Source organism: Ctenopharyngodon idella, chromosome 22 (genome assembly GCF_019924925.1).
Source record: "Ctenopharyngodon idella isolate HZGC_01 chromosome 22, HZGC01, whole genome shotgun sequence".
Lineage (NCBI taxonomy): Eukaryota > Metazoa > Chordata > Actinopteri > Cypriniformes > Xenocyprididae > Ctenopharyngodon > Ctenopharyngodon idella.
The window spans coordinates 23,426,887-23,566,754 of record NC_067241.1 but is presented as its reverse complement, the minus strand read 5'-3'; the positions used below and the strand labels follow the sequence as shown (position 1 = coordinate 23,566,754).

The 139,868-nt window shown below is 37.6% G+C and overlaps 1 protein-coding gene and 57 non-coding genes across 58 annotated transcripts; 1 reads left to right on the top strand and 57 right to left on the bottom strand.

Moving 5' to 3' along the window:
• The first annotated feature begins 35,282 nt into the window (after window positions 1-35,282).
• On the top strand, window positions 35,283-79,667 carry ntsr1 (neurotensin receptor 1 (high affinity)). The gene is made up of 4 exons (XM_051880049.1): window positions 35,283-36,098; window positions 53,301-53,502; window positions 64,530-64,614; window positions 74,641-79,667. Exons 1-4 carry the CDS (start codon window positions 35,430-35,432, stop codon window positions 74,888-74,890), a joined length of 1,206 nt encoding a protein of 401 aa, XP_051736009.1. The 5' UTR covers window positions 35,283-35,429; the 3' UTR covers window positions 74,891-79,667.
• A 14,028-nt stretch (window positions 79,668-93,695) lies between these two features.
• trnai-uau (transfer RNA isoleucine (anticodon UAU)) lies at window positions 93,696-93,789 on the bottom strand. The gene is made up of 2 exons: window positions 93,752-93,789; window positions 93,696-93,731 (listed from the first exon to the last, which is right to left on the bottom strand). It is a non-coding gene; the product is annotated as a tRNA-Ile (tRNA).
• Window positions 93,790-94,151: 362 nt separating this feature from the next.
• Window positions 94,152-94,245, bottom strand: trnai-uau (transfer RNA isoleucine (anticodon UAU)). Its single transcript has 2 exons — window positions 94,208-94,245; window positions 94,152-94,187 (listed from the first exon to the last, which is right to left on the bottom strand). It is a non-coding gene; the product is annotated as a tRNA-Ile (tRNA).
• Window positions 94,246-94,609: 364 nt separating this feature from the next.
• trnai-uau (transfer RNA isoleucine (anticodon UAU)) lies at window positions 94,610-94,703 on the bottom strand. Its single transcript has 2 exons — window positions 94,666-94,703; window positions 94,610-94,645 (listed from the first exon to the last, which is right to left on the bottom strand). It is a non-coding gene; the product is annotated as a tRNA-Ile (tRNA).
• Window positions 94,704-95,067: 364 nt separating this feature from the next.
• On the bottom strand, window positions 95,068-95,161 carry trnai-uau (transfer RNA isoleucine (anticodon UAU)). The gene is made up of 2 exons: window positions 95,124-95,161; window positions 95,068-95,103 (listed from the first exon to the last, which is right to left on the bottom strand). It is a non-coding gene; the product is annotated as a tRNA-Ile (tRNA).
• A 364-nt stretch (window positions 95,162-95,525) lies between these two features.
• Window positions 95,526-95,619, bottom strand: trnai-uau (transfer RNA isoleucine (anticodon UAU)). The gene is made up of 2 exons: window positions 95,582-95,619; window positions 95,526-95,561 (listed from the first exon to the last, which is right to left on the bottom strand). It is a non-coding gene; the product is annotated as a tRNA-Ile (tRNA).
• A 365-nt stretch (window positions 95,620-95,984) lies between these two features.
• Window positions 95,985-96,078, bottom strand: trnai-uau (transfer RNA isoleucine (anticodon UAU)). The gene is made up of 2 exons: window positions 96,041-96,078; window positions 95,985-96,020 (listed from the first exon to the last, which is right to left on the bottom strand). It is a non-coding gene; the product is annotated as a tRNA-Ile (tRNA).
• A 363-nt stretch (window positions 96,079-96,441) lies between these two features.
• Window positions 96,442-96,535, bottom strand: trnai-uau (transfer RNA isoleucine (anticodon UAU)). Its single transcript has 2 exons — window positions 96,498-96,535; window positions 96,442-96,477 (listed from the first exon to the last, which is right to left on the bottom strand). It is a non-coding gene; the product is annotated as a tRNA-Ile (tRNA).
• A 366-nt stretch (window positions 96,536-96,901) lies between these two features.
• On the bottom strand, window positions 96,902-96,995 carry trnai-uau (transfer RNA isoleucine (anticodon UAU)). Its single transcript has 2 exons — window positions 96,958-96,995; window positions 96,902-96,937 (listed from the first exon to the last, which is right to left on the bottom strand). It is a non-coding gene; the product is annotated as a tRNA-Ile (tRNA).
• A 364-nt stretch (window positions 96,996-97,359) lies between these two features.
• trnai-uau (transfer RNA isoleucine (anticodon UAU)) lies at window positions 97,360-97,453 on the bottom strand. Its single transcript has 2 exons — window positions 97,416-97,453; window positions 97,360-97,395 (listed from the first exon to the last, which is right to left on the bottom strand). It is a non-coding gene; the product is annotated as a tRNA-Ile (tRNA).
• Window positions 97,454-97,817: 364 nt separating this feature from the next.
• On the bottom strand, window positions 97,818-97,911 carry trnai-uau (transfer RNA isoleucine (anticodon UAU)). Its single transcript has 2 exons — window positions 97,874-97,911; window positions 97,818-97,853 (listed from the first exon to the last, which is right to left on the bottom strand). It is a non-coding gene; the product is annotated as a tRNA-Ile (tRNA).
• A 363-nt stretch (window positions 97,912-98,274) lies between these two features.
• Window positions 98,275-98,368, bottom strand: trnai-uau (transfer RNA isoleucine (anticodon UAU)). The gene is made up of 2 exons: window positions 98,331-98,368; window positions 98,275-98,310 (listed from the first exon to the last, which is right to left on the bottom strand). It is a non-coding gene; the product is annotated as a tRNA-Ile (tRNA).
• Window positions 98,369-98,733: 365 nt separating this feature from the next.
• On the bottom strand, window positions 98,734-98,827 carry trnai-uau (transfer RNA isoleucine (anticodon UAU)). Its single transcript has 2 exons — window positions 98,790-98,827; window positions 98,734-98,769 (listed from the first exon to the last, which is right to left on the bottom strand). It is a non-coding gene; the product is annotated as a tRNA-Ile (tRNA).
• A 364-nt stretch (window positions 98,828-99,191) lies between these two features.
• On the bottom strand, window positions 99,192-99,285 carry trnai-uau (transfer RNA isoleucine (anticodon UAU)). Its single transcript has 2 exons — window positions 99,248-99,285; window positions 99,192-99,227 (listed from the first exon to the last, which is right to left on the bottom strand). It is a non-coding gene; the product is annotated as a tRNA-Ile (tRNA).
• Window positions 99,286-99,650: 365 nt separating this feature from the next.
• trnai-uau (transfer RNA isoleucine (anticodon UAU)) lies at window positions 99,651-99,744 on the bottom strand. Its single transcript has 2 exons — window positions 99,707-99,744; window positions 99,651-99,686 (listed from the first exon to the last, which is right to left on the bottom strand). It is a non-coding gene; the product is annotated as a tRNA-Ile (tRNA).
• Window positions 99,745-100,108: 364 nt separating this feature from the next.
• On the bottom strand, window positions 100,109-100,202 carry trnai-uau (transfer RNA isoleucine (anticodon UAU)). The gene is made up of 2 exons: window positions 100,165-100,202; window positions 100,109-100,144 (listed from the first exon to the last, which is right to left on the bottom strand). It is a non-coding gene; the product is annotated as a tRNA-Ile (tRNA).
• Window positions 100,203-100,566: 364 nt separating this feature from the next.
• On the bottom strand, window positions 100,567-100,660 carry trnai-uau (transfer RNA isoleucine (anticodon UAU)). Its single transcript has 2 exons — window positions 100,623-100,660; window positions 100,567-100,602 (listed from the first exon to the last, which is right to left on the bottom strand). It is a non-coding gene; the product is annotated as a tRNA-Ile (tRNA).
• A 364-nt stretch (window positions 100,661-101,024) lies between these two features.
• On the bottom strand, window positions 101,025-101,118 carry trnai-uau (transfer RNA isoleucine (anticodon UAU)). The gene is made up of 2 exons: window positions 101,081-101,118; window positions 101,025-101,060 (listed from the first exon to the last, which is right to left on the bottom strand). It is a non-coding gene; the product is annotated as a tRNA-Ile (tRNA).
• Window positions 101,119-101,482: 364 nt separating this feature from the next.
• On the bottom strand, window positions 101,483-101,576 carry trnai-uau (transfer RNA isoleucine (anticodon UAU)). Its single transcript has 2 exons — window positions 101,539-101,576; window positions 101,483-101,518 (listed from the first exon to the last, which is right to left on the bottom strand). It is a non-coding gene; the product is annotated as a tRNA-Ile (tRNA).
• A 367-nt stretch (window positions 101,577-101,943) lies between these two features.
• Window positions 101,944-102,037, bottom strand: trnai-uau (transfer RNA isoleucine (anticodon UAU)). Its single transcript has 2 exons — window positions 102,000-102,037; window positions 101,944-101,979 (listed from the first exon to the last, which is right to left on the bottom strand). It is a non-coding gene; the product is annotated as a tRNA-Ile (tRNA).
• A 364-nt stretch (window positions 102,038-102,401) lies between these two features.
• Window positions 102,402-102,495, bottom strand: trnai-uau (transfer RNA isoleucine (anticodon UAU)). The gene is made up of 2 exons: window positions 102,458-102,495; window positions 102,402-102,437 (listed from the first exon to the last, which is right to left on the bottom strand). It is a non-coding gene; the product is annotated as a tRNA-Ile (tRNA).
• A 363-nt stretch (window positions 102,496-102,858) lies between these two features.
• Window positions 102,859-102,952, bottom strand: trnai-uau (transfer RNA isoleucine (anticodon UAU)). The gene is made up of 2 exons: window positions 102,915-102,952; window positions 102,859-102,894 (listed from the first exon to the last, which is right to left on the bottom strand). It is a non-coding gene; the product is annotated as a tRNA-Ile (tRNA).
• Window positions 102,953-103,315: 363 nt separating this feature from the next.
• trnai-uau (transfer RNA isoleucine (anticodon UAU)) lies at window positions 103,316-103,409 on the bottom strand. The gene is made up of 2 exons: window positions 103,372-103,409; window positions 103,316-103,351 (listed from the first exon to the last, which is right to left on the bottom strand). It is a non-coding gene; the product is annotated as a tRNA-Ile (tRNA).
• Window positions 103,410-103,773: 364 nt separating this feature from the next.
• Window positions 103,774-103,867, bottom strand: trnai-uau (transfer RNA isoleucine (anticodon UAU)). Its single transcript has 2 exons — window positions 103,830-103,867; window positions 103,774-103,809 (listed from the first exon to the last, which is right to left on the bottom strand). It is a non-coding gene; the product is annotated as a tRNA-Ile (tRNA).
• A 365-nt stretch (window positions 103,868-104,232) lies between these two features.
• trnai-uau (transfer RNA isoleucine (anticodon UAU)) lies at window positions 104,233-104,326 on the bottom strand. The gene is made up of 2 exons: window positions 104,289-104,326; window positions 104,233-104,268 (listed from the first exon to the last, which is right to left on the bottom strand). It is a non-coding gene; the product is annotated as a tRNA-Ile (tRNA).
• Window positions 104,327-104,690: 364 nt separating this feature from the next.
• trnai-uau (transfer RNA isoleucine (anticodon UAU)) lies at window positions 104,691-104,784 on the bottom strand. The gene is made up of 2 exons: window positions 104,747-104,784; window positions 104,691-104,726 (listed from the first exon to the last, which is right to left on the bottom strand). It is a non-coding gene; the product is annotated as a tRNA-Ile (tRNA).
• Window positions 104,785-105,147: 363 nt separating this feature from the next.
• On the bottom strand, window positions 105,148-105,241 carry trnai-uau (transfer RNA isoleucine (anticodon UAU)). The gene is made up of 2 exons: window positions 105,204-105,241; window positions 105,148-105,183 (listed from the first exon to the last, which is right to left on the bottom strand). It is a non-coding gene; the product is annotated as a tRNA-Ile (tRNA).
• Window positions 105,242-105,606: 365 nt separating this feature from the next.
• Window positions 105,607-105,700, bottom strand: trnai-uau (transfer RNA isoleucine (anticodon UAU)). The gene is made up of 2 exons: window positions 105,663-105,700; window positions 105,607-105,642 (listed from the first exon to the last, which is right to left on the bottom strand). It is a non-coding gene; the product is annotated as a tRNA-Ile (tRNA).
• Window positions 105,701-106,063: 363 nt separating this feature from the next.
• On the bottom strand, window positions 106,064-106,157 carry trnai-uau (transfer RNA isoleucine (anticodon UAU)). Its single transcript has 2 exons — window positions 106,120-106,157; window positions 106,064-106,099 (listed from the first exon to the last, which is right to left on the bottom strand). It is a non-coding gene; the product is annotated as a tRNA-Ile (tRNA).
• A 365-nt stretch (window positions 106,158-106,522) lies between these two features.
• On the bottom strand, window positions 106,523-106,616 carry trnai-uau (transfer RNA isoleucine (anticodon UAU)). The gene is made up of 2 exons: window positions 106,579-106,616; window positions 106,523-106,558 (listed from the first exon to the last, which is right to left on the bottom strand). It is a non-coding gene; the product is annotated as a tRNA-Ile (tRNA).
• Window positions 106,617-107,439: 823 nt separating this feature from the next.
• Window positions 107,440-107,533, bottom strand: trnai-uau (transfer RNA isoleucine (anticodon UAU)). Its single transcript has 2 exons — window positions 107,496-107,533; window positions 107,440-107,475 (listed from the first exon to the last, which is right to left on the bottom strand). It is a non-coding gene; the product is annotated as a tRNA-Ile (tRNA).
• Window positions 107,534-107,897: 364 nt separating this feature from the next.
• On the bottom strand, window positions 107,898-107,991 carry trnai-uau (transfer RNA isoleucine (anticodon UAU)). The gene is made up of 2 exons: window positions 107,954-107,991; window positions 107,898-107,933 (listed from the first exon to the last, which is right to left on the bottom strand). It is a non-coding gene; the product is annotated as a tRNA-Ile (tRNA).
• A 365-nt stretch (window positions 107,992-108,356) lies between these two features.
• trnai-uau (transfer RNA isoleucine (anticodon UAU)) lies at window positions 108,357-108,450 on the bottom strand. The gene is made up of 2 exons: window positions 108,413-108,450; window positions 108,357-108,392 (listed from the first exon to the last, which is right to left on the bottom strand). It is a non-coding gene; the product is annotated as a tRNA-Ile (tRNA).
• A 365-nt stretch (window positions 108,451-108,815) lies between these two features.
• Window positions 108,816-108,909, bottom strand: trnai-uau (transfer RNA isoleucine (anticodon UAU)). The gene is made up of 2 exons: window positions 108,872-108,909; window positions 108,816-108,851 (listed from the first exon to the last, which is right to left on the bottom strand). It is a non-coding gene; the product is annotated as a tRNA-Ile (tRNA).
• A 364-nt stretch (window positions 108,910-109,273) lies between these two features.
• On the bottom strand, window positions 109,274-109,367 carry trnai-uau (transfer RNA isoleucine (anticodon UAU)). The gene is made up of 2 exons: window positions 109,330-109,367; window positions 109,274-109,309 (listed from the first exon to the last, which is right to left on the bottom strand). It is a non-coding gene; the product is annotated as a tRNA-Ile (tRNA).
• A 364-nt stretch (window positions 109,368-109,731) lies between these two features.
• trnai-uau (transfer RNA isoleucine (anticodon UAU)) lies at window positions 109,732-109,825 on the bottom strand. The gene is made up of 2 exons: window positions 109,788-109,825; window positions 109,732-109,767 (listed from the first exon to the last, which is right to left on the bottom strand). It is a non-coding gene; the product is annotated as a tRNA-Ile (tRNA).
• A 365-nt stretch (window positions 109,826-110,190) lies between these two features.
• Window positions 110,191-110,284, bottom strand: trnai-uau (transfer RNA isoleucine (anticodon UAU)). The gene is made up of 2 exons: window positions 110,247-110,284; window positions 110,191-110,226 (listed from the first exon to the last, which is right to left on the bottom strand). It is a non-coding gene; the product is annotated as a tRNA-Ile (tRNA).
• Window positions 110,285-110,648: 364 nt separating this feature from the next.
• Window positions 110,649-110,742, bottom strand: trnai-uau (transfer RNA isoleucine (anticodon UAU)). The gene is made up of 2 exons: window positions 110,705-110,742; window positions 110,649-110,684 (listed from the first exon to the last, which is right to left on the bottom strand). It is a non-coding gene; the product is annotated as a tRNA-Ile (tRNA).
• Window positions 110,743-111,106: 364 nt separating this feature from the next.
• trnai-uau (transfer RNA isoleucine (anticodon UAU)) lies at window positions 111,107-111,200 on the bottom strand. Its single transcript has 2 exons — window positions 111,163-111,200; window positions 111,107-111,142 (listed from the first exon to the last, which is right to left on the bottom strand). It is a non-coding gene; the product is annotated as a tRNA-Ile (tRNA).
• A 365-nt stretch (window positions 111,201-111,565) lies between these two features.
• On the bottom strand, window positions 111,566-111,659 carry trnar-ucu (transfer RNA arginine (anticodon UCU)). The gene is made up of 2 exons: window positions 111,622-111,659; window positions 111,566-111,601 (listed from the first exon to the last, which is right to left on the bottom strand). It is a non-coding gene; the product is annotated as a tRNA-Arg (tRNA).
• A 364-nt stretch (window positions 111,660-112,023) lies between these two features.
• trnai-uau (transfer RNA isoleucine (anticodon UAU)) lies at window positions 112,024-112,117 on the bottom strand. The gene is made up of 2 exons: window positions 112,080-112,117; window positions 112,024-112,059 (listed from the first exon to the last, which is right to left on the bottom strand). It is a non-coding gene; the product is annotated as a tRNA-Ile (tRNA).
• A 363-nt stretch (window positions 112,118-112,480) lies between these two features.
• Window positions 112,481-112,574, bottom strand: trnai-uau (transfer RNA isoleucine (anticodon UAU)). Its single transcript has 2 exons — window positions 112,537-112,574; window positions 112,481-112,516 (listed from the first exon to the last, which is right to left on the bottom strand). It is a non-coding gene; the product is annotated as a tRNA-Ile (tRNA).
• Window positions 112,575-112,939: 365 nt separating this feature from the next.
• trnai-uau (transfer RNA isoleucine (anticodon UAU)) lies at window positions 112,940-113,033 on the bottom strand. The gene is made up of 2 exons: window positions 112,996-113,033; window positions 112,940-112,975 (listed from the first exon to the last, which is right to left on the bottom strand). It is a non-coding gene; the product is annotated as a tRNA-Ile (tRNA).
• Window positions 113,034-113,396: 363 nt separating this feature from the next.
• trnai-uau (transfer RNA isoleucine (anticodon UAU)) lies at window positions 113,397-113,490 on the bottom strand. The gene is made up of 2 exons: window positions 113,453-113,490; window positions 113,397-113,432 (listed from the first exon to the last, which is right to left on the bottom strand). It is a non-coding gene; the product is annotated as a tRNA-Ile (tRNA).
• Window positions 113,491-113,855: 365 nt separating this feature from the next.
• Window positions 113,856-113,949, bottom strand: trnai-uau (transfer RNA isoleucine (anticodon UAU)). The gene is made up of 2 exons: window positions 113,912-113,949; window positions 113,856-113,891 (listed from the first exon to the last, which is right to left on the bottom strand). It is a non-coding gene; the product is annotated as a tRNA-Ile (tRNA).
• An 822-nt stretch (window positions 113,950-114,771) lies between these two features.
• On the bottom strand, window positions 114,772-114,865 carry trnai-uau (transfer RNA isoleucine (anticodon UAU)). Its single transcript has 2 exons — window positions 114,828-114,865; window positions 114,772-114,807 (listed from the first exon to the last, which is right to left on the bottom strand). It is a non-coding gene; the product is annotated as a tRNA-Ile (tRNA).
• A 364-nt stretch (window positions 114,866-115,229) lies between these two features.
• trnai-uau (transfer RNA isoleucine (anticodon UAU)) lies at window positions 115,230-115,324 on the bottom strand. Its single transcript has 2 exons — window positions 115,286-115,324; window positions 115,230-115,265 (listed from the first exon to the last, which is right to left on the bottom strand). It is a non-coding gene; the product is annotated as a tRNA-Ile (tRNA).
• A 364-nt stretch (window positions 115,325-115,688) lies between these two features.
• On the bottom strand, window positions 115,689-115,782 carry trnai-uau (transfer RNA isoleucine (anticodon UAU)). Its single transcript has 2 exons — window positions 115,745-115,782; window positions 115,689-115,724 (listed from the first exon to the last, which is right to left on the bottom strand). It is a non-coding gene; the product is annotated as a tRNA-Ile (tRNA).
• A 365-nt stretch (window positions 115,783-116,147) lies between these two features.
• On the bottom strand, window positions 116,148-116,241 carry trnai-uau (transfer RNA isoleucine (anticodon UAU)). The gene is made up of 2 exons: window positions 116,204-116,241; window positions 116,148-116,183 (listed from the first exon to the last, which is right to left on the bottom strand). It is a non-coding gene; the product is annotated as a tRNA-Ile (tRNA).
• Window positions 116,242-116,605: 364 nt separating this feature from the next.
• On the bottom strand, window positions 116,606-116,699 carry trnai-uau (transfer RNA isoleucine (anticodon UAU)). The gene is made up of 2 exons: window positions 116,662-116,699; window positions 116,606-116,641 (listed from the first exon to the last, which is right to left on the bottom strand). It is a non-coding gene; the product is annotated as a tRNA-Ile (tRNA).
• A 364-nt stretch (window positions 116,700-117,063) lies between these two features.
• On the bottom strand, window positions 117,064-117,157 carry trnai-uau (transfer RNA isoleucine (anticodon UAU)). The gene is made up of 2 exons: window positions 117,120-117,157; window positions 117,064-117,099 (listed from the first exon to the last, which is right to left on the bottom strand). It is a non-coding gene; the product is annotated as a tRNA-Ile (tRNA).
• Window positions 117,158-117,521: 364 nt separating this feature from the next.
• trnai-uau (transfer RNA isoleucine (anticodon UAU)) lies at window positions 117,522-117,615 on the bottom strand. Its single transcript has 2 exons — window positions 117,578-117,615; window positions 117,522-117,557 (listed from the first exon to the last, which is right to left on the bottom strand). It is a non-coding gene; the product is annotated as a tRNA-Ile (tRNA).
• A 365-nt stretch (window positions 117,616-117,980) lies between these two features.
• Window positions 117,981-118,074, bottom strand: trnar-ucu (transfer RNA arginine (anticodon UCU)). The gene is made up of 2 exons: window positions 118,037-118,074; window positions 117,981-118,016 (listed from the first exon to the last, which is right to left on the bottom strand). It is a non-coding gene; the product is annotated as a tRNA-Arg (tRNA).
• A 364-nt stretch (window positions 118,075-118,438) lies between these two features.
• trnai-uau (transfer RNA isoleucine (anticodon UAU)) lies at window positions 118,439-118,532 on the bottom strand. The gene is made up of 2 exons: window positions 118,495-118,532; window positions 118,439-118,474 (listed from the first exon to the last, which is right to left on the bottom strand). It is a non-coding gene; the product is annotated as a tRNA-Ile (tRNA).
• Window positions 118,533-118,895: 363 nt separating this feature from the next.
• trnai-uau (transfer RNA isoleucine (anticodon UAU)) lies at window positions 118,896-118,989 on the bottom strand. Its single transcript has 2 exons — window positions 118,952-118,989; window positions 118,896-118,931 (listed from the first exon to the last, which is right to left on the bottom strand). It is a non-coding gene; the product is annotated as a tRNA-Ile (tRNA).
• A 365-nt stretch (window positions 118,990-119,354) lies between these two features.
• On the bottom strand, window positions 119,355-119,448 carry trnai-uau (transfer RNA isoleucine (anticodon UAU)). Its single transcript has 2 exons — window positions 119,411-119,448; window positions 119,355-119,390 (listed from the first exon to the last, which is right to left on the bottom strand). It is a non-coding gene; the product is annotated as a tRNA-Ile (tRNA).
• Window positions 119,449-119,812: 364 nt separating this feature from the next.
• On the bottom strand, window positions 119,813-119,906 carry trnai-uau (transfer RNA isoleucine (anticodon UAU)). Its single transcript has 2 exons — window positions 119,869-119,906; window positions 119,813-119,848 (listed from the first exon to the last, which is right to left on the bottom strand). It is a non-coding gene; the product is annotated as a tRNA-Ile (tRNA).
• A 356-nt stretch (window positions 119,907-120,262) lies between these two features.
• Window positions 120,263-120,356, bottom strand: trnai-uau (transfer RNA isoleucine (anticodon UAU)). Its single transcript has 2 exons — window positions 120,319-120,356; window positions 120,263-120,298 (listed from the first exon to the last, which is right to left on the bottom strand). It is a non-coding gene; the product is annotated as a tRNA-Ile (tRNA).
• Between the last annotated feature and the right edge of the window lie 19,512 nt (window positions 120,357-139,868).

Below are 139,868 nucleotides of genomic sequence, written 5' to 3'. Positions count from 1 at the left end.
TTCCTCTCAGCTTGCCTGTTAGACTGTGGGTGGTATCCTGAAGACAGGCTGACGGTCACACCTAGGAGCTTGAAGAAGGCCTTCCATACCTGGGAGATGAATTGTGGGCCTCTGTCTGACACAATGTCCTCTGGGATACCGTAGTATCGGAATACATGATTGAAGAGGAGTTCCGCTGTTGTCACGGCAGTAGGTAAGCCCTTCAGAGGAATCAAATGACATGATTTAGAGAATCGGTCAACGATGACTAGGATACATGTATTACCTTCCGATGGAGGTAGGTCGGTGGTAAGTCTACTCCTAGGTGTGACCAAGGGCGCTGTGGTACGGGCAAGGGAAGAAGTTTGCCAGATGGAAGATGCCGTGGGCTTTTCGAGATGGCGCAGTTGGGGAATCCCTGAACGAACCTTCTCACATCCCGGGCCACGTTGGGCCACCAGAAGCGATCTTGCAGCAGTGAGAGGGTGCGGTTGGCCCCGGGATGGCCAGTGCCCACGGAGGAATGAGCCGAGTGCGTGAGGTTATTACGTTGAGCTCTGGGAACATAGATGCAGCCGGGAGGACACCCCGGTGGAGATGGCTCAGAAGCATTGGAGGAGGAGATCTGTTGGTTGAGGGACCACTGGATGGGACAGAGAGTGAGTTGGGTAGGCAAGATGGGCTCAGGCTCTTTGGTGCTCTCCTCCGGGGTATGGAGATGGGATAGAGCATCTGCCTTGAGGTTCTTGTTGTCTGGACGATAGGAGATGGAGAAATTGAACCGTGTGAAGAATAAAGCCCATCTTGCCTGTCTGGGATTGAGACGTTTAGTGTCATGGAGATACTGGAGATACTGGAGAATACTGGAGATACTGGAGAAACTCCATCAGGTGACAGAATGGAGAAAAAAACCTTGAGAGAAGACCATGCTCAGTCAGGGCCCAGTTCTCCTCTGGCCAATGAATGAACGGCACGCAATTATGATTCAGGCTGCATTACAAGTCAAAATACAGATTGTTGATCGGTAGTATTCAAATATTTAATCTAGTTAGATAGATCTTGGGTATCAAGATATGTAATATCACTGGGTGGCTGTATTACATCTGTTTAATTTATCACTGCTGAAGGCAGACATTTAATGAAGACCAATCCATTAATTTAATGCACACAGTCAGTGCAACACTCATTATTAATGATGTAGGCATGTGTACTCAGTATTTGCTAATTAATCTTCCCTCGGGTGAGATTATGGTGCAGTCTTAGTCTGCAAATCTATCTGTTTGTGTGTATGAGCATGTATTATTTGAATACTTGCCTGCAACCATTACTGGGTGATTTGATTTTATCACTGACAATCCATTGGATGAATTTCATGATGTCTGAATTGGGTGAAACTATTTCCTGTTCTTAACAATAGGATACACAATAAGACTAAGCCTGTTGAATATTGAATATATTGAATGTCCTGAACTCAGTAAGACAGCCATCTACAGTAGACACTCAACATGTACCACACAATTAAATAATCTGCAATGATAAAAAAATAAATAAATAAATAAAAAAGGTAGATGAGGTCTATAAAATATTTACTGCATATATACTGAATAAAAGTATTAATTTCTTACATCATACTGACGCTAAATGTCTGAAAGGTACTGTATAGTGTATAGTGTATCCATGTAGAACAGATTTAACAGGGAGACTCAAGAGTACCTAAAAGGAGATGCAGAAGATATGAGAATATAAATGAACAGTAGTTTATACGAGAAGCTGGAACATTTCTCACTGGTGTCGTGATAGAGCTGAAACATTAGCCTGAAGGCACAGAGTCACATACACAAACACACACTCATGCACAATCAGATAAGATCCTTCTGTGTGTGTTAGGGGATTGAAGCAATATGGTTGGACTGACATCTAACTTTCCTAACCCCTTGACCACCTCACAAAATGGAGTCTTTTTTTTTTTTTAGATAATTCACTCAGCCATCTGTTTTACCGACTGTGTAAACTGTCCCTGCTGTTGCCGGAGGAGAGCAGAGAGCAGGGGTGATTGAACAGAGATCAGCCCTTCTCCCTCAACACGATGAGGCATTTTAGCCAGCACTTATAGAATAGAATATAGAGTAAACATCAAACAGAGAAGCAGCAGACTGTTTCCTTTAAACAAGCAGGAGGGTTTTCCATTTTCCTAGCAGAATTGTTTAAATCTATCAACTGTAAAGATGTCCCAGGTGAAATCAAGTCTTCCTTGAAATCTAAAACAGGAATGTGAAATGATCCGAGTGCACGATGATGTCCTACAGAAGTTATCAGTGTTTATGACAAAATTTTCTAACATTTCTGTCAAACTTCTAGTTAACACATCTCGTGTATTTCTGTAATTCATTTTCAGCTATACTTGCAGATGGATGGATGGATGGATAGTTAGATAGATAGATAGATAGATAGACAGACAGACAGACAGACAATGAAATTCAATACAGCTGAGGACATGCATATACACAAACAAACACCCATTTCATTTGGTCTCCATCAAAGCAGCTTTTGTTAGACATTAGATATCTCTGGTGGCTGTGAAGCTGGCTGTGAAGGTCAGGTCTTTTATGTCAATCTCACACAGAACAGCCTCTCCATATGTCACTGAGTGATCAAGATTAGAGAGCATCAAGAAGACAGTCAGTTCCCCTCTGACACCCTCTCCACACACACACACACACACACACATACACACACACACACTCTTCTTTCACACCTATATCAACATAAATGAAGTGAGCAAACAGGTATTGCAATTTTATGAAAAAAAAATCAAGGCATAGGTTTGGTTTTAACATTGTCTGGACATTTTAAAATGAGTTGGATTATGAAGATGTAAGTGGAAATCTACACACAGAAATCCCTAATGCTGCAATCAAAAAACAAAGGTCTTATTTGTCAGTTTAAAGTCACACATTCTGTGATATATAGACACTACACTGTAAACCCGTATAAGCTGGCAAAACTCAAAAAATTTGAGGCAATCAGTTGCCTCAAATTTTTTAAGTTAAGAAGTTCAAAGTTTAAGCAAGCAGAACTGGCAGATTTTTATTTTGTATACATTTTAATTGTTCTTAACTTGAAATGTTTGAGTACACTAATTCATACATATAACTTAAAATTTTCATGTAACCTCAATGTGAACATTTTTATTAGTGTAAACTTAGTGTAGTGATTTTGGATTAGCCTCACACGAGGGCAGCACAAATGTAGTTATTTATGATCTTAAATATTAATATTTTACATTAATATTAATATCGAGTCAGATGATTCCTTCCAATATTTTGAGGCACCAGCAAGGAATTTCACCTCAACAATAAAGAACAATCATGGAAGATTGTTGACTGAATTAGAATTTTTTAAATTGGAGGAGGTTTATCATCAGTCTGAAGGATTTAGTGAGATTCGGGCGAGCTTGTAGAGCCTCTGATTATCAACACAAGAATGACACAGTTTGCAATAAAAATGAATTTATTAATAAAAAGATATACAAAAGTAAAATATCACACATAAATACTACGAAGGAAAATGGCTAAACTACTAAGACAATTGAATCAATAATCAAACAGAGACTACAGACTACACAAATGGACATTAACAAAAATGAATGCCAAGTAGATGAGCAACGGATTGGACGAAGCAATGAATGGGTAATTAGCAGTATATGGGGGAGTCAATTGTGGTCTTTCTGGATGCTGGTATGAAATAGTAAATAAGCATTTACGATGAATACAGATAACGTGTCTAATGTATCTATCTGTGTACGCTGACCCTAGATAAACAGCCTCTACACAAACAGCAATCTCATATAGCAACAACCTAATACCAAGGCCTGTCACGAAACAGAAGGCAGCAGACAGGTAAGTAAGATCAAACACAGAGTTTATTGAACAGTTCAGAGAATCACATGGAACTGGATGCGGCAGTGGTGAGTAAAGCAGTTCAAAAGTCTCTTGGGAATCACTTAGCTGAAGTGTGATTCTTGTTTCTTTGTGCAGGTGAACGTTGACTGGATCACGGCGGAAAGGCATCAGGTAAGTAGCAGGTAAGGAGTCTGTACGTGTAGGTGAGACGAGACCAGAGTGCAGGTAATGAGTGCTTAAATTACATGTTTATTACATGTAATTACATGTTAAATTACAATTTTTATCAGTGGTGAGTTGATGAGGAGGTGCAGGTGTGGGGAATCAGTATTCCGGGGAGAGTGAACGAGTGGGCGGATCTAGTGATGATGGGCTGATTGGTGTTTGTGATGGTTGTGACTCTGTAACAAGGCCTTTGGGAAAAGGTTTGGTAAGCTTATATTTACGTTTCACTTGGTCGGGTGATCAGTTCGGGATGAGAAACTGGTATCCTTCTGTGTGCAGTGTGAGACTGGATTGCTTTCCAACAGTTGCAGAGCTGCACTGAGTGCTGGAGGTCTTTGTGTAATCCAGAGAACTGTAGGTCAGATGGTGGTTGATCCGTAGGATCTTCTGTAGGTTGAAGGTACTTGAGTTATGCAAGTCAGGAGCCAAAGTCCTCTGCATAAGCAGTTGGGCTGCTTGAAGATCCGTGCGTTGAAAGGTTTACTCGCAAGAGTATCACCTTGGTCGTGCTGTTGTTCTTCCCTCGTCAGGTCAGAAACTCAGAACAATGGTTTGTTCACTTGGGAAAGCTTTTATTCCTTCCCATTGGGGAGAGAAATACTAATCCCCACCTTTCCTGATGTGGTGATATGATTGGGTCATAGCATTAAAGGTGTCCGCCCATCACGCCCGCCTTTCATCCTGTGGAACTTGTTGATTGTCCCAAAATACACAGTTAAATAAAACAATGTCTTTAGGACCTTGGAAATGCTTTATTTCTTTTCAAAACCCTTCTCAAAGTCCTTGTAGCAGTGTTCTGAACTCATAGAGTTCAAACTTGATGTGGATTGGTTGAAGTATCACATTTCTGTCTCAGTGGGTGCAATTGCATTGGCTTTTATTCCAGGTGCAGTTTCCACTGTGTGTGTACAGTTTCCTGGATGAGTAAAAAGATATATAGGACATGTTCCTGACAGTATTCCTGTCCATTTTTGGTGGTTTCAAGCCAATATGTATAGAAATTGTCTTTCTTTTGGAGCATTTCTTTGTTCTTGCTGTGCTCTAGCCAGAACCTTTAGCAGTCGTTGAGGGTCCTATCACACCCTTTTGTATTAATCAAAGTGGGACAAAAGGATGTCTGTTGTGAAGCTCTGGTGCCATCACGTCTGCTGTTCACTACGTTAGCTAGCTATAACAAGTGAATTCAGAAAATGCTAATTGTTATGTTGCTAACATGTTAACAATAGCATGGTATAGCACTTGCTAATCTCCCACTTAACATTAATCTTGCACAAAAAACATTATATATCACTTCATTTTAGCATTTACTCTCCCTTTCGAGTGCCATGGGCAAAGCATGCTGGGAAATAGAAATCCCAGCCCAGTTTCAGTTAAACTTAAGTTCGTCTAAATTAAAAGGAATAAGTTCATAAAACTCAAAAGAATGAAACAGTTGTTTACTTAAAATATATCAGTTCTGTGAACTTAAAAGAAAAAGAAAGTGCTAAATACTCATTAAAGTTAATTTGACTGAACTGATTTGTTTAATTTAAGTTTGTCCTACTTCAAACCAATTAATTATTTTGAGCGTTAATGTTTACAGTATATTGTTGTGCTGATTTTTTTTTTTTTATTTTTTTTTTTAACATTCATGTAATGAGAATGTGCATGCTTTAAAAAAAACATAATACTTCACACAAAAAAAATTGGGTTTGGAACATCACGAGGATTAGTAAATGATGAGTGAACTTTGATTTTTGGGCAAACTGTCCCTTTAAGCCTTAATACACAAAATGTGAAAACAATGGTTAAAAAATATCACTTTTCACACATAAAATGAGAATCATTACTAAAATAAAAAGTATATTGAAACATAATATAAGTTTCCCGGGGCAACACTGGAATGAAATGAACCAAAGAATTGTATTGAAATTGAGTAGGTATAGATCAAAACTATAGATAAAAAAATTACAATAGCAAAGAACTAAATATAGTATAACAGAATTTACATGACAGACTTTAATGGAATTGCCTGCTTAACTTTTATCTTTTTAACTTTGACTTTTTAATTACATTTTACTTAATTATGGAAATAATTAACATGCAGAAACTTTAAAAAATAGATAACACAAAATTATCTAAATTAAAACTGACAACATTTTGAGATGACCACCATGATTCAGTGTGACCATGACGAAGTTCTTAATTTGTTTATTGGAAAGAAAAAAAAAAAAGTTATTATGGAGTTTCTAGGATATTGCCCATCAAAACAGGAAATCAATAACAGCAAAACAAAACAGTGATGGGAGGGAACAACATGTCTAGATCTGTATAAGCCATACAGACAAGATGTGATCTCAGCATGAGGGAGAGATATAAACCAGGAGAGACAAAGAAAAGCTGAGAGGCCTTGTCCAATCTGTGTGACTAAAATCACTCTTTCATTGCTTGGAAGAGAGTGTGAACTCACTTCCACACCGAGGCTGGCAATCACTACCACAGGAGGCAGAACAACTTAACAAGAGGGAAAAATGTGATCAGAAGAGGACGTTGATTATTCACAAAGCAGTGACTGTCAAAGGACTCATTAAAAGCTCAGATGAAAAATGTTTGAAGAGTAAAAACAGTAAAGGACAGATATTATTTTTTTTTAGTAAATATTAAAGCAGAAAACTCTCTACATCTCTTCTGTGAAGTCAGTGACACTGTGGCATTGATTTCTCGCATGGCTTGATGTTTTCCAATAAAATCATAAAATGAAGTCATAGCCCATGACTAGAAAGGAAAAACACTCCACAGCATGCAGCTTTCTGTGTTTTCTAATGTTTTGTAATGTTGTATTGATTTACAAAGATGTAAAGCAGAATGCCAAGGATTCAGTTGTCTGTAACTTGCAGATACACTGATCAACACTAGATGTGTTAGTTAAGGAGTTTGTAAACTCATTCCTGACTGCCATATAAAACCAAACACACTATTCTGTCATCAACAATAGGGAACAAGTGGGTAAAACATTGGCACCTGCCAGTGACCAGGGGCATCAATTCTCAATTCTCAAACAATTCTCAGCGTGTGCCTGACAACTTATTCTTAATAATTCTGCGAGACCACACAAGACCCTCCAACTCTCTGACATCCCTTGTCACAGCCACAGCAGGCGAGTAGGATCGACATCTCCCAGTATCTGCCTTCACTGGTGACAGCCAAGTAATGATCATGTTTGCCCTGAACTTTTTCACTGTTTCTTACCACTGTGAAATTAAAACATCTCAATACAGCCAGCCTAACTTAGGCAATATCCCTCCATTAAGCTTAACAACAAGCAAGCTAGTCTGGCATTGACATAAAATAGTATTTTGTGTAATAATACATAATATACTTAAGCAATATCACATAATCAAGAGTGCTATTTTTTTGAATATCAGCACAACTGCAAAATGTGATAGTTCAACAGCAATTTTTAGATAAAACATTGTCAATTTTGAATGTTTTTGCTGTATTTCGCCAATGAAAATAGTTCCAGACAAAGCAGAAAAGTCATGTTTCATGACCCATTCATGTCAAGTCAGTGGACATGTTGTGCTGCAAGTTGTACAAGTTGTGCTGCATTCTAGTTCGCCTACCTATACTACGCTCTAAAAGTATGTACTCTTTTTGTGAAGAAAAAGTACATACTTTTGAGTGTGTAGCAGAAGAGTAGACAAACGTTTAGGCATACTATCACGTCATAAAATTTAGTCTTTAACGGACTCACTGTTGCATAGTTATGCGCATCCTGTCACCATAAACTGGCCTGTCAATCATCTTGTCACAGTTAACATCCTCCACATTTAATTCCATTTAAAGGTGCAATATGTAAATTTTAGGAGGATCTATTGACAGAAATACAATATAATATACATAACTATGTTTTCAGTGGTGTATAAAGACCTTACATAATGAACCGTTATGTTTTTATTACCTTAGAATGAGCCATTTCTATCTACATACACCGCGGGTCCCCTTACATGTTTAAGTCGCCATTTTGCGCCAGCATGTTTCTACAGTAGCCCTAAATGGACAAACTGCTCTACAGAGCATGTTTGCTTGACTGTCTACTCTCTGCTGTCTCAGATGATGACCTTGGTAGCACAACTGTTTTTTGATGATATGAGATGTAAATAACAACGTTTTATGGAGAATGATCAAATATTTCTTTTAATTTTATTATTAATTTGTGTTTACGTCACTCAAATAGAGCGCTTAGCCAGTTCACGGATGTCACTTCACGGATTCTACCAGCACGATTCAGCATGGTTAGACAACCGTGCCGAGAATTCCGGGCCGAGAACGGTTTGTAATCGTGTTGTGCCGAACCAGGCTCAAGTGGAAACACAACTGGAACCATTCCTTACCATTCTAAGGCCCGACGGTGGAAAAGCGGCTTTAGTTTCTTTTTATGGAAAGTTACATTACTTTTTCTCACCTAGGGTGGGCTTGTTTGTTTTTTAATAACAAAAAAAAAAAAAAAAAGTTCTATTTTGTGCTAATGTTAAGGCCCTTTCAGACCAAAAGTTAAATGAATAAGCCGGTGATAACCGGCCTAATTCCCCCCCAGAAAACAATTTCTAAAGAGGGGGGCCACGGACTACTGATCAAGATTTACACCGTTCAGTTTAGTGATCACATAGTAAAGTGTTAAACATCTCATAATAAAATATAATCAATAAAATATTCTAATGGCTTCTACATCATCTTGTCTCTAACACATTACATCTTTATAAAGCCGCTTTCTCTTTAAATTCTTTTGTCTTGTTCACAAAAATTTTTGTGTTCAACAGAATAAATTATATCTTTCATTCAGACCGACAGGACAGGTAGTCTGTCATAAAGAGGGGATAAAAGGGATTGAGACCAGATAGAGGAATCTAATTACTGCAAGCTGCTGATGGATGTCTGTAGACCTCTTTTGTTAATTTAGCTTTCAAACAAAGCTGAACAAAACAGTTCATACCCATTGAAAGGCACAAAATTAGAGCTTGTGAAGTAGAAACATTCACTTAACACTACATATTCTGTTCCTACTGTTTAGGCACTAAGTGTGCAACTGCTTCAAAAAGATAACAGCATAATTATGCTAGTTGGCATGAAATAATAATTCACCCTATCTATTGTCTAAATGCATTTTATTATGTAAAATTTCATGTATGTTTTATTTTTAATCACATTTTTTTAATCAAAATGTTATAACTTGATCGTCCCATGAAATGACAGACTTCTCTCTGCCTGGTGGTGTATGCAGGACCACTCCAATCATTTAATGCGCTTAAACCTCTTCTTCTTGCAATCATCTTCAAGCTTGCATTCAGATCTGTCTCCATCTAATCAACAACCGATGGATTGAATCAAGTCCTGCTCTACGTTTTTTTTTTTTTTTTACATTTTCATTACATAAGATGTCAGACAATAAAAGGAATACAACTTATAATAAACGTACATTTCATTTAGTTATCAGTACAAATTTATTCTGTTTAATTCTTAAGTGTGTAGTATATTTTCTGTGTAAACGGCTGTACACATCAAGAATGATAACTGTAACAATAACTATAACTATACAGTTTTGGTAATAGTTCTAATTCTGTGAGAAACTCAGAGTCCACATCACAGCTATAATGATAACACAGAGGCACAATATTGTTGGAATCACTTTCAGAACTTTACAGATGGTATAAAATGTGGCGGCAAGACTTCTGACGTACTAAAAAACGTGACCATATTACTCCACTTCTACGCTCTTTGCACTGGTTGCCTGTACGATACAGTGTTGATTTTAAAATTCTTCTCTTAGTATTTAAATCTTTAAATGGTTTGGCCCCTCCTTACTTTTCGGATTTACTGACAGAACATCATCCAGTTGTGTCTCTCTCCGGTCATCTAATCAGAGATTGCTACGTATTCCGAAATTAAAGCTGAAAAGTAGGGGTGACCGTGCCTTTTCAGTAGCTGCTCCCAGATTGTGGAATGTGTTACCCTCCAGTATTAGATTTGCTCCATCCATATCTGTTTTTAGATCTAGTATAAAAACTTACCTTTTTGAACTAAAAAAGGTATATGTAAAAAAGGTAAATGTACCTTTTTGTTCAAAAAGGTATATGTATTTTTTACTGTCTCTTGCATTGATGTAAAGCACACTGGTCAACTGGTGTTGTGTTTAGTTATGCTATAGAAATAAAATTGGCATTGACATTGACAGAACATTTTTTTCCCAGCTGATGAACAATTAAAATATTGAGGGTCACTCAGAATTCGAACAATATTAGTTCACTTCAGAATGCAAATTTCCTGATAATTTACTCACCCAATTGTCATCCAAGATGTTCATGTCTTTCTTTCTTCAGTCGAAAAGAAATTAAGGTTTTTGAGGAAAACATTCCAGGATTCTTTCCATTATAGTGGACTTCAACAGTTACCAATGGGTTGAAGGTCCAAATGTACAAAGAAAAGATTTCCAATGTTTTCACTGAACAACTTTATTGTATTTTGTAAGTACAGGCAAATTTTGATTTTGATGGCTGCAACACACTCCAGAAAAGTTGGGACAGAGCCATATTTACCACTGTGTCACATCACATTTCCTTTTAATTACAATTTTTAATCATTTGGGAACTGAGGATACTAATTGTTGCAGTTTTGCAAGTGGAATTTTTACCCAATCTCGCCTGATACAAGACATTATCTGAGCTGTAACGTTATCTAAATTGTCATTTTTTATTTGACTCTTGTTCTATGCAAATGAACTAGTTATTCAGCACAGTTCATGTGTTTAGATTTTCCCCCCTAAACAGTCCTTCTTTTGTATCATTTAAACACATAACATGAAGGACAGGTTTACCATTTATGATCATGACAGAAGTTAAACAGACAAAGAGCAATTCTATCAGACTAATCTCATGTTATCATGGAGAATGTTTAAATCTTGTGGCCATGCTTTAAAAACAATATTTAGTGGCTAGTCATCACTTTTTACTTAGATGTAATTTTTCTTAAGATATTTATTTTCTTTGGTAAATGACATTATGCCACAAATGCTGCCAATAGAGCTTAACTCTTTAAATTTCACAAGTAAATCAGAAAGAGAGAGCCAGCCAATAACTTTTCTTAAAAGGGCACTTTATTTGCACTCTGAGCAGGACTAAAAGCTCAGTCTGTTTTACGAGTTAATTAACTTCAGCAGAGCATTATAGATATTTCTCTCTTCCAATCACAATAGAGATGCAAACTGCGACAGCCATGCAGAATAAGGTCAGGAGGCTCCGAAATAATTATACAATTACGTGTGTGTGTGTGTGTGTGTGTGTGTGTGTGTGCGTGTGCGTGCGCGTGTTTTTGTGACATATCAGGACACAAATTTGTATAATGACATGGGTATGACATATTACAAAAGGCTTATAAATCATACAGAATGAGTTTTTTTGAGAAAGTAAAAATGTGCACAGTGTCCTGTGATGGGTAGGTTTAGGGGTAGGGGTAGTGTAGGGCGATAGAAAATACGGTTTGTACAGTATAAAAACCATCACACCTATGGAATGTCCCCACAATTCACAAAAACAAACGTTTGTGTGTGTGTGTGTGTGTGTGTGTGTGTGCGCACGCATGCTAATGAGTTTTCAGTGCGTTCATATGTTTGGTTAAAAGACCGAAGGGAATGATTTGCTGGTAAAGAGATTAAATTCAGGGTCAGAACTTGGCTCTGGTTGTTATTACTTTGAAAGTGGCCTCAAGAGTAGCCTAAGTGCCAGGTACAGAACAGGCACAGAGAATCACCTCTCACATCAAGACCGCTCACATCCCTAAATCTAAGTAAAGATACAGAGCATGACCACAACTCTACTTAAACGTCATATCTATAAATAGAAAGCCTTTTGAAAAGTACAAGACAGCTGAAATTGATGTCCATTTCAAGATCACATAAGTCAGATTTCCTTCCACTGCAAGTTTTGCCTCATGAAATCGTCATGCAAACCATATGGTATTTTAGGATATTTTTAGCACGTCAAATGTTTTTGAGAAGATTATATGGTGGAAAACACCACATCACTGGCATCGTATCTGTAGTTCTCTTTTAGCATCACAGCATCTCAAGTATGAGTGGGATGCAAAACTTACAATCTAAGCACAATTCGTTAATTTAATTCATGAAATTTGAATTTAATGAACCAAACCCTGCACTATGTTGAATTTAAATTTAAATCAGAATTAAAGAAATAGGTATTTTATGAATTAGTATAACACAGGTGTTACAAAAAGCGTTATACTATTTTTTGTTTTTGTTTTTGCCTAATTGACTAATTGTACTGATATGCAGAATAAATTTTTGTCCTGATTTGACACATTTCTATAAATGTCAGTACTGTCAAAACTATATACAGGGCATCAAAACATTTTACAGGGGTGCGTTTCCCAAAAGCATCGTTAGCCAACTAACATCGCAAGTTCCGTCGTTACTAACTTAGTTCAACGATTTTGTGTTTCCCGAAACAATCGTTCAAACGAACATTGTCAAACTGCATCGCAAACTTGTGTGGTTGAAACGACAGCTCTCGAGCTGTGGTTAGAAGCATAGTTTTTTGTTTTTATGACATATGGACTTAATAAATCATTATCTTTAGCAAAATAAGCAAGCTAATATAAAGTACAATGTATATCTTTTATTTCGAATATATACAAATGTCATTTACATATTTTAGTTTGTCAAGAGATTTAAAGCGTCGTTTCTGAAGAGTGCGCATGTGCGTACGTGCTCTGGTATGTAAGAACGAGCCTATGATTGAATCTGGAAATAAAGCAAAATAACTGAGAAAAATGAGAATTAGTCCTCAGATGCCATGTCCGTAATTTATAGCAAAAAAATTTAGCATTAATTCGATCTCAATCGGATTCATTTAAAGAAGTTATTACTCCACCACCTGCGTGACATCATTCACCAACGTGGTTGGACGACAGGTTTGTGACAATACAGTTTCAGGAAACAGTCGTGACTAGCTAGTTGATTTGTTCAATGATGCATCTTACTATGGTAGTGAAGCAGTGAGTTACGTCGTTGTATTGGTAACGCACCCCAGCACTACAACATTTTCACCACATTGTTTTCAGATAGCTTTATGAACACATTTGCATTGAATATATTGATACTGAGTAAATTAAATATATTATAAATTAAATATATAGGTTTGATGAAAAATGCAAAAGGCTTCATAAATATAGTCTGGTGTGACAGAAGAGGCAGAGAGGCAAGGGGAAAAATCACTTTTGTGCAAGAAAGTAATGGGGAAATATGTCAGACAAATTATATACCCTTTAAACCAGTTTATAATCACCTCTGTCTGTCTCCTCCCTCTGTAGCTGACACCTGAGGGTTGAGTTTGTTTCCTCATGTCATGGTACAGTAAGTCACAGCCCGCTAAGTTCCTCCGATTTCATGCATCACAATCCATTTCATTATCTCCCTGCTAGCAGATGTCATTGGGTAAAATAAACTGATTTACATTTAGCATAAACAAACAAAAACTCATAAATATTTATTACACATATATGTTTTTGTATATTACATTTGTGGGTGATTTGTATTTTTGTCTTCCTTAATCTTTCTTTTTGCATTCATGTGGGTATTGTTGACTTAAACGACTAAAGTTGTTTGATTGATGAGCTCCATTTATTTCTTCACAATTGCTAAGCAGAACAATAGTGTTCAATTTTCTTTCTTTCTTTTTGTGCCAAACCCCTTTTGCCAGATTAATTTGGGGTTTGTATACCTGTGAGAAACAGATGAGGCTTTCAACTAACTTCTGCCAAATGTGGTAGAGTATCTGACAACACCTGTATGGCACAGACTCAAATGGAGGCTGCATTTCCCTGATGGATCCTCTCACTCTGAAGCACTGCAGAACAGTTTAACAGCTTGAAAGCTTAACAATGGCTGAGAGCTAAAATGACCTTTTCAGAGAAGATGACGCCAATTCCAGTTTGAAGTAAATCATGATATTTGATATTTAGTTCTTCAAAAGGAAAAGGGAGCTATGGGAACAGTTTAGCAACGCCTACTGTAAGTTATGAGTTCATTTCCCAGTGAATGCATGAACTAAATCTATACATTGATTACAGTGTAATTTGCTTTAGATAATAGTGGCTGCCACATGCATAGATGTGGTACAGTAGGAAAAATATATCTATTTAATATCTGTTTAATAGAGTTTGAACTGAAACTCTTATACTAAAATCTCTTATACTAAAAGATTACTAGGAAGAAAAACTTCCTAGTAATCTCACATATCCCTGTCTTAACTAAAACAGTTCAAAACAGTTTTCTGAAAACAAACCAGAATCAAATTTATATATTAGATGAAAAATGAAAAGTGGAAATGTTGCCTTGGCTATTAACTGGAATAAAATAAGCTAAAGTTGAAGTATACTAAAATTATTGAACTAAAACTGAAATAAAAATAAAGCTAAATAGAAATGGTTGCACTTTATTTTACAGTATGTGTACTTTCAGTGTACTTACCTAAGAAAGTACTGGTTAATATAAGGTAACTACATGGGTTAAGGTTAGGTTTAGAGGTAGGTTCAGGGTTAGTACCTAGTTATTACCCAGTTATTGCAATTACTATAATAAGTACATGGTATGTAAATGGGGGACAGGACTATAAAATAAAGCGCTACCATAGAAATGTTAAAAACCAAAAACCTAGTATAAAAGTGACAGAAGTACCTAAACTAAAAATAAAAATGAAATGATGAACGAAAACTGAAAAAAATCAAAATAGATACTACAATACTATAAATAATACTACAATAACACTGCTCTAGAGTTTCAGAAGAGATTTCAACAATATCTCAAAGTGTGCTCAGATTTGCCAAGATACATGTCTGCAATTAAAGGTCAGATTATAAAATAAACTAAAAGATTTCTCATCATATTCTCCTATCTGAGCTATGCTATATCCACCTCCATTTTATGGATCTGTGCTGGTTCTATTTTTATTTCTTGTATGGAATTTTTATGAGAAAGCCAAAGTTGATACTTCAGTAATACATAATTGAGAACTCCCAAGAGATAAAGTTCCACCTCTGAGCAAAAATATTTTATCATCACTACAATGTCAATCAAATTTTTTTTTTTTTTTTTTCCTGCAAAAAGCAACAGGTGTTTGTATCACAGATAATAAAAAAATAAGATCTATACAAAGTGAGATTTGCATGTTGAAGACCAACAAACAAGCCAACCCAAACAGCATATCTGATTCTGGCATTTACGACCCATGTGGCCCATGGATGAATAAACTGTCATCCGAAGGGACAGAAAAGCATCATGAGTCATGCTGCTGGAGGTACGTCATGTTTTCATTGACCGCTCCAAGCATCACAGATTGCTGCTTCTGGACCCCTTTGTCACAGCGTTTCTCTGAGGTTGAAGAGCAGAGAGTCATGTAATTGGATCAAGTGATGGGATCAATCACTTCTGTGTCAGAGCTGCTAACAGAAACACACACAAAAACAAAAGCATTTTAATGGGTACAAGCCTGAAGCTGTCACTCCACTAGATTCCTATGGGAATTTTAGAGATGTGGTACGGCTTAACAGTTCGATGGTGAATGAAAGTCATCATTATCATTGACTCTGTGCTATAAGAGGACAGTTTAGGAGATCACTGGATCTCGGCTAAAGGCAAGCCAAGTGGAAAATCCAATAATAGTTCTTTGACTTTTACAGAATGGTTTCATGCTCAGTCACACCATGTTTAAATCAATCAAATGGTCTCCAAATTAAAGTGAGAGAAAAAGAAGAAAAAAAGCAAGAAGAAAGCAGAGAGAGAGAAAGAAAGACTGATTAAGGGCACTGCAAAGTGACAGTTCAGTTCAAACAGTATTTGTCATTAAATTCTAAAAAATTTTTTTATTAAGGCAATTTCAAATTTGAATATTCAGCAATGACCATTAAGAAGACAAAAATGGAGAAAGGAGGAATGAATAAAATAAAATAAAGTGTAATACACTGCAAAATAAATAAATAAAAATAAATCATTCTCAATCAGTAGTTTTCCAGTAAAAACAAAACAAAAACTAATTAACTAAATAACCTCAAATATCCTTAAAACAATTAAAGTGTCCGGTATTGTTTGTGTGTTGTACAATCTGTCTCGCATGTTGGCATTTATCTAATAAACTTCATCTATTTTTATATTCATCTCCGTCTTCCGTGGATCTTCCTTTCAGCATTACAGAATACTGGACCCAAAATTATGGATTATAATGCTCAATTCATCATTTTGGTTTAGGAGAGCACCAATTTTTTGAACTTTTCAGTTAATTTTTGCCATCTTGCCATCACCTGTCTCCTGGACAACGAGACCCTGAAGACCTTGTTCTGGATCGGGGCAACTTTCCACCACCCTATCGACCTCCCAGACACCACAAGACTGAACTGGAGAGATACCGTTATCAGGTCTCTGGAGAGCATCACGCCCTGATTCAGAACACTGCCAGACCCAGAGCCTGTTTCACCACCAGCGACCATGGAGAAGTCACATGAGCCCCCTGCAGACTGAGCAGCACCACCTGGTGCGACGAGCGAGCCAGAGCCCGAGGATAAGAGGACAGAGCTTGCCATCGCCCTGGCAGCAGTGCCTCAGCATGGATCTGACCAGGGGTGTGGGCCCGAGACACCAGCGGCCAAGGGAATTAAAAACGGAGGACTGGCTGATGAACTTCCCTATCCCACCCGCTATCTGAATCATCTAGTATTATTCAAAGAGAACTGTTAGAACTGGGAATTATTTTTTGCTCTATCCTGTGTGATCTGTGTCATGATTACCCATATTCTCTCAAGTCTTGTTTCATCGGCACCACCATAGATCTCAGCCAATCCTGCGCCATCTCTGGGGATTCCCTGGAATGACGTTGAGCCGCAGGTCGAGCAAACACCAGCAGCACCTATCCGGGAGGATCCTTCGGCTCCGCCTCTGGCCTCGGATCCCTTCGCTCCATCTCGGCCCGATGACCTGTCGGCTCCCTCTTGGCTCTTCCCACCTTCGGCTCCAGCAGAGACCCTCAGCCTAGCGTCTCCTCCGGGTTCCCTTGTCCTGCCGGCTTCCCCTTTGTCAGTCATCACACCACTTCCGCCACGGACTTACAGGCCATCCACTGTGCTCCGTCCCTCCACCCCTTCACTGCAGCAGGTTCCTCCTTCCCATCGACATCACCTCTGCCTTCACTCACACCATCATTGCCCCAGCTCTCGAGTACTCTGGCTCCATCTATGACGCTCGTCACCGTGACAGTGGCTGGGTCTCCTGCACCAGCGATGTCGCTCAGCTCCCTCGACCCTCAGTCTGCGCCTCTGGATCCTTCGTCCTTGTCTCCCGCAGTCATCCCCAGCTGTCGTCAGTCACTAAACCACCTTGGCTCCTCCCTCCCTCTTCTTCGGCGTGGACTGTCGGCGCTGGGAAGCTCTGGGTCTGTGCCATCGGCCAACCACCATCATTGCCGCCAGGGGACCGTCGTCCTACCATCACCATCCCTTTGTGTCGTCCTGCTGTCTCCATCCCTGCTCCACGCCCTACCATCATTCTTTTTCTTTTGCATCTCACCATCGTGTCGTCATCTCCTCATCCACCTCCTAAACCCCTCTATACCTCCCTTTGTTGTTCCTTTATGGCGTGAGGTCACACCTTACTGGGGGGAGATAACTGTCACAGTTATCATCTGTTAGTTTCAGATTTCATGTTCTTTCTATTTGTTTTCATTTGTCACATGTCTTCTTTGTTCAATTCCCGCCACAATCTGTAACCATGGACAGTAACCCAATCATCACAGTTGTTCATCATTTTAGTTAATCATCTGTGTATTTAAGTTTTTCCTTTTTATCAGTTCAGGGTTAAAGGTTCTTCATGGAACCACTGATGACAACAAAAGGTGCTTTTGCACTGAATAGTTCTAGGAACTCAGTTACAGGAACTAGCCACTAGGATAGTTCCCTGACAACTAATTTCTACCTCAGGCCATGTACTTGGTTGCATTCGCACCGGGAATAGAAACTGTGAAGCGGCCGACTGCAGCGTCTTTAAGCACGGCATTTACAAACACTAAAAACTGGTGGATGGATGATGCCGTGATCAGAGCTGTGTTTGTTGTGTGTCGTGGGTTTCACGATAGCGGAGATGGAATGTAAACGCATAATTTACATGACTGAAAGAGCAAAAAGTGAGGCTAAGAGACAATATCTCTGACGACAACTTTCAGTATTACATATCATCGGGATGGAGAAAAGAACACAACCCTGCAGACAACAGGAAAATGCCGTTATCACTGTTTTCCATGTTCGTGAAGTAAATATGTTTACATGGCTTTTTAAAAATGCCAGGTGCCGGCGTTTGACCGATCAACACACTCACGTCACTGATAGTTCCTATAGTGCTGGTTTAGACCCTACTCTGAAGTAGGAGCTAATTTAGTTCCCCCAAAAGGAGTTCCTTGAACTAAAATCGTTCCTAGTTCCTGTGATGCGAACACGGCAAAATCCGGGTACGTCAGCCAATAGTTCTAGGAACTATGAAAAGGTTCCTCCGTTGCGAAAGCTCCTAAAGAAAGTGATCCAGCAGCCTCCTAACTTAACTGATGAACCTACTGAAGGCTCATTTTACAGCTATAATATCCCATGTTTGAAGCTCTCTAAGAAAGCAACACTTAATGATTTTCATGAATCTTTTTGATTTTAACCTGCATGCCTCAGAGCAGCATAATGGATATGCCATTATCAAGAAAACCAGCAGTGAGAGTAAACAGAACATACTGTTGGCTGCTAGTGTGTTAATATAATTTGCTGTACAAATCACATTTTCACTCATTAATCCTTCAGAGGAGGTTGAAACTGTATTGCAGTGGTAGCACACATACTTACTGCACATAATGGGGCGTTAACTCTGGCAGCCATTTTCAGCCATCAATCAACAGGGTCATTCTTTTTCAATGAGAATTGGAGATTTGAAGCAAAAAAAGATTTAAAATGTTTAAACCTTGGATCTAGAAACTAGAAAAAGGCGGTTCAGTCACGTTTTGAGAGACTGTTCTTGTTTTTTTCATGTGAGAAATAAATGCCACATTCCTTTCCTTCCTCAATTTCTCTGTATAGCACACACACATGTAAACAAGCACAAATGTAATGTACCTTATAATGTGTGTGTGTGTGTGTGTGTGTGTGTGTGTGTGTGTGTGAGAGAGAGAGAGAGAGAGAGAGAGAGGTAAATATCGAATACAAATAAATTCTCTTCTTTGGAAGCCTGAATCAATACAGCTATTAGAGTCCAGATGAACCTCTGAGATGCACATGGACATTGTTAGTCATCCTTCACTTGATAAAATCTTGTCTATTGTTGGCATTTTATATACAACATGAAATTGGTCTTTTACTCAGGACTTCAAGTCCATGTTTGTTTTCATCCTTTTAGCATCAACAAAAGTACGTGGGAAGAGAGATATAAGGCTTGAAAGGAAAGAGAGATATTAGGATGAAAGAGAAAAACAGCTAAGAGTGTTGGGATGACAAAGAAACTCAAAATGAGCTTTTCATTCTTATTTTCCTTATTTCTTTCCCTCTTTCTCTCAGTGATTGCCCTCTTCTTATCAGCACTCGTTTACAATGGTCCTTCTCTTTGGACAATACAAATATCTTCTGTTCTGTTCTCCCAAAAAAGAGGCTCAAACCAGAGCAGAATTAATTTTTAAAAAGCTTTTTAAAACAGCTCTTTCACCAAGGTTAAGGATCTCCTCATAAAATCTCAAAGTCACACAATTGCCACTTAAACACAGGAGCCACTCATTTAACCCCCTTTTAATTATTCATAGTTCATACGAGGAGGGGGTGTGTGTTTGTGTGTGTGTGTGTGTGTGTGCCACTTAATCAGTCACCGAATCAGATTAATACAATGTAAAGGTGAAGTGTATAATTTCCAATTGCAGCACTACACAGAACATACAACATGTTATTATTAATAGTTTATTTTTGAAGGTGCATTCAGCAGTTCTTCAGCTAGCATTAGCAATGCTGTTCTTCATGTACTACTGATATTACAATGGTGTTAGACTCTGCATTGCCATCTATCAACAATGTTCAGCATGTTCGTCTCTGAGTTTTATGTAAATTATACTGATACTAGTGAGTTTTAGAGAGTGTTCTACACAATAATATCTTCCCTTACCTGTCCAACTTGGGCATTACTACTTAGGATTTTCTCCAACATCCAATCCTTCTGCCTTATGTATGCTGTACTGATGTTTATGTTTGTTTTTTGTCTTTGTCTAACTTTCTGTCTTTAGACCTTTTCTGCTTCTTGGCCAGTGACTAATGTGCTTATATCCAAAGAACAGACAAAATATTTCTAGTTAACTTGTTTATTTATGATCCATTAGTGAAAATTATTCCAAACAAAGTCAATGCATCAACCACTGTGTCTCAACACACAATAGTGGTGTTCCATTCCTGAATGAAACATTTTTAAATGAAACCAGTTAAATAAGTGATTCAGTGACTCACTTATAAAATGGCTGAATTTGGGAACAGTAAACTAACATGCAGTTACAGTTTATAACATGCAAATGCAGACTGGAGGATTTGTTTATGTTTTTAAATCATAAAAAATTGAAATTCTGTACAGAGTGCAAACCTGTTCAGCCATGTTCCCTGCACAAATCCTTCATTTGTTTGACCTGCGAGACATCTTTGTCCTGCACAGTTCTCTTTGTAGAGCACTACACAGTAGATGTATTTCTCTCAAGGGTATCAACTGTCTCTAAGTGACCGTTAAACATAAAGTGCCCTTCCTGAAGAGTACACACACCACACTCCAAACATCTGGAGATCTACCAGGACACATTACATGGAGTGCGATCAGCAGAGCAGAAAAAAGCAAAAGAAAGTTCAGTCTGCTCATTCAGGACAGAGAGATTTCTGCTGTTAATAGTAAACTTCTGTGATCTTTGCAAATTGTTGAGCTCTTAAGCCACAGATATTTATACTACAGTTATGTGGTTTCATCTTTAAAGACCACCTCATTTCATTTGTCATTACATGCAAATGCTTCTGTCACAAGATACACCAGTCAATATTACATAATCTATGCACTCTCTTCTCCACATCAGTCCTCATTCAAAGATAATGCATGATCGAGACATGAAAGAGCCTTCTGAGGAATGATGATAGTTGCGACATTGCAAAATTTGCAATCTACATAAGAGGGAGAGAGCTGTGTAAAAGATCCTGTCCTGAGTCCTGAGACCACTACTGAAAATTCTTCTATTTTGAATAATAATTAGATAATTGAATAATATATAAGTAAATATTAAAGAAATTTAAAATAATTGAATAGAAATGTTTTATTGCAACTTACATATCTGCATAACAATTTGAGTGAAAAATGATTAGAAATATGACATTCGCCATTTGAGAACATCCACCGGATTTAATGGAATAATTCACCCAAAAATGAACATTCTTTTACTCATCATTTACTCGCCCACAGCTCATTCCAAACCTGCATAACTTTCTTTCCTCTGTGGAAAATAAAAAATATATATTTAGAGGAATGTTGGTAACCAAACAGTTTGGGTGACCATTAACTTCCACTTTATGGACAAAAACAACAACAACAACAACAACAATAAGTATAAAACACCAAATAAAATGAGACAAAATATTTTTTGTGGGAAAGGAGAAAAATCACATATACATAACAATAATAATCACTCAAATACATAAATTATGAAACTTTGCAGCATGTACTTTTCAAGCATGAAAAACAAAAGATTTATTTAAATTCTGAAATGATTATATATCACATAAAACGTGCGCAAAAAGTGGTCCTTATAAAAGCACTAAAAAGCTGTCAATCATCTTAGTTCATCACGATGACACCATCTCATGAAGTTCCGTTATAATCAACAAAGCTGCATAAACTGCACAATTAATCTCTTATTTACTTTGTTATAATGAGAGGATTTGCGAGCATGCAGGACTTAGCCAGAGTTTTTGTCCAGTGCTAATTGCAGTGGATGGATTCTAACTCTGATTGGCCATTGCATTCAAGAAATCAATAAAAATGTCTGTGATTGTCTACATTGCTCAACACTGTGAAAAACACGTTGTAAATAGAAACCATTCCCTGAGAGAGATCAAGACGCTGCGTCATGACATTGACACTATGGGAATGGCTCTGCGTGAACCAGTGTCTGAAGCATGTGTAGAAAACGTTAATCTTGATTGGCCAAGAGGATGGTCAGGTGATGTAACGTAAGTGCGTCACAAAGACCATATATATGCAGGAAATGCACGTCAACAGGTTCTGAAAGTCTGAAGGAAGACTTTTCAGGAATGAAAGAAGTATGGCAAGATGACACAGCATCTCGTTCACTCTCAGGGTATCGGGTTACATACATAGCCTGAGACATTCCCTTTTGAGTAAAAATTGATGCTGCGTCATGACATTGACGCTATGGGAACATAAATACCACCATTCTGAAAGAATAAAATAAAAGTTGTGAATTGCACAAGCACAAACTCTTGGTCTAACAACAACGAGTAGTGAATAGCACAACAGTGTGGTGTGTGTGGAAAGGTTAACCTGCCACAGCACCAACCCCAGAGCACATAAAACAGAATTAGATATATTTCAGTTACAGGGAACTTGACCAGGAACAAGGCCCAGATGGCCTACAGCAACTGAATCCAAAACTGAAGATGCAGTATGATTTTAAAAGGTAATTCCTCCAAGCTTGGTGGTGACCAATGCAATAATAACTCCAATGGTCAAGTGATTAACCCAAAAGGACTTGAGTACCTGGGGTTGAATCATTATCTAAACTATAAAATCTTACAAATGTATACAGAGAGGATCCTCCTGCCACAGCAAAAAGCCTTGTAATAATGCACCTATTGCTAACGCTTTCGAAGAGGCCACTCTCTTAGTGGAGTGGTCTCTTATACCTAAAGGTAAAGTCACACCACATGCCTCATAGGCTAAAGAAATTGTATCCACAATCCAATGAGATAAATGCCATTTAGGGATGCCCTGCCCCAGGCTTCCAAAACAAACTAATAACTGTTCAGATTTACACCATGCTCTTGTTCGAGCAACATAAATCCTTAAGGCTCTGACTGGACATATGAAGATGAAGCCTCTCTTGCTCTGACAGATTAAACGGAGGAGGAAAGAAGGTCTGAAGTATGGTGGTGGACAGCTAAAACAGGCATTTTAGGAACGTACCCCCTGCCTTCTGCTCTCATTGGTTATTTTATTTATAAATGGATTTTGTTGTTTTCATGAAACATTTGGCTGCCAATAAATCACTTTTAACTAATCTTAATTGTCAAATTAATTTTATGTAATGTATTGTAAAATGATGTAATTTAAGAATAGGAATGCAGGTCCACCCTATTTCACCAAGGTCCACCCACTTTAAAATTTCTGACCTTGCCACTGCGAAACATTATCATTAAAATCACTTTAAGAGCTTTTTTCCAGCTGATGAACAATAGAAGCATTGACACCCGATCAAAATTCACAATTTCCTGCTTACCCAGGCGCTTTGGCATAAGCTTGTTATTTTACCTGTCACCAGCTGTTTCCAAGCCCTTTTAAGTTCTCAGCTCCCTTCAGCAAATGAAAACCTTTTACCGAAATCAAACATAGTGTTAGTTCTGGCAGGTCACGTCAGTCAAGCTTGCATCAGCTGGCTCTCAGCTGTTCCACGCCTACCACAGCATCCATTTATAAGTTTCACCAGTATTATCAGCAGCTTATTGCATTTCTCTGGAGCTAATTACCCTCCTCCATCCCCAGCTCCTCCTCTCATCCAGTCAGGACTTGGCCTTCTATTCACCTAATTCTCTAAATTTGTTGTACATTAAATTATTGAACATTAATGAAATCTGCAATAAATTTATGTTGGTTCTGTTCTGTTTACCCTAAGGAGGTTATTGCTGCTCTCCTTGTCCAGTTCTTGTCCAGAACAGAACCATACCGTCAACCCAAACTGTATGTTAATTGTCAATCATCTTTGACGACAGTGGTCTTGACAGCAGTTTACTCTCTTATTTCTTTTTTTTTTGGACCCGTCTTTCTGGTCTCTTTATCCTCTGGCGTACTTTTAGGATGTTGTGTAAAAAACGCTTCAAATTCATGTTCTCAGTTTCCGGCTTCCCATATATGGATCTTCTGCTGTCAGCGTGCACAATAATTATTAGGAAGAAAGTTCCCCACAAGCCTTCTGATTTGCTAAACAAACAATCTGTTTATTTGTGTGATTTCTTTCAGAGAGTAGCTTTTTTTATTTATTTCTGTATATCATTCCAAATTGCGTACAACTGGCTGAAGGATGCTGCCACAAATACTTCCTACACTAAAATAGATCTTTGCTTGCTTCTAACAACAGCGGTAGGGCTACACATTTTGTGATCTATCTGTCTAATGAGTTTTCTAATTCATTCAAATGATTTATGGTCAGAAGTTACATGTGTTTTATCAATTTAATGGCTTAGATTTTATCAGTCCACACAAAAGCCAGTTGCAGATCTGATATTATCTTGATGACAATGATGGTTATGTTATGTCACAGCTCAATGGAAAGAGGCTGTTTGTTTATGATTTATGAACAGATGCACCACACTAGAAGGGAAGGGAAGGGAAGTGTCCTGAAGCTGCAGTTAGCAAATGAGATTCTTATCCATAGCATCTACTGCATTTAGATGCTGGTGGAAAAATATAATTGCAACAGTAATTGTTGGACCTATTAATTAGTTAATTAATTTACTGTATATATACTATATACTGTATATATATATATATATATATATATATATATATATATATATATATACTATATACTGTATATATATATCAGATGGAATACAAGGAATACAATTATTTTTTGTGTGTGTGTCGAGACCCCTGCATTCTCTAAACTGTTTTCAATGCACAAATGCATCCTTGACCTATTTCACAAAGCCGGTTTCACTGGCTACCCAGACAAGTTTGATTTTAGTTTGAGCAAATCTGTTTTTTTAAGGTTCAAGAAGAATTGATTTTTAGAGGTGGCCATTGCCATGGTAACTTATGCTACATGACCAACCTGCTCAGGATCAGGTTTTATTCTGGGTATGCAATATATTTGACATAATGCATTCATCTTCCCTGTATTTCCTGCTCCAAATTAAAGCAGTTCACACTAAGACGCATTTTTGAGGTGAAATTGCCAGGCTTTTGCTGCTAATTAACTATTATATTCATTTAATATTAATTATTAAATCCTTTATGCATTACACATAAACAATTATTTTTTGACAATTAGTATTCGACTTATGGCATAAAAACAAAATCAACTGTGGTTGGTCATTTTATATGTTGCATCATAGAAACGCAGGTAATTTTATCTTAAAGGCCAAACTATAGTACTCTAAATTGAATTCTCCTTTCACAATATAATCACAGTCGCCTTATTTTTTATTTTTTTTCCACCAAACAATGACGAAAAGGTGTGTTGGAGACAGACGTCAACACCAACACCTGCGAACGTGCAGCATTTCTCCTTTTTCTTGTCACCTGCAGAGTAATTGAAGGGTAGACCTACTGTTTCCCGAAGTGATGTGCCCCTTTAAATGTCAAAAATGATGAATAAGATGCAGCATGAAATCTAAAGATCTCAGGAAAAAAAGAAATGAACAGCAATAGTAATGCTTAATTGAAGTGTAACATTTCACCAAGTGAATGCATATCACTAATACACAAAGTACTCATAGAGCAAGTGTTCAGCTTAAAGTGCTATATATCCCTGAGTGGTGGACTGTTGGCTTTTCACATCTAAACCACCACCTCTCTATCATCTCCTGTATGGTCTTCAGGGTGGTTTTGATTCAAGTAATTTAACAGGTAATGCATCTCACATCTCAACAGTTCAGTTGTGTGGGCAAATGAAAAATAAATACACAATCCACCAAATGTAACCAAAATGAATTATTCATGCAACCCGTAAACGACTCAGGGGGAGGAAATACCAAATGCCATCGTGGAAACATTCAGACAAAGGGAGTCAAAGAGCAAAGGCAAACCTCTGCTAATGTCTCTCTGAGGGAGATTTATTCATTCAGAGGATGGGACAGAGAACAACCAGGAGAGGCAGACAAAAGTGTTTATATTTATAGTCCTTTATGTTGCAGCATTTAACACGTGACCATGAAAACAGATAATAAAGCCAGTGTTGGTTATTCTGATTCAAAGGGTGACTCAACTCAATCGGTTTCTCATTTTCATAAGTTCTAATGACTCATTGCAGCCACAGACACTGCCTATTTATTCATTTAGAAATTGACAAATTAACAAGAAATAATATTTTTATTATTTTCATCTGTACTACATGGTCTGGGCTTGTTGTCTAAGCTCATTTTGAGGGACTCTTCTAAGTATAAAATGGGTTACACATTTCGATGGTCCACTTTAGACATTCTACTAACTATAAGTAACTTTGCAACTACATCTCAACTACCAATATCTGCTAACACTTTATTTTAAACCACTGTCGGTAAATACAATCCGCTGTGCCATCTGCAGATGCCAACTAAAGCTCTATCTTGCAAAAAAGGAAGCCATATGTGAACATGGTCCAGAAGCGCCGTCGTGTCCTGTGGGCCAAGGCTCATTTAAAATGGACTGTTTCAAAATGGAAAAGTGTTCTATGGTCAGACGAGTCTACATTTGACATTCTTGTTGGAAATCACAGACGCCGTGTCATCCGGGCTAAAGAGGGGGGAGGACCTTCCAGCGTGTTATCAGTGTTCAGTTCAAAAGCCAGCATCTCTGATGGTATAGGGGTGCATAAGTGCATACGGTATGGGCAGCTTGCATGTTTTGGAAGCCACTATGAATGCTGAAAGGTATATAAAGGTTTTAGAGCAACATATGCTCCCCTCCAGATGACATCTATTTCAGGGAAGGCCTTGTGTATTTCAGCAGGACAATGCAAAAACACATACTGCAGCTATTACAACAGTAGGGCTTTGTCGTAGAAGAGTCCAGGTGCTGAATTGGCCTACCTGCAGTCCAGATCTTTCACCTATAGAGAATGTTTGGCATTAAACGAAAGATGACCACAAACTCTTCAGCAGCTGGAAACCTATATCAGGCAAGAATGGGACCAAATTCCAACACCAAAACTCCAGAAACTCATAACCTCGATGCCCAGACATCTTCAAACTGTTTTAAAAAGAAGAGGGAATACACCATGGTAAACATGCCCCTGTCCCAACTATTTTGAGACCTGTAGCAGGCATCAAATTTGAAATGAGCTCATTTAGTGGATAAAAGTGTAAAATCTTTCAGTTTAAACATTTGTTATGTCATATATGTTCTATTGTGAATAAAATATTGGCTAATGTAATTTGAAAGTCTTTTAGTTTTCATTTCATTCAAATAAAAAAAAAAAAAACATCCCAACATTTCCATAATTCAGGTTGTAGAATATCACATATTTACATTGTAAATTAATAACTAATTGCAATTAATGTGTTTTTTGTACTTTGCGAGTGGTTGTGAGACTCAGTGGTGAATCAATGGGATTTTTGTGGCAATGAAAATTCTGTATCCATGTAGAAATTCATCATTCACAAATGGCAGATAATTTGACCTTCCCTGATAACAAATTTCTTGTTAATTTCCTGTTCAAAGACTGCTTAAAAGAGAACAAGATATTAATAGCACAAAATAAGTGCTTAAATATTTCTTATCATATGGCAATTACTTTTATAGCTGCATGTGGATGAATGACCCACAGAAACAGGCTTGTTTTTATCTCAATGACCCTTGAAATGCTGCATCTCTTAGGTCAGACATATTTTCAGCAGTAATGTTTAGTACAAACCAGGAGGTCAAGGCTCACTGGCCCAGTAGAGAAACAAGAGAAAACCCAAGCTCACCAAGTGACAAAGGTCATTTATAAACACAATCCCCACGTGTATTTAATCCTCTAAACAATTGCTATGCACTGCACAATGACATTTATGAAATCCACTACAGGCACAGAAAAGCACCACAGCATGTTCAGATACAGGTATATCCCTATAAGAAATATATTAAACCTCTATAGTCAGTAGAGTTGGAGGCATCTGCCTTTCAATGAATTCATGTTCTTTCCACTCATTTGTGCATTTCTTTGTCAAGACCTCTCAAAAATTATTTTTATCAAGTGGTCTTTTCTTGAGTGCAACATGCTTCTTCACTGGTCAGAGAAAAAAACACTCTTTAAGGTTGAGAACAAATTCTCGCACAGTGCTGTTGGGCTACTAATGGTCCTGCACAAATGAACTGCAAATATATTTTTGCTGATGCCTTACCAGTGCAGTGCTCAATTTTTGAAATGTTTTTTGAAAGCATGAAATGGACTTTTATATATAGAGAAAGCCACCAGAATGCTACAAAATTAAAAGGTTACGAGCAGGTAAATACTATGGGGCAGGTTTCCTGGACAGGGTTTAAATTAAGCCAGGACAGGCCTTAATCTAGAATAGTTAATCATGGCTTAAAAAAATGGCTTTCTGAAACACAGATTAAGTACAGATTACTAAAACCTGGACTATGGAGCTTATGTGAAACTAGATTAATTTAAAACCAACTGTGCTAATCTGAATTAGCATGAGAGAGGTTGCCTAGAAAACATGGAATGAACCAAGAAAAGCTTAAAATTGCATGGAACTGAGAAGCAAATCCAAAGAAAACAATGGCACCACAACGGTAATCTCCAAAAAACACTAACATAACAAAACCTTTTACATAATAGAACATTAAACAGTAAGAAGTCTCTCCATATTCACATCTTTCTAAAAAATATATATATATACATATATATACACACACACACACACACACACACACACGGTGCATATCAATATCGATATATATCCAAGTAATACATGTGTCTTCTTTGAAAAACAATGTTAATCTGAAGTTAAACCTGCCTCCTGGTAGGTTTAATTTAAGCCTCAATTTAGTCCTGGAGTAGCTTTAGTCTTCCTCCAGGAAATCAGTTTATTACACTCTGGATTAGACTAAGTCTAGGACTATTTTAAACCATGACAGAGAAAGCAGATTTCTGTTAATCTGGTTTAAAGTGCCATTTTATTCTAGGACTAGGCTTAATCTCTGTCTGGGAAACCGCCCCTATAGAGCATGAGAACGGTCATACACTGCATGACACTCTTATTTACAGATCAGTAATAGGATCCAATATGCCTGCATGCCATATTAGACTCAGAAAACATTTCAATGGTGCATGCCACTTCAGGAGGAAATTACAGAGCTCCCATTTGGGAACCTTCCTTTCAACTCAGTTATAACCAATAAAATGACATGCTGGAGAGGCAGTGACAAATGTTCAAGCAGTCAACAATTCTCAAAGCCTGAGTCGGATGTTTTGAAGAGATTTGAGATTTGAATCTTAATGATGGGACCTACTGTGAGAACACTTTACTCAGTGTTGTAGTCAAGACCAGCTCATTCGAGTTCGAGTCAAGACCGAGACCAGAGAGGGTCGAGTCCGAGTCGAGTCCGAGTCGAGACCGAGACCAGAGAGGTTGGAGTCCAAGACAAGTTCAAGTTCACATAAGGTTGGGTCTGAGGCAAGCCCTAAAGAAATCTAAAGACCTAAAAGAATATGTAAATGTTTGGTGGAAACAATAAAATTGGCAGCATACTCATCAAATATACCATGGCATGTACATTGTATTTTATTTACTTAGAGTGATATTGGTTTAAAAAATATTATCAGTTAAGGGTAAAAAGGCCACACAGTAAAGGTAATTTGTTAGAAAAGATTTCTATTTTGAATAAATGCTGTTATTTTTAACATTTTTAAATTAAAGATTTTAAATCAATCGACTAAAAAAAGGATCACAGCATGTTATAAAAAAATAAGCAGCACAACTGTTTCCACTTTCCAACTTTGAAAATTAATCAGCATATTAGAATGATTGCTGAAGGATCTCATGTGACACTGAAGACTGGAGTAATGATGCTGAAAATTCAGCTTTGCATCAGTAAAGTATATTCAAATAGAAAACCATTATTTTAAATTGTAATAATATTTTTAAAATATATATTGCTGTTTTTGATAAGATAAATGCAGGCTTGATGAGCATAAGAGACTTGTTTCATAATGCCACATAAGCTAATAATTATCAAAAATTGTAATATAATAAAGTCCTTTCACGTCACCATTTCGCCAGCCTACACTTCACATAATAGGCCTGTAGGTGGCACTTTGGCTTCATTAACTACGATAGTTTCATCAAATAGCAAACGGTGTATATCAACACTAAATGAACTGAACACTACTTACCATTAATGCGACTTTTCGCTTTGTGGTCAGTTAACATCCATTTTGTCAGCGATGCAATTTAATTTATAAAATGAGACAAACAGCAGAAATCGTCTGTCCATGTAATTTCCACTTCACGTTGTCCAATGAAATTTGAACTTGTGCCAGATCCGGTTGGTTGGGGTGTTATACATGACAAACCGGCATTGGTGAATTATGTAATATTTTAAAATATGTAATAAATAGATTTTTAATTAAATCGACACGCTAGCTTTGATTATTGATGGGGGAAAAAACGTTTAAAAAATTGTTTGGTTTATTTTTTTCTTCGGTCGAGCCATAGGCACTCAGAGAAACAACCATATATGGCTCGAGAGAGGTTTCGAACAGACTGTAGAAAATCAGTCAGTCGCACACGCACGCAACCCATAGCAACGCGTTATGGCAACGCTTCACACTGACGGATGTGTAAAAATATTAGGAATTTTCCGACTTTTGAGCGATTCGTTACTATTGTACACATTGTCATGTTAATTATAATTCAAATGCATTTTGTTTTATTGACCACAATATTATCATTGCTCTTTGCCCCCAAACATTAACATACAGTAATAGTCATGAAATATTTTGAATGGGACTCGAGTGGTCTCGGGAATGAGTCCGAGTCCTAATATGTACGAGTACGAGTCAATTCCGAGTCAATATGCACACGAGTCCATGACAAGACCAAGACCGTTACAATGGTCTCGAGACCGAGTCTGAGTCTCAAATACTACAACACTGACTTTACTTAAGCACTTTTTAATTTGAGAAAAACTTTTGTTGACTTCTCGATTTGTGGCTAAATATGTTTCACACCTATTTGCTTTCCTATCCATGCCAAGAGGAATGCTGCACTTATGTGAAGTTGAGTAGAATGTCCTATCTGATTCATTATAAGATGAGGTTTTTAAAAATCATACATACAACCACATGTAAAAGCAGTGAAGGAGCAAAGCCATATTAATTAGAACAGCAGGCAAAGTTTCTGCTGTGTAAAAGAGCTCTGGTTCTATACAGTAAGTGATTGCTGGGTTACTCTACTTTTAATAATGGCCATAAATTATAAAATGGTTATCAGGAGTGGGCCATTGAGAATTATTACAAACTTGATCACTGTGAAATCTAATTAACATGAGAAAGGGGGTCACATTTACATCCAAATGGTAATTAATCTACACGGAATGGAGCCAAACCACAAAGTGTAGCTATAAACTGCCTAAAGTGCCTGGATTCAGATTTAGTGAACTGAAAGTGCTATAGACAGTCTCTTGGGACATGATGAATGAAATGAATGGGACATTAACTAACATGTTAAAATGAACGGTATCTTTGTTTGTTTGTTTTTCATTATCTGTTTTCATCTCATCTATTTTTTAAATATTTTTGGTTTGGTTTGTTTTCTCTTCATCTGTTTTCTTCTGCATGATTTATGATTGTGGGAAACAAAAGTTATTACCAAAGAGGATAGGGAGAGGGAGGAGAGAGAGCTAACCTCAGGAGTCATGATTTTATGGAAAGCCATAATGAAAGAAAGCATAAAGAATAACAAAATTTAGCATGATATCTTTCAGAGAGGCTGTTTTTTCTTAGTCTTAAATGGATAGTCCACCCAAAAATGAAAATTCTGTCAGAAAATGATGGCAGAATGTAAATATTAGAACTGTCAGAACTGATGGCTACAAGTACAACCAAAAATGCTAAATCCAGATTAAAAGTATAGTTCACCCAAAAATGAAAATTCTGTCATCATTTACTCACCCCCAAGTTGTTCCAAACCTGTATGAATTTCTTTCTTCTGCTGAACACAAAAGAAGATATTTTAAAGAATGTTGATGACCAAACAGTTGATAGGCCCAATTGACTTCCATATTATGGAGAAGAAAAAAAAAAAATACTATGGAAGTCAATAGGGACCATCAACTGTTTGGTGAATTAAACTCAATTACTGAATGTCCATAATTTTAAAATCTTTATTCTTATATATACAACTGGGTAAAGCATAGATTATATTGACTTATGGTGCTATTTTCAGTTTCGTTATTTTGTAATATTAATGCGCATTACTCAGAACATCACTTAGCTTTAGCTCAAATGTTCTGTATGTTAACATAAGTGAAGCGTTCAATTCAAATAATTTCCAATAAACTGCTGTGATGTGCTATAGCATTGTGAAAAATGGGTATACATAAAAACGTGATTTACATAATGTCATCTAATGAAGATCCAGGATTAGGAAGGGGCTTTTCTTCATCCTCCTTGCGACAGACAGAATTAGGGGCAGGTGGTGAAGAAATTTATTAATCAAAGGACATCCAGAGACCATTATTCTTCAGACAAGAGACAGAGCTGACGAAAGAGATTACAACACTGAGAAGAGTCAGATGTCCCATCCATCACCATCCATCCTCCTGATTCCTGACAGGCCTGACCCATAAAAACATTATCTTCATTAAACTTCATTTTACAATGATGGACAGTTATTGTATAGAATTAAATGCCACCTTTGAACATTTTCACTGTTCATATGTGTGGGTCATGAATTACGCTAGCACTTGCTGACAGAAGTCAAATAAATAAATTTATATGCCTTCATTATGTATATCCAAATAGTATTCAAATGTTATCTAGACTTACCAAACACACCAGTCATGGTGTCATGAGAAAAGCCCATAAAATTGTAAAAGTAGCCATCCAGAACACAATCTATATGCGCAACTATAATCTGACGGGTATGATGGGCTGCACACAAATATCAGCACACTAGAATCTGAACCTCTGACCGCTGTTACACAGTGTTTGAACTGGACGCGACCATTATCGAGTCATGCCGCAACACTAGTTTGCACTGGACATGACTATTGCAAGTCCATTTGTCTTTTATAACAGAAGTGTTTTGTTGTGTTGTGTTTGCATCCAGTGTAGCATCACTATCACTGATTTTAATGGTTTCTATTGTTTTTATCTGGTCTTGACACAGTGTTACGAAATAGCAGTGCCTGGCCGCATGTTCTCAGTGCACTGCCTTTGAATCCTAGACCTCAAGCTTATCCTGACTTATTCCTGTGCCATGAACAACAAGGTTCTGGATGTGGCAGTTCATCCAGTAGGGTGGAATCCCAGTTGTAGATGGTTGGAAATTGAAATCCATGGCTTAGTGTGGATGTCTAAACCATAATGACATATTACTTAACAACTAGTTAATAGTCATGTGCCTCAACAAGTAAAGTCATAACATAATGATACATTTGCAAATCATTAGTTAATGATTAATTAAAGCAGATAAATGGAAGTTGAAATACATGGCTTCAACCCATTGTGGCAATTAACACATTAATTTATACTTTTAGTTAATAAAATATATTATTAAGGAATTAATACATTATGACACATTTAATTAATAGCAATTCATATATTACTTAGTTGCTGATGCAGTAATAATTCATTAATGGTTTAGTTCTTCATGAGTCATACATTAACACATGATTATCTGTGCGATTACCTGTGGGAGGATTTTTTTCCTCCCATGTGGCACAGATTGGACATGAGGAGGAAAAAAGCGCATGGATTCCGATATTCACAGATTGGTTTCAGGCCTCATTCATATGTGGAAATAAATCAGATCTGAATCAGATACGTGCGTTTGCACCTGCCGTGTATCCAGCTAACAGAATTTTGTTATAAGATCGTTCTCTAAATATTCAGTGTTGGTTCTGGGAACATTAAAAACGTCCGGTTTTCTTGACGTTACAGGAACGTTTTTATAAGGTATGATGTTCCTCAAATGTTCTTTCAACTTAATTTTGATTTAAAATTCAACATTCTAGGAACGTTGATTTGTAACATTCCAAGAACGTACGGTGAAAATGTACAGTTTCCTTGATGTTGATAGAATGTTATTTAAAGGTTAGTATGATGTTCCTGAAACATTCTTTCAATCATTCAAACACCTGCTGTGAACAAGCACTGAAAGAAAGAGAAATAAGAACACAAACTAACTTTCTTCAGCCACAGCCTTAGATGAACTGAAGATAAAAGACATTTTGAAATGTGGATGGAAACATTTTCTTCAGCTCATACTCATTTGGTAACTCTTACTACCATTATAAAGCTCAGATGCGTCAGGATATTTATTAATAGTTCTCCGATTGTGTTCATCAGAAAGAAGAAAGTCATAAACACCTAGGATGGCTCAAGGGTGAGTAAAGCTTGGGGTAATTTTCATTAAGTGAACTAATCCTTTAAGCATGAATTAATGCATATTAGTGCACCCTATTGCAAAGTGTTACCAAAATAATTTCAATAATAAATTCATAATTTTCAAACTCAGTTCAATATTTAATTTCCTTACAGTATATTTCTTTTTAAATAGGTATATAATAAACTATAATGTGCAGGCAGCTGGTCACTATCACAGAACAAAGTAGTAAAGTATAAAAAAAAATTGGAGCAAAAGTGACAACCAGCAGTGATGAGTAGATACAGAATATTGAATTTTTTGACTATTTATAATTCGGTTACTGATGAAGAAAACACTGAGAACTCGTAAAGTGGAGTAGAAATTACAGGAATTATTGTTACAAGTTGGATTATGCATATAAATTCAGGACATTTCAATAAAGCACTCAGAACTGAGACGCTCTTATATGTTCAAGGTAGCTCAGTCTCACAGTAAAAATACACCAATGGCTAAATGGCACTGCGTCATTGCTCAAGGTTTGCGTTCGTACGCCTCCTCATCATATAAAAGCGTCTGGGCGCCTCGCTTTCACAGACCTGTGAGAGCAAGTTCAGAGCAGTGACCAGTATCTCACTAGCTTTACGCATAGCTCACCAAATGTACAAATGTGAAACACTTTACAAGGAACGCGCTATTAATTTGTCATTCGTTATTATGTGTTGATATTTAACGACTACCATGGAGGTTAATACTACGCTATCAGGGCGCAACTTCATAGACTTGCGCATCTTAACGCAGAAACTTCTCTCTTCGGCGAACCGATCCCAGCAAATCCTGGACAATGAAACGGAGCTCGTCTCCGAAGAGGATCTGGACGTCAATACAGACATCTATTCTAAAGTTTTCGTCACTGTGATTTATGTGCTATTGTTTGTAATTGGGTGTTTGGGGAACTCGATCACCCTGTACACACTTCTCACGAAAAAATCTCTTCAAAACCTCCAGAGTACGGTGCACTATCACCTGGCGAGTCTGGCCATATCCGACCTGCTCATCTTGATCCTCTGCATGCCCATCGAGTTATACAACTTCATCTGGGTTCATCACCCGTGGGCTTTTGGGGAGGCTGTTTGTAAAGGTTACTACTTTCTTCGGGACGGCTGCTCGTATGCAACGGCGTTCAATATCGCCAGCCTGAGCGTGGAGCGCTTCATGGCCATCTGCCACCCGTTCAAGGCGAAGAGCATCATGTCGCGGAGCCGCACCAAGAAACTCATCAGCGCCATGTGGGTCGCGTCTTTTCTCCTGGCCACTCCGATGCTTTTCACCATGGGACAGCGACTGATGAAGGATGAGCTTATATGCACCACCATCGTGTCCTCGATAACTGCTAAGACCGTTCTACAGGTGAGCGCGCACAGCTCTCTTTCCTTGCGACGAGTGGAGTATGTCCTTATATTCCTGTATTGCTTTGGTTATAGTTTGTATTGCGTTTGATTTATTTAGTCTTATGCATGAGTAGCTACTTGAAGCATAAATGTCTTATCATAAGCAACAAAGCACAAAGCATTATATCACTTTATTTCAATAGTCCACTTTAGACATTCTCCTAAACTTTGCAACTACATGTAAAATAACTCTCATTAGAGTACCGGAGTACTAGTAGACTGTCTGCTTAATATCTGCTAACACTTTATTTTGATGCTTCCCAACAGATATTCTACTGACTGTAAGTAACTTTGCAACTACATGTCAACTTATTCTACTAAACCGAACCCTAACCTAACAGTCTACTACAGTCTACTAATACTCTAATGAGATTTAGTTGACATGTAGTTGAAAAGTTACTTATAGTTAGCAGAATGTCTAAAGTGGATCGTCGAAATAATACATACATAATACATTATATATCTGTGTGTGAGACATATATAAATATAGCCTACTACTACTGGGTCATTCTACAGAAACGTCCATTTTTCTGTCCCTAGCCTTTACAGAAATATTACACTTGAAAAACACTTTAGGATTACAATTTCTTTATATTTTAAAATGAAACAATATGTTATTTGAACAATTACACCTTCTTGAGCCATTAATGTGGCAATATTTGTTTTTTAATTAATTATAAGAATTCCAAACGCCACAGAAGTGCTCGTCCCCACAGTCATGTACAGAAGGAAAGTACTTTATTTTGAGGTCAGAAACAGGTTTTTCTACCATTTAAAATACAATAATGTATACTACCAAATATATTATGTAAATGACAAAAAGAAACAAAATGCGTAATAAATATTATAAAATATATAATGAAAGTAGTGGTCCTCTGGAGTTGTGTCAATCACACTGTCACACAAAATCACACTGATGACATCCCTCGACTTCCCTTTTCCTATTTCTTGAAGATCTATGAAGTAAGACCCATTGAAAGTCCGCTGTCTCTTTTCAGTTATCAGAAATGTTCTCATTTATCTCATGATTTCATATGAATCTTTTAGTTGAACTCTCTGGTATGACCTACTTTATTGTTAGGGAATTTTAAAAAACTAGAATACAAATGGATTAAACTACTTAATTTAGTGAGTATACCATGACTGATTGGTTTGATACCTTGCAGCAGCCATTTTAAAAATGTCTGTAAAATACGCTGTCTGTAAAGTCGCTGATTCTCAGCTGCTCACGCAGGTGAGTTTTATCAGGGTTGCAGTTAAACTCTGCAGGGACAGCAGCCCTCCAGGACCGAGTTTGCCCACCCCTGTTGCAGAATAAAAGAGCTTAGTTTTTCTTTTTAAAATTTCTTTAAAGCTGCAGATTCACCTTATGTAGACCTCAATCTGTTTAAATATCACAAAATAGCCATGTCAATCATTTAAACACAAGGTGTTTGTGATTGTGTTTCAGTGGAAACAGGCTAAACTTAATAGAGATCAGTTGCATTCCTCAAATTTAATACATATTCAGGAATATGAATGATTACCCGATTAAGCAATAATGAGGGAGCAGGAGATAAGGCACAGGATAGCATCAAGTCCCAGGTGATAATCCTATCGACTACAACTTGATGTGTTATCAATGTCACATTTATCAAGGGGGTGCTTCTCTTTTTTTAATTGTCCATCCTCATCTGCCTTAATTTCTATTAAAGGAAAGAAGTCAAGGTGCTCTGCAAGCATTGAGTAATAGATGCAATACTTGGGCTATGTGAAAAAGTATGACATTCTTGCTCACGTTCATGTCACTTGCTTCAAGAAATGTTGTTGGAACTATGTCAAAATGGAAATATGCACCATTGTTTGAAACAGAGATAAGTCAGGTGGTTCAACAAACAACACTACTGTATAGGATGCACCTGTTTTCTCTCTAATGAGGAAGAAATGATTAGACTACTGGCTTTACCAATCAGTGGCCAATTTCAAACTACAATGGATGTTTTTCAACCATTTTTTCAACCATTCCCCCCCCCCCCTGTTTATAACTGTTTTTCAAATATTTTTATTGTTATAGCAAATACATGGTTGCGCAAATAAACTAACATCATTCAATCACGCTTTTAACAAAGCTGATTAAAATAACGCATAATCTCCTTATTTGTTGCATTATCATTATTTTCCTGTAACTCTGACTGCATGTGCTGAAAAAATTGAGAAATAATATTTCATAAAAACCTTTAATATTGCCAAAGAAGTAAGGTAACACCAATGACAAAAAAAAAAATGGTACATGCAGTCTTTAAATAAATGCACTTTTAAGTCATTTATGTGTATTGATAAAGTCAAAGGGTAATCTAATAATGTGGTCTAAGTTTAAATGTTAGAAAAAGAAATACATTTTAAGACATCTTGCCATACCAAAAGTGGACATTTCTGTAGAATGACCCTATAGTCTACTAATACTCTAATGAGATTTAGTTGACATGTAGTTGCAAGGTTACTTATACTTATTAGAATGTCTAAAGTGGATCGTCAAAATAAAGCGTAACCATTAAATGTAAATACATATTATAATATACTTTGCTTTGTGAGTGGTTGAGTTTGTGTTTACATATATATATATATAAACACAAACTCAACCACTCACAAAGCAAAGTATATAAATATATATACAGATATATATACAAAGTATATATATATATATATATATATGTAAATTTGCTGTCCCCTCAAAATAACTCAACACACAGCCATTAATGTCTAAACCGCTGGCCACAAAAGTGAGTACACCCCTAAGAGAAAATGTCCAGATTGGGCCCAAAGTGTCAATATTTTGTGTGGCCACCATTATTTTCCAGCACTGCCTTAACCCTCTTGGGCATCAAGTTCACCAGAGCTTCACAGGTTGCCACTGGAGTCTTCTTCCACTCCTCCATGACGACATCACGGAGCTGGTGGATGTTAAGAGACCTTGCGCTCCTCCACCTTCCGTTTGAGGATGCCCCACATATGCTCAATAGGGTTTAGGTACCCTCAGCTTCTTTAGCAGTGGTCGTCTTGGAGGTGTGTTTGGGGTCGTTATCATGTTGGAATACTGCCCTGCGGCCCAGGCTCCGAAGGAAGGGGATCATGCTCTGCTTGAGTATGTCACAGTACATGTTGGCATTCATGGTTCCCTCAATGAACTGTAGCTCCCCAGTGCCGGCAGCACTCATGCAGCCCCAGACCATGACACTCCCACCACCATGCTTGACTGTAGGCAAGACACACTTGTCTTTGTACTCCTCACCTGGTTGCTGCCACACACGCTTGACACCATCTGAACCAAATAAGTTTATCTTGGTCTCATCAGACCACAGGACATGGTTCCAGTAATCCATGTCCTTAGTCTGCTTGTCTTCAGCAAACTGTTTGCGGGCTTTCTTGTGCATCATCTTTAGAAGAGGCTTCCTTCTGGGAAGACAGCCATGCAGACCAATTTGATGCAGTGTGCGGCGTATGGTCTGAGCACTGACAGGCTGACCCCCCACCCCTTCAACCTCTGCAGCAATGCTGGCAGCACTCATACGTCTATTTCCCAAACACAACCTCTGGATATGACGCTGAGCACGTGCACTCAACTTCTTTGGTCGACCATGGCGAGGCCTGTTCTGAGTGGAACCTGTCCTGTTAAACCGCTGTATGGTCTTGGCCACCGTGCTGCAGCTCAGTTTCAGGGTCTTGGCCATCTTCTTATAGCCTACGCCATCTTTATGTAGAGCAACAATTCTTTTTTTCAGATCCTCAGAGAGTTCTTTGCCATGAGGTGCCATGTTGAACTTCCAGTGACCGGTATGAGAGAGTGAGAGCGATAACACCAAATTTAACACACCTGCTCCCCATTCACACCTGAGACCTTGTAACACTAACAAGTCACATGACACCAGGGAGAGAAAATGGCTAATTGGGCCCAATTTGGACATTTTTACTTAGGGATGTACTCACTCTTGTGGCCAGCGGTTTAGACATTAATGGCTGTGTGTTGAGTTATTTTGAGGGGACAGCAAATTTACACTGTTATATATATTATGTAAACAATTAACAAAAATTAATTGCGATTAATCGATTTGACAGCACTGAAAAAACATCTAAAGAAAACAAGCAACTAAGCAAAAAAAAAAAAAAAAAAGACACACAATGTGCATACTACAGACAAAACACAACAACCATACCTGAGTAAATAGCATTGCCTAAAATGATGCTATGGATCATGTGTACGACCCACCAGACACTTCAAATCGAATGTGTGTCAGGTGAAAATAAAATGTCCAAACAAGCAGTCAAACATACAATTTGACTCCAAGTTGACAAAATGTCAGCAAGTCCAAACATGCTGATTCACCATCACCAGTCCAAACAGAATGAGTATGAGTGGAAAAATAAAAATGTCTAAACAAGCAGTCCTGCTGGAGGCTGACAGGCATCAGTGTAGAGTTTAAAACAACTGGTACTACTGGAACGAATAAAACAGGCAAACATAAACAAAAACTTACCAAGCACACTTCTATTTCTACTCAAGTATCTAATACTAAAAATTAACTTTTGTTGATTTAAACTAATGCAGTTGATTAACTCAAGTTGAATTGAAAACAGTGTTTTTTATTCGAAACCACAAGAGCAGTGGTAAATTAATTAATATGTATTATGCCCCTTTGATTCTTTTGGAATTGCAAATTAAATGTTGATGTCTTGATTATTCAAACATTAAAATGAGGAGCAGCAGGGACCATATTGCTTCTGCTGTGAGCACTGATGGTCATGAAAGTCAAAATAAATCAGTGATTCTAATGAATTTACTTTGTTTCTTGGCAATAAATATAATTATAAGTCTACTACAACCAATATGACTCTTATCGCATTTTCTGTATGTTAGTTTGAGTAACAAGTGGCAGGATTTGCTCAAAAACAATGATTAGCTATCTCAACGAAAATGGAATGCACTTACAGTTCCCCTAAAGTAAATCCTAATTGCCTGGAAATGGAGACATTATGCTTTGATTCCTGGAAAATTGTCCTTGCAGACCTAAACCTTGTGCCTGCCTTATTCTTTTCTATTACACCAGTGAATCTAATTTAGTCCGGAACACAATCCTTTTACAAGGACAGGAGGTCTCCTGCTTGTAACACTCAGCTTTCCATCTTTCTACATTTGAAAAAAAAACAACAACAACAACAACAAAAAACAACAACAGCGAGACTGAAAACAAGTGGAGTAGCATGAGAGGCAAAATAATATATTAAAATGATCCTTAATTTTATATGGCATAATATTACAGCATTCAGTCCTTGAAATGCCTGTGGATATTAAAACTCACAGCAGAGCGGACACAGTCACAATCTGAATCAGGCGGCACATTCTGCCATACTGAAAAGGAGATAAAAGAGAAAAGAACATGGATGTACATCAAAAAAGAGGCAAAGATGCAGAAAAACTGAAGGGAGAGCGAGAGAGAGGAAGAGAGAGAGAGAGAGAAAAAGAGAAAGAGAGAGAATAAAGAGCGAATGAATACAGGATGAATTAGTTCTGACAAATTCCATCAGTCATTGCTGAGTGTGTGTTTCATCCTGAGATCTTCCAGTCAAAAGAATGATAGTTGCAATAGCAGCTGTTTGCTACAGGACAAACTGTTTATCATGTTTCAGTCTTGGTAAATTGGTTACCACAGAAAACCCCAAGATGTCCTCTTTCATATACAGAAGGTTTCACAATATGAAATACAATCCAGTATTATATATTGACTGAGCAATACCTGAAATTCTAGTGCTCTGTGGGACACAAAATGATTGCAGAAAGAAAACATAAATGGACTTTTATTGCTTTTTGAGATGTGGTATAACCTTGCCACATAAAGTGTAAACTGACATAAATATGTATGTTACTGCATCTTTCCGTTCGGTAATGGTTTCTTGAATATGAGCATCTATACTGGTGCTTTTCTAATGGTTCATCCCCTTCTGTTTGTTATTCTGATCTTTCTATTGCACAGTCTGCACCTGAAAATAATCCAGTACTGCACTTGAAAGTACGTGGATACAAATATACAAATAAAATGAGACCAACATATATATAGCAGCAGGCAGTGATGTTGGTGAGGATAAGTGGCTGATATTGGACTGGCACTGTGTTCTGGCAGGTGTTTAAGACAGGGAGAGAAGAACGATTGAGCCGATGTTTTCAGGTTTTGACATTTCACCCCTTCATTCAAAAGTACAACACCATTCATATAAAGCACAGCTTTCTGGATTCAACAATACAGGACACCTGCAACAAACAGATGAAAGATACAAATATATTTTACTGCTGAGAGGGAGATGAAATTCAATTTTTTGATGAATAGATAATACTGAGCGGAGCTCTGCTGAAACACTTTGCACAAGCAACTTTATTGGAAATTCAAAATAGAAAAAAAAAATGTATCACTGTTTCCACAAAAATATTAAGCAGCAAAAACTTTTTTCAATTTTGATTATAATAAATGTTTCTTGAGCAGCAAATTAGCATATTAGAATGATTTCTGAAGGATCATGTGACACTGAAGACTGGAGTAATGATGCTGAAAATTCAGCTTTGATCACAGGAATAAATTACATTTTAAAATATATTAAAATAGAAAACAATTCTTGTAATAATATTCTTTTTTTTATGTTTTTGATCAAATAATTGCAGCCTCGGTGAGCAAAAGCAATAAAAAAAAAACTTTTAAAAAAAACCCATTAATGATTCCAAACTTTTGGCAGGAAGTGTATATTATTTTAGGTCTGTCAAAGTCAATGCATTAACTTAACATATTAATTAAATATGAATCATTTTTAAAACATTTATTGAATTTACATATTATTGTATTATTTTCTTCTGCTTTCTAAACGCTGGCCAGAAGTCATTATTCTATTGAGAGCCCTAGTGTTTAACAGTAAGAAATACAAACCAAATGTAGTGTTATGAAAATAAATTTAATCTCTTTTTTTCTTCCATCCCTGCTTAAATATCCATCATAAAGCAGCATGTTGGTCTAGGCTGGTTTATGCTAGTATTGTCACGGTTGTACGCAGGCAAGAAGATAAAGGCAGAAGAATAATATTCCAAACAACAACGTTTACTGATAAATTCCAAAAGGCAGGTAGACAGGCAGTGCAAACACAACTTAACACGACTGAGAATGAAAGCAAGGGTACAACTTATGTAGGAACACAAACAAGATAATTAATGACACACAGCTGATACAAATGAACTCATACTGACAGAAACCATGACGATCAAGGAGTGGCGGGAAAATTAACAAAGGAACACATGAGAAGAATGAAAACAAACTAGAAGTCCATGAAAACTAAACAAACTGAACATAACCGTGACAAGTATAGTGCTGGTATAGCTGGTGGACATGCTGTTCTCAAACAAAACTGAGTTGGTTTGGCTAGTCAACTATCACTTCTCATGCTGGTAATCAGTAAACCAGTATGCAAACATACCTGGATGCTGGATTTTTCAGCAGGGAACGTACTTGTAGGATCTTTCGACAGTCTCCCTTGCCACTGTTCCCTTTGTCTTGCTCACTGGTGGATGTAAGAAACCATCCACTTTAATTGATTTTTGAATAATATTCATTTATTATTTAAATATTATTTATTAATATTTGTTATTTATTTGAGACAGATAATAAATACAATTGTCTTATGCAATTGTCTCAACAAAAATCATATCACAACTTGCCCAGGCTGCCCACACAAAAATATATATTTGCTCTTAAGCACAAACGGAAATAAATGTAAGATGACACATGTCAGTGAGAACTGGAATCAGCAAAGATAGAGATGACGTGATGTCTCTGTTCACAGTGTACTGACGGGTATATCTGTTGCTGAGAGAGAGCAACACACCGTTTGTGTGTAAGACGGGTGCTTTGGGGCAGTTTTTGGAATTATTTGGTATGTGGATTCCAGGCAAGTGAAGGTCAGGACAGTTACATGTATGCTAGGAAAAGTTTAATGGGGAAAAAAACCTGTATAAATGAATGTAGACCATTTCAAAAAAAAAATATTCTTTGTAAATAACTGTTTCCTCTGCCCAACAGTTCATTCATTAAGCTATAATTACATGTTGTGAAGCATCTGTGTCCCTGATATAGATCTGCCAGGGATATTTACTGTCTGCCACGAGCAGTGGTCAGCCAGGAAAACACGGCCAGAGAGTTTGAAGCCTATGTGCTTAAGAAGAGGACTGAAGTTGTGGTGGGAGCAAAAGCGAAACAATACACTATACTTTCTGTGAACCTGTAAAGTGTCAGTTGCATTTTGAGTTCATTTTCAGTGGCCTTGAGTGGCAAGGTATGCTGTTACTTTTGTCCAACATCCTGTCCGAAGTGTGAATTACACAGAGTACTTCAAATCAATCAGTTCTTTACTCCAGACACCTTCACAGACATCAGGGCAGTAGATACTGACAGCAGATAAAAGAAACCTCAGCCTCAGCTCAAGAAGAGTGGTGGAGAGATGGAATTGAGGCCAAAAGAAAGAGAGGGAACTTTCAAGATGATAACTTTCAGTCAGTAAATAAGAGTGTTGACAAGTTCTCTTTTTCTTACCTTACATCATGGGTGGCACTAGCCCTGAATGTTTTCAAAGCTCTGACTGTGAGTTATCAGCTTGTCTGTTTCATGTCTTGTCACAAAATCACCCAGAGCCTCAGTACTGCTCTATAAACCAGATATAGTGTTGCAAGTCACATTTTTGACTGTTTTACTTTATACTATGGGGTTGTTGAAAGCTTAAATCTGATTGGTTGGCGAAGGTTCTAAGGTGTGCAGTTATTTTCAGGGAAACACCCAGCTAAAGTAGTTCTTGACTGCATTACGTGTCCATATCGCTTTGCCAAATGATTTCAGTTATTTCAACGGTCCTTACAGCCTACAGCAGCAAAAGAACTAAAACCCACAACAACACTGACCAAGCAAATAAATATAGTAAACAATAGGATAAAAACTGCAAATTATTTCCATGTTTTTGCCACAAAATTACGTTTTATTATGTACGTGTAACAAAGCAGCACCACCAGCTCACTTGGGGATGTAATGAGTGTTCGTGAAAGAAAAAAAAAAAAAAAAAAAAAAATGATGGCTCACTCCACAACAGCACTTTCATGCAAGGTGAAATTGAATTACAGTGCTAAAAATAGACAGTCCTTTGGTGATGTATACAGGTGCACAACAAAAACCAAAGTACCAAAGAAACAACAAACAGCAAAATAAATAGAGGAAAAAAAAATCCATATATATTCAGGTGAGTATCCACAATATACTGTACCAGTGTTAGAATAATTCAACAGCCCATCGTCAATTATTCCTTAAATTGTGGCTCAGCATTTTGTTTTGACCAGCACTAAATAAATGAGAGGAAACTGTGTTGACTTTGGTCTATCCAGATGCAGCAAGAACCAAATAATTCACAGAGGTAGCTCTCGACATGAAGCAGAATGTGCAGTGTGCTTGAGAAATGTTTCAATTTTAAAACTCTTGTTAAGATATGATGCCATGAATGTTGACAAAAAAATTGCCTGCACAGCCTGAATGACGGCAGCAGCTAAAGTCATTTCAGAGGAGGAGTAGACAAGTTATATTATGATGCAAAATTACAAAGACAGTTTTCTTTGAAGCAATGTACTGTTCAATCCAGTGAAACCAGGGACATGTCAGAAGACAGTAAACATGTTGAACAATAAATCCTAAAACCACCCTATTTTTAAATACAGAAACACTGGCTCATTTGTGACATTAAGTGTGTATTTGAGAAGAGAGAAAATGAAGATTATGAGAAGAACATTGCAAAAGAGACAGAAGACTATACAAATAAACAGTGTGCTGTCAGTAACCATAGAAACCTCACTAATCCAGCCTCAGCTTTAAAACACACAATGGACTTTTGCTGCTATTTGAAGTGAACAAATATGAATTAGCATTACTCATAACCCTTAAGGGCCACACTTGCAGGTTGCGGCTACACAACACGGCCCAAGATTTAGCTAATTACCTCATTAGAGCTTTTAAGGGTCATTAATTGGTTAAATCAAATGGTGCAGGGCTCAACTTAAACAAATGCACAAGGCACAGAGCTCATTTGAATAAATCCAACCTATTACAGTGCTACAACTGTGTTTTATTAATATGCACTACTGTGCATGTTGCTCCATTAGTCTGTTTATCATCTGTTTCATAAGAACCTCTCACTCTCTCTCTGTTGTATTTCCATCTGTGAGGTATTTAGTTTGATGTTGTTGCCTGTTGGGATCAGTAGCTGTGTTGAGTGAGGTAGCTTAGAAATCTTTTGATGGAAAAAAACAAAAATGTACAGGCAGCTGATCTGTTTAGCACCTCAAAATGCATTTACAGCGGTTTTAAAAGTGCTGTGATGAATAAAGATGAAAATTAATTATGAGTTCTGCACAGGTGGTCTCACACTGGACACAAAAACTGGCAATATTATAATTGTGAAATTACCATCTAACAAACAAGGGAGGAAAAACATTCCAAAAACAAACAGCTTTTCACTTTAGAATACTGATCCAAATAATTAGTGATTCCTTCTAAAGGATGTAGTAACACTTGACTCATTACTAGTGGGTTACAATAATCTTCACCTTAGAATTAATTATACATTATGCATTATTCACATTAATTATGAACCTGTAGTTCTTAGTAGTTCTCTGGGAGGTATGAAAAAATTGTAGTTATTGATTAGCTAAAAGTGAACTACCTCATTCAACTGAGCGCTATTACTTACTAATTAGTTAATCAGAGTTTCTTGTTAGTTAATAGTAGTTAGAATGTTAATATTGTGTTACTCATTTGTTCCTGTGTAGTTATTTATTAATGACAGAACATTATTCTAAAGTGTTACCATACATAACTAATAACAAAAATAAGAAGAAACATTATTATTTACATAAAATGTAATCAAATGTGAAGTGTCACACAGGGATCTCCAGTAATGTCATTCACTGTGCTGTTTAAAGGTGATTTTTACTAACAAAAAGACATCATTCTACAGTATTTTACTATAAAATTACATGTATCTTCTTTTTGAATATACAGTAATATATATTTTTACCATAAAATATATGATAGTTATATGATAGATGATAGATATATGACAAAACAGTATTTTACTGTAAATTTCTTCTGTTGTACTGTTAAATACATACACTATATTGCCAAAACACCCCTCAAAATAATTGAATTCAGGTGTTCCAATCACTTCCATGGCCACAGGTGTATAAAATCAAGCACCTAGGCATGCAGACTGCTTCTACAAACATTTGTGAAAGAATGGGTCGCTCTCAGGAGCTCAGTGAATTCAAGCGTGGTACCGTGATAGGTTGCCACCTGTGCAAAAAGTCCATTAGTGAAATTTCTTCACTACTACTAAATATTCCACGGTCAACTGTTAGTGGTATCATAACAAAGTGGAAGCAGTTGGGAACAACAGCAACTCAGCCACAAAGTGGTAGGCCTCGTAAAATCACAGAGCGGGGTCAGCGAATGCTTAGGCACACAGTGTGCAGAAGTCGCCAACTTTCTGCAGAGTCAATAGCTACAGACCTCCAAACTTCATGTGTCCTTCAGATTAGCTCAAGAACAGTGCTTAGAGAGCTTCATGGAATGGGTTTCCATGGCCGAGCAGCTGTATCCAAGCCTTACATCACCAAGTGCAATGCAAAGCGTTGGATGCAGTGGTGTAAAGCGCGCCACCACTGGACTCTAGAGCAGTGGAGACGTGTTCTCTGGAGTGATGAATCACGCTTCTCTGTCTGGCAATCCGACGGACGAGTCTGGGTTTGGCACTTACCAGGAGAACGGTACTTGCCTGACTGCATTGTGCCAAGTGTAAAGTTTGGTGGAGGGGGGGATTATGGTGTGGGATTGTTTTTCAGGGGTTGGGCTCGGCCCCTTAGTTCCAGTGAAAGGAACTCTTAATGCTTCAGTATACCAAGACATTTTGGACAATTTCATGCTCCCAACTTTGTGGGAACAGTTTGGGGATGGCCCCTTCCTGTTCCAACATGACTGAGCACCAGTGCACAAAGCAAGGTCTATAAAGACATGGATGAGCGAGTTTGGTGTGGAGGAACTTGACTAGCCTGCACAACTCGATCGGAGCAGAGACTGCGAGCCAGGCCTTCTTGTCCAACATCAGTGCCTGATTCTAGAAGAATGGTCAAAAATTCCCATAAACACACTCCTAAACCTTGTAAAAAGCCTTCCCAGAAGAGTTTAGGCTGTTATAGCTGTAAAGAGTGGGCCAACTCCATATTAAACCATATTACTCCATATTAAGAATGTGATGTCATTAAAGTTCATGTGCACATAAAGGCAGGCATCCCAAAACTTTTGGCAATATAGTGTATTTATATTATATGGTAAGGTAACCAGAGTTTTCATTCTCTTTCTGTTAAAATAAGTTGGTTCAGAGCTGATGCAGACTCATGGGTAACTCTCCAAAATCCTGGGATTCGAACTTGGGTCACCCCGTGTTCGAATCCCAGCTCACAGACCTTTCCCGATTCTCCCATTTCACTTCCTGTCTACTCTATACTATCCCAATAAAGGCAAAATGCCAAAAACAAATCTTTAAAAAATTACTAATTCCAACTGGATTGGAAATAAAATTTGAATTGGATTTTGAAGAGCCTTTTTTTTTTTTTTTTTTGTGATGTTTATACAATACTTTAATTATCCACCACAATAATATGCTTGGACAATAATGTGTATTTCTCATTAAATGTACATCAACAATACCATAATTTGCAATTCATTTAATTTATCAGTGTTTTATGAAATTATTTTGATTCTTTTTTTCTATTGATCTACATCCCCAATTATTTTATTTTTCTAAATATGTTTTTATGAAACACTATTATGTCTGGAACATTAAGACTGAGCCAAGATCATGCTGTACCGCTGCTTCAGTGTTCAGATGAAATACAAACGTAGTGAGCATCTTCAGTCAAGGTGTAGATAATCCACGCAGGACTACAGGAACTTGAAAACATGGGTCCTTGACAAGCAAACACTTGAGCGGAATTTGATTTGCCACATGATTTGTTTGTGTATTCGTGAGTGTTGCCTAAGTGAGACGTACCTGCTGGAAAGCTTTGAAGGAGAAATAATACTGGAATGTCATTTTCCTGGGCATTCTTAGACACAGCTTGAATTCATATGCAGAGCAGACTGACCTCAGGCAACAATGAGAGAATATTTTATTAATAATTATACATGAATCACAACATCAAGCATATAATATCCTTCTATGAGAAACTTCTGTGCATATACCTGTAGGTGCATTTGCAAATAAGTCCAGTGTTACCCCATTTATACCCCATTATAAATTTGAATTGTCTCAAAAAACAATTGTCCATTTAATAAGGTGTCTGAACTCTTTTGAATGGCCTCCGTAGTTCCCATGGAGATGGGGTCTTAGTAGGTGAGTTTAAAAGAAGCAGTCTGTGAAATCACAGCATAACATTCCATCTATGCTTTTTGTGACCAAATAATAGATTAATTTTTGATTTGCATGTGTTTTAAAATTCTCTAAAATAATTACTGTAATTTCTTCAAAACATCAATTATGGTGAGTCTGGCCTTTGCATGTTACTGAACTCAGCCAAAGAATCCCTAAAGAAATTACATTTGTTTGCCAATATACCCATAGGTCCCTTACATAATGCAGACCAAAATCTTAATTTTGCTTGTGTTTGTGTTGTCTTAATAAACACACAAAGGATTCTTCTCTGCATTCTCATTTTTGCTCAGTGTGAGTACTGATCTTACAAACATGATTAGTGAGACAGCCTGCAGTTACATAATACTAAGTAATTATCCCATTAAGGTTCTTAAAGCCACACAAAGTGTTAGAACATAAATTAAAAATGCTTATATAAAAGTGTTTAAAGATGATGAGGTATGAATGCAGCATATGAATCAGACTTAGGCTGCATTTACACTGGCACAAAAAAACAGATTTTTTGCTGACATCTGACACAGATCGGAATTTGTTGCACACGTGTAAACACAAAAATCCGAGATCTGATTTTTTCGCCTCCGATCTGAGCCACTTCCAAATGTGGTTTGAAATCAGATACATGGACATGTGACCTATGTCTAAACACGCATATCCAATTCTCCTCGGAATTCCAAGCCACCACAAGGCAAGGGCAGCACATTTGCTCACTAAAAGGTAGCTTTTATGTTGCATTATGAAGCAGACGTGGCTGTATGCACTTGCACTAAAAATTTGCAGCTTTATTATTGAGGTGGGAACTTTATCTATTTTTCCCTTGAAAGAAATTGTGCGCACACGCGCACACACATTCAGCAGCTGAATTTCAACCTCTGCCCGGTTAATTTTTTTTTAAATAATCTAAAAGCTTCACTGAGTAGGTTACTCTCTCTCCCTCGCTCACTCTCTCGTTATTGTTGGGGATTGCCCCACTGAAAGCTGGTGTATATGTTATTGACCGCTGTAGAACTCTGGTCAAGGAGTTGGAGTCACCAGATAGAATTTAGTCGTTTATTGCACAATGGTGACCATATACACATAGTAGTGTACTTGAGGTAGTTTTCTGAAATAAATAAAATAACAGAAATAAATACTCATTTTCTAAATATAATCAACAATTAACAGATTACAAACTCAAAGATAAACAACCTTACATAATGAACTGATATATAAATATGACCAAGAAATCAGCATGAGTCAGCAATATTAAATGCGTAGTGTAATAAAAGATTACAAAACCCACCAAATATGAATTATATAGGGAAATGAGACTGTGTTATTAATACAGGCAGTAATAATGGCGACCACAAAATTATATTATCTTACTGAAAGATGTTACACTTTAAGCGAATAAGTTTAGTAAACATTAACAATTCTAGCCGCGATGCTAGCGGGACAAATCCGCTCGTTAAACAGGATCAAATTACACTCAGAAAGATCGCGAAACATAAAGGACATAATGAACACTGTAAGCTAATGCTACTGCAATACAGTGTAACAATCTGCATTAACAACATTATACACTGAATTAAAACTTACTTGTCATCAACTTTCTCTTGCACATAAACGTTGCACTTTAGTGAGAGCATGCGATCTGACTGCTCTGCTGGAGTGATAGTGAATAGGCAGTTACGCAAAGCTCATACACGCAGGAACACTGCACTACGTTACTTACGTAAGTCATAACTTAAAACGTCACACAAATAGCGAACTTAAACTTAAAAGAAGAAAATTCACAACAGTTATCATTATATTCCAATTCATTCAAATAAATGTAATCTTACCTGCTACTTTATTTCACTTCAGAATTCTAGATCTAATGACTGTAGATAAAATAGCAAACGCAAATTACCTTTATTTTTCAGTCTATATTCGTTCAGTCAGATTTCGCACTGCAAAACATCCATGACACCGACAGCTGTTAACTTATCCATTCTGGCAGGTAATCATGGCCACCCGACGTGAAATATATAAATAATTTTAATAGCACGGCCATTCAAAACCTGAGGGTCTACCATGTGCATGTAAAGCTATCAAGGACATCATTTTGGGCGAGAATTAATGTAAACACAGATATCGGATACCAGTCGCGTCTAAAGTGAATGTAAACAGACTGGCCAAAAAATCAGATATGGTCAAAGGATCGGATCTGTGCATTAATATTTGCAGTGTAAATGCAGCCATATACTCTTTGTGTAATGCTTTTCACCTACTATATATTAGTAGGCATCTTTGGATGTCCTTTGTCAGTTATTGTTTGTGTGTTACACACTGTTATGCTTCTGCCAGTTTGTTGAATTAAACCTTGTGTTTCTATTTTGTATCTGCGTTCTTCAGTATTCTTCATCGTGTGACAGGATGTGAACATAACTTGTTATTTATTAAAACTAATAAAGGTGATTTGAATATATTGTATGTGTCCTAACTATTAACGTAATAGTTAGGACACATACAATATATTCAAATCACCTTTATTAGTTTTAATAAATAACAAGTTATGTCATGATAATTGCATTACACTGATCTCATCTCACTTTATACCTGTGAAGAACATAGAACCAGTAACCAGTCTGTAACCAGTCATGGTTAGGCAGGTGCAAAATAAATAAATAAATATTTTGTTCCTATGTTACATTCAGTTATGTTAGCACCCAAATCCTCTTACCAGTGAACTCCTAAAGCAATGTTTTTTTTGTTTTTTTTAAAAAAAGGTCCTCTTTAGCCCTTTTTGATTTTAATTAATAGCTCTGGTTCAACCTTGCAGTAACAAGCAAAAAAGAGCATTTTTTTCCATGTTCAGTTTTAACATCTCTGACCTTCCTCATTAAAGACTCTAAATATTCTCATCGTATTTCCCTTCAGTGGGTTTTTGATATGTTCCTTCAGATCTCTTTTATGTTTCTCAGTCTGGAAGGAACCGTGCTGGACCCTTAAACTCCAGTCATCTGTTCAACACCAATTTAACATGACTGCCTAAACCAACACTAAGTTCTTCTAAATTAGTGCTGAGAAGTATTTCAATAGTCTTGGCTTAATCTCAGTTTTTTTCATGCAGTGCAGATGTCAGATCGCATGAGATTAATTTGCTTTGGCAACAGCAAAAAAAAAAAAAAAAAAAAAAAAATGGAAAGGAACAAAAGACCAGTTTAAGGACAGGTCTAGGAATGTGACAGCTCAAGAAAACCTAGGAGACCCACATACCTTGCAGTAATAATTATTCTTAAGTTCGACTCCCAGGAAATGCTTGAAATGATAAAATGTATTGAATACCTTGAATGCAATAAAAAATTCAATGTTGGTTTGGATAAATGCATTTGCCACACACACACACACACAATTACAATTAAAATTCAATCAAACTGACTTCCTGACATTTATCAGACACATTTCCCTGGCAGGTCCTGTCAAATGGAGATAGAATTGTGCAGTTCTTCAGAGTCTACACACGTCTCAAAATAAACCAAAAAACTGCATGCTACAAACAATGTGACAGCCAAAAAAGAGAGAGTCATTGCGTCAAACAAAAAAGCATCATAAAATTCAAAGCTCTTTGCCTACTTATTCTCTCTTTTTCCTTTGTTCCCTATAACTCCTCCAGGTGAATGCCTTCCTGTCCTTTGTGGTTCCCATGGCACTGATCTCCGTATTAAATGGAGTCATAGCCAGTCAGCTGCTGCGCATGTTTCGGGAGTCTGCCCAGGACAATCGCATCTGCATCATCGGAGGCAACGCTACTATGCTTAGCGTCGCTGTTGAACCCAACCGTGCCCAATCAATGCGCCATGGAGTCATGGTGCTGCGTGAGTACCTTTATGTTTTTTTCAAGTGTACAATATAATAACATCAATTAATATACAATGTATACATACAATCAGTAGTATACAAGAGTCAAACACTGGATATATTGAATAAGATCATCTTTTGAGTTGGAGGACTTCCAAGAGTGGTACTGTCACGATTCCCAGTGGCTGCATTCGAAATCGCATACTCACTTGAGTAGGTACTTATTTTGAATAAGTAATTACTTCATACCGCTAAAAAAGTATGTTCTATAAAGTATGAATGTGTGTAGTATGAATGTAATCCAGACGTACTACGTTCGCCATGCTGTCTTTATCATGTGACATACCAGAGTCAGTTGCGTTACTTCACTGCCATTCACAAATCCTTTCTCCTGTGGCCTCATGGGATAGTAAAGTGTCTACCGTATGCAGAATTCAGAATCTCAGTAGGTCATCTAGGTACTTTTTGCCTACTAAGTATAAGTACTGTGAATTCGGACATACTTCTTTTGTCACATACTGTTTTTCACCTACTATATAGTAGGGAAGAATGCAATTTTGAATGCAGCCTATGTCTCTGTTTTCAAGGACTCTTATTTTGATATTTTTTTGCCTGTATTCTGTTACTGTGTGTTTAGTTCCTGTTTCATTAGTTTCCATAGTTATTCATTGTTTCATTGATTAGTGTTTCACCTGGTACTCATCAACTTGTGTATTGAAACCTTCCATCTTTGTCTGTACTGTGTTGACGTTTTGTGCTGTTTTTTTTTTTTTTTTTTCATCTGTAACATAACTGGTGTTTATTAAATGTGTTTTCATCATTCTTCTGTGTCAAGCATCTTTTGTGGTTTATTATTTCTAGCCAGTGCGTGACTATCTGCAGTTTTAAGTAGTTTAAAAGTGATCCTACATTACCAAACATTTGGGGTCATTAAGTTTTTAAGTAAGGATACATTAAATGGATTAAAAGTAGCAGTAAAGACAGTTATAATGTTACAAAAGATTTCTATTTCAAATAAACGCTTTTCTTTTTAACTTTTCTATTCATCAAAGAATCCTGGAAAAAATGTATCACTGTTTCCACAAAAATGTTACGCAGCACAACTGTTTTAGACATTGATTATAAGAAAGTTCTTGAGCACAAAATCAGCATATTTGACCCTGGACCACAAAACCAGTCATAAGGGATTAATTGAAAGCTGAATAAATAAGCTTTCCATTGATGTATGGTTTGTTAGGATAGGATAATATTTGTCTGAGATACAACTATTTGAAAATCTGGAATCTGAGGGTGCAAAAAAATCAAAATATTGAGAAAATCGCCTTTAAAGTTGTCCAAGTGAACTCCTTAGCAATGCATATCCACTCACAAAAATACATTTTTGATATATTTACGGTAGGAAATTTACAAAATATCTTCATGGAATATGATCTTTACTTAATATCCTAATGATTTTTGGCATAAAAGAAAAATTTATAATTTTGACCCATACAATGTATTGTTGACTATTGCTACAAATATACCCGTGCAACTTATTACTGGTTTTGTGGTCCAGGGTCCGTATTAGAATGATTTCTGATTCAGATACTGATTTGGTGCTCAAGAATCATTTCTTATTCTGGAGGATCATGTGACACTAAAGACTGGAGTAATGGCTGCTGAAAATATATCACAGGAATACATGACAAAAATATATTCAAATAGAAAAGTTATTTTAAATTGAAATAATATTTCACAATATTACTGTTTTTACTGTATTTTTGATCAAATAAATCCAACCTTGGTGAAAAAATTATTGACCCCAAACTTTCGAATGGTAGTGTATCTTACATTTGTACAACGGTCGAATCTGTTGGCCGAGCAGCATTCCATTACAGTGCAGTAGGGACAATCCAGGTGTGTCCATTAAATTATTTTAGCAAATAACATGAAACCACTATTACCATGGTCCCTTGACAACTTGGACAAGTTAAAATTAAAATTGATGTTTAATGCAATATTCCTTGCATCGGGTGGTTCTTTGCCTCCACATTGTGCATTAAAGATAATTGTCCGTCTATGTATTAGTGGTGGGAATCCACCATTCAATTCAATTGGAAACCTCCACAGATTACCACAAAAACACACACCTACAGGACAAAGAGTCTTCACTGTCTATGCGCAACAGCTTCAATTTACCCCTATTATAGAGATGCTATCGAAAGCATTAAAGGGTTAGTTCACCCAAAAATGAAATTCTGTCATTAATTACTCACCCTCATGTCGTTCCACACCCGTAAGACCTTCGTTCATCTTCGGAACACAAATTAAGATATTTTTGATAAAATCCGATGGCTCAGTGAGGCCTGCGTTGACAGCAAGATAATTAACAAATTCGGATGTCCAGAAAGGTACTAAAGACATGTTTAAAACAGTTCATGTGACGACAGTGTTTCAATCTTAATGTTATGAAGCGACAAGAATACTTTTTGTGTGCCAAAAAAACAAAATAAGGATTTTATTCAACAATACCTAGTGATTGGCGATTTCAAAACACTGCTTCATGAAGCTTCGAAGCTTTACGAATCTTTTGTTTCGAATCAGTGGTTCGGAGTGTGAAAGTCACGTGATTTCAGCAAACAAGGCTTCATTACGTCATAAGTATTTCGAAATTTCAATGGTTCACCACTGGGGGGCGTGACTTTGGCAGTTCGATACATGCTCTGAACCACTGATTCGAAACAAAAGATTTGTAAAGCTTCATGAAGCAGTGTTTTGAAATAGCCCATCACTAGATATTGTTGAATAGTGAAAGTCCTTATTTTGTATTTTTGACACACAAAAAGTATTCTCGTCACTTCATAACATTAAGGTTGAACCACTGTAGTTTAAACACGTCTTTAGTACCTTTCTGGGCATCCAAATGTGTTAATTATCTTGCTGTCAATGCAGGCCTCACTGAGCCATCGAATTTCATAAAAAATCTTAATTTGTGTTCTAAAGATGAACGAAGGTCTTACGGGTGTGGAACGACATGAGGGTGAGTAATTAATGACAGAATTTTCATTTTTGGGTCAACCAACCCTTTAACAAACACTTGCCCTCTGATTTTATTTTGTAGGAGAATGTTTGCGTGTGTGTGTGTGTGTCTGTGTGTGACCTTATTGTCATGATAAGTGTTGTGCAGAGTCCCACTGAGTGTATTGATCAATGAACAGGATGTTAATAAGAGCCTGGTTCTCTCATTTAACCCAGTGTAGTCTCTCTATAGGTGAATATGGCCATAAACGCTTCACAACGAAAAGCATTTTATTTATATCCTGATAGAAAGTACAGGGACAAGGTTGAGTCACATACACATTTATCATAAATGCACAGGCTCTGTATACTGCCTTACTTGCTTAAACAGCTCTATTTTCTCTACATACTTCTTATTCTTTCATTTTACAGACAAATGAAAATATACTGTATGTGCAGTGAAAATTATGTTTACTCCCACAGCACTTTCTGTGATTTTTATTTGAGTTTGGATTTAGAAAATGTTTTGTATTGGTCTAACAAGGGGATGATTTGATGGACGGGAGCTAAAAATATGTACTGCCACAGCTATTCAATTTAACTTAATTTACAAAGCCATTTAAGTCACTTTGGACGTATAATAAAAAGGAAGAACATGTATTTTTCCATTAGAGATGCAGTTGAGATATGTTCTCTAGGGAAGAATCCAGAGTTAGTTTGTTTTGCCAGTTGACTGCAGCTTCCATTAAAGGGTCAGTGTACCGGTTTAAGACTTTTGACTGCTCTCACACCAGCTTTCAGCACCATGGGGGAGACAATCATTTGTAAAACCCACTGTTCATTTAATTTACTGCATCATAAGAGAGTGTTTGATGTGAATGTGATGTGAATGTTAATGTGTCAGAAGCGCCTTAAGGGCACCAAGTGTAACCTGAATCATTTAATGGACTGAGGGAATTACATGACATGAAATGCAGTATTTCATGCAAAATGCAGTTACACTGCAACACAAAAAAAGACTAAAGTTATTAGCATCAATTAAATGTATAGTCTTCAAAGTTGGAGGAAAAAAATGAGATGGAGTTTTTCGCCCTACTGCGGTATTTCGGCCTACCTTTCCAACCTGATTACGTAATGCGTGGCGTATTACTATTATAAGTGATTGTAAATAAATAAATATATAAGCAGGTGTTTATGTCATCCTGCCACTAGTGCCCCCTCAAAAAACAACAAAAAAAGAAATGAATCACACCTCTCATTTCTGCACATGTGCGAGTATATGTGTAAAAGCTCAGTTATACAATACTATCTGTGGATCCACGCATTTAAGAGTTTGTTTTCCCAACTGAAATGCAAGTTGTCTCACACTTGACCTAACTTTAAACAATCATTTCCACATACCATAGGTTGTTCACCTTCTAACCTCACTATTTCCGATCATGCACTGATAGATCTAGCAGAGTTTGCTAGGAATCAAGCAATTTGCCCCTAAAACACTTCATCTGTCACTGTGACAGCGTGAGTGGGTGAGGTGATCCATATTTGATGTAAGAGCATGCAAATTGCTTACTAAAAGACTCTAATTAAGGCAAATCTGCAGAGGACCCAGCAGGTTTGTACGGGGTCAGAGAGTGTTGGCAGCACTTTTATCCATTCTTCTCAATTTATCTAATGTCGGCTCCACTCGCTTCCATCAGCTGAATATGAATTTGTATGGAGGGCTGTTAAAATTCAGAAACAGAATTACTCACTTTCATTCTTGAACTGGATCCAAAGTAGGCACTTAATGAGACATCCAGAGAAATCAAGTTATTCAAAGTTATGGTGATGTTCTGTATTCTATAATAAAAGAGAGAAATGGTCACAGAAAAGGGTTTAGGGTCACAGAACCACAGCATCTTCTTTACAAAACTCCATATTAGTGTAGTTAACAAAAAGTATGTGCTCATCAGTGTTGTTATTGTTAACTAAATATATATATATATACATACAAGTTAAAAAACGTCAGTAAATACTATAAAACTGAAATAACAGTGGTGCTCATTCAAATGTGATAGCCATAGAAACTGTAATATATATATATATATATATATATGGTCTTTTTCTTTTTTTCATTATGAATTGAGTTCATTGTGTTGTACTTTTATATTTATTTGCCCAATTTTGTTCTAAAACATTACTTACCACGAAGTAGTATGTCTCACATATAAAGTTGCTTGGTTTTGGCTCATTCTTCTTGATGTCAAGTTATGTTTAATGTTGTTAAGATACAATAGCATTTTTTTCAATACTTTTTAGGGACATTTCACCGTTGAGGGCATATCTCTTGCCGTATCATTCCAGTGACTTGTATTAAAGAAATAAAAATGTCCTGAAGGATGGGATCTGACTGTAGGACAGCATTTAGGAGAGACAAAGTCAAACAACAAGTAAGACAGACAGACAGATATGGGGCCCTATTGTAATGATCTAAGCACATGGTCTAAAGCGCACGGCGCAAATGGGCTTAGGGCATGTCCAAATCCACTTTTGCTAGTTTAAGGACAGGAAAAATGGTCGGCATGCCTGGCGCATGGTCTAAAAGGGTTGTCCCTATCCTCTTAATGAGTAATGGGTGTGTTTTGGGAGTAACATGCAATAAACCAATTAGAGTCTCATCTCCCATTCCCTTTAAAAGCCAGTTGTGCTCGCGCTATGGCGGATTCGCTATTTAGATGGCGAAATTTGCAATTGGAAAAAAGGAACGCTTCTCTAGCGAGGAAACTGATCTGCTTGTGCGCAAGGTTAAAGCGTGCAAACAGAACATCTACAGGACAAGCCAGATTCCACCAAAGTATTTTTATCTTTATACACACAATAATAATCTTTTACATTGTAATCCTTTTGTTTTTAATATTTACCATGTTTGTGTGCTGCTGCGCGTCCCTGTGTGTGTAATAAGCAGAGTCTATGCGCGCCTAGAGCGCATATTACTAACACGCTCTTTAAATAACAAAAAAATATTGCTCCATTGACTTTAGACCAGGTTTCAGTTGGTCTATTTCTGTTGCCTCAAAATAGCAACACGCCAACAATGCACCTGATCACACCTCATTTTCAGACCAGCACGCCCATGGGCGGACAAATGGGCACAAATGCATTTGCTATTTAAACAACGTGGTGCAAGTCATCGGGCTGAAAGTAGCAAAAAACACTTGCGTCGCGCCGAGTGTATGATAGGGCCCATGGACTCTTTTTTAAAGAGAGTGAAAGAGAAAGGAAGATCTATTCTCATTGGCTTGCAATGCGATTAGGTGCTCATCTTGACCCTGTGCAAGAACTATGGCAGGAAGTGTCACTCTGACTGAAAAGAGGAAGTACCATCTCTGGTCCTCTTCAGGTGTCAATAATTACTTTGCACAAGATATTACACACCATTTTGTATCATTTGCCATTTCTCTCACAAATATGCTTTACACAAGCTCCATGAATAATTCAACTTGTAGTTAGTTAATGAGTCTTAATCTGCTAAATGAGACTGACCCCCCTAAACAACGAAAGTGGGTTGGGGGCAAAATTTAATGGACAAAATACTCAATAGCACTGCCTAATTACCATATTCTCAACCTAAAATAATAGAACTAATTAGGTCTTATCAAAGCATGGCACTGGGCGAGATTTTTTCCATTTGTGAATGTATTTATGCATCTACTGATTTCAAATGAAAACAACACATACTGGTACAAATACATGAAATAGAAAAGCTTTTTTTTCTTCACTCAGCTCCTGAGACACACTGAAAATACAACATTATTGTGCAGGCAATGTGTTTGTATGCTGTACACATTTATTTATGTCGACAGTGCTGTCTGAAGCAGTCAGTGTTTTTGCTGCTGTGTAGAAACATAGTCCCCTTCTGTGGGATCTGTCGCTGATCTGTATTTATGTTTCTTTATAAATCCAAAGCTATTGGGAGGAGTGGGATCAGCTAGACTTTGAGAACAAAGACTGACTATTGAAAAACACACACATATATATGTATATATACAGGTGCATCTCAATAAATTAGAATGTCGTGGAAAAGTTCATTTATTTCAGTAATTCAACTCAAATTGTGGAACTCGTGTATTAAATAAATTCAATGCACACAGACTAAAGTACTTTAAGTCTTTGGTTCTTTTAATTGTGATGATTTTGGCTCACATTTAGTAAAAAACCCACCAATTCACGATCTCAATAAATTAGAATACTTCATAAGATCAATAAAAAAAAGGATATTTTGAACAGAAATGTTAGGCTTCTGAAAAGTATGTTCATTTCTATACCCTCAATACTTGGTTGGGCCTCCTTTTGCATGAATTACTGCATCAATGTGGCGTGGCATGGAGGCAATCAGCCTGTGGCACTGCTCAGGTGTAATGGAAGCCCAGGTTGCTTTGATAGCGGCCTTCAGGTCATCTGCATTGTTGGGTCTGGTGTCTCTCATCTTCCTTTTGACGGGTCAGGCGAGTTTGCTGGCCAATCAAGCACAGTCACACCATGGTCAATGAACCATCTTTTCGTACCTTTAGCAGTGTGGGCAGGTGCCAAATCCTGCTGGAAAAGGAAATCAGCATCTCCATAAAGCTTGTCAGCAGAAGGAAGCATGAAGTGCTCTAAAATTTCCTGGTAGATGGCTGCGTTGACTGTGGACTTCAGAAAACACAGTGGACCAACACCAGCAGATGACATGGCAGCCCAAATCATCACTGACTGTGGAAACTTCACATTGGACTTCAAGCAACATGGTTTCTGTGCCTCTCCACTCTTCCTCCAGTCTCTGGGACCTTGATTTCCAAATGAAATGCAAAATTTACTTTCATCTGAAAAGAGGACTTTGGACCACTGAGCAACAGTCCAGTTCTTTTTCTCCTTAGCCCAGGTAAGAAGCTTCTGACATTGTCTTTGGTTCAGAAGTGGCTTGGTATGTGGAATGTGACAGTTGTAGCCCATTTCCTGAAGACGTCTGTGTGCAGTGGCTCTTGATGCACTGACTCCAGCTTCAGTCCACTCCTTTTGAAGCTCTCCTAAGTTCTTAAATCGGCTTTGCCTGACAATCTTCTCAAGCCTGCGGTCATTCCTTTCACTTGTACACCTTTTCGTACCACACTTTTTCCTTCCAGTCAACTTTCCATGAATATGCTTTGGCACAGCACTCTGCGAACAGCCAGCTCTTTCAGCAGTGACCCTCTGTGGCTTACCCTCATTGTAGAGGGTCTTGATGATCGTCTTCTGGACAACTGTCAAGTCAGCAGACTTCCCTATGACTGCTGTTGGGATTACTGACCTAAACCCAGTATTTATACCCTGAGAATGGTAATCTAATAGAACTAGAACTTAAATATTCTAATAATTTGAGATACTGATTTTTTTTTTATTTTGATGAGCAGCAAGCTGTAATCATCAAAATGAAAACAAAAAAGTCTGGAAATATTTTACTTTATGTCTAATAAATCTAGAATATATTTAAGTTTTACTTTTTGAATTAAATTACAGAAAAAATAATAATAACTTTTTCATGATATTCTAATTTATTGAGATGCACCTGTGTGTGTATATATATATATATATCACATAAGTATCCAAATGACTTCATTCAGCCTTTCATTTCAAAGCTAATCAGACAAATGTGTATCCATGATTGAATTTTCAAAAATTCATCCATGGCTGTGTGCCAACACTGTCCTGACACATTAACATTTCAGATATAGGGTGACTTACTCGTTTACTGCTCCATTAGTGATAAGATACGGAGATAGACAGGTGGAATGAAGAGAAAATGAAATTCATCAAAGAAAACAAGATCATTTAGAGTGGCGCTGAAGGATTTGAATTAACCGCAGTCAAAGAGTTACAGCCAAAATGCCTAAAGCAGTCAGAATTGTAGTGGGCTGAAACAAGCAGAGGAACATTTACATTTACAACATTTAAATTTACAAAAAAAGTTTATATTCTAATGTAAGCACTGAGGGCAGAGACCTCTGATAAGCGATTTTTGCTCTTGTAATTATTTTACTGTTCAGTATTTTCATGCTACTGAATAAATGATCAAAAGAAAGGACAACACTAACACTCTAAAGTGATTGCTGCTGGGGGAAACCCCTGATAACTGAGACAGATTTCTATTTTCAAAAGAAACAAACTGAGACCAACATTTATCTGTCTCTAGCTTCCCTCTCTGGGGCTTTATCTTTTAATTGCTTCTAGCCTCATATAAGGAAATACAGATTCGATTTGGGTAACTAGAAAAACCATGGGTAAGATTTAATCCTTCAAGAAAAGCAGATCAAAACAGAAGGTCTCTTGTTGATATAATTCACAAAAGCGGTGGTTATATGAGTCAGCATTTCTGCTGACATTTCAAAGGGAAGAGGAACCCCTCCATAAATCTTTCTCCTTCAGAGACAAACACACACTTATACGCACATCCATTTAATTCACCATCTGTGTGACAAATGGGTGACTAGTTTGATCCAGAAAAAATTAAATGTTTTTAGCACTTCTCTGTTTTGGCACGAGAGATAAACAATACATGGAGCTGATTGGATTTGTTTGAGGTGAACTGGTGCTTGACTATAGTGAAACTGATTTGAAATCACCAACAAAGCTAATATTCTCCATAGCTCTGGTCAATACTGTAACAACAAATGATTTGCTATTTTGCTGCACACCAAATAATGGAATAAAATCTTTAAAGTATTTATGCTGATAAGGACAAAATTCCAGTTTTGGTGAGTAAAAGTTTGATGCTGATGCTAATAACTTACATTTTCAGTAACATGACTGTGCTCATTTGTAGAGTTGTTAAGTCAGAAACATTCTAGAGAATCAGTTTGTCCTGAACGGTTCATTGTAGTGAATTGTTCATCTATGCAAACAGATCATGAAGCCATCCATGTGTAAATTGTCACATTCAACTGTGTGACAGTGTGACCACTTACATATGAATGGTTGTACATACAATTTAGAATGTAGAAATGAATTCTGCTTGTGTTTTATGAATAAGGCCCATAATGTTGAAGCCATCTTAAAGGAAGCTTTACTTACCCTCAAGCCATCCTAGTAATATATGACCTTCTTCTTTCTTATGAAGACAATCGAAGATATATTTATTACACTTTTTTCCGTATTCAACTTAGGAAGAAAGTGTAAAACTCTCGCAGCTCAAAATGCTTACGCTACGTCCTACGCCTTCCCTATTCAACTTACGGAAAAAGCTTAACTGACACGACGCTAGTTCCGTTTTTTTTTTTTCATAACTTGAATATGGAAGACGGTCTGGCAGAAGCTAGATATTTTACTTCATAACCTGGATTTTTTTTTTTTTTGACAAACGCATCGCTTCACTTCATAAGGCCTTTATTAACCCCCCGGAGCCATGTGGAGTACGTTTATGATAGATGGATACACTTTCTTTAGCTCGCACTCGTTGATCACGCTCACTGCCATTATAAAGCTCGGATGCATCAGGATATTTATTAATATTTATCCAATTGTGTTTATCAGAAAGAAAATCATATACACCTAGGATGGCTTGCAGGTGAGTAAAGCTTAGGATATTTTTTTTTTATTTGAAAGTGAACTAATCCTTTAAAAAAGAAAAGAAAAATCTAAAAGACTTGATATGGACATGAAAATGAGACAGAGGGTGGAAGCAAATGTGTGCTGTCACTGACTTACTATGAGAGATCATTAGTCTTGTGCCTCTAGTCAAGAGTCTCATACAAAGATACAGCAGAGATTAGTGCTTGACTCGGATCAGACCTGAAGGGATGGATAAATTGAAATGGGATTGGTAAAAGAATAGAGTGAGGAAAAAAATGACTCATGTCAAATTGGCAGATACAAATTAATTTCTGTCAAGAAACAAATTAGTCATCTGTTTCTACCAAATGTGACTATTACATGCTGAATCCACCAGCATTGCCCTTAAAAACTGTTCATTTACATATATTATTGCACAAACGTAAAAGTGCTGCTTATTATGACTGTTTTACCTATTATTTCTCTTTTATTTTATTCTCCACAGGTGCCGTGGTCATTGCTTTTGTGGTGTGCTGGTTGCCGTATCATGCTCGAAGACTAATGTACTGCTATGTCACTGAATGGACACAGTGAGTTTCAGTTTCAAAAAAATCACAATACAATAAAAATCAAATGAAACTTTAAATATAAAACATTCTTTCAAATCTTCGATTGAAATCTTGCACTCTCTTATTGAACAATGCACACATGCTGAGAGTATAGAGTGCCTGCCCACTTTTTCAGTGGCATTGGTTCCGGAAGTATTTTTTCCCATAGGGATTTCAAAAAAGTCTTAGCTAAAGAGTTGTAAGCCATGAACCAAGTCAACCAGCTATGAGGCGAATCATAACATTACAAACTTTAATCTGAAGCAAAAAAAGTATTTGAAAATCAAACAAAACGTCTCAGGTTACGTATGTAACCATAGTTCCCTGAGAAAGAGAGCGAGACGCTGCGTCCGATAGGGACACTTTGGGAACGCCCTCAGCGTGATTGCGTCTGATGCACGTGTGTCATCTAGTCCAATGGCGAGAGTGAACATCACGAGCGGGTGACGTCACGACCAGGAAAGGATAAAGCACATCTGGTAAGACCAGACTTCAGCTTCAATTGCCAAAGCAAATCAATCACAGGGATGCAGGGAGTATGGCAACACAACGCAGCGTCTTGTTCCCTTTCTCAGGGAACTACGGTTACATACGTAACCTGAGACGTTCCCTTTCGCGGGAAAGGTAGGGATTGGGATGCTTTGGGAACGATATACCAAAACGCCGTACTTCCAAAATGCCTGTCCATGTGAAACTGTGGCACACTAAGATGAGAGCACCAAAGAACCTGGAGCTGCGTCCAGGTCGAGATCATAGTATCTCACAAATGTGAGTGGCAAGGACTAGCCCACTGCATCACAGACCTCTTTGAGGGAAACCCCAGAGATAAAAGCCTTGGAGGCCGCCATACTCCTAGTAGAATAAGCTATGATAGACAGTGGAGACTGTGACCAGAGACCTTGTAAGCAAGTGATATAGCCTCGACTATCCACTTGCTCACTGTCTGTTTGGACGCAGGGAGCCCCCTATTATGCGGTCCAAAACAAACAAACAGTTGATCTGAAGTTCTCCACAGAGCAGCTCTGTGGACATAGGTCAATGTTTCCACACAAGATTCAACTTTTCCTGGTCTGGATCTGAGAACAGAGGAGGACAGAAAGCTTGCAGCACTATAGGCCATAGAATATTGGTCGGAACCTTAGGGACATAGCCTGGTTTAGGGTAAAGGAACACATTGACCATTCTTGGTGCAAATTCAAGGCACGTAGGGGATACAAATAGGGCCTGAAGGTCTCCTACTCTTTTTCTGAGACAGAATCAAGTGGCTCAAATGGAGCTGCAGATAAGCCTTCCAACACAATGGCCAAATCCCAAGCAGGAACCCTAGTGCGAGTTGCAGGCCTCAGCCTCAGAGTGCCACAAAGCAAACGAGACATAAAAGGGTTCTTCCCGACAGTTGTACCATCCACAGGGACATGGTATGCAGAAATAGCTGACATGTACACCTTAAGTGAAGACGGGGTTAGCCCTGATGAAAAGCGATCTTGCAAGAACTCTAGTACTGTTCAAATTGGGCAGTTAACTGAATCTAGCTGTCACACATCGCACCAAGAAGTGAAAATTTCCACTTCAGGGCATATAGTTTCCTTGTGGAAGGAGCTCTGGAGTGAAGAATGGTCTCCACAACCTTGGTTGAGAGACCAGATTCTATGAGTTGTTCTTCCCTCTTACACAGCAATTTCAAAAGTGCACTTTCTCCTAAATTTTTTAACATTATATAGCATACCTTGTCTTTACCCGGGGATGACGATCTTGACATTTTTATTGCTTTCTTCATTTCTTCCATTGTAAATGGTTCATCTATTATACAATCTACTTCTTCCTTCCTTTCTAATATCCCTGGATATTGACTTATTTTCCCCTCTCTTCTCCTCCTTTCTTCCTGTGATAGGTTTTCTGAACTATGGGCAGATGCGAGTTCCGAGCCACTAGATTTTTTTATTGCAGTTTGCAGACCCGTAATCTACGCATCGCCTCGGCAAACGCGAGATCCAAGCCACTAGATTCTTTATTGCTAAAGACTTTATTCCCTCGAGAAAAAAGCCAAGAGGAGCAGAGCTAAAAGTCTCGATAGTGCATCACATCGTGAAATTTATGAATGAACACTGTCAGATCCCAATACAAGAGCTGACGTGCATGCTCTGCTCTCAAACAAACAACACATGAATCGCGTGTATCCCCACTTGTAATAGTAGCGAGGGCAGGGAGGCACACATGACTCAAGTTTCTATTTGCTCGCCATTAAACTCCGGTCTAGAATATATAATGCTTGAGGACGAACAACAATATATAGACAGAGACAGTTTTCACACAGAGCACTTTGCTGAGGCACAAAAGCTGAAGACCGGTCTTACGGGATGTGCTTTATCCTTTCCTGGTCATGACGTCACCCGCTCATGACATTCACTCTCACCATTGGACTAGTTGACACACGTGCATCAGACGCAATCATGCTGAGGGTGATGAGGTGTTCTGTATTGTATGGGCCGATAGTTGGAATGTGGCAAAGGACACCATCATTGGAGATGGCAGCACACATGGTGATATTGGCGCCCATCTGACCTGGCACTGTAACAGTGGCCCTCTGCCCAATGATGTTTCTCCAGCATCTCCTCACTTTACGGAGGTTGAAACCAGCTTCATCCAAATAACTTACAGTTTTTCCTCGATTGCTTAAACACATTTGTCCACTCTGACATCACATTTTCAAAACAGTTAACACAAAAGGCTAAATCTGGAGCTCAATGACCAAAATGACTCATTTTGTTTGCAAAATGCTCTAACATTAACAAAACATTAAAAACATGCAACATAAGCAAATATTTCCATCAAACACCACAACTTGTGGTCAAATCAATTTATTCTTTCAACCAATCATTACACAATGGACAACAAAATACAAAATACAGCTAATCAATATGAAATGATACTTAAACTCAAATGCTGGGAAAAAAAAAAAAAAAAAAGTAACCAAAAGGAAACTTATGGGTGGAAATATCTTAAAAATATAATGTTTAGATACTCAGAACTTCACATTTAGTCCATTCGCTCCTGACGATCATGCCACAAGTTCTCATCAACATCGCATTGAATGTTTTCCCTTGCAATACAGCGAGGGAAATACCTCCGTACATCCTGTATCCATCACCTATTGCCAGGGCAACCTGCATTCATTGCCTCCAGGAGGGACATCTGCTCATATGGCCGGTGATCATACACTTTCCATCTCCAAGCAGAGAAGAACTCCTCGATTGGGTTCAGAAAAGGAGAGTATGCAGGGAGGAATTGCATCATACGAGGCTGTGCTGCAAACCATTCATTCACAAGACGAGAGTGGTGGAAGGCAACACTGTCCCAAATGATGACATACAGAGTCATGCCAGGCCTCAACAACCCTCTCTCTTCGGGTGGAACCAGTCTTTCATTCAGTGCATCAAGAAATGTGACGAGGCGTTCTGTATTGTATGGGCCGATAGTTGGTATGTGGCAAAGGACACCATCATTGGAGATGGCAGCACACATGGTGATATTGGCGCCCCTCTGACCTGGCACTGTAACAGTGGCCCTCTGCCCAATGATGTTCCTCCCGCGTCTCCTCACTTTACAGAGGTTGAAACCGGCTTCATCCACATAAATGAATTTGTGATGCCCTTCAGCTTCAAGCTCCATAATTCTCTAAGAAAAAGCAAATTTATAAAGCAAATTACTGTATTCCAGTCGCATGTAACTGTATGGTAAAACAAGGTATTACAACAACAAAACTTTACCTGCACATACTGGAATCTTGCCTCCTTTACAATGTCAGAGTTTCTTTGGAATGGAACTCTGTACAGCTGCTTCATTCTGACACGGTTTCGTTTAAGGACTCAAAAAATAGTTGCCAAACTCACACGGTTTATATTTCTAAATGCTCCCTGATCTGCAGTCACTGCTGCCTGGATTTCACACAGTCTGATTGCATGGTTTGCCACACACTATATCTACAATGGCAGACCCCTGTTCAACACTAAAAATCTCTCCTCTGCCACCAGTGTGTGGTAGTGTGTAGATTCTATAAAGTAAGCAAAAAGCATGTCAATTGACATTATGACAGTCACATAAATGGGATTGATGAAACATCTGCATTACTGTAGACACTGTTTGTTCTGCTACTGTAACAAGGCAATACAGTAAAGCTGAAATACACAGTGATATACAGTAACATTGTGGCTTACCTGTTCTCATTCCAAAAAAGCCTGACAATAGATGCCATAGTGCTCCGACTCAGAATGAGCTGGACCCTTTTCCAGCCTCTCTAAAGGAAAGATTGCCATGATTGATGACATGGTCAATAATTGTTGCTCGAAATTCATTTGAAACTTGAGCTCTATTTTGCCCTCTTGCTGCAGCTCCTCCACCACGCATGCAAACTCCTCTTCCTCGGGCCCCTCTGCCATGCCCTCTTACTCTCCTTCCATGCCTTTGGCCTCTTTGGTCCATACTTGCAAGCAGCAACACAGAGGTGGCATCCTTTATAGATGGATGAGGACTAATTGCTGATTGAAGAGTTGTGTAAGCGAGTTTCACACAGGTGCATTAGATATTCATAATTATGCAAGTACTTTCTATCAGCTGTGGATAGATGTTTTCCTTTTGTTCAACACAGTGAATCCATTAGAGTTTGGGATCTTTCAATGAGGTCTGTGGTAACTGTTTTGACAAAGGGTGTGAAAAATGTGTGAAACATTTGCAAGAGAAGACTTTTGCTGTGCTAAGAATGTGATGATGAAGATCAAGTGGATCCTAGTTTCATTTAGTGTGTCTTAGCAAATGAAAAAAACTGTAATAGCATGCAAAGAAGCTTATAAATGACATAGAAAGGCACAACAAATGAAAAGTTATAGCCTGTTGCTAGCTCACTGCACACTATAGCTCCACAAATCAATTCTTTGTTCTGGGCAGAGCCCTCCAACAGCACTGCACATAAATCATGATGCATCTGGTGGTGATAGTGATTTCTGGGAGTTTTCTTCTATGATTTAGGGGCTGGATCGATAAATCTGTGCCATATGCTCTTACACTCAGCTTATAATTCATACAGAGCAGCACATACACGGTGCAAACTATTCTGAACAGGTGAGCTTGTACATGTGATTTTTATCAGTGGCTGACTGCACACAGATTTATGTTGTGGTTGTCATGCATAGCTTGTGTGAACTTCCTCAACCATATGCTGATGAGTGATGGGACATTTTTATGATTCGATGCACAGATCACCTCAATGGAAGTTCAATATCCAGAAAAGCGTGACGTTTGAACCCTTGCTCAAAAATGCATTAGTTTTGACAGTAACTACAACTAGATTTAGAAATATGAGTGGTACTTGCCCATAAAAGCTACAGTGTGTTGCTATGCAGTTGCTATGGTGTTCTAAGTGGTTGTTGTCTTGCTATGTGGTTGCGATCACAGATATATATATATATACGTAGATGCCTCATTAGTGGCTGATTTTGCCAGAAGAGTCAGGGGTTTTGCAAATGTAGTTTGAAGATTTGGTTTTGTGTTTAATGTTGTGAGAAAATGGGTGAAAATTTCAAGAAATGTGTAAAACACAAAGCAGCACATTATCAACTCTTAAAGGTTATCCCATTTTGTCTGGAATGTATAGCTTGTGGTTTTTACAGTTATAGGCTGCTCAATGCTGTGATATTTTCTATGAAAATTAATTGATTTGCTAATGTTAGTGATGAACAGCATCATGTTAACCATTTCAAGATGGCGGATTCTTCGACGTGTCTGATGAGGTTGAATGTGGAATCTACGTATACATATCTATAGTTGTGATGGTCTTCTGAGTACTCATTGTCAGATGAGTGTTCAGGGTAGTTTTTAGTGTGTTGTTATGCAATTGCTATGGTGTTTTGAGTGGTTGTTTTGTGTTGCTATGCATCTGTTAAAGAGGTCTGGGTGGTTTTAATGTGTTGTTGTGTGGTTGCTGTGGTGTTCTAAGTGGATTTGTGTCTTTCTATGAGTTTGCTGGGATGTTCTTTGTAGTTTTAGTGTGTTAATATGCGGTTGCAGTGCTGTTCTGAGGGGTAGTTGTGTGTTATTATGCAGTTGGCAGGACGTTCTGGTTGATATGTTGTTGATATTGTGTTTCCAAGTGGTTTTGTGTGTTGATGATAGGTATGAGATGTATCTGTACATTTTAGCTGCAAGGGTTTTTTTTTTTTTTTTTTTTTTTTTTACAGCACAAGTCCTTTAAAATGTGCCAGTGAGTTGAGGCAGTACTTGATGTTGTAGTATGTTTGATGTTTTAGTAAAGCAGAAAGAATCAAAAGATAAGGAGTGAGCATATGAAAGGAAGATATTATGGAAAGGCAGCATTAAGGTTTTGATGAAGAAGCTATATGGTGAAAAAAGACTTTACGATTGGGTAGTTGTCAAGTGAATCAAAATTATCATTCTCAAAATACAAATATGGACAATATGGATTAATACCAGACTCGTAATGCCAGTCTGACATTTTACTTTTATCGATTGAAGGTCTTTTCATTTAATCTGAGAGGAGACTCAGGACAAGTGATTCTTGCACGTATACATTTCAATATGATTGACTAAACTGCTGCAGAATCGCCCTGGTTTCTGTTTAATATCCTCAAATGCCTATACAGCCACTGATTTCATTGATCATTCATTAAAATAATGAAAATAAAAGAAAAGAAAGGAATCTGTCTTTCAGATTAATGATTCTTCTCAGTTCTGTTTAGCTTTTTATCATGCAGGGCTCATAAACAATGTTGCCTTAGGGAGAACATTAGAAGCTTCACCCAGATGACCAAAATTAGCTTATTTAAAGATACATTGCATATGAATTATTATACTCATTATTCATACCTTAAAGGTATTCAAGCTGAAAGATTAAATAGATTTTAAATACAGTTGAGAAGTGTAGCATAAGGACTGAAATTGTAATAAAAAACATTACAATTTACATAAAGGTGCAAAATGTATATCTGGAGAACTACAGGGCAGTGGGACATCAGTCACTTAAGTATTTTTGCTGATGGTTTAGTCCATTTGTCTCCAAAGCAGATGGGTGTTTGGTGTATTTTTTTCTTTCCTCTGCAGGTTTCAGAAATATAGGTTGTACTTTATGCTTGCATATGAATAGGCAGATGTTAAGGCATTCAAGTTTATGGCATGCAACCAGTATGCATAAGGCATTTTTACAGGCTCAGAAGGACTGTCCACAGACAGTTATAATATACCTGATATATATTGCACACAAAAATTGAGCTTTTTGAAAACTGCAAGCTCTAATCTGATTGGCTGGCTTGGCACAATTTCCAGGAGCACAGGTTTTTAATCTTTTTCAGGGACAGTTTTGTTTACAATTTCCCAGCTCAATGCAACAATGAGCACTTCCAATGAAGAAATACTTTGCCAAAGTTTGCAAGGATTGTTGCATTGAATGCCAATACCCTTGCTGGTTCTGTCTTCTGTGGATATGCTACATATCCTGATGTGATCAAATATCACAGGGATAATGGATTATGAATATGACGTCTGCCCAGTGTAGTCAAAACCCAATTTCCTTTTTCTTTTTTTCTTTTTTTTTTATGCGATGACGAGACATGAACCCAAGGGATATACAATTATTCATGAGATTGCACCGGGGTGGGTCAAAAACAGCCTTCATTTGAAGCATTTGACATTAATATTACACCCACACACACTCAAATCACTATGCAAAACTGTCCCTCTTTCTCTCTCATACACTCTTGGAAAAAATAAATAAATAAAAAATGTTCTCTCTTTCAGAACAACAAATCATTAAATATAGTGCATCAAAGTCATCGCAATCAAGCAGATTTAAAATTAAATCAGCCATATAGCAAATAAATACAAATTTATGTTATGTATTTATGTTATAAACATGCTCATTCTCTCTAAATGTCCACACATGCTCACAAAGGCTGCATTTATTTGATCAAAATACATAAATATTATTACAATTTAAAATAATGTTTTGTATTTTAATATATTTTAAATGTAATTTATTCCTGTGATCAAATCTGAATTTTTAGCATCATTACTCCAGTCTTCAGTGCCACATGATCCTTCAGAAATCATTCTAATATGCTGCTTAATAAACATGTATTATTATTATTATTATTATTATTATTATTATTATTATTAACAGTGTTGAAAACATTTTAAATTACCAACCCCAAACTTTAGTGTATGCACTCTTAAAATTTCATACTAATTGATAGAAGCATCGCAAACCAGTCATCTTGCAAATCGCAATGGGTTATAGGTAATATTAGATCAAAAATTATTGTATGCAAAAAGACACATTAGCCATTAACCCTGAATTTTCAGCATAATTTCTCCAGTCTTCAGTGTCACACGATCCTTCAGAAATCATTCTAATATGCTGATTTGATGCTCAAGAAACATTTACTATTATTATCAATACTGAAAAAAGTTGTGCTGCTTAATATTATTGTGTTAACTGTGACATTTTTTTTTTCTACAGGAATAGAAGTTCAAAAGAAAAGCATTTATTTGAAATAGAAATCTTTTGTTACATTACTGTAACTTTTGATCAATTTATTGCATCCTTGCTGAATAAAAATATTTATTCAGAAGAGTATTCATCTCTTTAAAAATATATTTCAGTAAATATAGATTTCTGATGGTGTGGGGAAATTGAGAGAGAAAGAAAAAGCATGGAAAAAAGCATCTTCCGGTTTAATCAAAGATTTGCAGTAATGGAGGGAGAAGTAAAGCTTAGTACTTTGATCTCTATATGAGAACTGAACAGCAAACTGAATCTACAAATAATTTGCAATTACTCATACACACCACATAGCATGATGTGTCTTACTTTATTTAAAGGTCAAAAAAAGATTGAATAAAGATCATCATCATCACCATTATGTTTGTTTATAACCACAAAAAGACCCTATATTTATCAGTAATCAGACTACATAGATACATGCTATGAATGGGGACTGGAGCTTTCAGGCTTCAAAAAGAGTACAAATTGAAATGGTAACAGAATTATCATTATTTGGTAAACTATTACCTTAACGGGATAGTTCACCCAAAAATGAAAATTCTATGTTTATCTGCTTACCCCCAGGGCATCCAAGATGTAGGTGACTTTGTTTCTTCAGTAGAACACAAATGATGATTTTTAACTCCAACCGTTGAGGTCTGTCAGTCGTATAATGCATGTCAATGGGAACTCCATCTATAAGAGTCAAAAAAACAAGCACAGACAAATCCAAATTAAACCCTGCGGCTCATGACGACACATTGATGTCCTAAGACACGAAACGATCGGTTTGTGCGAGAAACCGAACAGTATTTATATCATTTTTTTACCTCTAATACACCACTATGTCCAACTGCCTTGAGCATCCGGTTGGTGAGGTCTAAAAACGCGCTCTGATGACGGAAGTGATCTCTCACGTGTATATGTCAATGAGTGCTAGCGATCACTTCCGGCATCAGAGTGTGTTTTCAGACTTCACACACCGGATGCTCAAGGCAGTTGGACATAGTGGTGTATTAGAGGTAAAAAATGCTATAAATACTGTTCAGTTTCTCGCACAAACCAATCGTTTCGTGTCTTAGTACATCAATGTGTCGCCACGAGCCGCAGGGTTTATTTTGGATTTGTCTGTGCATATTTTTTTAAATCTTATATATTGAGTTCCCATTGACATGCATTATACAAGTGACAGACTGCAACGGTTGGAGTTAAAAATCATCATTTGTGTTCTACTGAAGAAACAAAGTCACCTACATCTTGGATGCCCTGGGGGTAAGCAGATAAACATCAAATTTTCATTTTTGGGTGAACTATCCCTTTAATATTGGTTGCAATAATATATTGATTTGGTAACATTTTTATTCATGAAATTCTGATTCTGGTTCAGATTAAGATGTTTTATATGCATAACAATGCTGCCCCAACATCTCTCTCAGTATATATATTTTTCTCTTCCACAGTGCTCTCTTCGATTTCTACCACTACTTCTACATGGTCACCAATGTGCTCTTCTACGTCAGCTCGGCCATCAACCCCATTCTCTACAACCTCGTCTCGGCAAACTATCGCCAAATTTTTTTTTCCACGCTTCGCTACCTAATCCTGCCGTGCCGCCATGATAAGCAGAAGCGCGTTCTCACCAGACACTCTATCAGCATCTGCAGCAACCAGACCTTCTCCACTAATGTCATCAAAGAAACCATTTACTGAACACTGTCAAGATTCAGCCATTCCATTCCTCTATTTCACCCAGCCAAGGAGAGACCACTGAAGCGAAGCATGTTTTCATAGTGAGTTATTATTACAAGAATTTATTATATTTGTCTTACTGAATCACCAAATGGAGCTTTTGTGCATTGGCGCCAGAGACACTTACCGTGTTTATGGGAGGAAATGTAGCACAAAATACACTAAATAATGAGCCGAAACAGTGTAAATACAAATATATATATACATATATATATATATCAAATGTATATCCAGATGTTCATTGTTTCTCATTTGAAATATGAAATATAACAATGTTGTGCAGCTAAATGAGTGAAAAGAGAAAAAAATATTATGAAGGGAACAGACTGCAGACAGTTGCTGTTTTGTACCCAGAGTCCTTATATCCAGCTGATTTAACACTGGAATAACTGTGAACACAAGGACATACACCATTTTGAATTTAATTTTATTCACTGGCACACAACAAGGATATTCAAAGTGGAGGCTGCTACATTGTCAAAGAAGTGACTCTTGCTCGCAACACACAGAGACACTGTCACCATTCCGTAGCCTTAGCAACAGTCTACATACAAAGAAGGCAGTGCTCTTGTGTGAAAACCTGAAGAAGAATGCTCTGTACCACAGGATGACGGGTATAATTGATTCTCTCATTCTAAAGTAGCTTCATTTAAACACTGCCTTGATTTGCAATTTGCAGACAGAGAGAGAGAGAGAGGGGAGAGTCTTCAGTGATAAAATATGCAGCATGGGCTCATTGGAAAAACGTGTTAAAGTGTACCTATACATACAATTCACTGCAGTTTCCAGCAGAAATGAACACTGGCAGCAGTAAAACACCAACAACTTTTATTCCTTTTTACACAAATTATTGTTACAAGGGCAGATTGTCAATTAATAAAGACTTTATGTTTAGTTCCTTGCACAGTACTATTTTATAACCTAAAAAAACTAATACATTTTTACATTTGCATCACATAATATATGTATGGTTTTTCTGCCATAGCAAAATTGCTCTGTAGCTCACCTGGTACAGCGCTGCACTTGCAATGTGACCACAAGTCATGATAAAAGAGCTTAAAGGCTTGTAAAAGCAAACAAAAATGGCCTGTATGCTTCAGCAAAAGCGTTTTTTTTTTTTTTTTTTTTTGACTCATGTTTGCTTTTGTTAACAATATTGGTCAGGTTTAGTGTTGTGTTGTCTCGGTACCCAAATTTCAGTAGTGGGTACAAATGACAGTAAAATTGAATGGGTTTTAATAACAATTTCAGTACTGTGACGAGTCAGAAGGGTGTTGATCCATTTGCAGTTTATTGAAGTGCTCAGACAAAGACATAAACCAGGTAACAGGCAAAGGGTCGTGGCAGGCGGCAGACAGCATGAACAGAAACAGGCAGGAGGTCGAGGCAGGCGGCAAACAGGAATAAACAGTACACAGGCAAAGTTCGAGGCAGGCAGCAAGAATCACAAAACAGGTAACAGTCCAAGTCAGTAACAATAACTCAAACAGGGAATAACGCTCAGAAATGACAACCGTGGCTAATCAAGACTTCGCAATGAGAGTGAGTGTGAGAGCAGCTTAAATAGTGAGAGTGAGAGAGATGATTGGCTGCAGGTGCGCGGGTGATCAGTCCCAGGTATGTGGGTGCATGGGAAATGTAGTCCAATGAGAGCTAATATTCGGGTGACGGCTCCCTCTGGCGGTTCGGGAGATCTGGTGCAGGTGACTCAATCGTGAAAGGTACCACAGCAAAAACGGTTTTACTATTTAAAAAATAAAATTGTTAAATAAATGAAATAAGTCAATTATTAATTATTTGACAGCTTTCAAATACTGTTCAGTTGAGTAAACACTGCATTAAAAATCAAATGAAAAGTTAGTAATAAAATGAAAAACAAAGAAAAACATTGTAGGTCACAGAACAAGTGGCAGGTTTATTGCACTTACACTGCAAGACTTAATGCACAGATCTATTTTGACATATCAGATTTTTTTTTGTTGTATCGTTCGTTACTATGGTTATCACAATGTCAAACACTGAAATTTCAGTTCAGTTCTGCTTTTTAATACAGTTGTTACTCCTGAAACTTTGCAGTGTGTAGCAGCATTAAAAAATAAATCGGTAACACTTTACAGTAAGGTTTATTAGTTAACTAGTTAACATGAACTAATAATGAACTGCACTTATATAGCATTTATTAATTTTTGTTAATGTTAATTTCAACATTTACTAATACATTATTAAAATCTCGTTAACATTAGTTAATGCACTGTGAACTAACATGAACAAACAATGAACAGCTGTATTTTCATTAACAAACATTAATGAAGATTAGTAAATACAGTAACAAATGTATTGCTCATGGTTACTTCATGTTAGTTACTACATTAACTAATGTTTAACTAATGAACCTTATTGTAAAGTGTTTCCAATAAATCTTTTATTCAAATTATGAATGGGTTGCTCTCCCGTTATAATCATTGAAGCTGATTTCATTTCAGTTCAGCCACAGCATAAGCTCACTGACTGAGTGAAAACAGAGAGAAACCGTTATAATCAAAAGAGCTGTCTATACTGCACAATGAATCTCTTATTTATGTCTCTGATTGGCCATTGTGTTCATTCTCTCAACTAACATTTCTGTGTTTGGCTACAGTGCAAAAACATGTTGTAAATAGAAACTTTTGACACTCTTCAGAGTGCTCACATAAACACGCATGGGAGTGGTTGAAAGTAGCTGTCAACAAGCGGGTACCAAATTGACCCGAATTGACCCTGCAGAAAGCCTGGTATCATTACTTTTTTCTAAAACTTTTATAAAAGTATCGACTTGGTACCAAAGTACTGGTACTTTTAACAGCACTGCAACATAATATTTAGCGACATAATATAATTTTACAGAAATGTGAGAGGTTTCTCACTGCAGAGCCAATGGGTGGAGCTTGACATCCAGCTGCCCCTATCTGGACCTTAGCCCATGTAACATTAACCCTATCCCTAAACTTAATTACGTTAATCAGACTAGATCCAGCTCCACCCATTTGGGTCTGCAGTGGGTACCACTGGGTACCATGTTTTTCCAATAAGCCTGGGTTGAGAATATGGTTGCTGAAAGAAAAAGAAGTAGCACTTTTCAGGTGATCTCTTTGAGTTCATCTCTTAAAAAGTTTGGCCAGAAACTTCAGCTGAGCTTTACATCAAACACACCCATCGGTCACAGGGAACCATTTAGAGAGAGATGAGTGGGCTAGAATGGTAGATAGAAGGCCTGTGACGATGTGGATAATGGAATGTGATAAAACTAAAGGAAAGCCAGAGAAAAAAATTGAAAATGGGATAGTCTGCACTTTCTTGTGCCTTAGAAGTGAGGATGAGTAAGATGAGGGAGCTCTCTAGTTTATGGTGCAGTGTAGGTAGCTGATTTTCCATAAACTGATGTAGATACAAAATCACACACAAAAAAGAAGATTATAAAAAAAATATGAAGTTGGAAATGAGGAAGGGTAGACCATTTGATTCATGTTCCTAGCTTGTGAATGGCCAACATTGTGCTGAAGTTATAGCAAAAGTAATCACTTTCAGTTACTGATTTCATTAGCATATTTGCAGTCACTATTAATTTATTTCACAAGTGAAAGTATCCAATAACAGGGCTGTTTCCAAGATAAAATAAGCGATATTCAGCTGGTCATGTGATCTCAACACAGGTGCACCCATGAGTCAATCTACTCCGTGTAAAATAACATTTTTGTTAGGCTTCTTATATTACTGGATTCTTGATGTGAATATATATGGACCACATTTTGGCACCGTCTGGTTGAAATTCATCTATATAAACCACCGTGAGCGAATTCTAGAGAACAGGGTGGATATTCACAGCAGGAAAGAAGCTGAGCACTTGAGTGGAGTTGTAGACCTGTATGTTGAAGTATACTGAATGGAAAAAAAGTGTATAACGTGGGTATGATGGCCAGGGCTGTAAGGGCAGAGCGAGCTACATAAAAAAAAAAAAAAGAAGAAAAGGAGAAAGCAAACGTTATGACAGACCACCTGCTGAGGCTGTAGAGAAAACAAGGCCAACACAGTAAGAAAGGTTCAAATGTTTGCTTGATGGCTCTCTGGGGTATCCTGAGAAATAACAGCCATGTGGTCTGGTATGTCTAACTCGTTTTGTTTTAGATTATCTAGATATTTGTCGCTATGACTTTTTTATTGTAATTTTATTGTTGTTGCCTTCAAATCGATACCTTTCTCTATGTGAGCCTGAAATAAGGCTACGCTATAACAAATTTTTATGGCGCTAAACTGACTTTACAGTGTTTTAGATCAGTAGTAATCAAATCACAGTTTAGACTGTGCCTCCATGCTCATAGTGTCATCAATCAATGCATTCAAAAGCCATCTGAATCAATACAATCTAAATTCCACAGTTGATGTTTACTCTGTTTGTGGTATATGTAACATTCTGTGGGGAAAAATTAAATATGTTAGTACTGCAGTTAATACTGGGTTTGAATAGTGTATATGTATTGATGTTGATTTGTCTTGTTATTATTTCCTAAATTAAGACTGAAGTTCACATTTTTATTCATTTGGGAGAACAATTCTGAATAATAAATTGTTCAAAAAGCTTTTCTTCTGCATCACACTTTAATTGTTTATCAAGCTTGTGATGTTTAATAATGGATTTCTGGCAGTCCACTAAAATATAATGAGTTTGTTTTGGAAATAATTGAATAAAAATGGAATTACGTTTCTCTTCTGGCTCAATTTCTATTACTCACATCATTAAAGAAAGTAATAAATCTCAGTGTATTATTCATGATACATTTCTGGGTAAATAATAATCCTTTTAAAACAAATTACAGAGGCATTACAGATACACAAAATATGAGACATGCCGACACTTTGCAATTCACTGGTGTCTATCCCAAATCACACAAACACGCAAACAAATGTCTAATGTGTTTGACCTTATCAGACTGTCCTCTGGATGTTGTCTAAGGTCTGTGATGGATGTGATTGTTGAGGTGATTGGATACCAAAGGCTGGAGCAACACTGAGAAGCAGTCAAACATAATTGGGCTGTTCAATCACTTCTGAGATCCTGCTCTGAAGCAGGGGGGATCCTCACAACATAATAAAAATAAACCTCTGACTTTCTAAACTGTTCAAATTGACAATCACAATCAGGAGAATTCAAGGATGCTCTAATACCAGTTCATTAGTTTTTATCCTATTTTTCACATGTGAAAGATACTTCAATCATCATTGTTGTTTCACAAGGTTTTGTGGAAAACACTTTACAATGAGTTTTAATTTGTTAACATTAGTTAATGCATAGGTATCTTAACACGTTCAAAGCATCTATTAATATTTTATCTTGGACAGGTAAAACTGTTTTAGTTAAAATTGAATAAAATAAAAAAATTGTTTTAAGTGTATTTTTCTTTGTTGATGCTGCCTAGGGCACCAAGTGAGCCAGGGAAAACGTTTCTCATATTCAAAGACACATCAAACTTTTGCTTTGACAGTGTTTTTCAAAGTTTACCCTCTCTTTGCATCCCATGAAACCTTATTATTGGCACATTTACAGACCATTTCACCACTGTAATGATACTCCCTGCAACTACATAATTAATAAAAACAAGAAAACTCTGAGCAGAAAGAGTAATAGCCCAAAGATTCACTGTACATTAATAATAACTACTAAAGACACATTTGAGAATGACACTTTGTTTCTTTAATGAATAGGGCTGAGTTTCCCAAAAGCATTGCAGGCCTAAATAGATTGAATCATCTTAGAAATTTGTCATAGATCTATGGGTACTCTGGAGTAATGTGTAGAGTGCTAAAGTGCATTGCAAGGAGACAGATACACGCACAGTCAACTACATGACAACTGCAAAATTACATCTAAACTTAAAGGGATAGTTCACCCAAAAATGAAAATTTGATGTTTATCTGCTTACCCCCAGGGCATCCAAGATGTAGGTGACTTTGTTTCTTCAGTAGAACACAAATGATGATTTTTAACTCCAACCGTTGTGGTCTGTCACTTGTATAATGCATGTCAATGGGAACTCCATATATAAGAGTCAAAAAAACATGCACAGACAAATCCAAATTAAACCCTGCGGCTTGTGACGACACATTGATGTCCTAAGACACGAAATGATCGGTTTGTGTGAGAAACCGAACAGTATTTATATCATTTTTTACCTCTAATACACCACTATGTCCAACTGCCTTGAGCATCCGGTGTGTGAAGTCTGAAAACTCACTCTGATGCCGGAAGTGATCTCTCACGCGTATACGTCAATGAGTGCGAGACATGACTTCCGGCGAATAAATAAATGAACAAGTAGACCTATTAAAAGCTGAGTTCACCCAAGAATGAAAATTCTGTCATTAATTACTCCCTCATGTCGTTCTACACGCGTAAGACCTTCGTTCATCTTCAGAACACAAATTAAGATATTTTTGATGAAATCCGAGAGGTATATGACTCGTCCATAGACAGCAATATAATCAACACTTTCGAGGTCCAGAACGGTATTAAAGACATCATTAAAACAGTCGATGTGACTGCAGTGGTTCAACCTTAATGTTATGAAGAGATGAGAATACTTTTTTGTGCGCAAAAACAAAACAAAAATAACAACTTTATTCAACAATCTCTTCTCTTCTGTGTCTAAATCCTTTATTTATCCAGGAAGTCCCATTGAGATATCATAATCTCTTCTTCCATTCTCTTCTTGTCATTCTCATATGTTGTTTACGTCCAGTGCTTCCAGGTTCTACGTCAGCATGCTGACTTATTATTGTCCGGCTCCTGTAAGAACATTGATAAATTGTGAGAACATGTCAATGACTAGCTGCCACGCATGAAAACTGGAAATATATATTGTACGTGTTGGTTCATAAAAATATCTTCCCAGGACATCTTCCCCCTTTTCTTCTTCCCTCAACCCAAGGGTGATATATCACTCGCACTGCGATGTTGTTCAGCATTGATGTCACCATTATCCCCTTTGGGGAGCAAAGAGCAGACTGATTGATAAATTTTACTAAAAAGTGCAGCTTCCACTACTTTAATGTGCACTCCACAATATTGGCAGCACTGTCAATACCCCCAATACCCTAAGTATCAGTCACTCAATTGGTCTGGTAACCGCTGTCTCCATGTCTGCACTGATCCTGGGAGCTTATGCCTACATCCACAAGGAAATTTGAGAAAACGAATCATTGCAGATTAACAAAGCAGTAAATGTGTACAAGTAATAGATTGTTCCACACAAAATAATAACAAAATTATATTTATGTAGAAAATTATGTTATCTCAAATAAAATAAAAATAAAAATAACATTTCCGTTAAGTAAATAACAAGTATTTATACTGTTATGCAAAAAAGCCAGATGGATTGACATTTCAGCACTTCATGAATAACTGGATTTTTGGGAAACGCGTAAAAAAAAGTTATGAACTATCACACCACGTAGAGAAGATTCATTGCTATCGGGAATGCGGACCAGTGCAAATTAAGGGGCGCAAGTAGCCAATAATTCACACCCTACGGCATTTTCCAACTCTGCCCAAACAGAAAGACATCATCATATCTTTATATGCACATGTGCTTAATTACACATTCTGTAAGGGCAATGAGCTTGTGACTCTTCCAGCTTCATGAAGGGAAAGTGGAAATGAACATCTCAGAAGAAGCGGCCAGAGAGATTTGCAATAAGCATGCAAATTCAACTGGAAATGCTTTAATGAGTTTATATGGGCAACTAATGTGATGCATGAATTTAATGAAATAACACCAAATATGGGCACTGGATGTAGGGAAGGCATTTATAATCTAACTATAATACAATACTATATTGCTCATAAGCATCTTAGCACAACTTTCTAAGTACACTTAAGATGGGGCCGGTTTTCAAACAAGAAAGTTTTCATAAAGATCTCAGGTTTAGAGTCAAATGATCAATTGAGTAAAATCTTGTTTTTCTTTTGCAGATTTTGTATGTTGGTTTCAAACACCTGTTAGAAATTGAAATGTTTTTGTGAACTCTCTTTTGCGTCACGTTTTGCAGTAGCTGTTTACTAACAGTGTCAACACAGTAATACCATGTGACGTATTAAGAAGCAAACATCAAAAATATAAATGTTTTTAGATTATAATCAGAGCAGGACAAGTTATCACATGTGATTTATATTTTACAGTGTTAAATATAAATGTTAAATACAAATCATTATTGTAATTAATGTGTTTTATAAACTTGTTGAAAAATATAATTTAAATAATTAAAGTAATATTTAAGTTTTGTATTTTTTTTACTTTTTATTTTTTTCTGAAAGCTATAAATGTATATATTTTTTAATACAGATATGTTATGAATTGTGAGGTTTTACTCATATTTTCCCCTGTATTTAAAATATATATATATATATATATATATATATATATATATATATTATACAATGTGAAGCTATTAAAAGTCACTTTTAGTGACATTTAGTAGCCTGCATTTGTTGAGCAATAGATTCTGTTAACCAAAACAATGGTTTAACCTTCAATTACCTTTTCATTGTGGTTGTTCTTTCATGGCAATTCATGTAATTCAATAAAAATTATCAGGTTAGAAGTCATTTTGTGCATTTCAAAGAGTGTGTGTGTGTGAGTGTGAGTGTGTGTGTGTGTGTGTGTGTGTGTGTGTGTGTGTGTGTGTGTGTGTGTGTGTGTGTGCGCGTTTTTGTGACATATCAGGACACACATTTGTATAATGACATGGGTATGACATAGGTATTACAAGGAAAGGATGACTTATGAGGACATTACCCCATGTCCCCATTTTTCAAAAGACTTATACAGAATTCTCATACAGAATGAGTTTTTCTGAGAAAGTAAATATGAAGCTTTCCGTGATGGGTAGGTTTAGGGGTAGGGGTAGTGTAGGACGATAAAAAATACGGTTTGTACGGTATAAAAACCATTACGCCTATGGAATGTCCCCACAATTCACAAAAACAAACCTGTGTGTGTGTGTGTGTATGTGAGTGTGAGCGTGTGTGTGTGTGTGTGTGTGTGTGTGTGTGTGTGTGTGTGTGTGTGTGTGTGCACTAGACTTTTGGTATTTTGAGCACACACCGGTCAAATCTAAATGCACCCTGGCTTTGCCTGAGCACTAATTCCTTTGGGATTGTGATGCTCTGGCAGCAAGCTCTCCCCAGCTGGCATCCCCAAAAGGTTAAAAAGACAGTGAAAGAGGGGAAAAGATATGGATGAATAAATAGCAAAATCATGACCAGAACATGACAACTGGAGTGTGTTGCTGTATCAAATCCCTTAGGATTTTTATTTTTATTTTTATTTTGTTGAAACCTAAAGAGGACTATGTGAGCATAGGTCACCTTTTTCAATAGATGGATGTTGGTGGAGGATGATGATGGAAAACAACTCACCTTGATCTAGTTTTCCCCTGGTCTTTTTCATTACTGACAACAGCGGGTAGCTATGAGACATAGGCTTGATATAGGGTGCACTTTTGTGGTTTATTTTTTGGTTTATTTTTAAAGATGCATTCAGTTATTCTTTGGCTAACGTTAGCATTGTTGTTCTTTGTATACTTTAAGTTAGTGATTGTTGGATGAGTGATTTGTGATTTGGAGCATTTATCAAACAGCCAAAGTCATGTGATTTAGGCAAACAAGGCCACGGCTAGTTTTTGTAGTCCGCGGGTTGAAGCGACCCCCACACCTGAGGTACACGATTAGGCTAGTTTCGATTAGCAATTGGGAGGGTTTTGTTGTGCAGACCTGGCAACCCTGATCAAAATGATAAGTTATGATACATCATAAGTTTCTAAATTTCAAATGTCACTTTATTTCCTACCTCTGAGTTACTGACTTGTGCATGTTTTTATGTAACATTGTTTTCTTTAGTTCTTTGTTGGCATGAAATCAAAGTACAATGTGAATAAAGTTGGCATGAAATCAAGTAGGCTACGAATACCACAATAGTGTTAGACGCTGCACTGCCATCTATCAACGTGGGTCAGCGTGATTGTCTCCCGAGTTCTATGTAAATTACACTGATACTAGCGAGTTTTAGAGAGTGACCAACACAATAATAGTAGGCATAACATTATGACCACCTTCCTAATATTGTGTTGGTCCCTCTTTTGCTGCCAAAACAGTCCTGACCCGTCGAGGCATGGACTCCACTAGACCCCTGAAGGTGTGCTGTGGTATCTGGCACCAAGATGTTAGCAGCAGATCCTTTAAGTCCTGTAAGTTGCGAGGTGGAGCCTCCATGGATCGGACTTGTTTGTTCAGCACATCCCACAAATGCTCAATTGGATTGAGATCTGGGGAATTTGAAGGCCACGTCAACACCTCAAACTTCTTGTTGTGCTCCTCAAACCATTCCTGAACCATTTTTTGCTTTGTGGCAGGTGCATTATCCTGCTGAAAGAGGCCACAGCCACCAGGGAATACCGTTTCCTTGAAAGGGTGTACATGGTCTGCAACAATGCTTAGGTAGGTGTTATGTGTCAAGGTAGCATCCACATGGATGGCAGAACCCAAGGTTTCCCAGCAGAACATTGCCTAAAGCATCACACTGCCTCCGCCGGCTTGCCTTCTTCCCATAGTGCATCCTGGTGCCATGTGTTCCCCAGGTAAGCAACGCACACGCACCTGGCCATCCACGTTATGTAAAAGAAAACGTGATTCATCAGACCAGGCCACCTTCTTCCATTGCTCCGTGGTCCAGTTCTAATGCTCACATGCCCACTGTTGGCTCTTTCGGCAGTGGACAGGGGTCAGCATGGGTACCCTGACTGGTTTGCGGCTATGCAGCCCCATATGCACAAACTTTGATGCATTGTGCATTCTGACACCTTTCTATCAGAACCAGCATTAACTTCTTGAGCAATTTTGATCTACAGTAGCTCGTCTGTTGGATCGGACCACACGGGCCAGCCTTCGCTCTCCACGTGCATCAATGAGGCTTGGCCGCCCATGACCATATAATGCATGTTGAGTTGTCTGTAATATTTCTGTCACTATATGGTGAAATATTTTATATTTGTTTATCTGCCAAAATACTATTTTTCTGTGGGAAATTTGATTATTTTGGGCTTTGTGATGCAGTAACTGCATGTTTTTTTTGTTTTGTTTTTTTTTTCTTTCTTTTGCACTTCAAAGTTGAAAAATATGTGTGTTGCATTTTGCCTTGTAAAACATATTATGCACGTAATACTAATATTAATTAATTTTGTTTTGAGTTCTTTCTGCAGGTATGCCATGAAAAAAAAAATGGACTTAAGAGTCAACTGTTTATTATTTTGTTCTGTTTAGTTTGTTCTGTTAAGTCTGTTCATGTGCTCAGTTAATTATGAGAAAATATTTTCTACATGTTCAAGGCTTTGTATTAAATGTTTATTTTGATATGATTAAATACAGAATATTTGACATTAATGCCCATACGCTGTGTCTTAAATTTGTAATGACATGAACATGAAGGTAATAATACATTGGTTGAAAGCATTAAAATCCTTTGTTGAATTGTTATTAAATGGTAGCAGAAATCTATTACATTATACATTATTACAATTATTTTAGTTAATACTTTAGTTAATAATATTTTAGTTAATTTGTATATTTATATTTTAAAATTATTAACTATATTTAAATAATAATTTAAAAAAAAAACAGAATATATTTAACTGTGTTCCATAAGGTTAAGAACATCCTTTTCTTGACCATTTGTTGAAAAACAGTAAAGAATTGTTAAGTCCTTCATTTGTACTCTATTCATGGAGTGTGCCATATGTAGAGCTTTAAGCAGGAGGCCATTTCATTGTCTCAGCCTGTGTATGTGTGTGTGTTCGCACTTCTCTCCTTAAGGGTGATAGGATGCAACAATGTGTCACAAGGAAGCAATCTGTCAGCTCGGATCAATACTTGCTCTTAGCTTCCCACCTGCATCGCAATGGTTCTATCAAAGCCCTTCAAGAACAAGACCGACACACATTCTTAATTTAACACTAGCAAAGTGATTTATCTCATATCCCACCTGAATTTTTCCCATTAATGGAATACACCACATTTCATTTGAAATAACAGCAGTTAATTCCATGTCTATAGCAAATCTCATCATTTGTTTACTGATATAATTAAATGATGCATGAAACTGTGATGAGACTCTAACACTGACCTAATGCCTGCCTACAATTCACTAACTGTCTAATTTTCCTCCTCTCTCTTTTAACCAATTATATTATGCAAATATGAGCACAAATTCCCATCTCTTGAAGCACTGAACTGTATGTTATATTAATACAGTTTGTCTTAATCTACACCAGGACTGTGTAATAATCATCATGGTCATTTGTATTGTAATCCAATAATTTAAACATCACAGTCTTGTTTGTAGACTTGTTATCACTGAAGATGCATCTGTCTCGATCCATCCAGACAGTTCTATGACTCAAATAACATTGTTATAATGTAATCACATGTAAACAGCCCCGCTGCTAGAATCTAACATTTTCAATTTTGGAAGCAAAAGATTCAGCATGAAATCACAGTCAAGGGGGAAATCGCAACATTAAGTTTGACTGAGAGAGCCCTTGAAGCCAACATAAAATCAAAATGGACCCTTTTAGATAACATTAGCCAATAGCCAAATTACAGTTATGCACTGTTTCACCATCCAATCAAATCCCAATGGATAAAATCAAGTCCCGCCCAAGATTTGATCCACTTGGAAGAAAACTCACATTATGTGAGTAAAGTGTGTTGCAAGCATTAACTTTACATGAGATATGGACAAGGGACATGGTCTGTGAACTGAATTGGATATATGTGCTTAACATGACCTGAAGAGTTCAACTATGTATATACATCAATATCTGTGTGCAGTGTGATGTATTGGGGGTTCATATAGGTGTCGTACCAAGAGCTGCCAGAGCAGGGCAGTTAAATACATGAACAGTCTTCGTACAAAGTTTTACTAACTTGCTTTTAATTCCATTTGCTGTATGTCCATGAGTGTGTGCATGTAACATTTAAATAAGCACATGATTTTATAAACAAATTATGAATGAGGAATACTACAGCATAATCAATTCATAAGGAAAAACAGTAAAACAAAAAAAGTGGTAATGCAAAGTTCCAAAGTTAGAAAGTGCAAGCTAGTACAGAGATATAGGCTAAAAAGAACAAAAACTTGGATTTATATGTGTTGGAAGATTGATTCTGGAAATACAACATTTGAGGAACTCTTCTCAGAAGTCTATTCTCTGCCAAAACCACAGAACAACACAGCTTGGGCAAAATTGTTTCTTAAAGGGGCAATTCACAGCTAGCAAAATGGACTTTCAATAAAACTTGGCTGCATGTGTGGTGTAAATGCAAAGAAAAAAAAAAATAAAATTTATATATATATATATATAAATTTTTTTTTTTTCTTTGCATTTATATATATATATATATATATATATATATATATATATATATATATATATATATATATATAAATCGGACACAAAACACATCTTTGTGAGAATTGATCGTATTGTTCAACGGAAAGTTTTTAATGCTTAAATCCCAAAGGAAGATGAAAATGAAGATAGTATAACACAAGGTTTATTAGATAAATCTAAATAGACAGCCAACACTTGAGCGTGTAAACATGAACACAAACAACACGTTCTCACTCCCAACTCGTCACATATGGACACTTGGTCAGAACCCCTTGGTGTCACTTTTTAACGCACTGGGTATCCCTTTGGCGTCATTTTTCAACGTGCAGGGCAGTCCGATAGACATCTATGGAACCCTGAACAGGAGCCTGTTGAAATTTGACGTCTTGGGTAAGCACACCGCAGCCCGTTGTCTGCTGTGGATGGGTCGAGACTACAATAAATAAGAATAAATAGGAATAGGGTACAGTAAATGATCTATGCCGGGGCTGGTCAAATGGCGGCCCCCAGATCATCTTTATCTGGCCACCCAACTGGTTTTTAATGTTAAGAAATCCCTCGCAGTCTGATATGAAAGTGCCCTCTGCGCAAAAGGGTTAGCGTTCACAGACAACAGCATCCAGCGTTGAGTTAAACAACTCTCAACTGCAGGTAAAACAGCATTCAGAGCTGAGTTTAACACGGTGCGTGCAAGTAAGCAGTTTAAAGGGGTAATTCACCCAAAAATGAAAATTCTATCACCATTTACTCACCCTCAAGTTGTTCCAAATCTGTATAAATTTCTTTGTTCTGTTATATCTTCCTTTGTGTTCAACAGAACAAAGAAAATTATACAGATTTTGAACAACTTGAGGGTGAGTAGGCCTAAATGATGATAGAATTTTCATTTTTGGGTGAACTATCCCTTTAAACGTTTTCTGGTCATAGGGTAAGTGACTGATTAGAGGTGATGCATGCCATGCTGGATAATGTATTTTTATCGGAGACTGGTTGATGTTGATAAATAAATAAATAAATATGTATATATGCTACGATTGTGTTCGATTAATCAATGTTTTGTTTAATTACTTATTAAAAATCCTCTAAATTAATAACGCTGACGTCATTGTATGGGGCGATCGTGATCCCAAGGTCCACTGCGATTTTCCACTCGGTAAGTAGAAAGGTTAATTAATAGAGATGGAGACTATTCATAAATTTACACAACAAAAACTGTTGAATCAGGACAAAAAGTTGTGTTTAGTACCTTTAGAAGTGTAAGATAGCAATGTATTAGGATGGTAAATGATAGAAAACTTGGTTTGTTTTCCAGCCCAGTAATTGTTTAGAATCCACACAAAATTATATAATCAACGCCCAAATAATATTTATAATAAACAATATAAATGAATTACAACATCATCACAATTTCTCGATACGAAATAAAACAATCCATGTGTATAATTAATGTAATAATAAGTAATGTTGTCATAACTTATTGATTGATTCAAATAATTTTTTAACAATGAGTTCTGCTGTGGCTTTGTTTGGAACTTTTTTTGTAACAGAGCAAAGCTTACATTATTAACAATTTTTGTGTAAAATGTAATTAACAATATTAACTTTTTGATTATTGAACTGTAACAAATTAATGTCACATACACTTGAGCCCAATCTGGCAACATAGATGAAGAGAATACTGGTGTAAAATGTTCAAATCTGTTTGTTTTTTTTGTTTGTTTGTTTGTTTGTTTGTTTTTCTTTTTTCTTATTAGGTCCTTTAAATTTGCCAGCTTCACTCGACCACATACATACACACACACACACACACACACACACACACACACACACACACACAAACAAATAATAAAGGCACTTTTAAGAGCCTGTCCGTCTTGTTAACCTGTACTCATCAGTCTCTCTGTAGCTCTCTCTGTCTCTCTCTGTCCCCCATCCCTGTTTCTGTTTATCTATATTTGTTTTATCCGTCCATCTCTTTGTTGTGAGTCTTTCTGTCTGTTTGTGTTTCTGCCCATCACCATGTCCATGAGTGATTCAGAACTCCAAGAACATCTCATGGTCTTGGATAACTTGGTTGTTCATCAAGAACTGAAGGATGAGCTCCAAAGTCTTGATGACTTTCTAGGTGACACAGTTAAATAAGACAGTGTCTTTAGGACCTTGAAAAATGCTTTATTTCTTTTTCAATCCTTTCTCAAAGTCCTTGTGGCAGTGTTCTGAACTCGTAGAGTCCAAACTTGATGTGAATTGGTTGAGGTATTCACACTTCTGTGGGTGCAGTTGCATTGGTTTTTATTCCAGGTGTGGTTTCCACTGTGTATGCACAGTTTCCTGGATGACTAAAAGGACATATAGGACATGTTCCTTGCAGTATTCCTGTCCATTTTTGGTGGTTTCAAGCCAATATGTATAGAAAATGTCTTTCTTTCTGAGCATTTCTTTGTTCTTGCTGTGCTCTAGCCAGAACCGGTTTGGCAGCCCTAGGGGTCCGTGGTCATTCACACCTTGGACTCAGGCATGAAGGGCTGAGGTGAACAAAGGCAACTCGTGATGAGATTAGCGACCCATGATCAAATGGGCCGTTGATGTCATCTTTCCTGTCCTCCACCTTTGGCAGTCCTAATTACAATAGTCATTTAATTGTTGTTGAGAGTTCTATCAAACTCTTTTGTAATAATCAAAGTGGGACAAAGGGATGTCTGTTGTGAAGCTCTGGTGCCATCACGTCTGCTGTTCACTACAAGTCTGATTTGTCCTTTCCAGTGTGCCACTGTGAGTGAGTTTTCAAATTTATTCACAATTCGTTTGCCAATTCTGTGATCCCAATAACACTGGACAATCTTTCTGGTACTCCACACCTTGGGATAACTTCTCTTATTAGAGCTTTTGCTACAGTCATAGCATCAGCTTTTCTACTTGGAAAACACTCAACCCACTTTGAAAACATATCAACAATGTCAACTCAAAGAAATCCATTGTGATGTACTGAAAAGGAAGTTCTGGTGCGGGGTGGGCGGAGTAAGTTTGTGGCTTACTTCGTCTTCCCACGTTATTTGGCCTCCCAGAAAGTTCCAATAAAAATATTCATTGCCAATTTTGAGGTGTGGTCTGCCCCGTGAGACCACGCTACAAAATTTGGATACAATTGTTTTTGCAGGCTTTTTTTTTTTTTTTTTTAATACTTGATCGGTCGACGGTGATCACCATGGGGTTGTGTTAGAACCACAGACATGAACCCCCAATTTTTCAGAAATGAAGAGCTCAAAAGATTTTGAATAGTCAGACGTGGTGCATTTGAGAGAGAGTCATTTAAATTTTTCAAATGCAACCTGTCATTCCTCTGTCCATACCAATTTGTCAGTTAGGATTTTCTGCTCATGAGCTGCTGTTAGTAGAGGATTTGAAATTTCTGCTTTATCTTGGATCCATGGCCTACAATATCCCATAACTCCCAGAAATTACATCATTTGTGATTTTGTGACGAGCTAAAGTGCTTCAAATTGTTCAAATCCTAGCATGCAACCCTTTGCTGAAATGAGGTGACCAAGGTACCTAACTTCCTGCTGCACTAACTGTAGATTTGATTTCGACACTTTGTGCCCATTCTCTGCTAAAAACTCTAGTAATAAGTACCAGTTTGGCATAATTTGCACAAAAGCACCTCCAGAACTGAACACTTCCATACTATCGTTTGAAATGATAATGATCAATTCCAATTTGGATAATAAATCTCTAGTCAACAAATTTACAGGGCATGTTTCAGAAACCAGGAAAGAATGGGTCACCTGTTACAGTTTGTTTGTTTGTTACCCTCAATGGCATTGTCAACTTATCAACCAATGGTATGCCAAATAACAAATATGTTGTTTGGGTTTTGCCAGAATAAGCTAAATTTGGACGTTTTAGAGCAGTCTCTGCAGTGATCATAGAAAATGTGGCACCTGTGTCCACCAAAAAATGGTAATGAATGTCCAACTTCAACTTGAATAGTCATTATGGGATTTTGTCTTAGGTTGTCAGTTATTTGCAATAGTTGTTCTGGTTAAGTGTCTTCCACCTTATCTTACTCATGGTTTCTCACATTTGATGATGGAAACCAAGGACTGTTAGGGGGAAGGAGGAGATGGTTCATGTGTAAGATGTTTTCGCTCTCGTGGACAATCCTTTTTTTTTTCATAGACAAAAAAATTGCTATAATCATGAGGTTGATTCTGTGTTAAAACAATCTTTCAAGGTAGCCCTTGAATACTCTACTACTTTAAGATAGCCATCCAATGTTAAAAAGGTCTTTTGCACCATTCCCTAATCATTCTTCTAATTAATGATCTTTCAAGTCAGTCTTTGAACACTTTTGCTGCTAAAATGTCCCTTGCGATCTAAAACCATGCTCCAGGTGAGGCTTGAACTCACATCCTGGGCATTGCTCTGATGCGTACTGCCTTAAAAGACCGATTGCGCTACTAGAGCTTCTAAAGCAAAGCTACATTACCGAATACCATGTGGAGAAGCGAACCAAAATGGACAATTTTAAAACAATGCTAAGCTTGATTACACCAGTCCCTATCTGTAAGCCTCTCTTGATGAATGATTGGCACACATTCTACCTATTATGTACCTCAATTGTAGATACCTATCCAAAACAATGCTGGGCTATCATTTAGCTCTTGAACTCTCTGTTAATTATCCATGACCATGCAGTGTTAGACAGGTCTTTTGCATCATTCTCTGAGAATTCTTCTTAATTAATAACAGACATGCAACGTTCAACTGATTTTTTTTATTTAGACCTTGAAATCTTCTGCTACTATGTTGTCATTTGCTATTTAAAACCATGCTCTAGGTGAGGCTCGAACTCACAACCTCAGCATTGCTCTGCTTTGTACTGCCTTATAAGTACCGCGCGCTGACCGATTGTGCCACTGGAGCTTCTCATACATAATAACAATACAAAACAATCTATAGGGAAGCGAACAAAAATGGACCATTTTAAAACAATGCTAAGCTTGATTACACCAGTCCCTATCTGTAAGCCTCTCTTGATGAATAATTGGCACACATTCTACCTATTATGTACCTCAATTGAAGATACCTATCCAAAACAACTCTGGGCTATCATTTAGCTCTTGAACTCTCTGTTAATTATCCATGACCATGCAGTGTTAGAAAGGTCTTTTCCATAATTCTCTGAGAATTCTTCTTAATTAATATCAGACATACAACGTTCAACTGATTGTTTTATTTAGACCTTGAAATCTTCTGCTACCATATTGTCATTTGCTTTCTAAAACCATGCTCCAGGTGAGGCTCGAACTCACAACCTCGGCATTGCTCTGCTTTGTACTGCCTTATAAGTACCGCGCGCTGACCGATTGCGCCACTGGAGCTTCTGATACATAGCGACAATACAAAACAATCTATAGGGAAGCGAACAAAAATGGACCATTTTAAAACAATGCTAAGCTTGATTACACCAGCTCTACCTGTAAGCCTCTCATGACTAATAATTGGCACACATTCTACCAAATATGTACCTCAATTGAAGATACCTATCAATAAAATTCTGGGCTATCATTTAGCTCTTGAACTCTCTGTTAATTAACCATGACCATGCAGTGTTAGAAAGGTCTTTTCCATCATTCTCTGAGAATTCTTCTTAATTACTATCAGACATACAACGTTCAACTGATTGTTTTATTTAGACCTTGAAATCTTCTGCTACCATATTGTCATTTGCTTTCTAAAACCATGCTCCAGGTGAGGCTCGAACTCACAACCTCGGCATTGCTCTGCTTTGTACTGCCTTATAAGTACCGCGCGCTGACCGATTGCGCCACTGGAGCTTCAGATACATAACCACAATACAAAACAATCTGTAGGGAAGAGAACAAAAATGGACAATTTTAAAACAATGCTTATCTTGAGTACACAAGCCCCTACCTGCAAGCCTCTCTTGACGAATGATAGGCACACATTCTACCTATGATATTCCTTAATTGAAGATACCTATCCAAAACAATTCTGGGCTATCATTTAGCTCTTGAACTCTCTGTTAATTAACCATGACCATGCAGTGTTAGAAAGGTCTTTTCCATCATTCTCTGAGAATTCTTCTTAATTAATATCAGACATACAACGTTCAACTGATTGTTTTATTTAGACCTTGAAATCTTCTGCTACCATATTGTCATTTGCTTTCTAAAACCATGCTCCAGGTGAGGCTCGAACTCACAACCTCGGCATTGCTCTGCTTTGTACTGCCTTATAAGTACCGCGCGCTGACCGATTGCGCCACTGGAGCTTCTGATACATAACAACAATACAAAACAATCTATAGGGAAGCGAACAAAAATGGACCATTTTAAAACAATGCTAAGCTTGATTACACCAGTCCCTATCTGTAAGCCTCTCTTGATGAATAATTGGCACACATTCTACCTATTATGTACCTCAATTGAAGATACCTATCCAAAACAATGCTGGGCTATCCATTATACCTTAATTTCTCTTTTAATTAACCATGACCATGCAGTGTTAGAAAGGTCTTTTCCATCATTCTCTGAGAATTCTTCTTAATTAATATCAGACATACAACGTTCAACTGATTGTTTTATTTAGACCTTGAAATCTTCTGCTACCATATTGTCATTTGCTTTCTAAAACCATGCTCCAGGTGAGGCTCGAACTCACAACCTCGGCATTGCTCTGCTTTGTACTGCCTTATAAGTACCGCGCGCTGACCGATTGCGCCACTGGAGCTTCTGATACATAACGACAATACAAAACAATCTATAGGGAAGCGAACAAAAACGGACCATTTTAAAACAATGCTAAGCTTGATTACACCAGCTCCTACCTGTAAGCCTCTCATGACTAATAATTGGCACACATTCTACCAAATATGTACCTCAATTGAAGATACCTATCCAAAACAACTCTGGGCTATCATTTAGCTCTTGAACTCTCTGTTAATTAACCATGACCATGCAGTGTTAGAAAGGTCTTTTCCATCATTCTCTGAGAATTCTTCTTAATTACTATCAGACATACAAAGTTCAACTGATTGTTTTATTTAGACCTTGAAATCTTCTGCTACCATATTGTCATTTGCTTTCTAAAACCATGCTCCAGGTGAGGCTTGAACTCACAACCTCGGCATTGCTCTGCTTTGTACTGCCTTATAAGTACCGCGCGCTGACCGATTGCGCCACTGGAGCTTCAGATACATAACCACAATACAAAACAATCTGTAGGGAAGAGAACAAAAATGGACAATTTTAAAACAATGCTTATCTTGAGTACACAAGCCCCTACCTGCAAGCCTCTCTTGACGAATGATTGGCACACATTCTACCTATGATATTCCTTAATTGAAGATACCTATCCAAAACAATGCTGGGCTATCCATTATACCTTAATTTCTCTTTTAATTAACCATGACCATGCAGTGTTAGAAAGGTCTTTTCCATCATTCTCTGAGAATTCTTCTTAATTAATAACAGACATGCAACGTTCAACTGATTTTTTTTATTTAGACCTTGAAATCTTCTGCTACTATATTGTCATTTGCTTTTTAAAACCATGCTCCATGTGAGGCTCGAACTCACAACCTCGGCATTTCTCCGCTTTGTACTGCCTTATAAGTACCGCGCGCTGACCGATTGCGCCACTGGAGCTTCTGACACATAGCGACAATACAAAACAATCTATAGGGAAGCGAACAAAAACGGACAGTTTTAAAACAATGCTAAGCTTGATTACACCAACTCCTACCTGTAAGCCTCTCATGACTAATAATTGGCACACATTCTACCTATTATGTACCTCAATTGAAGATACCTATCCAAAACAATGCTGGGCTATCATTATACCTTGAACTCTCTTTTAATTAACCATGACCATGCAGTGTTAGAAAGGTCTTTTCCATCATTCTCTGAGAATTCTTCTTAATTAATATCAGACATACAACGTTCAACTGATTGTTTTATTTAGACCTTGAAATCTTCTGCTACTATATTGTCATTTGCTTTCTAAAACCATGCTCCAGGTGAGGCTCGAACTCACAACCTCGGCATTGCTCTGCTTTGTACTGCCTTATAAGTACCGCGCGCTGACCGATTGCGCCACTGGAGCTTCTGATACATAGCCGACAATACAAAACAATCTATAGGGAAGCGAACAAAAATGGACAATTTTAAAACAATGCTTAGCTTGAGTACACAAGCTCCTACCTGTAAGCCTCTCATGACTAATAATTGGCACACATTCTACCTATATATGTACCTCAATTGAAGATACCTATCCAAAACAACTCTGGGCTATCATTATACCTTAATTTCTCTTTTAATTAACCATGACCATGCAGTGTTAGAAAGGTCTTTTCCATCATTCTCTGAGAATTCTTCTTAATTAATAACAGACATGCAACGTTCAACTGATTTTTTTTATTTAGACCTTGAAATCTTCTGCTACTATATTGTCATTTGCTATTTAAAACCATGCTCCATGTGAGGCTCGAACTCACAACCTCAGCATTCCTTCGCTTTGTACTGCCTTATAAGTACCGCACGCTGACCGATTGCGCCACTGGAGCTTCTGACACATAGCAACAATACAAAACAATCTATAGGGAAGCGAACAAAAACGGACAGTTTTAAAACAATGCTAAGCTTGATTACACCAACTCCTACCTGTAAGCCTCTCATGACTAATAATTGGCACACATTCTACCTATTATGTACCTCAATTGTAGATACCTATCCAAAACAATGCTGGGCTATTCATTATACCTTGAACTCTCTTTTAATTAACCATGACCATGCAGTGTTAGAAAGGTCTTTTCCATCATTCTCTGAGAGTTCTTCTTAATTAATATCAGACATACAACGTTCAACTGATTGTTTTATTTAGACCTTGAAATCTTCTGCTACCATATTGTCATTTGCTTTCTAAAACCATGCTCCAGGTGAGGCTCGAACTCACAACCTCGGCATTGCTCTGCTTTGTACTGCCTTATAAGTACCGCGCGCTGACCGATTGCGCCACTGGAGCTTCTGACACATAGCGACAATACAAAACAATCTATAGGGAAGCGAACAAAAACGGACACTTTTAAAACAATGCTAAGCTTGATTACACCAACTCCTACCTGTAAGCCTCTCATGACTAATAATTGGCACACATTCTACCTATTATGTACCTCAATTGAAGATACCTATACAAAACAACTCTGGGCTATCATTTAGCTCTTGAACTCTCTATTAATTAACCATGACCATGCAGTGTTAGAAAGGTCTTTTCCATCATTCTCTGAGAATTCTTCTTAATTAATACCAGACATACAACGTTCAACTGATTGTTTTATTTAGACCTTGAAATCTTCCGCTACTATATTGTCATTTGCTATTTAAAACCATGCTCCAGGTGAGGCTCGAACTCACAACCTCGGCATTGCTCTGCTTTGTACTGCCTTATAAGTACCGCGCGCTGACCGATTGCGCCACTGGAGCGTCTGATACATAGCGACAATACAAAACAATCTATAGGGAAGAGAACAAAAATGGACAATTTTAAAACAATGCTTATCTTGAGTACACCAGCTCTTACCTGTAAGCCTCTCATGACTAATAATTGGCACACATTCTACCAAATATGTACCTCAATTGAAGATACCTATCAATAAAATTCTGGGCTATCATTTAGCTCTTGAACTCTCTGTTAATTAACCATGACCATGCAGTGTTAGAAAGGTATTTTCAATCATTCTCTGAGAGTTCTTCTTAATTACTATCAGACATACAACGTTCAACTGATTGTTTTATTTAGACCTTGAAATCTTCTGCTACCATATTGTCATTTGCTTTCTAAAACCATGCTCCAGGTGAGGCTCGAACTCACAACCTCGGCATTGCTCTGCTTTGTACTGCCTTATAAGTACCGCGCGCTGACCGATTGCGCCACTGGAGCTTCTGATACATAGCCGACAATACAAAACAATCTATAGGGAAGAGAACAAAAATGGACAATTTTAAAACAATGCTTAGCTTGATTACACAAGCTCCTACCTGCAAGCCTCTCTTGACTAATAATTGGCACACATTCTACCTATGATATTCCTTAATTGAAGATACCTATCCAAAACAATTCTGGGCTATCATTTAGCTCTTGAACTCTCTGTTAATTAACCATGACCATGCAGTGTTAGAAAGGTCTTTTCCATCATTCTCTGAGAGTTCTTCTTAATTAATATCAGACATACAACGTTCAACTGATTGTTTTATTTAGACCTTGAAATCTTCTGCTACCATATTGTCATTTGCTTTCTAAAACCATGCTCCAGGTGAGGCTCGAACTCACAACCTCGGCATTGCTCTGCTTTGTACTGCCTTATAAGTACCGCGCGCTGACCGATTGCGCCACTGGAGCTTCTCATACATAAGGACAATACAAAACAATCTATAGGGAAGCGAACAAAAATGTACCATTTTGAAACAATGCTAAGCTTGATTACACCAGCTCCTACCTGTAAGCCTCTCATGACTAATAATTGGCACACATTCTACCTGTTATGTACCTCAATTGAAGATACCTATCCAAAACAACTCTGGGCTATCATTTAGCTCTTGAACTCTCTGTTAATTAACCATGACCATGCAGTGTTAGAAAGGTCTTTTCCATCATTCTCTGAGAATTCTTCTTAATTACTATCAGACATACAACGTTCAACTGATTTTTTTATTCAGACCTTGAAATCTTCTGCTACCATATTGTCGTTTGCTTTCTAAAACCATGCTCCAGGTGAGGCTCGAACTCACAACCTCGGCATTGCTCTGCTTTGTACTGCCTTATAAGTACCGCGCGCTGACCGATTGCGCCACTGGAGCTTCAGATACATAACCACAATACAAAACAATCTGTAGGGAAGAGAACAAAAATGGACAATTTTAAAACAATGCTTATCTTGAGTACACAAGCCCCTACCTGCAAGCCTCTCTTGACGAATGATTGGCACACATTCTACCTATGATATTCCTTAATTGAAGATACCTATCCAAAACAATGCTGGGCTATCCATTATACCTTAATTTCTCTTTTAATTAACCATGACCATGCAGTGTTAGAAAGGTCTTTTCCATCATTCTCTGAGAATTCTTCTTAATTAATAACAGACATGCAACGTTCAACTGATTTTTTTTATTTAGACCTTGAAATCTTCTGCTACTATATTGTCATTTGCTATTTAAAACCATGCTCCAGGTGAGGCTCGAACTCACAACCTCGGCATTGCTCTGCTTTGTACTGCCTTATAAGTACCGCGCGCTGACCGATTGCGCCACTGGAGCGTCTGATACATAGCGACAATACAAAACAATCTATAGGGAAGCGAACAAAAATGTACCATTTTGAAACAATGCTAAGCTTGATTACACCAGCTCCTACCTGTAAGCCTCTCATGACTAATAATTGGCACACATTCTACCAAATATGTACCTCAATTGAAGATACCTATCCAAAACAACTCTGGGCTATCATTTAGCTCTTGAACTCTCTGTTAATTAACCATGACCATGCAGTGTTAGAAAGGTCTTTTCCATCATTCTCTGAGAATTCTTCTTAATTACTATCAGACATACAACGTTCAACTGATTGTTTTATTTAGACCTTGAAATCTTCTGCTACCATATTGTCGTTTGCTTTCTAAAACCATGCTCCAGGTGAGGCTTGAACTCACAACCTCGGCATTGCTCTGCTTTGTACTGCCTTATAAGTACCGCGCGCTGACCGATTGCGCCACTGGAGCGTCTGATACATAGCGACAATACAAAACAATCTATAGGGAAGCGAACAAAAACTGACAGTTTTAAAACAATGCTAAGCTTGATTACACCAGCTCCTACCTGTAAGCCTCTCATGACTAATAATTGGCACACATTCTACCAAATATGTACCTCAATTGAAGATACCTATCCAAAACAACTCTGGGCTATCATTTAGCTCTTGAACTCTCTGTTAATTAACCATGACCATGCAGTGTTAGAAAGGTCTTTTCCATCATTCTCTGAGAATTCTTCTTAATTACTATCAGACATACAACGTTCAACTGATTGTTTTATTTAGACCTTGAAATCTTCTGCTACCATATTGTCATTTGCTTTCTAAAACCATGCTCCAGGTGAGGCTCGAACTCACAACCTCGGCATTGCTCTGCTTTGTACTGCCTTATAAGTACCGCGCGCTGACCGATTGCGCCACTGGAGCTTCTCATACATAAGGACAATACAAAACAATCTATAGGGAAGCGAACAAAAATGTACCATTTTGAAACAATGCTAAGCTTGATTACACCAGCTCCTACCTGTAAGCCTCTCATGACTAATAATTGGCACACATTCTACCTATTATGTACCTCAATTGAAGATACCTATCCAAAACAACTCTGGGCTATCATTTAGCTCTTGAACTCTCTGTTAATTAACCATGACCATGCAGTGTTAGAAAGGTCTTTTCCATCATTCTCTGAGAATTCTTCTTAATTAATATCAGACATACAACGTTCAACTGATTGTTTTATTTAGACCTTGAAATCTTCTGCTACCATATTGTCATTTGCTTTCTAAAACCATGCTCCAGGTGAGGCTCGAACTCACAACCTCGGCATTGCTCTGCTTTGTACTGCCTTATAAGTACCGCGCGCTGACCGATTGCGCCACTGGAGCTTCTGACACATAGCGACAATACAAAACAATCTATAGGGAAGCGAACAAAAACGGACACTTTTAAAACAATGCTAAGCTTGATTACACCAACTCCTACCTGTAAGCCTCTCATGACTAATAATTGGCACACATTCTACCAAATATGTACCTCAATTGAAGATACCTATCCAAAACAACTCTGGGCTATCATTTAGCTCTTGAACTCTCTGTTAATTAACCATGACCATGCAGTGTTAGAAAGGTCTTTTCCATCATTCTCTGAGAATTCTTCTTAATTACTATCAGACATACAACGTTCAACTGATTGTTTTATTTAGACCTTGAAATCTTCTGCTACCATATTGTCATTTGCTTTCTAAAACCATGCTCCAGGTGAGGCTCGAACTCACAACCTCGGCATTGCTCTGCTTTGTACTGCCTTATAAGTACCGCGCGCTGACCGATTGCGCCACTGGAGCTTCTGATACATAGCCGACAATACAAAACAATCTATAGGGAAGCGAACAAAAATGGACAATTTTAAAACAATGCTAAGCTTGATTACACCAGCTCCTACCTGTAAGCCTCTCATGACTAATAATTGGCACACATTCTACCAAATATGTACCTTAATTGAAGATACCTATCCAAAACAATTCTGGGCTATCCATTTAGCTCTTGAACTCTCTGTTAATTAACCATGACCATGCAGTGTTAGAAAGGTCTTTTCCATCATTCTCTGAGAATTCTTCTTAATTAATAACAGACATGCAACGTTCAACTGATTTTTTTTATTTAGACCTTGAAATCTTCTGCTACTATATTGTCATTTGCTATTTAAAACCATGCTCCAGGTGAGGCTCGAACTCACAACCTCGGCATTTCTCCGCTTTGTACTGCCTTATAAGTACCGCGCGCTGACCGATTGCGCCACTGGAGCTTCTGACACATAGCGACAATACAAAACAATCTATAGGGAAGCGAACAACAACGGACACTTTTAAAACAATGCTAAGCTTGATTACACCAACTCCTACCTGTAAGCCTCTCATGACTAATAATTGGCACACATTCTACCAAATATGTACCTCAATTGAAGATACCTATCCAAAACAACTCTGGGCTATCATTTAGCTCTTGAACTCTCTTTTAATTAACCATGACCATGCAGTGTTAGAAAGGTCTTTTCCATCATTCTCTGAGAGTTCTTCTTAATTACTATCAGACATACAACGTTCAACTGATTGTTTTATTTAGACCTTGAAATCTTCTGCTACCATATTGTCGTTTGCTTTCTAAAACCATGCTCCAGGTGAGGCTTGAACTCACAACCTCGGCATTGCTCTGCTTTGTACTGCCTTATAAGTACCGCGCGCTGACCGATTGCGCCACTGGAGCTTCTGAATAGTAGCCACATTACCAAACACTCTATAGGGAAGCGAACAAAAACAGACAGTTTTAAAACAATGCTTAGCTTGAGTACACCAGCTCTTACCTGTAAGCCTCTCATGACTAATAATTGGCACACATTCTACCAAATATGTACCTCAATTGAAGATACCTATCAATAAAATTCTGGGCTATCATTTAGCTCTTGAACTCTCTGTTAATTAACCATGACCATGCAGTGTTAGAAAGGTCTTTTCCATCATTCTCTGAGAATTCTTCTTAATTAATATCAGACATACAACGTTCAACTGATTGTTTTATTTAGACCTTGAAATCTTCTGCTACCATATTGTCATTTGCTTTCTAAAACCATGCTCCAGGTGAGGCTCGAACTCACAACCTCGGCATTGCTCTGCTTTGTACTGCCTTATAAGTACCGCGCGCTGACCGATTGCGCCACTGGAGCGTCTGATACATAGCGACAATACAAAACAATCTATAGGGAAGCGAACAAAAATGGACATTTTAAAACAATGCTAAGCTTGATTACACCAGCTCCTACCTGTAAGCCTCTCATGACTAATAATTGGCACACATTCTACCAAATATGTACCTCAATTGAAGATACCTATCCAAAACAATTCTGGGCTATCATTTAGCTCTTGAACTCTATTTTCATTAACCATGACCATGCAGCGTTAGAAAGGTCTTTTGCATCATTCTCTGAGAATTCTTCTTAATTAATATCAGAGATACAACGTTCAACTGATTGTTTTATTTAGACCTTGAAATCTTCTGCTACCATATTGTCATTTGCTTTCTAAAACCATGCTCCAGGTGAGGCTCGAACTCACAACCTCGGCATTGCTCTGCTTTGTACTGCCTTATAAGTACCGCGCGCTGACCGATTGCGCCACTGGAGCTTCTGACACATAGCGACAATACAAAACAATCTATAGGGAAGCGAACAAAAACTGACAGTTTTAAAACAATGCTAAGCTTGATTACACCAACTCCTACCTGTAAGCCTCTCATGACTAATAATTGGCACACATTCTACCAAATATGTACCTCAATTGAAGATACCTATCCAAAACAACTCTGGGCTATCATTTAGCTCTTGAACTCTCTGTTAATTAACCATGACCATGCAGTGTTAGAAAGGTCTTTTCCATCATTCTCTGAGAATTCTTCTTAATTACTATCAGACATACAACGTTCAACTGATTGTTTTATTTAGACCTTGAAATCTTCTGCTACTATATTGTCATTTGCTATTTAAAACCATGCTCCAGGTGAGGCTCGAACTCACAACCTCGGCATTGCTCTGCTTTGTACTGCCTTATAAGTACCGCGCGCTGACCGATTGCGCCACTGGAGCTTCTGATACATAGCGACAATACAAAACAATCTATAGGGAAGAGAACAAAAATGGACAATTTTAAAACAATGCTAAGCTTGATTACACCAGCTCCTACCTGTAAGCCTCTCATGACTAATAATTGGCACACATTCTACCAAATATGTACCTCAATTGAAGATACCTATCCAAAACAACTCTGGGCTATCATTTAGCTCTTGAACTCTCTGTTAATTAACCATGACCATGCAGTGTTAGAAAGGTCTTTTCCATCATTCTCTGAGAATTCTTCTTAATTAATAACAGACATGCAACGTTCAACTGATTTTTTTTATTTAGACCTTGAAATCTTCTGCTACTATATTGTCATTTGCTATTTAAAACCATGCTCCAGGTGAGGCTCGAACTCACAACCTCGGCATTTCTCCGCTTTGTACTGCCTTATAAGTACCGCGCGCTGACCGATTGCGCCACTGGAGCTTCTGACACATAGCGACAATACAAAACAATCTATAGGGAAGCGAACAACAACGGACACTTTTAAAACAATGCTAAGCTTGATTACACCAACTCCTACCTGTAAGCCTCTCATGACTAATAATTGGCACACATTCTACCAAATATGTACCTCAATTGAAGATACCTATCCAAAACAACTCTGGGCTATCATTTAGCTCTTGAACTCTCTTTTAATTAACCATGACCATGCAGTGTTAGAAAGGTCTTTTCCATCATTCTCTGAGAGTTCTTCTTAATTAATATCAGACATACAACGTTCAACTGATTGTTTTATTTAGACCTTGAAATCTTCTGCTACCATATTGTCATTTGCTTTCTAAAACCATGCTCCAGGTGAGGCTCGAACTCACAACCTCGGCATTGCTCTGCTTTGTACTGCCTTATAAGTACCGCGCGCTGACCGATTGCGCCACTGGAGCTTCTGATACATAGCGACAATACAAAACAATCTATAGGGAAGCGAACAAAAACTGACATTTTAAAACAATGCTAAGCTTGATTACACCAACTCCTACCTGTAAGCCTCTCATGACTAATAATTGGCACACATTCTACCAAATATGTACCTCAATTGAAGATACCTATCCAAAACAACTCTGGGCTATCATTTAGCTCTTGAACTCTCTGTTAATTAACCATGACCATGCAGTGTTAGAAAGGTCTTTTCCATCATTCTCTGAGAATTCTTCTTAATTAATACCAGACATACAACGTTCAACTGATTGTTTTATTTAGACCTTGAAATCTTCCGCTACTATATTGTCATTTGCTATTTAAAACCATGCTCCAGGTGAGGCTCGAACTCACAACCTCGGCATTGCTCTGCTTTGTACTGCCTTATAAGTACCGCGCGCTGACCGATTGCGCCACTGGAGCTTCTGACACATAGCGACAATACAAAACAATCTATAGGGAAGCGAACAAAAACTGGACAGTTTTAAAACAATGCTAAGCTTGATTACACCAACTCCTACCTGTAAGCCTCTCATGACTAATAATTGGCACACATTCTACCAAATATGTACCTCAATTGAAGATACCTATCCAAAACAACTCTGGGCTATCATTTAGCTCTTGAACTCTCTGTTAATTAACCATGACCATGCAGTGTTAGAAAGGTCTTTTCCATCATTCTCTGAGAATTCTTCTTAATTACTATCAGACATACAACGTTCAACTGATTGTTTTATTTAGACCTTGAAATCTTCTGCTACCATATTGTCATTTGCTTTCTAAAACCATGCTCCAGGTGAGGCTCGAACTCACAACCTCGGCATTGCTCTGCTTTGTACTGCCTTATAAGTACCGCGCGCTGACCGATTGCGCCACTGGAGCTTCTGAATAGTAGCCACATTACCAAACACTCTATAGGGAAGCGAACAAAAACAGACAGTTTTAAAACAATGCTAAGCTTAATTACACCAGCTCTTACCTGTAAGCCTCTCATGACTAATAATTGGCACACATTCTACCAAATATGTACCTCAATTGAAGATACCTATCAATAAAATTCTGGGCTATCATTTAGCTCTTGAACTCTCTGTTAATTAACCATGACCATGCAATGTTAGAAAGGTCTTTTCCATCATTCTCTGAGAATTCTTCTTAATTACTATCAGACATACAACGTTCAACTGATTGTTTTATTTAGACCTTGAAATCTTCTGCTACCATATTGTCGTTTGCTTTCTAAAACCATGCTCCAGGTGAGGCTTGAACTCACAACCTCGGCATTGCTCTGCTTTGTACTGCCTTATAAGTACCGCGCGCTGACCGATTGCGCCACTGGAGCTTCAGATACATAACCACAATACAAAACAATCTGTAGGGAAGAGAACAAAAATGGACAATTTTAAAACAATGCTTATCTTGAGTACACAAGCCCCTACCTGCAAGCCTCTCTTGACGAATGATTGGCACACATTCTACCTATGATATTCCTTAATTGAAGATACCTATCCAAAACAATGCTGGGCTATCCATTATACCTTAATTTCTCTTTTAATTAACCATGACCATGCAGTGTTAGAAAGGTCTTTTCCATCATTCTCTGAGAATTCTTCTTAATTAATAACAGACATGCAACGTTCAACTGATTTTTTTTATTTAGACCTTGAAATCTTCTGCTACCATATTGTCATTTGCTTTCTAAAACCACGCTCCAGGTGAGGCTCGAACTCACAACCTCGGCATTTCTCCGCTTTGTACTGCCTTATAAGTACTGCACGCTGACCGATTGCGCCACTGGAGCTTCTGACACATAGCGACAATACAAAACAATCTATAGGGAAGCAAACAAAAACGGACACTTTTAAAACAATGCTAAGCTTGATTACACCAACTCCTACCTGTAAGCCTCTCATGACTAATAATTGGCACACATTCTACCTATTATGTACCTCAATTGAAGATACCTATACAAAACAACTCTGGGCTATCATTTAGCTCTTGAACTCTCTGTTAATTAACCATGACCATGCAGTGTTAGAAAGGTCTTTTCCATCATTCTCTGAGAGTTCTTCTTAATTACTATCAGACATACAACGTTCAACTGATTGTTTTATTTAGACCTTGAAATCTTCTGCTACCATATTGTCGTTTGCTTTCTAAAACCATGCTCTAGGTGAGGCTTGAACTCACAACCTCGGCATTGCTCTGCTTTGTACTGCCTTATAAGTACCTGCGCGCTGACCGATTGCGCCACTGGAGCTTCTGAATAGTAGCCACATTACAAAACACTCTATAGGGAAGCGAACAAAAACAGACAGTTTTAAAACAATGCTAAGCTTGATTACACCAGCTCCTACCTGTAAGCCTCTCATGACTAATAATTGGCACACATTCTACCAAATATGTACCACAATTGAAGATACCTATCAAAACAACTCTGGGCTATCATTTAGCTCTTGAACTCTCTGTTAATTAACCATGACCATGCAGTGTTAGAAAGGTCTTTTCCATCATTCTCTGAGAATTCTTCTTAATTAATAACAGACATACAACGTTCAACTGATTGTTTTATTTAGACCTTGAAATCTTCTGCTACCTATATTGTCATTTGCTTTCTAAAACCATGCTCCAGGTGAGGCTCGAACTCACAACCTCGGCATTGCTCTGCTTTGTACTGCCTTATAAGTACCGCGCGCTGACCGATTGCGCCACTGGAGCTTCTGACACATAGCGACAATACAAAACAATCTATAGGGAAGCGAACAAAAACTGACAGTTTTAAAACAATGCTAAGCTTGATTACACCAACTCCTACCTGTAAGCCTCTCATGACTAATAATTGGCACACATTCTACCAAATATGTACCTCAATTGAAGATACCTATCCAAAACAACTCTGGGCTATCATTTAGCTCTTGAACTCTCTGTTAATTAACCATGACCATGCAGTGTTAGAAAGGTCTTTTCCATCATTCTCTGAGAATTCTTCTTAATTACTATCAGACATACAACGTTCAACTGATTGTTTTATTTAGACCTTGAAATCTTCTGCTACCATATTGTCATTTGCTTTCTAAAACCATGCTCCAGGTGAGGCTCGAACTCACAACCTCGGCATTGCTCTGCTTTGTACTGCCTTATAAGTACCGCGCGCTGACCGATTGCGCCACTGGAGCTTCTGACACAGTAGCGACAATACAAAACAATCTATAGGGAAGCGAACAAAAACAGACAGTTTTAAAACAATGCTAAGCTTGATTACACCAGCTCCTACCTGTAAGCCTCTCATGACTAATAATTGGCACACATTCTACCAAATATGTACCTCAATTGAAGATACCTATCCAAAACAACTCTGGGCTATCATTTAGCTCTTGAACTCTCTGTTAATTAACCATGACCATGCAATGTTAGAAAGGTCTTTTCCATCATTCTCTGAGAATTCTTCTTAATTACTATCAGACATACAACGTTCAACTGATTGTTTTATTTAGACCTTGAAATCTTCTGCTACCATATTGTCATTTGCTTTCTAAAACCATGCTCCAGGTGAGGCTCGAACTCACAACCTCGGCATTGCTCTGCTTTGTACTGCCTTATAAGTACCGCGCGCTGACCGATTGCGCCACTGGAGCTTCAGATACATAACCACAATACAAAACAATCTGTAGGGAAGAGAACAAAAATGGACAATTTTAAAACAATGCTTATCTTGAGTACACAAGCCCCTACCTGCAAGCCTCTCTTGACGAATGATTGGCACACATTCTACCTATGATATTCCTTAATTGAAGATACCTATCCAAAACAATGCTGGGCTATCCATTATACCTTAATTTCTCTTTTAATTAACCATGACCATGCAGTGTTAGAAAGGTCTTTTCCATCATTCTCTGAGAATTCTTCTTAATTAATAACAGACATGCAACGTTCAACTGATTTTTTTTATTTAGACCTTGAAATCTTCTGCTACCATATTGTCATTTGCTTTCTAAAACCACGCTCCAGGTGAGGCTCGAACTCACAACCTCGGCATTTCTCCGCTTTGTACTGCCTTATAAGTACCGCGCGCTGACCGATTGCGCCACTGGAGCTTCTGACACATAGCGACAATACAAAACAATCTATAGGGAAGCGAACAAAAACGGACAGTTTTAAAACAATGCTAAGCTTGATTACACCAACTCCTACCTGTAAGCCTCTCATGACTAATAATTGGCACACATTCTACCTATTATGTACCTCAATTGAAGATACCTATCCAAAACAATGCTGGGCTATTCATTATACCTTGAACTCTCTTTTAATTAACCATGACCATGCAGTGTTAGAAAGGTCTTTTCCATCATTCTCTGAGAATTCTTCTTAATTAATACCAGACATACAACGTTCAACTGATTGTTTTATTTAGACCTTGAAATCTTCCGCTACTATATTGTCATTTGCTATTTAAAACCATGCTCCAGGTGAGGCTCGAACTCACAACCTCGGCATTGCTCTGCTTTGTACTGCCTTATAAGTACCGCGCGCTGACCGATTGCGCCACTGGAGCGTCTGATACATAGCGACAATACAAAACAATCTATAGGGAAGCGAACAAAAATGTACCATTTTGAAACAATGCTAAGCTTGATTACACCAGCTCCTACCTGTAAGCCTCTCATGACTAATAATTGGCACACATTCTACCAAATATGTACCTCAATTGAAGATACCTATCCAAAACAACTCTGGGCTATCATTTAGCTCTTGAACTCTCTGTTAATTAACCATGACCATGCAGTGTTAGAAAGGTCTTTTCCATCATTCTCTGAGAATTCTTCTTAATTACTATCAGACATACAACGTTCAACTGATTGTTTTATTTAGACCTTGAAATCTTCTGCTACCATATTGTCATTTGCTTTCTAAAACCATGCTCCAGGTGAGGCTCGAACTCACAACCTCGGCATTGCTCTGCTTTGTACTGCCTTATAAGTACCGCGCGCTGACCGATTGCGCCACTGGAGCGTCTGATACATAGCGACAATACAAAACAATCTATAGGGAAGCGAACAAAAATGTACCATTTTGAAACAATTATAAGCTTGATTACACCAGCTCCTACCTGTAAGCCTCTCATGACTAATAATTGGCACACATTCTACCAAATATGTACCTCAATTGAAGATACCTATCCAAAACAACTCTGGGCTATCATTTAGCTCTTGAACTCTCTGTTAATTAACCATGACCATGCAGTGTTAGAAAGGTCTTTTCCATCATTCTCTGAGAATTCTTCTTAATTAATAACAGACATGCAACGTTCAACTGATTTTTTTTATTTAGACCTTGAAATCTTCTGCTACTATATTGTCATTTGCTATTTAAAACCATGCTCCAGGTGAGGCTCGAACTCACAACCTCGGCATTTCTCCGCTTTGTACTGCCTTATAAGTACCGCGCGCTGACCGATTGCGCCACTGGAGCTTCTGACACATAGCGACAATACAAAACAATCTATAGGGAAGCGAACAAAAACGGACACTTTTAAAACAATGCTAAGCTTGATTACACCAACTCCTACCTGTAAGCCTCTCATGACTAATAATTGGCACACATTCTACCTATTATGTACCTCAATTGAAGATACCTATACAAAACAACTCTGGGCTATCATTTAGCTCTTGAACTCTCTGTTAATTAACCATGACCATGCAGTGTTAGAAAGGTCTTTTCCATCATTCTCTGAGAATTCTTCTTAATTACTATCAGACATACAACGTTCAACTGATTGTTTTATTTAGACCTTGAAATCTTCTGCTACCATATTGTCGTTTGCTTTCTAAAACCATGCTCCAGGTGAGGCTTGAACTCACAACCTCGGCATTGCTCTGCTTTGTACTGCCTTATAAGTACCGCGCGCTGACCGATTGCGCCACTGGAGCTTCTGAAGAGTAGCCACATTACCAAACACTCTATACGGAAGCGAACAAAAACAGACAGTTTTAAAACAATGCTAAGCTTGATTACACCAGCTCCTACCTGTAAGCCTCTCATGACTAATAATTGGCACACATTCTACCAAATATGTACCTCAATTGAAGATACCTATCAAATAAAATTCTGGGCTATCCTTTAGCTCTTGAATTCTATTTTCATTAACCATGACCATGCAGCGTTAGAAAGGTCTTTTGCATCATTCTCTGAGAATTCTTCTTAATTAATATCAGACATACAACGTTCAACTGATTGTTTTATTTAGACCTTGAAATCTTCTGCTACCATATTGTCATTTGCTTTCTAAAACCATGCTCCAGGTGAGGCTCGAACTCACAACCTCGGCATTGCTCTGCTTTGTACTGCCTTATAAGTACCGCGCGCTGACCGATTGCGCCACTGGAGCTTCTGATACATAACCACAATACAAAACAATCTGTAGGGAAGAGAACAAAAATGGACAATTTTAAAACAATGCTTATCTTGAGTACACAAGCCCCTACCTGCAAGCCTCTCTTGACGAATGATTGGCACACATTCTACCTATGATATTCCTTAATTGAAGATACCTATCCAAAACAATGCTGGGCTATCCATTATACCTTAATTTCTCTTTTAATTAACCATGACCATGCAGCGTTAGAAAGGTCTTTTCCATCATTCTCTGAGAATTCTTCTTAATTAATAACAGACATACAACGTTCAACTGATTTTTTTTATTTAGACCTTGAAATCTTCTGCTACTATATTGTCATTTGCTATTTAAAACCATGCTCCAGGTGAGGCTCGAACTCACAACCTCGGCATTTCTCCGCTTTGTACTGCCTTAGAAGTACCGCGCGCTGACCGATTGCGCCACTGGAGCTTCTGACACATAGCGACAATACAAAACAATCTATAGGGAAGCGAACAAAAACTGACAGTTTTAAAACAATGCTAAGCTTGATTACACCAACTCCTACCTGTAAGCCTCTCATGACTAATAATTGGCACACATTCTACCAAATATGTACCTCAATTGAAGATACCTATCCAAAACAACTCTGGGCTATCATTTAGCTCTTGAACTCTCTGTTAATTAACCATGACCATGCAGTGTTAGAAAGGTCTTTTCCATCATTCTCTGAGAATTCTTCTTAATTACTATCAGACATACAACGTTCAACTGATTGTTTTATTTAGACCTTGAAATCTTCTGCTACCATATTGTCGTTTGCTTTCTAAAACCATGCTCCAGGTGAGGCTTGAACTCACAACCTCAGCATTGCTCTGCTTTGTACTGCCTTATAAGTACCGCGCGCTGACCGATTGCGCCACTGGAGCTTCTGAATAGTAGCCACATTACCAAACACTCTATAGGGAAGCGAACAAAAACAGACAGTTTTAAAACAATGCTAAGCTTAATTACACCAGCTCTTACCTGTAAGCCTCTCATGACTAATAATTGGCACACATTCTACCAAATATGTACCTCAATTGAAGATACCTATCAATAAAATTCTGGGCTATCATTTAGCTCTTGAACTCTCTGTTAATTAACCATGACCATGCAATGTTAGAAAGGTCTTTTCCATCATTCTCTGAGAATTCTTCTTAATTACTATCAGACATACAACGTTCAACTGATTGTTTTATTTAGACCTTGAAATCTTCTGCTACCATATTGTCGTTTGCTTTCTAAAACCATGCTCCAGGTGAGGCTTGAACTCACAACCTCGGCATTGCTCTGCTTTGTACTGCCTTATAAGTACCGCGCGCTGACCGATTGCGCCACTGGAGCTTCAGATACATAACCACAATACAAAACAATCTGTAGGGAAGAGAACAAAAATGGACAATTTTAAAACAATGCTTATCTTGAGTACACAAGCCCCTACCTGCAAGCCTCTCTTGACGAATGATTGGCACACATTCTACCTATGATATTCCTTAATTGAAGATACCTATCCAAAACAATGCTGGGCTATCCATTATACCTTAATTTCTCTTTTAATTAACCATGACCATGCAGTGTTAGAAAGGTCTTTTCCATCATTCTCTGAGAATTCTTCTTAATTAATAACAGACATGCAACGTTCAACTGATTTTTTTTATTTAGACCTTGAAATCTTCTGCTACTATATTGTCATTTGCTTTCTAAAACCATGCTCCAGGTGAGGCTCGAACTCACAACCTCGGCATTTCTCCGCTTTGTACTGCCTTATAAGTACTGCACGCTGACCGATTGCGCCACTGGAGCTTCTGACACATAGCGACAATACAAAACAATCTATAGGGAAGCAAACAAAAACGGACACTTTTAAAACAATGCTAAGCTTGATTACACCAACTCCTACCTGTAAGCCTCTCATGACTAATAATTGGCACACATTCTACCAAATATGTACCACAATTGAAGATACCTATTAATAAAATTCTGGGCTATCATTTAGCTCTTGAACTCTCTGTTAATTAACCATGACCATGCAATGTTAGAAAGGTCTTTTCCATCATTCTCTGAGAATTCTTCTTAATTACTATCAGACATACAACGTTCAACTGATTGTTTTATTTAGACCTTGAAATCTTCTGCTACCATATTGTCGTTTGCTTTCTAAAACCATGCTCCAGGTGAGGCTTGAACTCACAACCTCGGCATTGCTCTGCTTTGTACTGCCTTATAAGTACCGCGCGCTGACCGATTGCGCCACTGGAGCTTCAGATACATAACCACAATACAAAACAATCTGTAGGGAAGAGAACAAAAATGGACAATTTTAAAACAATGCTTATCTTGAGTACACAAGCCCCTACCTGCAAGCCTCTCTTGACGAATGATTGGCACACATTCTACCTATGATATTCCTTAATTGAAGATACCTATCCAAAACAATGCTGGGCTATCCATTATACCTTAATTTCTCTTTTAATTAACCATGACCATGCAGTGTTAGAAAGGTCTTTTCCATCATTCTCTGAGAATTCTTCTTAATTAATAACAGACATGCAACGTTCAACTGATTTTTTTTATTTAGACCTTGAAATCTTCTGCTACCATATTGTCATTTGCTTTCTAAAACCACGCTCCAGGTGAGGCTCGAACTCACAACCTCGGCATTGCTCCGCTTTGTACTGCCTTATAAGTACCGCGCGCTGACCGATTGCGCCACTGGAGCTTCTGACACATAGCGACAATACAAAACAATCTATAGGGAAGCGAACAAAAACGGACACTTTTAAAACAATGCTAAGCTTGATTACACCAACTCCTACCTGTAAGCCTCTCATGACTAATAATTGGCACACATTCTACCAATTATGTACCTCAATTGAAGATACCTATCCAAAACAACTCTGGGCTATCATTTAGCTCTTGAACTCTCTGTTAATTAACCATGACCATGCAGTGTTAGAAAGGTCTTTTCCATCATTCTCTGAGAGTTCTTCTTAATTACTATCAGACATACAACGTTCAACTGATTGTTTTATTTAGACCTTGAAATCTTCTGCTACCATATTGTCGTTTGCTTTCTAAAACCATGCTCTAGGTGAGGCTTGAACTCACAACCTCGGCATTGCTCTGCTTTGTACTGCCTTATAAGTACTGCACGCTGACCGATTGCGCCACTGGAGCTTCTGAATAGTAGCCACATTACCAAACACTCTATAGGGAAGCGAACAAAAACAGACAGTTTTAAAACAATGCTTAGCTTGATTACACCAGCTCTTACCTGTAAGCCTCTCATGACTAATAATTGGCACACATTCTACCAAATATGTACCACAATTGAAGATACCTATCAAATAAAATTCTGGGCTATCATTTAGCTCTTGAACTCTCTGTTAATTAACCATGACCATGCAATGTTAGAAAGGTCTTTTCCATCATTCTCTGAGAATTCTTCTTAATTAATATCAGACATACAACGTTCAACTGATTGTTTTATTTAGACTTTGAAATCTTCTGCTACCATATTGTCATTTGCTTTCTAAAACCATGCTCCAGGTGAGGCTCGAACTCACAACCTCGGCATTGCTCTGCTTTGTACTGCCTTATAAGTACCGCGCGCTGACCGATTGCGCCACTGGAGCTTCTGACACATAGCGACAATACAAAACAATCTATAGGGAAGCGAACAAAAACTGACAGTTTTAAAACAATGCTAAGCTTGATTACACCAGCTCCTACCTGTAAGCCTCTCATGACTAATAATTGGCACACATTCTACCAAATATGTACCTCAATTGAAGATACCTATCCAAAACAATGCTGGGCTATCATTTAGCTCTTGAACTCTCTTTTAATTAACCATGACCATGCAGTGTTAGAAAGGTCTTTTCCATCATTCTCTGAGAGTTCTTCTTAATTAATATCAGACATACAACGTTCAACTGATTGTTTTATTTAGACCTTGAAATCTTCTGCTACCATATTGTCGTTTGCTTTCTAAAACCATGCTCCAGGTGAGGCTTGAACTCACAACCTCGGCATTGCTCTGCTTTGTACTGCCTTATAAGTACCTGCGCGCTGACCGATTGCGCCACTGGAGCTTCTGACACATAGCGACAATACAAAACAATCTATAGGGAAGCGAACAAAAACTGACAGTTTTAAAACAATGCTAAGCTTGATTACACCAACTCCTACCTGTAAGCCTCTCATGACTAATAATTGGCACACATTCTACCAAATATGTACCTCAATTGAAGATACCTATCCAAAACAACTCTGGGCTATCATTTAGCTCTTGAACTCTCTGTTAATTAACCATGACCATGCAATGTTAGAAAGGTCTTTTCCATCATTCTCTGAGAATTCTTCTTAATTACTATCAGACATACAACGTTCAACTGATTGTTTTATTTAGACCTTGAAATCTTCTGCTACCATATTGTCATTTGCTTTCTAAAACCATGCTCCAGGTGAGGCTCGAACTCACAACCTCGGCATTGCTCTGCTTTGTACTGCCTTATAAGTACCGCGCGCTGACCGATTGCGCCACTGGAGCTTCAGATACATAACCACAATACAAAACAATCTGTAGGGAAGAGAACAAAAATGGACAATTTTAAAACAATGCTTATCTTGAGTACACAAGCCCCTACCTGCAAGCCTCTCTTGACGAATGATTGGCACACATTCTACCTATGATATTCCTTAATTGAAGATACCTATCCAAAACAATGCTGGGCTATCCATTATACCTTAATTTCTCTTTTAATTAACCATGACCATGCAGTGTTAGAAAGGTCTTTTCCATCATTCTCTGAGAATTCTTCTTAATTAATAACAGACATGCAACGTTCAACTGATTTTTTTTATTTAGACCTTGAAATCTTCTGCTACCATATTGTCATTTGCTTTCTAAAACCACGCTCCAGGTGAGGCTCGAACTCACAACCTCGGCATTTCTCCGCTTTGTACTGCCTTATAAGTACCGCGCGCTGACCGATTGCGCCACTGGAGCTTCTGACACATAGCGACAATACAAAACAATCTATAGGGAAGCGAACAAAAACGGACAGTTTTAAAACAATGCTAAGCTTGATTACACCAACTCCTACCTGTAAGCCTCTCATTACTAATAATTGGCACACATTCTACCTATTATGTACCTCAATTGAAGATACCTATCCAAAACAATGCTGGGCTATTCATTATACCTTGAACTCTCTTTTAATTAACCATGACCATGCAGTGTTAGAAAGGTCTTTTCCATCATTCTCTGAGAATTCTTCTTAATTAATACCAGACATACAACGTTCAACTGATTGTTTTATTTAGACCTTGAAATCTTCCGCTACTATATTGTCATTTGCTATTTAAAACCATGCTCCAGGTGAGGCTCGAACTCACAACCTCGGCATTGCTCTGCTTTGTACTGCCTTATAAGTACCGCGCGCTGACCGATTGCGCCACTGGAGCTTCTGACACATAGCGACAATACAAAACAATCTATAGGGAAGCGAACAAAAACGGACACTTTTAAAACAATGCTAAGCTTGATTACACCAACTCCTACCTGTAAGCCTCTCATGACTAATAATTGGCACACATTCTACCTATTATGTACCTCAATTGAAGATACCTATACAAAACAACTCTGGGCTATCATTTAGCTCTTGAACTCTCTGTTAATTAACCATGACCATGCAGTGTTAGAAAGGTCTTTTCCATCATTCTCTGAGAGTTCTTCTTAATTACTATCAGACATACAACGTTCAACTGATTGTTTTATTTAGACCTTGAAATCTTCTGCTACCATATTGTCATTTGCTTTCTAAAACCATGCTCCAGGTGAGGCTTGAACTCACAACCTCGGCATTGCTCTGCTTTGTACTGCCTTATAAATACCGCGTGCTGACCGATTGCGCCACTGGAGCTTCTGAAGAGTAGCCACATTACCAAACACTCTATACGGAAGCGAACAAAAACAGACAGTTTTAAAACAATGCTAAGCTTGATTACACCAGCTCCTACCTGTAAGCCTCTCATGACTAATAATTGGCACACATTCTACCAAATATGTACCTCAATTGAAGATACCTATCAAATAAAATTCTGGGCTATCCTTTAGCTCTTGAATTCTATTTTCATTAACCATGACCATGCAGCGTTAGAAAGGTCTTTTGCATCATTCTCTGAGAATTCTTCTTAATTAATATCAGACATACAACGTTCAACTGATTGTTTTATTTAGACCTTGAAATCTTCTGCTACCATATTGTCATTTGCTTTCTAAAACCATGCTCCAGGTGAGGCTCGAACTCACAACCTCGGCATTGCTCTGCTTTGTACTGCCTTATAAGTACCGCGCGCTGACCGATTGCGCCACTGGAGCTTCTGATACATAACCACAATACAAAACAATCTGTAGGGAAGAGAACAAAAATGGACAATTTTAAAACAATGCTTATCTTGAGTACACAAGCCCCTACCTGCAAGCCTCTCTTGACGAATGATTGGCACACATTCTACCTATGATATTCCTTAATTGAAGATACCTATCCAAAACAATGCTGGGCTATCCATTATACATTAATTTCTCTTTTAATTAACCATGACCATGCAGCGTTAGAAAGGTCTTTTCCATCATTCTCTGAGAATTCTTCTTAATTAATAACAGACATACAACGTTCAACTGATTTTTTTTATTTAGACCTTGAAATCTTCTGCTATTATATTGTCATTTGTTATTTAAAACCATGCTCCAGGTGAGGCTCGAACTCACAACCTCGGCATTTCTCCGCTTTGTACTGCCTTAGAAGTACCGCGCGCTGACCGATTGCGCCACTGGAGCTTCTGACACATAGCGACAATACAAAACAATCTATAGGGAAGCGAACAAAAACTGACAGTTTTAAAACAATGCTAAGCTTGATTACACCAACTCCTACCTGTAAGCCTCTCATGACTAATAATTGGCACACATTCTACCAAATATGTACCTCAATTGAAGATACCTATCCAAAACAACTCTGGGCTATCATTTAGCTCTTGAACTCTCTGTTAATTAACCATGACCATGCAGTGTTAGAAAGGTCTTTTCCATCATTCTCTGAGAATTCTTCTTAATTACTATCAGACATACAACGTTCAACTGATTGTTTTATTTAGACCTTGAAATCTTCTGCTACCATATTGTCGTTTGCTTTCTAAAACCATGCTCCAGGTGAGGCTTGAACTCACAACCTCAGCATTGCTCTGCTTTGTACTGCCTTATAAGTACCGCGCGCTGACCGATTGCGCCACTGGAGCTTCTGAATAGTAGCCACATTACCAAACACTCTATAGGGAAGCGAACAAAAACAGACAGTTTTAAAACAATGCTAAGCTTAATTACACCAGCTCTTACCTGTAAGCCTCTCATGACTAATAATTGGCACACATTCTACCAAATATGTACCTCAATTGAAGATACCTATCAATAAAATTCTGGGCTATCATTTAGCTCTTGAACTCTCTGTTAATTAACCATGACCATGCAATGTTAGAAAGGTCTTTTCCATCATTCTCTGAGAATTCTTCTTAATTACTATCAGACATACAACGTTCAACTGATTGTTTTATTTAGACCTTGAAATCTTCTGCTACCATATTGTCGTTTGCTTTCTAAAACCATGCTCCAGGTGAGGCTTGAACTCACAACCTCGGCATTGCTCTGCTTTGTACTGCCTTATAAGTACCGCGCGCTGACCGATTGCGCCACTGGAGCTTCAGATACATAACCACAATACAAAACAATCTGTAGGGAAGAGAACAAAAATGGACAATTTTAAAACAATGCTTATCTTGAGTACACAAGCCCCTACCTGCAAGCCTCTCTTGACGAATGATTGGCACACATTCTACCTATGATATTCCTTAATTGAAGATACCTATCCAAAACAATGCTGGGCTATCCATTATACCTTAATTTCTCTTTTAATTAACCATGACCATGCAGTGTTAGAAAGGTCTTTTCCATCATTCTCTGAGAATTCTTCTTAATTAATAACAGACATGCAACGTTCAACTGATTTTTTTTATTTAGACCTTGAAATCTTCTGCTACTATATTGTCATTTGCTTTCTAAAACCATGCTCCAGGTGAGGCTCGAACTCACAACCTCGGCATTTCTCCGCTTTGTACTGCCTTATAAGTACTGCACGCTGACCGATTGCGCCACTGGAGCTTCTGACACATAGCGACAATACAAAACAATCTATAGGGAAGCAAACAAAAACGGACACTTTTAAAACAATGCTAAGCTTGATTACACCAACTCCTACCTGTAAGCCTCTCATGACTAATAATTGGCACACATTCTACCAAATATGTACCACAATTGAAGATACCTATCAAATAAAATTCTGGGCTATCATTTAGCTCTTGAACTCTCTGTTAATTAACCATGACCATGCAATGTTAGAAAGGTCTTTTCCATCATTCTCTGAGAATTCTTCTTAATTAATATCAGACATACAACGTTCAACTGATTGTTTTATTTAGACTTTGAAATCTTCTGCTACCATATTGTCATTTGCTTTCTAAAACCATGCTCCAGGTGAGGCTCGAACTCACAACCTCGGCATTGCTCTGCTTTGTACTGCCTTATAAGTACCGCGCGCTGACCGATTGCGCCACTGGAGCTTCTGACACATAACGACAATACAAAACAATCTATAGGGCGGCGAACAAAAACGGACAGTTTTAAAACAATGCTAAGCTTGATTACACCAGCTCCTACCTGTAAGCCTCTCATGACTAATAATTGGCACACATTCTACCAAATATGTACCTCAATTGAAGATACCTATCAAATAAAATTCTGGGCTATCCTTTAGCTCTTGAATTCTATTTTCATTAACCATGACCATGCAGCGTTAGAAATGTCTTTTGCATCATTCTCTGAGAATTCTTCTTAATTAATATCAGACATACAACTGATTTTTTATTTAGACCTTGAAATCTTCTGCTACCATATTGTCATTTGCTTTCTAAAACCATGCTCCAGGTGAGGCTCGAACTCACAACCTCAGCATTTCTCCGCTTTGTACTGCCTTATAAGTACCGCACGCTGACCGATTGCGCCACTGGAGCGTCAGAAACAAAGCCAAATACCAACAATCATGTGGGCATTATAGCTACTAGCGCTATAATCATGAGGTTGATCCTGTGTCAAAAAAATCTTTCAAGTTAGCCTTTGCTTTCTAAAACCACGCTCCAAGCGAGGCTCGAACTCACAACCTCAGCATTGCTTTGCTGCGTACTGCTTTATATGCCTATTATGTACCTCAATTGAAGATACCCATCCAATACAATGCTGGGCTATCCATTATACCTTGAACTCTCTTTTAATTAACGATAATCATGCAGTGTTAGACAGGTCTTTTGCATCGTTCTCTAAGAATCCTTCTTAATTAATAACAGCCATGCAATGTTCAACTGATTTTTTTCATTTAGACCTTGAAATATTCTACTACTATATTGTCATTTGCTTAGTTATTCTTATTTCTACTAGAACAATCATTTGTATATAAGTAAATAAAATGGGAGAGCATACATAACCTTGAGGGGCACCAATACTAATAGATTTGACACCAGAAAGTGTATTGTTTACTTTTACATATTGAGTACAATTTGTTAAGAAAAAAACAACAACTTTTAATTATGGCAAAACAAAGCCTCAATTACTGAAATCACGTGACTTTGGCGCTCCGAACCACTGATTCGAAACAAAAGTTTTGTAAAGCTTTGCCTTTGTCGCACAAAAAGTATTCTCGTCACTTTGTAATATTAAGGTTGAACCACTGTAGTCATTGAACTGTTTTAAATATGTTTTTAGTACCTTTCTGGGCATCTGAAAGTGTTAATTATCTTGCTGTCAATGCAGGCCTCACTGAGCCATCGGATTTTATCAAAAATATCTTAATTTGTGTTCTGAAGATGAACAAAGGTCTTACAGGTGTAGAACGACATGAGGGTGAGTAATTAATGACAGAATCCTTTGACGCGTACGATCACACCGGTGTGATCAGTCTTGGCTGGTCCCTGGAGCGTACGATCACACCGGTGTGATTAGAACGTTCAGCGCATCATGTGAACAACTGCCAAATTCAAATGTGTGTGAGCGCTTGGGCTGGCGCTAAACCAGAGACAGATGCGCGCAGCGCTTTTCAAATATCACAAATATGTGTTTTCAACCACATAATGTTTATTTTAGGTTTCAGACATTTAAATACACGAGTACTAACAAAACAATACATTCAGAGTTTGTAAAATACACACTGATCGGAATATCAGACATTTCATGCTATATTTTAAAGTTACTTGTGAAAGGGTGAAGTTCCATTTTCATGGACTTTCAGTTTGTTTTCATCAGTCACGTGCTCCTTTGTTTGAGTTTCCCGCCACTCATCTGTTTCCATGGACACTAACCATTCATCTCAGCTGCTCATCATTTAGTTCGTCACCACTGTGTATTTAAGTTCTTCCCCATTCATTCTGTGTTGTTGTTTGTGTACGTGTTAATACACTGTTAAGCCTTATCGCCTGCTTGCGGAATTAAACCTTATTATTTTTGAAACTGCCTTTGTCTGTCTTCATATTCAGTATAACAGAACACGATCCAGGATACAGCCAGACCCAGAGCCCAGCCCACCACCACCCTTGACCGCAGAGAATTCATGTGAGCCCCCGCAGATGGAGAGCTACCACCCGCTGCGACACATCAGCCAGAGCCCGAGGAGAAGAGGACAGAGCTGACCCTCGCCTCAGAAGTGGAGCTCCATCGTGAGTCTGACCAGGGATGTGAGCCCGCGACACTAGCGGACGAGGGAATAGTGAGTATGGACAATGAGGACTAGCTGATAAACTTCAGTGAGAAGCTAGCGACTCCCACCCTATCCTACCTGGTATCCTCATCATCGCTGTTTCTAGACAGCACAATAAACTATGACTTACTTTCGTTTACCTAAATGGACTGTGTAATATATATCATATACTTCTTTTGCTGCCATCACCACAAAGCTCAGCCAGTCCTCCAGCCCCGCCGCTGCCAGATGTTTACAGCCCTGCGCCATGTCCGTGGAAGCCCTGCTATGATGTCGAGCTGCAGGTTGTGTTACCACCAGCAGCATCATTGCAAGAGTCAAGACAAGTCATCTTCATTTATATAGCACTTTTCACAATACAGATTGTTTCAAAGCAGCTTCACAGTGATAATAGGAAAATGAATGGACAGAGATTATTTTGGCTTTACAGTAGCTCTAGGAAAAAGTTATTATTGAGCTAAAGTAAGTTTTTGATTGAATCACTTCCGTTGTAAAAATCGTTAATTATTAACTTAGGGGCCTCTTAAATGACACCTTTTGACTGAAAACAGAAGACTTTTAATGCATTCTTGCCATTAATTTATGTGTTTAGTTGTCTAAAGGTATGCATGTTTGAATGTGTATGTGCGCAGACGCTTAGTCTTTTTTACAAAGGGACATTGCCAAATTACTTGTCTGGCCCACATAGTATTACTTGTCTGGTTTCCGCGGATCCATACAAACTGGTATCATTTTGATAACGTTTTATATATACATAGGGAAAGGAAAGGGAAGGAGGCCTTCGCAGGGGATAGTTTAGTTGACACTTCAGGGCTGCGTTGTCGTTGTGTCCTTCATCTCATCTGGATATGGCCTGGATCTGGCAGACTACGGTAAACCTCGGAATAAACAGAGAGAGACTAATATTAGCGTAGACGGCATTCTTTTTATGATGTAGCGAGTACATCAGGTGTTATGGGAAGTGCTCCCGGTTCCGGCTGACCTAATTTATGCAGCCTAACAATTTACATGATTTGGATTATAGAAGTAGATAATGTGTTATGTGTATGCCAGGTTAAAGAGATGTGTTTTTAGTCTAGATTTAAACTGACAGAGTGTGTCTGCTTCCCGAATAATGCTAGGAAGACTGTTCCAAAGTTTAGGTACTAAAAAGGATAAAGATCTACTGCCTGCGGTTGATTTTGATATTCCAGGTATTATCAACTGGCCAGAATATTGAGATCGCAATAGACGTGAAGGACTATAATGTGTTAAGAGCTTGCTCAGGTATTGGGGAGCTAAACCATTTAGTGCTTTGTAAGTAATTAAAAAGATTTTAAAATTTATGTGATGTTTAATAGGGAGCCAATGCAGTGCTGACAGAACCGGGCTAATATGATCATACTTCCTGGTTCTAGTAAGAACTCTTGCTGCTGCTTTTTGGACCAGCTGTAGTTTATTTTGTAGTTTGTTCTTTTATTCGTATAGCCACCACCTGTTACAGATACAAGTTTGAAGGAAAAAAAGTAGTTAAGTTTAATTTAAACTAAATTACTGGGAAGAATTTCACTGGAAATTACATTGAGCACAAGTTTTTACTCTACAAGAGAATTTCAATCATAATTCAAGACTAATCAGAATAACTGATTGGCAAAACAAGAAACAGAATGTTACAATACCTGTCACTTACTACCAGTGGATCCATTACAATAACAGACATAGCAGATCATTCTAGAGTAATTTATCCCATAAATATTTATTCCGCTGTTGGAATAAATCTGGAATATGGTATACATTTCTGGGGACATCTCTGCCTTTTGTATTGACCTGCATATATTAACCTGCTCCCTTTTGTAAATGTGCAACAGTGCTGTTGTGGCATTCTAAGAATTACAGTGTGATTCAGACTCTGGTAGTTATGAAATATCATCAAATATAAACAAGTTCAATTTAAAATTAAAATTAAAAATTGTGCAATGCTTTACTCTGAAGATACTCTCATGATGCAGCAGACTGAAACTCATTATGAGACAATATGACCACTGCTGTGTACGCAGTTGTATCTTAATTGCAACTACAGCCCAATCTAAACGCAGTCTTAAATGCTTAACATGCGAACAGTTGTTTTCCTCTCTGTACATGCACTCTTCACCAACTGTAAGTGGTTGCAGTTATTTCTGACAAAGCTCAGCAGGCTCATTTAGGCTGTGTATTTTCCTACTTAAAGTTGAGGATGCCATCAGGGCAAATGTGATTGTATTAAGTATATTCTTAATGAAGAACAATAGAGATAATCTGTAAACACTCTGATGGAGTCATTATCTTGCAAGATAATCAACATTCACATATCAGTCACAGGGTCTTGATCAAGCCTTTACTAGTAAACTCTGTATTTGAATATGCTATTGAGAGTGAGACAGTTACTGTTATTCAACGTAGTAATAATGGAAGCATTTTAAAGCGTTAGTTCACCCAAATATGAAAATTCTGTCATTAATTACTCACCCTCATGTCGTTCCACACCTGTAAGACCTTCATTCATCTTCAGAACACAAATTAAGATATTTTTTGATGAAATCCAAGAGGTATATGACTCGTCCATAGACAGCAATATAATCAACACTTTCAAGGTCCAGAAAGGTACTAAAGACATCGTTAAAACAGTCCACGTGACTGCAGTGGTTCAACCTTAATTTTATGAAGAAACGAGAATACTTTTTGTGCACAAAAACAAAACAAAAATAATGACTTTATTCAACAATCTCTTCTCTTCTGTGTCATTCTCATACGTTGTTTACATCCAGCGCTTTTAGGTTCTAGATTCATCAGAACGCCGACTCGTTATTGGCCGGCTCCTGCGTCAGCATCACATGCATGCGTCATGCTGATCACATGTGCAGCTTTGGCCAATACTGAGCCGGCATTCGGACGTAAACACGGAAGCCTTGACTGTGCTTACTGCGTCACCTGCGTAAGGATAATGACCTCCTCAATTACCAATCACCAATTACCATATTCTGGTCCACATTGCTCAGGTCATGTCCCTTTGGAATATGGTCAGAACAACCAAACATCTTCACAATTTTTGCACATTTTGTTATTAATTTATACCCAAACACAATTTCTTAAGTAAAAAGTTAAGAAAAAAAAAATTACAAAAGAAATAAAGTATGTCTATGTTGTTGCCAAAGTTCTTGAATAATGAAACATTTAAACATAATCTGATACAGACATAAGCAAATATTTGGATTCAAATGAACTGAATCTCAAGTCTACTTACCAGTGACATCTCAAACTGATACTAGAATGAACAGTATGTGTATTTGACTGATAAAGCTGAAAAGGGAAATTAAAAAGAAAAATCTTACCAATGCTGAGTTAAAAAATATGAGCAGACATGAGTCTCACTCAGCCTTGGCTTTGTTCACACTGGTAAGTAATATTTCTTGGCACATGTAAGTAATTTTTTTTTAGCTACACTTCATTTGTTTTCCTGTGTACACTGCTGAATAGCAAATACTGTATATCATTTTCATCTCCCCCCTACCAGACAAGAAAAACTATTTATTAAAGCTGTAAGCAGTTCCTAACACCATGGCAAATCCACATGGCCCTAAAAAACAGATGATATAATATAAAGAACTAAGAAACCATAAACTCAATGGGAAAAGAAGAATTTGTTCAATTATTTACAAACACCCACACATGCTCAATGATGATGATGTGATTTGGTCAGATTTTCACCTCTTTATCTGCAGAGACAAAATGTTATCAAATGACATGGCCATCAATTATAAGTACAGCATGAAAACAGCAAATATGCAGCACACCATCATTGCTGACATGTCTCGCTGGGATCACACCAGGGTCATCATCAGAGGAAGTGGGGGACAACCACTCAATTTACTAAATTTACCTTTATCATTATTGTTTAAGGTGACTTGTATATGAGGAAGTGATTAATTCTAATAGGGCAATTAAGCAATTGGTTTTAAATTTAGAGAAAATGCATCTAAAACATGAATCTTAGTTTTAGTGAATCTTAGAATGATTTTTTTTTTTTTTTTTTTAATTGAATAATTGAATAATTGAATAAAATCAGTTAGATGTTGCCACATGAAGAACATATTATCTGACAAAAAAAAAAAAAAAGTATTGACCCTGTGATGTGGGGGGCCCAATAAACCCCACCAGCAAAAAAAAAAAAAAAAAAAATTTAAAAAAAAAAAAAATTCTGAGGCCCTGTACAAGATTATGTTGGGGGGATTTTTAGTTTTATCGCTGCCTATCTCTCCACCTCCACAGGTTTCTGTCTCTTTAAAGCTTAGAGGTATGAAAGTAAAACAGCGATATATGATCAGTGGGATGCAGTGGTGGCAGATGGATGAGATAGTGTCCAGTCAGGTGGACATACGAGATTGGAGGCGACAGGAGGAGTTGGGCTCTATGATTTAAAGATGAGTGTTAAAGTAGGATTCCAAGAAGTCCAGCTTATTCTCCAGAGATATCACTTACAATTGCACTGTTGAGAAGAGCACCTGGGAACAAACTTGTGAAGTTAAAAAAAGGGACAGACAGAAAAAAAAAAAATGTTGCCTAAATAATGACTATTTTCAACCAGGTTTTCTAAACACACCCTCTTCTTCCATTGTTTAAAGGGTTAGTTCACACAAAAATGAAATCTCTGTCATTTATTGCTCACCCTAATGTCGTTCCCAACCTGTAAGACCTTCGTTCATCTCCGGAACACAAATTAAGATATTTTTGATGAAATCTGAGGGTATCTGAACCACACATAGGCAGCAATGTCATTGCACCTTTTGAGGTCCAGAAATGTATTAAAGACATCGTTAAAACAGTCGTGTGATGAGAATGCTTTTTGTGTGCAAAAACAAAATAAAAATAACGACTTTATTTAACGATTTGAACTGTTGTCATAGTTGATGTAGAGAAAGCAGTGCAGGCTTCCGTGTTTACGTCCAAATGTCCAATTCATTATTGGCTGGTTGAACCGGTTGAACCAGTGTAGTCACATGGACTATTTTAACGATGTCTTTCACATGGACTATTTTAACAATGTCATTTCTGGACCTCAAAAGGTGAAATAACGTTGCTGCCTATGTGTGGTTCAGATACCCTCAGATTTCATCAAAAATATCTTAATTTGTGTTCAGAAGATGAACAAAGGTCTTACGTATATGACAGGAATTTCATTTTGGGGGGAACTAACCCTTTAACAAACAGTTTGGCATGTTTTGGCAGTGCTTGTTTTTTTGTTGTTGTTGTTTTGTTTTGTTTTTTCAATAATTTAAGCCAATAAATGTTGTCATCATGTTATTTTCCTCCAGAGCGATTACTCACACGACATAACTAAAAAACAAAAATAAACTGAATCTGGGATATGAATTTTTTTTTTTAACAAACTTGGACACATATCATAAAACACACAACTTGAATTCCAATAACAATCCTTAAGCAATGGACATCTTGACCTAGTACATTGCAGATTCCCACCTCATTACCGGCACACATGTACGGAATGCTCAAAAGCTCATTTAGCCTCTGGGTCATCTGAGGGCCACTTTCTCTGAAAGCAAAGACAGCTGACCTCCTGCTGCTTCATACACCTCTGAGAGAAATACCAATTACCGACTATATCACCGTCCATATCACAGCGCAGTCAAGACTCCAAGACTCCTGACATCAGCATGTTAACTCCATCTTCCATTTCCTTCCATTATACACTAGGCTACACAAGCACACACATAATCCCACACTACCAAAGGAGCAATGTTTATGATGCTATTGTGGCCCCGGGGTCTCAAAGGACCCTTCAAAAGCATGCATGAAGGAGGGAGGGAATTAGAGCAGATAGAACAGAAGTACTTCATCCCCTGTGTGTCTAATCATACCACTGTCAAAGGAGCTGCAAAAAAAAGCAACACTAATCAAAGTGCATCGACAGTACGTGCTGCATTAATGCACACCGCAAATTGCCCTGAGAAATTATAGATTTGAAAATAGGCTCTTGCACTGCCACTAGAAACAAAGGGGAGTGAAATGAATAAGGGCTATTTTCTGAGGATGAGGCTACTTTGGTTGCTGGCAGTGGACAGAAAAAGGTCTAGGTTTGATTTATTATTGGCATGAAACAGTGGCAAATTGACATGTTATAATTCACATTCAAATTCACAATACCTGAGACTTCATTATGGTGCTATGAGTCTAACCCCTGTGGTGACTTTATAAATGAAAAATGCTGTTGACATTTTATAGTCACAATTTAAATGGAAAAAATGTAGGTAAATGGAAACTGAAGGTGTTCCATGTCAATGAAAATATACTGCAAATTTAGAAAATTGTGCATTGCTGTTGTGCTCATGGGGGTCCATTCGGGGTGCTTCCTGTGTTCTACTGTTTTATCTGATAAAGACCAAAAAAGCCCATTAAAAAAATTCATATAAAACACATCAGGGAAAAACATCAGTTTAAATGCAAAAGATATCTGTGTAAATTAGGCTCATTGCAGTATATGTTCTACCTTATTCACAAAACTCAAGTTTTAAAAAAGTCCATATAAATACAGCCCAATGTAGCATTTGAATATGAAGGAATTTTCTGTATTGATTTTTCACAGGTCTTTTACTCATATATTCAATTATGCATTTGCATAGTGCAACATCACTACTGGTGTTAACTGATATTTTTCTGACATTTTTTTAGCTGTAAACATTTAGCTGTAAATTAATTAAAAATGTTAGTTAGTACCTGTCCAACAATGTATGTTTATGCTGAAATATAATTAAACAACGGTTTGTTTTTTCAAAACATCTATCATGTGTTATTATATGTAGTGAGTTGGCTCGCATAATTTATGTTTTGCAATTTCCATTAAGGGAATATATAGTGAGCATCGATGCTCCCTGGTTTTCACGGTGCATTGTGGGACTTTTTAGGGAACAAATGTTTCAGTGCACTGGAAGGATTTTGCAATTGAGACAGCCCTTAAAATGGCCGACTCCCTTATAAGTGCCCTGACTGCAGGGAGCTGATTGAAACCCATTGTATATGATTCACATAATTGGGCATATAGTGAAATAGCCGCTAAAACAACACAGGCAGCATGTAAAACTAAATGGTGCAATCAGTAGGCACAATTCATTAATAATGAATTTCCCCTCTGTCTGCTTTACAATACCTCTGCCAAAAGGTCAAACCTAAATGTTAAAATGTTATCATTTTATCTTATCAGGTAAAAACGATTTATTTTTATGACTACTGCCCAGACAATTAGCTATTACAATAGTCTAATGCGGAGCACAAATAGTTTTCTACTAGGAATTAACATCAGCACACTAAAATGATGTTGTATTGACTCATGAATATGAGTCATCATGGACGTCTGCACCCCATCTCTCTCTCACACTGTCAGACATACTCACTGCACAGTTTTGCAAAAGCCTAAAATGTGTGTTCAAAAGAATATGACTAATTATAACCAGAAAGTGTGTTGCAAAACAAAAAGTAATTCATTTATTATTTTATTAAATACATATTCAAATAATGTCAGTGCCAAAAAATGTGGCATGTGGATAAAAATAAATTCACATTCAATCCTTTCCAAGAACTATCGAGCTGTTATTTTTCACTCCTTATCTCTCACACAGAATTCAAGTGTGAGGTTTTACACTGAAGAAGTCAGAGTTAGGCTACTACAATATAGAGCCATTTTTCAATCCCTCATAATTTTTTTTCTTTAAGACTATTTCCTTTGATACTCTGCAACTAAGATATTAATGTAGTCATTCATTTGAAGGTGACCTATTATGCCCCTTTTTACAAGATGTAATATAAGTCTCAGGTGTCCCCAGAATGTTTCTGTGAAGTTTCAGCTCAAACTACCCCATGGATTTTTTTATTATACCATGTTTAAACTGTATATTTTTGGATGGGAGAAAGAAAATGCGCTGATTTGGTGTGTGTACCTTTAAATGCAAATGAGCTTGTGCTCCCTGCCCAATACACTGAGGCATAAATAATACAAGAGAAGCTCATACAACAAAAATATTTCTCTCAAAATGGATCATTACAAACTGTTCTTGATGCAACATATCAGATCATGTAGGTATGGCATGTATTTTGAGGATGTTTGCTAACATTTAATTCTGAATGAGTTTGATAGCGTGCTCCATGGCTAACGTGGCTAAAGCCTCACACTGTTGGAGAGACTCAATAAGAATGAAGATGCGTTTATGAATTATACAGACTGCAAGCATTTTCGGGTTAAAAATGAAAATAACAACATGACTCTAGTCTCTATGAATACAGTAAGAAACAATGGTAACTTTAGCCACATTTACATTAGCAACGTGCTAACGAAACATTCAGAAAGACAATTTGCAAACATCACTGAGTGCTGCTGTCTTGCAGAGTTTTGCTCCAACCCAACTCACCTTCCTTCATGTAGCTTTAGTAATCCTGAAGACATTCAAGTGTGTTTGATCAGGGTTGTAGCTAAACTGTGCAGGACAGCTGCACTTCAGGACCAGTGTTACCGGTACACCATTGTCGCTTGCGAAAACAAAATGGTGGGGACGTGGGTGAAAACATACAGATTAAGGGGCGGTAATATTATAAGATCCCCTTACTATGTCACAGGGGGACTAAAATCTGAACGGCAGAGAAAGGCTTACCAAAACAACATTATTGGGTTGTTGTTTTTCATGTTTTCTGGGTTGGTAAATGCACCAGGGACATGATTAGCACTTAAACATGGAAAAAGTCAGATTTTCATGATATGACCCCTTTAATACTGACAAAAATATTTTCTTCTGTTACAGTAAAAAAAAATTTCCATTTCTATTTCTATTTTTTTTATTTTTTTTTTCCATTGAAGAATATGGGTAACCAAACAGTTGATGGAACCCATTGCCTTACATAGTATTGGGGGGGGGAAAAATAAAGTCAATGGGGTGTTTGATTACTGACATTCTTCAAAATATCTTGTTTTGTGTTCAGCAGAAGAAAGAAATTCATAAACATTTGGAACAACTTGAAGGTGAGTAAATAGAATTTTCATTTTTGGGTGAACTATCCCTTTACTGCAACATAGAATCAAATTTGTTTTAGCATACAAAATGTCAACAAAAATATACTTAAAAACAACTTTGAGATTTTTTAAGTGCTCAACTCACACATGCACTGTTGTAGGTGCACTCTCTGCACAGACATAAAAATTGGGCTGCTCGCAGACGTCCGTGGACCCTCCTCCTGAAGATAAAAAAATACATCATGGGGACAGTGTGCGGACTATCGCGCAACCCAGGTGGCCAATGTATACTTTGGGCTTTATATTAAACTGCATAGGCCCAAAATTTGAAACATTATAAATAGGTTTCTTAAAAAAAAATAATCGTACAGTTTTGTAAATACATAAATTTGCTGTCTGTGACATGATCAGACTAGACCAGTTACTCATTTTTGGGTCATGACACAACAAGTTCCACTAATTACTGCTATTAATTATTTATTTATGGTTTGTCATCAACAGGCTTAATTGCTCAAAAATAAGTACTCCATGTCCAGACTATTGTGATTTCAATTCGCTGTAACACACTGCTGCATCTTCCTTGACCTTGAATGAACCATACACGTGACATTAATGGTGACGCTTCTTGTCTTCAATGTATTGACGTGGTTAGTTTAATAAACACCTAATTCATGTGCACAACCCACGGTTCACTTTCACATGACTCAATCAGAGGTCATGTGAGTCAACTCACATGTTGAAACTCCACCTGGCTGATTCTAGTAACGTTATTGCTTGTCTTTCTAATGTAGTATATCAATAATACACCTTCCTTGAATCCGAGAAACAGTTCGGATCAAGGAACTGACTGTTCTAGACCAACACAGGTGGAGACGTAGATGTGATATTGTGTTTGAAGGGGCCAACTATCAAGAGGAGAAGAAATTACCACTTCTGATGAAAGCAGAAAGGATTCAATGATCAGCTGGCTTTTTACTGAAAAAGGATGAAAAACTAAAATAAAATAAGTATTTATGGATTTACACTCCCTATCAAGTAAAGCATGATGGCATTTAGCCTTGATGAAAAAAAAAGACCACAAAAGAAATGTGTGTGATTGAATGTAATATGCAATGTGCATCACAGTGAGACATTTATTGTAAGCATAAATCGATTTAGTTTTCATTTTCACATTAGGAATTGTTGCCGGTGATCTTATGAATTAATTGAAAATTCTTGTAGCCATGGGTTATTTTAAACCTTGGTAAACATACATACTGTAACCTTGATGATGGACTGACTCAGAAATGATGCAATTCTGCTACTGAATTTTCCTAAAATAAATTTAAAAAACATTTAGTAAATGTCACCTGTTGAGATGAATGACCATGGAAATGCAGGTTTAAAAGAACTGACACTCAAAGTCACATTACATTCAGTGTAAAAAAAAAAAAAAAATGCTTAGTGCACTATAAACATAGTGACAAAACCGCAGCAAAGAATGGAAGACCTAAAACATTAGTAATTCAATTAAACACTGTGATAAGCGCCACATGACAAAAACATTTCGGTATTTGAATTATTCAAAGGCCTCTATATACGTTCTTTATTTCCTCTGAGCTGATAAGGGTACAAGCATTTTTAGATTTTGATTGCTTTACTTTTGCTTAACAAAGGCTCTGACCAAATCGAGCCGACAGACATGAGAGGAACAGGGCATGAGAAAAAAAGAGCAAAAAGGATATTACAAAAAACTGAGATGAGTGAATTTTAAGACTTGACATCAAAAGAAAGAGTCAAGGAGAAGAGAATGAGAGATTGAGAGAGGGCGAGTGATTATTATGCCTCTCTGAGGTTTTTACTGACTTCATTTCAACACCATGTCAGTCATCGCACATACGTTCACTCTCCTTCATTTCTTCCAATTCTTAATCTCATTTTAATTCCTGAAGCTTTTCGTTGACAGACAATGACCGACAATATGAGACAGCCACAATTAACGAGAGACACAGAGAGGATCAATGCAAGTGATCAAAGCGGATATTCTTACAATCTCCTGTCAGCTCTTGATCCTGATGAAAGAGCGCAGAACATTGTCACCAGCTCTTCCCTGTTTGACCTGAATGTTAAAGTGAAGCACATAAATTCACCCTGTACTTTCAGAATGTCACTGAGTGAATGCCTATTGAGTGAACGCCTATTGAGTGAACGCCTATTGAGTGAACTATGTTATAGCCCTGTTCTTACCTAACACCATGCACTTTTCCAGCATTTCTGTCTGTGACTCAGTGGGAATGCTTTTCAACCACCACTCAAGGGTATAGCTTATATTTTTAGCCCATTTTTATTCATGGCCAAGTGTTTCTAGGCTTCTAGGTTTCTTTGTGTTCAGCAGTGCAAACATTTCAAAAAAGAAGTTTGAATGTCTGCGTGTCACCGCCTCAAACATTCATTCTGCAATTTCTTATTAAACTAGCTATTTGCTATAATTTTCTATCATTTTTTTTTAAACTTCAATCCATCTTTAACCTTTTAACAGGCATCTTAACTATTTGGTACACAAATTGAGTTGTTGTACAATATTCAGGTTTTTTAGGAGCATGTCGCTAGCAACGCCAAGGTCATTGACCATTTCACTGATCATTCATTTTCACTGTGAGCCCCAGTGATATCATGAATATTTCAAAGGAAAATATATTATATTGTAGTTTCAAATGGCTTACAGAACAGATTAAATACAAACCCGATTCCAAAAAAGTTGGGACACTGTACAAATTGTGAATAAAAAAGGAATGCAATGATCAAATTTCAATATTTTATTCAGAATATAACAAAATTGACATATCAAATGTTTAAACTGAGAAAATGTATCATTTTAAGGGAAAAATAAGTTGATTTTAAATTTCATGGCATCAACACATTTCAAAAAAGTTGGGACAAGGCCATGTTTACCACTATGAGGAGACAAGTTGCTCAAGTTTAGGAATAGGAATGTTGTCCCATTCTTGTCTAATACAGGTTTCTAGTTGCTCAACTGTCTTAGGTCTTCTTTGTCGCATCTTCCTCTTTATGATGCGCCAAATGTTTTCTATGGGTGAAAGATCTGGACTGCAGGCTGGCCATTTCAGTACCCGGATCCTTCTTCTATGCAGCCATGATGTTGTAATTAATGCAGTATTTGGTCTGGCATTGTCATGTTGGAAAATGCAAGGTCTTCCCTGAAAGAGACGACGTCTGGATGGGAGCATATGTTGTTCTAGAACTTGGATATACCTTTCAGCATTGATGGTGCCTTTCCAGATGTGTAAGTTGCCCATGCCACACGCACTCATGCAACCCCATACCATCAGAGATGCAGGCTTCTGAACTGAGCGCTGATAACAACTTGGGTTGTCCTTGTCCTCTTTAGTCCGGATGACATGGCGTCCCAGTTTTCCAAAAAGAACTTCAAATTTTGATTCGTCTGACCACAGAACAGTTTTCCACTTTGCCACAGTCCATTTTAAATGAGCCTTGGCCCAGAGAAAACGCCTGCGCTTCTGGATCATGTTTAGATATGGCTTCTTTTTTGACCTATAGAGTTTTAGCCGGCAACGGCGAATGGCACGGTGGATTGTGTTCACCGACAATGTTTTCTGGAAGTATTCCTGAGCCCATGTTGTAATTTCCATTACAGTAGCATTCCTGTATGTGATGCAGTGCCGTCTAAGGGCCCGAAAATCACGGCCATGCAGTATGGTTTTCCGGCCTTGACCCTTACGCACAGAGATTGTTCCAGATCTCTGAAACTTTGGATGATATTATGCACTGTAGATGATGATAACTTCAAACTCTTTGCAATTTTTCTCTGAGAAACTCCTTCCTGATAGTGCTCCACTATTTTTCGCCGCAGCATTGGGGGAATTGGTGATCCTCTGCCCATCTTGACTTCTGAGAGACACTGCCACTCTGAGAGGCTCTTTTTATACCCAATCATGTTGCCAATTGAACTAATAAGTTGCAAATTGGTCCTCCAGCTGTTCCTTATATGTACATTTAACTTTTCCGGCCTCTTATTGCTACCTGTCCCTTTTTTGGAATGTGTAGCTCTCATGAAATCCAAAATGAGCCAATATTTGGCATGACATTTCAAAATGTCTCACTTTCAACATTTGATATGTTATCTATATTCTATTGTGAATAAAATATAAGTTTATGAGATTTGTAAATTATTGCATTCCTTTTTTATTCACAATTTGTACAGTGTCCCAACTTTTTTGGAATCGGATTGGTAAATTATGGGTAATAATATTTGGAAAACCTGCTCAACCAAATGGTTGAGATGTCCCAAAATATGAGAGAATAAACAACCTCCGTTTGCTTTTATTTTTGTCTCACTGCTATCTAGGACAATATTAGTGAATAACCTTGAGATACTGAAGGCCTGTTCATGCCAACAATGATAACCATAAAAATAACTGTAACGATAACTATATTTGCAATCACACCAACGAACGATAATGATCTGTTTATTCTAACTTTCTAAGCTCACGCGCTGCGGTTTTAAAGCGTGTACATGTTTTTGCTGTTCTTGTTGCATTTACACAGCTTTAACTAGCAAATGTCCACAGCATGCTGTTTCAAGTGAATAGCTAGTGTAATCGATCTAATCTAACAGTAAACGTACCTGACAAATTCAATATACTGGAATAAAAACAACGCAAATGTCATAGTTAATAGTTAGTTAATAGTGAGAATTGGACCCTAATCTAAAGTGTGACAAAATATTGAACCATGGCTATGTTCACATAATCATTGTTAAGAAATGACAACCATACATGTGACATTTTAACTGTGCTGTGCATACAACAGCAGACAGGAGTGGATCAAATAATGTTACCAAAAGTCAATCCTCTTATCTAACTCACAATAATGCTGGTAACCATAGTGACAGATTAATTAATTAATTGGTTCCATTTTTTTCTATTCCTTCATTTGACCAATCATCAATTTCATCTTACTGTACTATTGACGGCTAAGTGTGATGTTATTAAAATCTTTTATTAAGCACATCAATCCATATGAAAATATGCATCAATAAATAAATGCATAACATGTAAGCTAAATTCTTCATTGGAAGATTGATGGATTTATTTACATGTTTTAATTTCCTGTGAATGAATATACTGATTTATTGCCATTTACATTTCGTGATTTGTTTATCAAGATATATTACAAATTTCTGGACATAAACTGATGTTTCAAGGCAAGATTTATTATAGCACACATAGTTTTCCATAAGTAGACAGTCCTAAGATTAGTGACACACTTACTGTATAGCCCTGGGTATACTTTGTTTTCTTACGCGTACACTAGTGTACGCACACAGTCAAAAGCACAGCCTTGGAAAGTATACTTCATTTGACTTGTACGCATTCACAGGCGACGCATGCACAGTTTTGAGCAGTCTCTCAAATATGAAAAAGCCAGGACAGAATTGGTGTGGAAAATTCAAATAGCTCTTATTACCTCGAAACACATAACTCCCTCCAAGCATGACATTGAACGTCATTATATAGTACTGTATAAGGCCTGTGAAATAGCAGAAATACAGGATGAGAATACAAGAGGGTAAATTGGGAAGGGCAAGAAACATTGTTCCAAATGCTAAAGAGTCACTGTATTAACAGTCACATGAGTGAGAAGAATGTGGTTCCTTCCCATATAGAGAGTAATATACTTATAAAACATAGGTATTAATTCTGACTCAAATGTTCAAAGCAACCTGAGAAAGCTAACACTGAGAAGTTGATTTAGTGGCATTTCCAGCTGTGATAGGCTTTGAACAAAGTAGCAAAATCAATTTTGTTTTGCTATTCCATTTGTTTCCCACTCATTGCTCTGTTATCAGAGATATGACAGAACTCACAAGAGCTAAATCAATAGAAGGATATCTCAAACTTCGCAGAAGAATTAAATTGTTTGTTTTCCCATTTACTCCGACAGTCACATTTGACATCCTTTCTTTGATCTAAAGTTAATTTCACCCTCCGCTTTTCAGCAGACCATAACCCCCCTGCTTTGGTTTATTCTCTTTTTGTTGTGTTTTTTTAAATCCCCTTTGAGAAAACACAAATACAATATTACAATTTTTAAAATAAAAATGGTATTGCGAAGATAAAAACAAATGGATTATAAGATTATATTTCATGTTTTTAAGAAAATCACATCTCATTTTTGTCTGGCTTTTCTCTGGCTTGAGTAATACATTCAGTTATATAGATCTCATTCACCAAATAAAATAGCAGTAGGATTATTTCAAGTAAACTGTCAGCTTGAATGAGCCACACTTTCACAACTAAGTTATAAATGTTATTTGAGTTCTATATTTGTCACAAACACTAAACTCAATCCTACAAGTGTTGACTACCATCTGCTGGGCACTGTAGTATATTACAAGACAACCTCACTTGCCAGACAACAGACGTCAAAAACAGGGGTGAGGACAAACACATTTGTCTGCAAATAAGAAAATCAATAAAGTACAAATCATAAAAAATAGGGGTGAGGACAAATAAACAAAACAATAAAAACAAGTACATATTTAGGTGACATAATAATGCAACAATGATACAATAAAGATACAGTGTTACAGAAATTATACAATTTCAATTTAAAGGTGCAATATGTAAAAATTTTGTCCGCTAGAGGTCGCTAGAGGCCTATTCAAAACAAAGGGGTAGCTTGACGACGCCAAGTTTGAGCGCGGAATCTTGGGACATGTGGTCTTCACCTCAACGGACGGTGAAAAAGAATAGGGATAGGACTCGGGAAGAAATCATGTTCATGGATGCGATTATTAACGTTATTGTAGTATGTAGCGGAGCAGGACCGAGTGTTGTGGGAGTTGAACGAGGCCGCTGGAGTGATTGCACAACACACGCCTCACGAGCGGCAGAACTTTTATTATGCCACAGTCGCCGGTGCCGCTTCCGCTTTTCCGGTCATGAGCATGAGGTAACGCAGCTCTGTTTATCATATTAGATACATTTGAGAGTGTTGAAAATGATGTTATAACGTTACTCTGTGCGTTCGCTTGGCGGCTGCTGTGAGACACTTGTTTGAGATACTGCAGTAAGCTAGATCGATCATATTAAATGCTGGATGGCTTGTGTTGATAAATGGCATGCAATTCATTTTAAAACGTATTGTATGATGGAGAAAATTCTGTATTACTGTTACTAAAAATAAAGCTGCATCTGATTATGCTATGTTAGCTACTTGACAAAATAGTGTTTTTCTCTGAAGCATGATACTCGCAAAAAATCAAGAAAATTAGATTTAAACAATAAGACTAAACGTGTTGAGCTATATAACAACAATTAGTTTTCTGTCTATAAATATATATCAAAACAGTTGTTGCCTTGTCTATTAAAAAGTGTAATATATTAAAGCGTCTTTGGTGTTTCCATGGTTTCTACAAAATAAAACCGGAAACCAAGGCAGACTGAGGGTAACGCGGGTATGACGCAATTGACAGGTGACTCCTCACATGTCCCGGAGCCTTGGTTAAAATTGCAATTTTCTCACGATTTACAAATAGTTGGAAACATTTGGGATATTGTAAGTACTCAAGTGAACAAAATATATAACACTGGCCTAGTGGTTTTTGGATATTTTACTGCAAAAATTTACATATTGCACCTTTAATACTTTGCTCCTTAAAGTAAAGCAGTGTGATTTTATTGGTTTTACTCTTTTTGTAACTGAGTTTTTACTGTCCATTATCTATTTTCTGTCATTAAGGTACTGCCCCTAAAAAGCTGAAATATTTCTGTTCTTCTTCTGTTCAGCATTTAAGTGTAAAATACTTAAGTCATAAAATACAAGAAAGGTAATGTTTGGATTAGGGCTGTCAACGTTAACGTGTTAACGCATGCGATTAATTCAAAAATCTTAACGCGTTAAAATAATTTAACGCATATTTAACGCAAAAACGTGAAATTGTGTCATAACGTAATTTACGTGACGCAGTTAGATGAACTTAAAGTCCATGCTGATTATATCAGAGATGGCAGAGAGAATTATTCATTCCAGTGTCTGTTTCGCTTTAAAACACGAACTCTCTGTCATATTGTGTCATTGTATCTGAAGAGCGCGAGCCCTCCCGCATCGCGCTGTTCCTGTCTGAACGGAACGTCGAAACATCCCACCGCTGTATGGCCAGATGATATGAAAACTATGTTTCTCGGCTGGATAAAGCAAATCAATTTCTTGCTATGAAAGTTTTGATGGATGAGGATTGCAATCAAAGTAAAGACGATTGCGGTGACGCACAGGAGCCGTACATTAAGCACGCGTGAGTCCGTCATATTGATGGGAAAACAAATCATGTATGAGCGCTCTCGACGCACTGATCGCACATTGTATTTATGCACAGACACATTTCAGTACATTCACGTTGTTTTCACACACATTCAGGATAATGTTTGGATTCGTCCTGTGTATGTTGCTGTGTACTTATCATATATGCAGGTAAAGGCGGTTGGTTTAGGTTTATTTGGTGTCCTTTTTTGGAAAGACATCTAAATTTACCTCGAAAAAAGCTGAAAAATACAGTTTTGTGAGAATCACACTTCAATCTGATGGTTTACTTTGCTGGATATAGGCAATGATGGCAAAATGGACGTGTTAAACTAGATAAATGGTGTATGCTTAATTTCACGATAAGTGTGCGATTAATCGCGATTAAAGGGTTAGTTCACCCAAAAATGAAAATTCTGTCAATAATTA

Bases quoted from the DNA above. Each gene is read 5' to 3' on its own strand.
- ntsr1 (XM_051880049.1), top strand. From the start codon at position 35,430: ATGGAGGTTAATACTACGCTATCAGGGCGCAACTTCATAGACTTGCGC. The intron at 53,503-64,529 runs GTGAGTACCTTT...TATTCTCCACAG, and splicing joins CCATGGAGTCATGGTGCTGC to GTGCCGTGGTCATTGCTTTT. The intron at 64,615-74,640 runs GTGAGTTTCAGT...TCTCTTCCACAG, and splicing joins TATGTCACTGAATGGACACA to TGCTCTCTTCGATTTCTACC.